The sequence below is a fragment of the Oncorhynchus mykiss genome, chromosome 2 (genome assembly GCF_057628025.1).
Source record: "Oncorhynchus mykiss isolate SJ-2025 chromosome 2, ASM5762802v1, whole genome shotgun sequence".
NCBI classification, from domain to species: domain Eukaryota; kingdom Metazoa; phylum Chordata; class Actinopteri; order Salmoniformes; family Salmonidae; genus Oncorhynchus; species Oncorhynchus mykiss.
The window spans coordinates 50,548,963-50,693,141 of NC_143023.1; the positions used below are offsets into that span (position 1 = coordinate 50,548,963).

Consider the following 144,179-nt stretch of genomic DNA (forward strand, 5'->3'; position numbering starts at 1 on the left):
CATTATTAGGCACAAACATCTGTCTAGAGATGATGTCATGTGATTTGTAAAGGCTGGGTCTCAAATGGCACCCTATTCCCTACATACCGCCCTAGTCAAACGTAGTGCACTGTAAAGGCAAAATAGGGACCGTTTTGGCACTTCAGTCACCATCTTTGGTTTTATATCACTTTTGAGATGTTAATGTACTGATTGAGTGAAACCTGCTGAGCTGTTCTTAGATAATGTTAGGGCATGCTGTATCTTGCTGTATCTTGAATTAGTTCATGTGTACATGATGCGGTTGTTGTATTGCATGTAATGCATTGATTCTGGTTGTGCTGAACAGGGGCGATGTTTGTGCCTTTTGCGGCTTTCTGGGGGTCCAATCTTCTGCTCATGCTGGTTGATTACACTGGAATGCCCAACTTCATCACCCGTTACAGAATACAGGTGGACAAGAACAACCCGGTACAGTCAGTCTAATCCTGTTTTACACACCTGTATCTCATCATGACCTCCATTTATTACAGTAAACAGGAAGGGCTCTAATCAGGATCATCTTTATGAAAGCCTCACATTTCACTCTAGTGAAAGGAGTTGTGTGTGTGTGTGTGTGCTCTCACGTGCGCGAGTGTTTGTACTAGCATGTGTGTTGTGAAATTCAGTGTCATCATAAACAGGGCCAGGAGGTTCTCTCCTGTTCATGTTCAGGTCCCGTGGTCAGGAAAAACTCAGGTCTCTATGAATGGCATGTCCATCAGTCGATCGGACCAATGTCCTCTTACTGAGTTTGATGAACAGATGTTGTTTTACAGGACACTAGCGAGAGAACGACTGCCATTACTGAGGACCGCTGGTTACTTAGTGTTTACCCTGCCATCTCCTGCAATCTGTGGAAGATTAGATACTTAAGTGACATTGTGTTACTCAAAGTGCTTATCAGTCATAAACATTACCTGTTTATAATATATGCCAAATGCAGCTAGATATACTCACCAAATAATGTAGCCAGATATTGAAGAATTGCCCTGTGAGTTTCAAAGGTCAGTGATGATTTTTGAATGTGAGGGTGCAAAGCTCAGAAAACACGAGACCGGATTGAGGATAACTATACTTTGCCAACTGCACATAACCTCTTTATCTGATTATAAAGCAGAGATCTGTTTACGTCGGCTCTACAGTGATGTATGTAGCGAGTGTTTGATTTGTACATTTGTGGATTTGTCATGGATACCATTCAAATTCTTTCAGACCGATGGACACAAATGACTATTGTCATGTGCTACATTGTGGTTTCCTAAGAAAGATTGATGGTGCCGGCTAGAGTAATTATATTCTAGGTACACAACGAACGAGGTCAAATTAGACCCCCTTACTTACATCTTAAAAACTAGCAGACATTGAAAAACGTTGAAGTAAACAAAACAAGTTCAACTAAGTGAACAATAAACAAGAAGACTAATGATTGCAGAAATGGGTGATGATAATTGATTACTTGAAGGAAACGGAGACCTGACATTTGCCACTAAAACTGTCCCCATCCCCTAGGTTGACCCAGTGAAGCTGCGCCACGCGGTGAAGACGGTGGTCTTCAACCAGCTCTTCATCTCTGCTCCCATGGTGGTGGTGTGCTGGGCGGTTATGTTTTCTAGTGGGAATCCCTGCGGCCCAGAGCTGCCCACCTTCCACCGAGGCCTGTTGGAGATGGCCTTCTGCGCTGTGCTGGAGGAGCTTCTGTTCTACTACTCGCACAGGTAAGGACTGGGGGCAGCATGGTTTCTCATATACAATACAGTGCCTTGTCAGGAATAATTGATTTGTGTGGAAAATGCTGTACCCAAAGATAAGCGAACGATTACGACAAACAATAGACGGACATATGCATATGGGGAAACAGACACGCTCCTCTGAGAGGTTCCAAAGACAAGATACTCATGACAGTGCCTTCAGAGTGTATCCTTTGCCTTATTCCACATTGTGTTGTTGCTGCCTGAATTCAAAATGGAGGAAATGGCTGTTTTTTTCTCACCCATCTACACACATTACCCCTTCTTTTTTCTTTTTTTACATTTTAGAAGATTTATTGAAAATGAAATACAGAATTATCTAATTTACTAAGTATTCACACCCCTGAGTCAATACTTTGTAGAATCCCATTTGGCAGTGATTACAGCTGTGAGTCTTTCTGGGTAAGTCTCTAAGAGCGATTACAGCTGTGAGTCTTTCTGGGTAAGTCTCTAAGAGCTTTCATTTGCGGTCATTTGCCCATTTTAATCTTTTCAAAATTCTTCAAGCTTTGTCAAATTGGTTGCTGATCATTGCTGGACAACCATTTAAGTCTTGCCATTGATTTTTAAGTAGATCTTGAAGTCAACTGTAACTCAGCCACTCAGGAACATTCAGTGTCTTCTTGGTAAGCAAACTCCAGTGTATATTTGGCCTTGTGTTTTAAGTTATTGTCCTACTGAAAGGTGAATTCAAAGCAGACTGAACTAGGGTTTCCTCTAGGATTTTGCCTGTGCTAAGCTCCATTCATTTTTTCTTTTTTAAATCCTGAAACTCCCCAGTCCTTAATGATTACAAGCATACCCATAACATTATGCAGCCACCACTATGCTTGAAAATATGAAGAGTGGAACACAGGAATGTGTTGTACTGGATTTGCCTCAAAAATAACACTTTGTATTCAGGCCAAAAAGTGAATTGCTTCTCCACATTTTTTGCAGGATTACTTTACTGCCTTGTTGCAAACAGGATGCATGTTTTTGAATATATATATATTATTATTATTTTATTTCATTTCTGTTAATTAGGTTAGAGTTGTGGAGTAACTACAATGTTGTTGATCCGTCCTCAGTTTTCTCCTATCACAGCCATTACACTGTTTTAACATCTCTGAGCGGTTTCTTTCCTCTTTGGCAACTGAGTTAGGAAGGACACCTATATCCTTGTAGTGACTGGGTGTAATTAATAACTTTACCATGCTCAAAGGGATATTCAGTGTCTGCTTTGTCTTGTTTTACCCATCTACCCTTCTTGGTGAGGCATTGGAAAACCTCCCTGGTCTTTGTGGTTGAATCTGTGTTTGAAATTCAGTGCTCGACTGAGGGACCTTACAGATAATTGTGTGTGTGGGGTACAGAGTTGAGGTAGTCATTCAAACATAATTTTAAACACTATTATTGCACACAGATGAGTCCATGCAACTTATGTGACTTGTTAAGCAAATGTTTACTGAACTTATTTTGGCTTGTCATAACAAAGGGGTCGAATACTTGGTGACTTAAGACATTTCAGCTTTTCAATAAAAAAAAAAAATTACATTGAAAAACATCCCACTTTCACATTACCAGGTATTGTGTGTAGGCCAGTGACCCCCAAAACGCTAACTTTAATACATTTTTAAATTCAAGCTGTAACACAACAAATGTGGGGAAAAGTCAAAGGGTGTGCATATTTTCTTTAGGTACCGTATATTCTCATCCTTATCTCTGTTCGCTCTCCAGCTGCCTCCAAGTGCCTGGGCCCTGGTCAAAACATAAGCCATCTTGCAAGGCCAGTGAACCAGGGATTAGACATCTCTATCACGTTAAAGTGCCGATAGCTGAATTTCAGCCTTTATCCCCAGAAATATCACTTAGGGTATTAAATGCTTTCTAAGTGCTGTTTTTTTGTGACCCCCATCACCAGAGAGGGGTCAACCTCTGGTTTAATAGGCAGCTGGAATTTATCAGCCTGTAGAAGGTACACTTACCATTTTTACATTTTAGTGCTTTGTTGGCTATGCACTAAGTAAAGGGACAACATGAACATGTTGCATTATCACATAACATATGGAACGACAAAAAGGATTATGTTTTGTGCTAGAATGTTACAAGCACATTCAATGCTGTGGCAAAGAATTTATACTGAACGCAACATGCAACAATTTCAACGATTTTACTGAGTTACAGTTCATGTAAGGAAATCTGTCAATTGAAATGAATTCATTAGGCCCTAATCTATAGATTTCACATCACTGGGCAAGGGCACAGCCATGGGTGGGCCTGGGAGGGCATAGGCCCACCCACTGGGGAGCCAGGCCCAGCCAATCAGAATGAGTTTTACAGACAGAAATACTCCTCAGCTTCTTCAGCTGTCCGGGTGGTTGGTCTCAGACGATCCTGCAGGTGAAGAAGCCAGATGTGGAGGTCCTGGGCTGGCGTGGTTACACATGGTCTGGGGTCGTGAGGCCAGTTGGACGTACTGACAAATTCTCTAAAATGACATTGCAGGCAGCTTATGGTAGAGATATGAACATTCAATTCTCTGGCAACAGCTCTCGTACATTCCTGCAGTCAGCATGCCAATTGCACGTTCCCTCAACTTGAGACATCTGTGGCATTGTGTTGTGTGACAAAACTGCACATTTTAGAGTGTATTTTGTCTCCAGCACAAGGTGCACCTGTGTAATGACCATGCTGTTTAATCAGCTTCCTGATATGCCAAACCTGTCAGGTGGATGGATTATCTTGGCAAAGTAGGGATGTAAACAAATTTGTGCACAAAATGTGAGAGAAATAATAATTTTTGTGCAAATGGAACATTTCCCAGATCTTTTATTTCAGCTCATGAAACATGGGACCAACATTTTACATGTTGCCTTTTATATTTTTGGTCAGAGAGCTGAGAGTGAAAATACAACTCACCCTGACAGTATCTTCGACCGTCTGACAACTCTCTGACATTTAACTTGTGATCCCTTCCCTGCCAGGCTGTTTCACCATCCTGCCCTCTACAAGCATTTCCACAAGCAGCACCATGAGTGGACGGCTCCCATCGGAGTGGTCTCTCTCTACGCCCATCCTCTGGAGCACGTGGTGAGCACTTTATGCCTACCACTCTTCTTTCTTTCTCTCTCTCAAAGTCAAACTAGGGGACCGTAGCTTGAAACACTGCATTGTGGATAATCTTGTAAGCAGATAATTTCTAACCATATTTCTAAACAATGTAAAACCATGTTGCTGATGGTCCTGCCCCACCCCCAGCTGTCCAACATGCTGCCTGCCCTGATCGGCCCTGTTATCCTGGGTTCCCACCTGGTCACAACCACCCTGTGGTACGCTCTGGCTCTGGTCAGCACCACCATCTCCCACTGTGGCTACCACCTCCCCTTCCTGCCCTCCCCCGAGTTCCACGACTACCACCACCTCAAGTGAGTCCTGTCTTATGCAAGATAGACTTGCGTCCCAAATGGCACCCTATTCCCTTTGTAACACACTACTTTTTAACAGAGCCCTATGGGACTTTGTTAAAAGTAGTGCACTATAAAGGGCATAGGGTGCCATTTGGGACATACCAGAATTACTTAATTTTCCCAGAGGGGACTTTGGTATGTTAACTGATATAGGGCACACTGTTCTTGGCATATGCATTTTATTACTGTGAATCCCTGTCCAGTTCTTTGTTTGTACTTTGGACTTGGTTGACTCTGCCGGCCAAGTATGGTAATAGCTCCTCCACATATCTCTTCTGAAGGCTAGGTGGAATTTTTCTGTAATATTGCTTATGCTTGTTAAATCTAATCCTTCCCGATCCGAAAAGGGGAGTTGATACGTGCAAAAGAGTGGGGGTTGGTTTGGGATTTGTCACATGGACAAGTTAGCCTGCCTGAAACACAGCGAGTCTGTGGCTTTAGCCAGGCAATGTACATGTCAAATTCAAAGGAGGAAACGTTAAGAACAGCACACTGTTTTATTTTGTAGTAATTATGTCCCCTACCCTCCATCTCTGCAGGTTCAACCAGAACTTTGGAGTCCTGGGGGTTCTGGACAGGCTACACGGGACCGACGCCAACTTCAGGAAGACCAAGGCTTACGAGCGTCACACCCTGCTGCTCAGCCTCACCCCTCTGACCGAGAGCATCCCAGACCCCCCCAAGAAGGTCCAGTGATTCTACCCCGTCACTTCTGACCTCCACCTACATCCCAATAATCTCTCCTTACTCCTGTAGTGTGCACTCGTCCATACGGTTAAAATCATTGGATTGGTGTAAACATGAGCTAGAGGAATATCTATGATCAAGTGCACAGAGAAAGGAGAGATTATAGAGATGCAATCAGTATTCCCATCCTCAAGTCTGGCACTGGGCTTGCTCCTCTCCCACTGTTCCTTTCTAATCTTGGTAGTCGAGACAGTGGAGTTCTTATTAAAGGTAGAGTCAGCAAAATGACGTTGCACGAGCAGCAACGCAGATGTTGTGATGAGCAAGATGCAAGACTTTGCTCTCACAGTCACACACGCTATCTGCGCATGTGCACAGGCTTGCTTCACGCTCTTACAACGTGGTAGCCGCGGGACAAAAAAACGGGAGAAGTTTAGCCTCGTGCTCCAACGCTCTTAGTTGTTGCGGAAGTTGACCCAATATGCTGTTTACTTTTGTGCATCTACATCCTATCCCTGACTCTAGCACCTCATTACACTGAAAACACATGGTGGTAATTTACTTATTTTTACCTACATGATCAGAAGACTTTTGTTTCATCTTGTTATAACGTTCCTAGCAGTAGCACTTTCTACCTTTTCAGTCTAACCTTGTTCTCCGCTGTTAAGTATAAACTTTGCAGCTTGGAGATAAGGACGGGACATACCGCTTTTTAATTATAAATACTACATTTTATAATCTGATTGTTGGACGGCACTTTATTACTGTAATTGGCACACATATTAAAGATGCAGTTCTTTGAGTGATTCCTGTGTAACTGGAGAAAAACGTACTAATATAAGGTGATTACAGTATGCTTATTGTTAGTAAGTTTGTGGATTTTGGTCTATGGAAAACCATACAATCAACTTTGTCACCATTTGTATGATCTGTATTGATTGAATGATAAATTGGTCCTTAAAGGGTTGTGCTCTGTAGAGTCTGACTCCTGGGTTGAGATTTGGGAGTCAGTATAGATTTTTACATGACCCGTAATTCATAAACTGTGCCATTGTTGCAGAATAAAACCTTAACAAAAAACAAACATCTCATTTGTTTCAAAGCTTTGACACAATCAGCATTCATCGTCACACCTGTAAATTCTCTTTTTTACACCAATTCTCTCATAATCCGTAGTCTGCTACAGTATTCATCCATCCATCATCCATCAGTGATGTGACTGATCCAGAAAGCAGAATTACATTTTAAGTCATTTAACAGAAGCTCTTATCCAGAGCGATTCGAGTTAAGTGCCTTGGTCAAGGGCACAACAGATTTTTTGACCTAGTCAGCTCAGAGATTCGAACCAGTAACCTTTCAGTTACTCGCCCAATGCTCTTAACCGCTAGGCTTCCTGCCACCCCCATGGATCAATGGTTTATCCAGTTAACTGTCCCCCCAAAAATATGTATTACTTAATCTCTTCAAGATAGTCAAAAGATTGGAAACACCTACTCAAGGATTTTTCTGAATGTTTGACTATTTTCTACATTAAAGAATAGTAGTGAAAACAACTAGGAAATAACACAGAATCATGTAGTAACCAAAAAAGTGTTAAATCAAAATGTATTTTATAGTCAAGATCTTTCAAAGTCGCCACCCTTTGCCTTGATGACAGCTTTGCACACTTGGCCTTCTTTCAACCAGCTTCAAGAGGTAGTCACCTGGAAAGCATTTCAATTAACAGGTGTGCCTTGTTAAAAGTTAATTAGTGGAATTTCTTTCCTTCTTAATGCGTTTGAGCCAATCAGTTGTGTTGTGACAAGGTAGGGGTGGTATACAGAAGATAGCCCTATTTGGTAAAAGACCAAGTCCATATTATGGCAAGAACAGCTCAAATAAGCAAAGATAAATGACAGTCCATCATTACTTTAAGACATGAAGGTCAGTCAACACGGAACATTTCAAGAACTTTGAAAGTTTAGTCGCAAAACCAATCAAGGGCTGGCTCTCATGAGGACCACCACAGAAAAGGAAGACAGAGTTTCCTCTAATGCAAAGGATAAGTTCATCAGATTTACCAGCCTCAGATTGCAGCCGAAATAAATGCTTCACAGAGTTCAAGTAACAGACATCTCAAAATCAACTGTTCAGAGGAGACTGTGTGAATCAGGTCTTCATGGTTGAATTGCTGCAAAGAAACCACTACTAAAGGACACCAATAAAGAGAAGAGACTTGCTTGGACTAAGAAACACAGGAAATGGACATTAGACTTGTGTAAATCTGTCCTTTGGTCTCGGAGTCCAAATGTGAGATTATTTTTCCAACCGCTGTATCTTTGTGAGACGCAAAATAGGTGAACGAAGGATCTCCGCATGTGTGGTTCCCAACGTGAAGCATGGAGGAGGTTGGTGTGGGGGTGCTTTGCTGGTGACACTGTCAGTGATTTATTTAGAATTCCTGGCACAGTTAACCAGCATGGCTACCAAAGTATTCTGAAGCCATACGCCATCCCATCTGGTTTGCACACATTTGTTTTTCAACTCAATGACCCAAAACACACCTCCAGGCTGTTTGACCTAGAATGAGAGTGATGGAGGGCTGCATCAGTTGACCTGGCCTCCACAATCATCCAACCTCAACCCAATTGAGATGGTTTGGGATGAGTTGGACTGCAGAATGAAGGAAAAGCAGCCAACAAGTGCTCAGCATTTGTGGGAACTACTTCAAGAGTGTTAGAAAATCATTCCTCATGAAGCAGGTTGAGAGAATGCCAAGAGTGTGCAAAGCTGTCATCAAGGCAAAGGGTGGCTACTTTGAAGAATCTCAAATGTATTTTGATTTAACACTTTCTTGGTACTACATGATTCCATGTGTTATTTCATAGTTTTGATGTCTTCACTATTATTCTACAATGTAGAAAATAGTCAAAATAAAGAAAAAACGTTGAGTGAGTAGGTGTCCAAACTTCTGTCCAGTACTGTATATGGTCTTGAAATTGGATTGGCATGGTATAATTGGGCGCGTTCGAGCGGATAACATTTTACTAAGTTGCCTTTCAAAATATGTATACAGGGATAAAAAAATTGTCCAACTTGTTCACTGCATGAACTTTACAAAAACCATGTGACCAAAGGACATGCAGTCGCCAGTTGCTTCTCACCAGCTGCATCATGCAGCCAGCGCCTGGCTAGTGGGGGGCACTATTTTTCAACCAATCAGTGTTTTTGTTTGACCCAGGTGAACGGGACCAAAGACTTGACTGAAATAGGAACCAACAGTAGCTAGGTTACCATCCAATTGGCAACAGATTTTCATGCGAATATTCTAGTATTATTTTCCTACTAGTGATGTTTCCATCAAATTGACTTGTTGCGGACAAATGTCTGTGCTTGATGACGTAGTGCACATAAAAATGTATTTTGCGGTTAAATTCCCATGTTCCTGAATAAAAAATAATAATAAACTGCATTCTTTCCCGATGAGTCACAGTGGGAGGACCACACGTCATCGTACGACTCCAAGTTGACTTCAGTCTGCACCAGTCTGCTTGGCACAGGCACTGTTTTACTCCCATGGGCGAAGTGAAAGCTGGTCCCTCTGCAGAGCAGGGGAGGCAGCAGTCCCTGTGCACCTAGCTCGATGACAGGAGAGATGGCACGGTCCCCTCCCCAGATGTTCACTGTGACAACAGTACTCCCAAATAGCATGGCCAAAACACTGGAAGCCGAAGCCCTCGAGCCCAGAGTGGACTGGGCTTCAGGCAAACGTTGGCACTTAGACACATTGTTTAAACTTGGGGTAGCCAAGTTCCAAGGTTGTTCAGAGTGCTGAAAAAACAAGAGAGGCATGGAAAAATAAACAAATTGCCACAGTCCACAAGGAGCCATTACACAACTTTACATAGCGCATTACGGGAGACTCTCTGTCGTCCTGGATTATGCGAACGTTGACCTTGGGGTACAGGCTACAATTCGTTGTGCATCCCTCACATTTTTACAGCATCATTACATTGGTTCTTCCTGAGGCATCAGCACCCCGTTGTGAGGGGGGAGATTTCTTCCCTTCTTAAGAAGCAGGCAATCCAAGTGGCTCCTATGTCAGAGGCCCAGGACGGCTGATTCGCAAAAGGGGTGAGACATTGCGTCCCATTTTAATCCTGCGTGCCCTAAACAAGCACCCCAGGCCAAATTTAGGCTGTGTCACATTTTTTGGCCAATGCCCGCGCTTATTGGGGATGATGACTTCTATGATCGCCATGGTTCCCCTCGGGCTGTTGCGACCTTTGGCGGTTGATAGACACTCGCTTGGACGCATTGCGGCACCTAAACCGGTCCTGTCATGCCTACGGGCTCTGGCTCGGTGGAGGGACCAGCAGCATGTGTCAAGTTATATCCTGCAAGTTGATCACGACAGATCACGATCCCCCCGAGGGTAGTGTATGCATTGTGAGGGCAGCTCAATTTGGGGGTTGGGTACATAGCACTCATGCATTTACTCCCGTTGTCAGGCCAGCGTGTGGTGGTGAGGACCGACAACTGGACAGTGGCGGCATACAGACAGAGAGGGCTGCAATCTCGCCCCCTTTTATCCATAGCTCGCTCCCTACTGCTGTAGAGCAGTGTGCACACTACCCGGGAGCCATGTTGGAGATCTCCACGCGTTATCCGTTCACCCCTCTTGTAGGAAGTTACCCGTGGCGACTCTAAGGCGACGTTGTGTCCTAACGCAGACTAAGTCATGACTATGTCCTACAGGTCTCTAGCTCTACCCTTTTCGCCTCCTCAGTTTGCTTCTGAGGAACAGCGGAGGTTACATGCCTTGTGTCTGGTATGAGTGTTATGCATGTACATTGAATGGACCAGGGGTTGCGCAATACCCAAATACCACAGGTTGGCTTGGAACTCTGGGTGGTCTGCCGTGGGCCATTTCATTTGATGTTGGCTTGGGGCTATCCCCATAGCTGTGTTGCACAAAGTTGACAAAGGGAACGTACAGTTATAACTATAACTACTATTCCCTGAAGAAGGGAAATAAGGTACACCTTTTCGGCCACGTGCTGCCCAGTTCTGGGCTTGGTGAAGAGCGGTACTGAATTGAAAGAATGAATCCGTGCCTCTGGTTTATTGCCTGTGGACGGTGGGGCTTACAGTTAGGCACGGGTTTCATTGGCCTTGTCAGGCGTGATTCTAATGTTCTTCAGTAGAGGGCGCTAGCTCGCAAGCTCCCCGTAGCTGTATTGTACCTAGTTTCCCTCCTTCAGGGAACAGTAGTTATAGTCATAACTGTACGTTTGTAAATGTGTGGTATGGAGGTTGGAGCCTTGCTATAGGTAAACCACAACAGTGTCCAACTTTCAGCTGTTGCAGATGCACCTCCCCCGAAATCACCCGTAGACTTTCTTCTGCAGTCGGCTGTTAGCATTACTGCTCAAACATAGCCAGTGAGTTGACAACAACCAGCAATATACAAATGTAGCTTTAAAAAAAAAAAAAAAAAAAGACAGAAAAACAGTGTCAGTTGATCAAAATTAGCTTGTTAACTCAATGAAACTGCTTTCTGGAATACCCTACAGGGAACAGACAAGTAAATAACAGGACGATGACAGAGTTGGTGTTGAAGTTTTTTTTGTCCATTTAATGTTTTTTTTTGGTTGTTTGTTTTTTAGATATAAGGAACAGCACAATTACTACAAATAACACCAATAGCAAATCACAGCCTACAAAGCAGATATTATGGATATTAAATGCTATAATACAAGATCTCATTCAAGTATTTTACATTTGTTTTTATTATTTTAGTCCCCCTCATGACAAGCCTAGGATATTGTAATGGTAATGAACTATTAAAAAAATCTATGGTTCATATACAGCTATCTTCATTTATTTGGCTTTATGGAATTTTGTCCTTTTTTTTCAGTCCCCAGACATCATAGCCATTCATAACCTCTGAATATTGACAAACCCAAAGTGGGTTACATCCTCCCTTCCCCTCTTTCTCGCCAGTCCACCTGACACTAGGGGGCGCCATGCCTGGTGTCCTGCTGAGTTCATTGGAGCACCAACAGTTCCAACCACAGGGTCTGATGCACTGTGCTAACGATTAGACTGGACCCCAAAGGACAGGTCTTACCTGTCCCCTCTATCCTGGTCTAGGAGGAGTGAGAGGGGACATTCACTGGGGGTGCATTCGGAAAGTCATGTCTTTATTCCTCGAGTAAACAATTTCTTGAGTGATTCAATCAATCATACAAGCACACTCAATTGACTCACAGTTCCCTTGAGTTAAACCCACAAGACAGGGGGGGAAAAAGTTAAAAAGAAAGTTAATTCTCGTAAAAACTCAACTTTTTCAACAATGACAGTTAATAAAAATATAATGGCCAATGTCTTCATGTTTGTTTTAAATTTTGACACAGCGGAACCACCTGTGAATATGAATCCCTTCTCAACCTCCAGCAGAAGGAACAGTTCTGTTATTTATGCCAATTGATATTGAACTAAAGAGGACCATATACCCATAGCATAGCTAGAAACACAGCAAATAAAAAAAGGCCTCATTTCAGACCATTTAAAAAAAGAAAAAGTAGTATGTACACATGCAAGTCGAATATATAAACTGTTCTATAAACAATAAAACAAGTCGCCTGGAGGTGAAAGTTATCTTCTGTCCAATTCACATTGGTGAAGAAAAAATGAATCACTCATCTATTTGATATCATCAGTCCTCTGTCGGATGAAGATGATGTTATCCACACCAGATTATTATAGTTTATCTGACTGTATGTAGTCAGATGTTCATGGGAATAGAACAGGTGGGTTGAGTTCAGGGGTCAGAAGGGAGACCGTCTGTCCATTGGTTGTACTCCTCCAGATGAACAGAGTAGAGCCTCTGGAAAAAAACATACGAGGGGTGTGTGTGTGGAAGCACTGGTGGGATGCAATGTTATAGGCCATGCTAAGCTGCAAACTGAAACCCTGCCTTGTTTAGCCCTGGGAAGCAGAACATAACCCGCCGCACATCTCCCCAAAGCAACCATCGCAGAACACCAGATCTACTGATAAACCTTTGTTTTTTTATTTTTTTCCCCAAGTAATCCGGATTGGTGATTCCAGTCCTGTAGCCTCAATGGTGATTGATGGATGGATAGATTTGGGGGGGATGTCAGGAGCGGCTGCCCCCCCAGCAAAGCGTTTCAGCACAAAGAACCACAACTTGCAAACACACTGAGGGGTGGGCTTTATGACACTTGGAAGACAGTTCATTCAGCAGGTTGCATTCAGAACTGTTTGGCAGGCAGGGAGTCACTGAGTGGCCACTACTGTAGGTGCTGACCAATGTTGCATATTTGCAATTGTCAATGCTGTACAATCGACATTACGGTGCCGGGCACAAGTAAAGCAGGAAAAACATAAAAATAAGGCAACTTTCAATGATCTTGTTCATACTGAGGGACTGGTACAAGTCATTTTTTTTCATCATTTGGTTTGGTTTTGACATCAATTTTTTTCTCCCTCTATTTCTCTCTCGCGCAAAACAAGTTAAATATGTATTTTTCAACGCATACATTTCTAATCCACCAACTAGATGGTGTCAAGTGGAAAGAGGGTCCATCAACAGAAAGGAATCACAAGGTTCGCAGTTGCCATCAAACGTCCTCAGAAACCATGTCAATTCCCCACATTGTAACCACGCGAGAAAATATACTTCATCCACTCCTTCAATAGTCATTCAGTTTCGTCTCTAATAAGTCAAAACGCTGGGTGTTTCAAAACTAAATAAATCAAAATGGAAGAGCCTTGATTTATTCAAATCACAAGCTGTTCGTCAGAAAGTCATTCTCTCATTCTTGCGGCGCAGAAAATATTCAATGACGTTGAGTTGATCCAAGTGGCTGAGGGTTGTCTGGGGTTACTTTGGTGGCAGCGCCCCGTCTGGGCTGCGGGGCGCTGGCTCTGGCTGCTGATTTTGGCATCCTCCCTGGTGGGGCCCTGGGCGAACGGGGCCGAAGCCAGTTTGGCTGTGGGGGCGGCTGGAGCCCTGGGAGGGGTGGCGGCGGCGACAGTCTCCGCTGGATGAGTGTCTCTTGCGACCTCCCTCCTCCATCGGGGGCTGTAAATGAAGGACAATGGTGGGATTGACTGGGGCTCTACGGACATTCTAAAAAGGGCAATTCCACGTTGTCAGATTTTCAAACTTTCAAATCTATGCTAAACAAAAACCTTTGATTTCAAAGTTTAACAAAGCAATGAACTATGCACAATTGAACAATTTACCCAGAACATTTCACAGAAACACATTTACTGGATGAACTGTGCAGATGCAGTGTGGCAACAGAATTACGGTAAAATCAGCTATGACATACAAATCAAAATGTATTTGTCACATGCTTCGTAAACAACAGACTATCAGTGAAATAATTACTTACCAACAACGGAGAGAAAAATAATAATACCATGGCTATACACGGGGTACCAGTTCCGACTATGTGCAAGTGTACGAGGTAATTGACGTAGATACAGCGCATTCGGAAAGTATTCAGACCCTTTTGTTACATTGCAGCATTATTCTAAAATGGATTAAATAAAAATCCTCAATCGACACACAGTACCCCATAATAACAAAGAAAACATGTTTTATTCCAAGTAAAAAAGCGTTGAGCTCAGGTGAATCCCTGTTTCCATTCACAATCCGTGAGATGGTTCTACAACTTGATTGGAGGCCACCTGTGGTAAATTCAAATCGATTGGACATGATTTGGAAAGGCTGTCTATATGAGGTCCCACAGTTGCCACAGCAAAATGAGGATGACGTGCGGAGCGTTTATATCCGTGGCAAATCATTTTAAAGATGCCCATCTCCTCCTACTAACTTTGCAGCATCGTTGAGTTATGTATTTGTTTAATTTAACATGTCCCTTTTATGATGATGATTGGGACCTGTTAGTGGTAGTTGTAATAACTGCACTGTGATTTTAGTTGTCAACAAAAAAGTCTAAATGTTAAAGGTCCCAATTTTGTTGAACACCCCTACTCTAAACATCTCTATGCAACAGGGATTATTTTAATGTTAACAAACCCACTTGCTCAGTACTTCGACCCTAGAAAAACTTGAGGAAGCATGATAGCACTCACGTAGCCAGCAGTGAAAAAGTTGTAGTAAAGGTCTCTAAACGTGTACTTTGACAGGTTTCCCTAGTAGTAAAGAGTAAAAGACAAAATGTAACTGACAGGTTTCTCTAGTAGTAAAGAGTAGAAGACAAAATGTAACTGACAGGTTTCACTAGTAGTAAAGAGTAGAAGACAAAATGTAACTGACAGGTTTCTCTAGTAGTAAAGAGTAGAAGACAAAATGTAACTGACAGGTTTCTCTAGTAGTAAAGAGTAGAAGACAAAATGTAACTGACAGGTTTCACTAGTAGTAAAGAGTAGAAGACAAAATGTAACTGACAGGTTTCACTAGTAGTAAAAAGTAGAAGACAAAATGTAACTGACAGGTTTCACTAGTAGTAAAAAGTAGAAGACAAAATGTAACTGACAGGTTTCACTAGTAGTAAAAAGTAGAAGACAAAATGTAACTGACAGGTTTCACTAGTAGTAAAAAGTAGAAGACAAAATGTAACTGACAGGTTTCACTAGTAGTAAAGAGTAGAAGACAAAATGTAACTGACAGGTTTCACTAGTAGTAAAAAGTAGAAGACAAAATGTAACTGACAGGTTTCACTAGTAGTAAAAAGTAGAAGACAAAATGTAACTGACAGGTTTCACTAGTAGTAAAAAGTAGAAGACAAAATGTAACTGACAGGTTTCACTAGTAGTAAAAAGTAGAAGACAAAATGTAACTGACAGGTTTCACTAGTAGTAAAGAGTAGAAGACAAAATGTAACTGACAGGTTTCCCTAGTAGTAAAAAGTAGAAAACTAAATGTAACTGACAGGTTTTACTAGTAGTAAAAAGTAGAAGAGAACATTTAACCTTCTTTAACAGGTTTCACTAGTAGCAAAAAGTAGTAGACAAAATGTAACTGACAGGTTTCTCTAGTAGTAAAGAGTAGAAGACAAAATGTAACTGACAGGTTTCCCTAGTAGTAAAAAGTAGAAGACAAAATGTAACCGTCTGACAGGTTTCCCTAGTAGTAAAACGTAGAAAACAAAATGTAACTGACAGGTTTCTCTAGTAGTAAAATGTAGAAAACAAAATGTAACTGACAGGTTTCTCTAGTAGTAAAAAGTAGAAAACAAAATGTAACTGACAGGTTTCACTAGTAGTAAAAAGTAGAAGACAAAATGTAACTGACAGGTTTCACTAGTAATAAAGAGTAAAAGACAAAATGTAACTGACAGGTTTCACTAGTAATAAAGAGTAGAAGACAAAATGTAACTGACAGGTTTCCCTAGTAGTAAAATGTAGAAAACAAAATGTAACTGACAGGTTTCACTAGTAGTAAAAAGTAGAAAACAAAATGTAACTGACAGGTTTCACTAGTAATAAAGAGTAAAAGACAAAATGTAACTGACAGGTTTCACTAGTAGTAAAACGTAGAAGACAAAAGGTAGCTGACAGGTTTCTCTAGTAGTAAAAAGTAGAAAACAAAATGTAACTGACAGGTTTCCCTAGTAGTAAAGAGTAAAAGACAAAATGTAACTGACAGGTTTCACTAGTAATAAAGAGTAAAAGACAAAATGTAACTGACAGGTTTCACTAGTAGTAAAAAGTAGAAGACAAAATGTAACTGACAGGTTTCACTAGTAGTAAAAAGTAGAAGACAAAATGTAACTGACAGGTTTCTCTAGTAGTAAAAAGTAGAAGAGAACATTTAACCTTCTTTAACAGGTTTCACTAGTAGCAAAAAGTAGTAGACAAAATGTAACTGACAGGTTTCTCTAGTAGTAAAGAGTAGAAGACAAAATGTAACTGACAGGTTTCCCTAGTAGTAAAACGTAGAAAACAAAATGTAACTGACAGGTTTCCCTAGTAGTAAAAAGTAGAAAACAAAATGTAACTGACAGGTTTCCCTAGTAGTAAAATGTAGAAAACAAAATGTAACTGACAGGTTTCCCTAGTAGTAAAATGTAGAAGCCAAAATGTAACTGTCAGACAGGTTTCCCTAGTAGTAAAACGTAGAAAACAAAATGTAACTGTCAGACAGGTTTCACTAGTAGTAAAAAGTAGAAAACAAAATGTAACTGACAGGTTTCACTAGTAGTAAAGAGTAGAAGACAAAATGTAACTGACAGGTTTCACTAGTAGTAAAAAGTAGAAAACAAAATGTAACTGACAGGTTTCACTAGTAGTAAAAAGTAGAAAACAAAATGTAACTGACAGGTTTCACTAGTAGTAAAGAGTAGAAGACAAAATGTAACTGACAGGTTTCCCTAGTAATAAAGAGTAGAAGACAAAATGTAACTGACAGGTTTCCCTAGTAGTAAAACGTAGAAAACAAAATGTAACTGACAGGTTTCACTAGTAGTAAAATGTAGAAAACAAAATGTAACTGACAGGTTTCCCTAGTAGTAAAATGTAGAAAACAAAATGTAACTGACAGGTTTCACTAGTAGTAAAATGTAGAAGCCAAAATGTAACTGTCAGACAGGTTTCACTAGTAGTAAAACGTAGAAAACAAAATGTAACTGTCAGACAGGTTTCACTAGTAGTAAAAAGTAGAAAACAAAATGTAACTGACAGGTTTCACTAGTAATAAAGAGTAGAAGACAAAATGTAACTGACAGGTTTCCCTAGTAGTAAAACGTAGAAAACAAAATGTAACTGACAGGTTTCCCTAGTAGTAAAATGTAGAAAACAAAATGTAACTGACAGGTTTCACTAGTAATAAAAAGTAGAAGAGAAAATGTAACTGACAGGTTTCACTAGTAGTAAAATGTAGAAAACAAAATGTAACTGACAGGTTTCACTAGTAATAAAGAGTAGAAGACAAAATGTAACTGACAGGTTTCTCTAGTAGTAAAACGTAGAAGACAAAAGGTAGCTGACAGGTTTCTCTAGTAGTAAAAAGTAGAAAACAAAATGTAACTGACAGGTTTCCCTAGTAGTAAAGAGTAAAAGACAAAATGTAACTGACAGGTTTCACTAGTAATAAAGAGTAAAAGACAAAATGTAACTGACAGGTTTCACTAGTAGTAAAAAGTAGAAGACAAAATGTAACTGACAGGTTTCACTAGTAGTAAAAAGTAGAAGACAAAATGTAACTGACAGGTTTCTCTAGTAGTAAAAAGTAGAAGAGAACATTTAACCTTCTTTAACAGGTTTCACTAGTAGCAAAAAGTAGTAGACAAAATGTAACTGACAGGTTTCTCTAGTAGTAAAGAGTAGAAGACAAAATGTAACTGACAGGTTTCCCTAGTAGTAAAACGTAGAAAACAAAATGTAACTGACAGGTTTCCCTAGTAGTAAAAAGTAGAAAACAAAATGTAACTGACAGGTTTCCCTAGTAGTAAAATGTAGAAAACAAAATGTAACTGACAGGTTTCCCTAGTAGTAAAATGTAGAAGCCAAAATGTAACTGTCAGACAGGTTTCCCTAGTAGTAAAACGTAGAAAACAAAATGTAACTGTCAGACAGGTTTCACTAGTAGTAAAAAGTAGAAAACAAAATGTAACTGACAGGTTTCACTAGTAGTAAAGAGTAGAAGACAAAATGTAACTGACAGGTTTCACTAGTAGTAAAAAGTAGAAAACAAAATGTAACTGACAGGTTTCACTAGTAGTAAAAAGTAGAAAACAAAATGTAACTGACAGGTTTCACTAGTAGTAAAGAGTAGAAGACAAAATGTAACTGACAGGTTTCCCTAGTAATAAAGAGTAGAAGACAAAATGTAACTGACAGGTTTCCCTAGTAGTAAAACGTAGAAAACAAAATGTAACTGACAGGTTTCACTAGTAGTAAAATGTAGAAAACAAAATGTAACTGACAGGTTTCCCTAGTAGTAAAATGTAGAAAACAAAATGTAACTGACAGGTTTCACTAGTAGTAAAATGTAGAAGCCAAAATGTAACTGTCAGACAGGTTTCACTAGTAGTAAAACGTAGAAAACAAAATGTAACTGTCAGACAGGTTTCACTAGTAGTAAAAAGTAGAAAACAAAATGTAACTGACAGGTTTCACTAGTAATAAAGAGTAAAAGACAAAATGTAACTGACAGGTTTCCCTAGTAGTAAAACGTAGAAAACAAAATGTAACTGACAGGTTTCCCTAGTAGTAAAATGTAGAAAACAAAATGTAACTGACAGGTTTCACTAGTAATAAAAAGTAGAAGAGAAAATGTAACTGACAGGTTTCACTAGTAGTAAAAAGTAGAAAACAAAATGTAACTGACAGGTTTCACTAGTAATAAAGAGTAAAAGACAAAATGTAACTGACAGGTTTCACTAGTAATAAAGAGTAGAAGACAAAATGTAACTGACAGGTTTCACTAGTAGTAAAATGTAGAAAACAAAATGTAACTGACAGGTTTCACTAGTAATAAAGAGTAGAAGACAAAATGTAACTGACAGGTTTCTCTAGTAGTAAAATGTAGAAAACAAAATGTAACTGACAGGTTTCACTAGTAATAAAAAGTAGAAGAGAAAATGTAACTGACAGGTTTCACTAGTAGTAAAAAGTAGAAAACAAAATGTAACTGACAGGTTTCACTAGTAATAAAGAGTAAAAGACAAAATGTAACTGACAGGTTTCACTAGTAATAAAGAGTAGAAGACAAAATGTAACTGACAGGTTTCCCTAGTAGTAAAAAGTAGAAGACAAAATGTAACTGACAGGTTTCACTAGTAGTAAAAAGTAGAAGACAAAATGTAACTGACAGGTTTCACTAGTAGTAAAAAGTAGAAGACAAAATGTAACTGACAGGTTTCCCTAGTAGTAAAATGTAGAAGCCAAAATGTAACTGTCAGACAGGTTTCCCTAGTAGTAAAACGTAGAAAACAAAATGTAACTGTCAGACAGGTTTCACTAGTAATAAAAAGTAGTAGACAAAATGTAACTGACAGGTTTCTCTAGTAGTAAAAAGTAGAAAACAAAATGTAACTGACAGGTTTCACTAGTAGTAAAGAGTAGAAGACAAAATGTAACTGACAGGTTTCCCTAGTAGTAAAACGTAGAAAACAAAATGTAACTGACAGGTTTCCCTAGTAGTAAAATGTAGAAAACAAAATGTAACTGACAGGTTTCCCTAGTAGTAAAACGTAGAAAACAAAATGTAACTGACAGGTTTCACTAGTAGTAAAACGTAGAAAACAAAATGTAACTGTCAGACAGGTTTCACTAGTAGTAAAAAGTAGAAAACAAAATGTAACTGACAGGTTTCACTAGTAGTAAAACGTAGAAAACAAAATGTAACTGTCAGACAGGTTTCACTAGTAGTAAAAAGTAGAAAACAAAATGTAACTGACAGGTTTCACTAGTAATAAAGAGTAGAAGACAAAATGTAACTGACAGGTTTCACTAGTAATAAAGAGTAGAAGACAAAATGTAACTGACAGGTTTCACTAGTAGTAAAATGTAGAAAACAAAATGTAACTGACAGGTTTCACTAGTAATAAAGAGTAGAAGACAAAATGTAACTGACAGGTTTCTCTAGTAGTAAAATGTAGAAAACAAAATGTAACTGACAGGTTTCACTAGTAATAAAAAGTAGAAGAGAAAATGTAACTGACAGGTTTCACTAGTAGTAAAAAGTAGAAAACAAAATGTAACTGACAGGTTTCACTAGTAATAAAGAGTAAAAGACAAAATGTATCTGACAGGTTTCACTAGTAGTAAAAAGTAGAAGACAAAATGTAACTGACAGGTTTCTCTAGTAGTAAAAAGTAGAAGACAAAATGTAACTGACAGGTTTCACTAGTAATAAAGAGTAGAAGACAAAATGTAACTGACAGGTTTCACTAGTAGTAAAAAGTAGAAGACAAAATGTAACTGACAGGTTTCCCTAGTAGTAAAACGTAGAAAACTAAATGTAACTGACAGGTTTCACTAGTAATAAAGAGTAGAAGACAAAATGTAACTGACAGGTTTCACTAGTAGTAAAAAGTAGAAAACAAAATGTAACTGACAGGTTTCACTAGTAGTAAAAAGTAGAAGACAAAATGTAACTGACAGGTTTCACTAGTAGTAAAAAGTAGAAGACAAAATGTAACTGACAGGTTTCTCTAGTAGTAAAAAGTAGAAGACAAAATGTAACTGACAGGTTTCACTAGTAATAAAGAGTAGAAGACAAAATGTAACTGACAGGTTTCACTAGTAGTAAAAAGTAGAAGACAAAATGTAACTGACAGGTTTCACTAGTAGTAAAAAGTAGAAGACAAAATGTAACTGACAGGTTTCACTAGTAGTAAAAAGTAGAAGACAAAATGTAACTGACAGGTTTCTCTAGTAGTAAAAAGTAGAAGACAAAATGTAACTGACAGGTTTCACTAGTAATAAAGAGTAGAAGACAAAATGTAACTGACAGGTTTCACTAGTAGTAAAAAGTAGAAGACAAAATGTAACTGACAGGTTTCCCTAGTAGTAAAACGTAGAAAACTAAATGTAACTGACAGGTTTCACTAGTAATAAAGAGTAGAAGACAAAATGTAACTGACAGGTTTCACTAGTAATAAAGAGTAGAAGACAAAATGTAACTGACAGGTTTCACTAGTAATAAAGAGTAGAAGACAAAATGTAACTGACAGGTTTCACTAGTAATAAAGAGTAGAAGACAAAATGTAACTGACAGGTTTCACTAGTAGTAAAAAGTAGAAGACAAAATGTAACTGACAGGTTTCTCTAGTAGTAAAAAGTAGAAGACAAAATGTAACTGACAGGTTTCACTAGTAGTAAAAAGTAGAAGACAAAATGTAACTGACAGGTTTCTCTAGTAGTAAAAAGTAGAAGACAAAATGTAACTGACAGGTTTCTCTAGTAGTAAAAAGTAGAAAACAAAATGTAACTGACAGGTTTCACTAGTAGTAAAACGTAGAAAACTAAATGTAACTGACAGGTTTCACTAGTAATAAAGAGTAAAAGACAAAATGTAACTGACAGGTTTCACTAGTAATAAAGAGTAGAAGACAAAATGTAACTGACAGGTTTCACTAGTAGTAAAAAGTAGAAGACAAAATGTAACTGACAGGTTTCTCTAGTAGTAAAAAGTAGAAGACAAAATGTAACTGACAGGTTTCTCTAGTAGTAAAAAGTAGAAAACAAAATGTAACTGACAGGTTTCACTAGTAGTAAAAAGTAGAAGACAAAATGTAACTGACAGGTTTCACTAGTAGTAAAAAGTAGAAGACAAAATGTAACTGACAGGTTTCTCTAGTAGTAAAAAGTAGAAGACAAAATGTAACTGACAGGTTTCTCTAGTAGTAAAAAGTAGAAGACAAAATGTAACTGACAGGTTTCCCTAGTAGTAAAAAGTAGAAGAGTACATTTAACCTTCTTTGACAGGTGTCCCTAGTAGTAAAAAGTAGAAGAGAACATTTCACTTTCTTTGACAGGTTTCCCTACTTACATCGATTCTGAAATCCTCGAGACGCTTAAACTTGCTCAAGCACTCCTGCAACTTGGGGTCGATCCCCATGTTCTTGTTTTTGGAGTATTTAAGAAATGCCCAAAACTTCTCAAGTCCATACAGCTGGCCTGTGGGAGATGGGGACACAGATAAAGGCAGGTGTTAGGGAGAAGTCTAAGTCAAGGTCCCAAATGGCACCCTATTCCCTATATAAGGCTCTGGTCAAAAGTAGTGCACTATATGGGGAATATGGTTCCATCTGGTACACAGAATGTAGTCATTGTGGAGGAACAGTAGTAACCAAATTGAGAGTTATTACGCTGTGTGAATGTGTTGAGGTTCCCTAGGTGATGCATCTCACCAGCTTCGTAATCTTTCATGGTCTCCTCCTGGAAGTCCTTGAAAATGTTTGGCCTGAATTTCCTTTCCAGTCCGTAGCTGTAGTACCTGAACAGGCACTCCAAACCGTACCTGAAATACAGACAACAGGTATTAATCAGCTGTGTGTGGTGATCGACTAAACAAACACCAATTTACTAACACTAGTAGTGGTACTGGAATTTTCTATTCACCCACCCTGTCTAGCTTTTATTTGGGTGATTGTTAGTTCTTAAAGATGATAAACTATGCAAATCAAGAAACATCAATTTTCAGGACCCTGTCTTTCAAAGACATTTTGTAAAAATCCAAATAACTTCACAGATCTTCATTGTAAAGGGTTTGAATGCCGTTTCCCATGGTTGTTCAATGAACCATAAACAATTAATGAATATGCACCTGTGGAACGGTTGTTAAGACACTAACAGCTTACAGACGGTAGGCAATTAAGGTCACAGTTATGAAAACATAGGACACTAAAGAGGCCATTCTACTGACTGAGAAACACCAAAAGAAAGATGCCCAGAGTCCCGGCTCATCTGCGTGAACGTGCCTTAGGCATGCTGCAAGGAGGCATGAGGACTGCAGATGTGGCCAGGTCAATAAATTGCAATGTCCGTACTGTGAGACGCCTAAGACAGCACTACAGGGAGAGAGGACGGACAGCTGATTGTCTTCGCAGTGGTATACCACGTGAAACAACACCTGCACAGGATCGGTACATCCAAACATCACACCTGTGGGACAGGTACAGGATGGCAACAACTGCCCGAGTTTCACCAGGAACACACAATCCCCCCATCAGTGCTCAGACTGTCCGCAATAGGCTGAGAGAGGCTGGACTGAGGGCTTGTAAGCCTGTTTTAAGGCAGGTCCTCACCAGACATCACCGGCAACAATGTTGCCTATGGGCACAAACCCACAGTCGCTGGACCAGACAGGACTGGAAAAAAGTGCTCTTCACTGATTAGTCACAGTTTTGTCTCACCGGAGGTGATGGTCGGAATCGCATTTATCGTCAAAGGAGGACTGTACTCTGGAGCGGGATCGATTTGGAGGGTGAGGGTCCGTCATGGTCTGGTGCGTTATGACACAGCATCATCGGACTGAGTTTGTTGTCATTGCAGGCAATCTCAACGCTCTGGGATCTGTTTATTTCAGCTCATGAAACATGGGACCAACGCTTTACATGTTGCCTTCATATTGTAGTTCAGTAGGTCCATTATCTTTTCTACATACTTTATATCTTTATATACTTTTTTTCTTTCTGAAAAATAATTGTGTACACTGTTAAGACTTAGACGGCCCCAAAAAAACGCTTAGGCGGACCACCCAAGGATATAATTGGCAGAAAATGCCCTGTGCTTGATTGAGTCAGGTGTGTTAGAGCAGGGCTTGAACAAGTGTCTGCCCCTGTTGCCTCCCCTTCCCAAACACAATTTTAGGCCCAAATAATTTTATGGGTCAAGAGCCTTCACACATTGCGCTCTCCTTGCCCAACATGCAATTTTAGGCTCTTTACAATCAAAGTTCTGTGTATAATTGGTAGATTGGTAAGTATTAAGCAAAGAATGAAATGAAGCATTACCTGTATCCCTCCTTGCCGTCCTCCACCACCAGCTGTCTGAACTCCTCATACATCTTCCTGTTGAAGTGATCCCTCAGGAAAAACGACCAGAAACGGAACAGCGTGTTCATCTCCTGGGATTGGCCGATGCCCAACCGCTTGCGTTCTGTGATTAGTGGGGTGGAGGGGTGAAAGATCAGTCAGACACTGGAGCTGTGTCCCAAATGCCACCCTATTCCCTATAATTTCAAAAGTAGTGCACTATGTAGGCCATTTGACCATTTGGGATGCAACCTGTGTGACAAAGCAAGCAACAGCTATTGTTTCTATGCGCAGTGTCCCTAGCTATTTACACACAAGTATAATGTGTCGTTACTTTCTAGTCTCCGAATGAGTGATCGTGCCTGCGTGTGAATGGGTGATCGTGCCTGCGTGTGAATGGGTGATCGTGCCTGCGTGTGAATGGGTGATCGTGCCTGCGTGTGAATGGGTGATCGTGTCTGCGTGTGAATGGGTGATCGTGTCTGCGTGTGATCTTTGTTTGGGGAAAGAATATGGGTAGCTATGGGTACCGTTTAGGCAGCGTCGACGGTACTTGTGATAAACGTGTTGTGTGAAGCCGTTCTCCTTGAGCAGCTCGTGGGAGGGGTGCTGGAAATTGGGGAGCGACTGGGGAGTGCAGCCAATTCCCCCCAATGCAGGTGTACCCTCTGAGGGGCTGGCGTTGGAGCTGGAGAGAGAGGGAAGAGGAGTGATTAAAAGTACATACAAACACCACCGACAAATTAAACCTGTATGAAATGAGTATCAGTAAACAATTCCAAACTCTGTCTTAGGGACCCCAAGGTGTGCACATTTTGTTTTTTGCCCCAGCAGATTCAAATAACCAACTCATCATTGGGATCTGATTGTTTGAGTCAGCTGTGTAGTGCTGGGGGGGGGCGGGGGCAAGAAGAAAACATGCACCCCTTGGGGTCTCCAGGACCGAGTTTGGGAAACGCTGGTATAAGTACACGTACCAATGTGTAAATGATAAACAATTCTGTACGACCTCAACCATTCTTATAGCATTGAAATGTTCTAAAGAAGACCTAACAAAAATACTTCTGTAGTAATATGAACAAGTGCAAACGTTAGCAACAGGAGATGAGGGGACTTGACTCACCTGACGGAGGCGGTGCGAGATCGGTGCTCCCGCGAGTCCATCACCCAGCCAACGTGGCACTCCATGGGGGGGTTGGAGCTGTGCCTGGTCTTCCTTTTCCTGGGGGTCTAAAGACAGGGGGGGGTTTAGAGAGAGGACAGTTAACCAAACAGTACCCACAGCAGTCAAGATGCCCAGACCCAAATCCACCCCTAGTCGGAGGTTTCAGATGTAAATGAAAGACACTTCACAAATGAAATGTATAAATAGAGGAGCAGTGTGCCGCCTCACAGATGTCAGAATCAATAACCAATAGACAACTGAACCCTGGTAGATCTACGGGATGTGGGTAAGACTAAGCAAAATGTCAGACACAAAATTGTTACCTTGGCGTCGACGGGCCGGCTCTCCTTCACAACAGGGTAGAAACGGGGCGTCATGGCGAGGTCCTTCCGGTGCGGGGTGCGAGGCGTGCGGGGTGTCCGGGCACTGCGGTAGTTGGGCGAGTCAGGTACAGTAGTCGGGAGGGAGCGTGCTATCGTGGAAGGCTCAGGGGCACCGAACAGTTTGTTCGCCAAGGCGTCTACGGGAACTGAGAGATGAGTCACGTGTTCATATGGGTCATTTCTGTATCACAGCTTCCATTTCAATATGCACATGAATAAGACTTACGTGGTGGTATTCCTATAGCTTGTCGGTGTTGTAAAGCCATAGAAACATTCCCACTGTATTATTCTGCTCTCTATATCTGGTGTTATTTCCCAACGTTGGTTCAGTAGAGTGGTTGTGTTCGGCATGTGATTAAGCCATAGCTGTGTGACCCCCCGTCTTAGTAAGAGGTCTGCGTCTCATCCGTTCATGTGTCTGTGGTACTCACTCTGCTGGGGCTTTGGGGGTCCAGGGGGCACCTCCTGGTTGGGGTCGACGGGGGGTTCTGGGGTCAGGCAGTCAAACTCCTCTCGGCTGATCAGGTGAACCTTTTTGAAGTTCTCCACCTCTTGCTGCAGAGACATGACAGGGAGGCTCAGTGAAACAGCGGTGGTGAACTCAATGGGTCGTTTCAGGGAGGCAGATCTAGTCCTAGAATAAAAAGCATGTACAATGGAGATTTTCCATTGAAAGTGCTTCTTTGTAAAAAGGTCTTCACGGGTCCTGGTTGACCCGATATACCCGAGACCCAACCGAAATTCTAACTTGTCCCTCAAGACCGGGTCCTGTTTGATTGTCACTACAGCTGATAGACCTGAGTGGACCCGACCACAACCGAAATTCTAACTCCATTTAGACCCAGAGAAATCTACTTAATCCAGGACTAGCCTTTATTTGTGTCCGATAAATCGTCCCAATATCAAATCAGACCAGGTGATGAACATTCAAAAGCAAAACATTTAATCATGTGATCATTTTCACCACCTCATTGCATGTCCAAAAACAGTTTTTTTCTTCTTCAAGAGTCAAACAAAAGATGGGGGGGATTAGGAAATAAGCTGTAATCAACAATGATCTGTGGAGCATAATGTACCTTCTTCAAAGTTTGGCAACGGTCAGACACGCACCAACATGGCATGGTGACCAAGAATACTACTAGGCTATGGTATAAAAATAGCAACAAAATTATAGGAACTAAACTAGAACTTGACTTCTACACACACTGAGCTTTTGTCGCAAATGGCACCCTATTGCCTATATAGTGTATTACTTTTGAACAGGGCCCATACATTTCCGGTAGTGAGGTAAATAGGATGCCATTTTGGATGCAACCTAGGAAACAAGACGTACTTTTCAAGCGCCAGCCATCTCTGACCAAGTTACCTGTGAAGACATCTGAAGAGCCATTTGTCCCCGAAACCCACTCCACAGAGCCCTTAGCCAGGCAAAGGCAGCCCAGGTAGGGTTTATTTATTAACACACCACTGGATGGGGGGGGGCACGTGAATGGCACAAAGTGCCCTGCCACAATGAGAGCAGGGACAAAAACAGCCCACTTAAGTTATATCAGTGATATGTGGTTGTTCATAACCGATTGGTTTATTATTGTTGTCTATTTGGTTTTTTTTTATCTCCGAATGGTGACTGTCACAACAAGAGTGTATTTTGTTTAAATGGTTTCCGGTCCTGGTGGAAACTAGGCACATGCCTCATTTAACTAGAGAATCTGGAATTACTTAGGCTGTCCCCAAATAGTTAGTTACTACCTATTGAAAATTCTGATATCCATCCTCACAGTCCTCAAATGAATGCACCTATTCTAGATAAGAGTGCTTGCTACCTGACTACAGAGTTAAAGTGAAAGGGACTGACCTTGATGGTGGCGTACTCGGGTTCGTAGTTGTCATCCCACAGATCTGCTTCATAGTAGTACAGGCCGTCGTTGATCACCTTCACCAGCTCATTGGTCAGCTTGGAGCGCGACGTGTGGTGGCCCGTGCGGTCACCCCCTGGGTGCTTGCGCAGGTAGGGCGGCGTCTGTGTCACAATGAGGATCTTGTTGACGTCATTGTCGGCGATCTCGCAGTCCGAGTCCTCATCGGACCAGTCAGTAAATGTGTTCCTGCGGCCATCCATCTGCTCCATCTCCTCGTCAAACATGAAGTCCAGCTCCTCGGGCTCATCCTTGGCTGAGGTGGTGGAGGGGACAAGGCTGAGGCCTGCCTTGGGCACCGGGGAGAGAGCGTCTTCCTTCTGCTGCAACGAAGGGGTCTACCATCAGTCAACGTCCATGGGAGGAGGCGTGGATGGATGGATGGGTGCCAAGGTGGAGAGGGAGACAAGGAAGTAGAGAAAGGGCAATGTAGAGGTATGGAGCAGGCAGACAGTCATACTGTATACAGGCAGGGACACCATGAAGAGGGTGCTGGTGAACAGATGAATAGATAACACCACAGGCAGGAGGAATGGACTGGTGATGAACAGTAACATATTGAACATAACCCAAATGGCAACCTATTCCCTATGTAGTGCACTACTTTGAACAAGCGCTTTGGTCTATGCCTACTACCTGGCAGAATTAGATCATGATTACTTGCATCAATCAAGTGGCGATTTGTTTAGCAAACGCTGCAATCGCATGTGAACTACAAAAACACCCTAATCAAACAAATCCCTGGCTGGTGAGCACTTGAATAATGGGTATCTACACCAAAAAATAAACATTTCTTAGATTTTTCCCAGACCTCAAAAGCGGTCACCTGAAGTGGTGTAAGCATTGCTGTGGACTTAAAGCTGCACTATTCAGAAATTGCTCTGCCATTTTCTGGTCGCAAAAATTATGATAGCCAAATTTCAGACTACAATTTTTATATTGTAGAGGCTCATAGTACCATCTAAACTACTGTGAAAGATATTTTCCATAACCAAAAATATTGTATTTTCAGCTTTTTGAAGCTGGTGTACAAACCGAAAGAAAAAGACAAAAACAAAACTTAAGAACGGGAAGCATAGAAATAGCGCACATAAAACTGCTTCATAGACTCGTTTTCAATGAGAATGACAGATCTATAACACACCTTTCCATGTGAATTTGATAACGTCATCAAAAAACGTACATATTACAGTTAAAACATTACATTTAGTTGTTTTGGTTAAACTATCCCCGATTCAATGGAATGTACAACTGATTCTCAAGATCTTGCACACTATTGAGATGCTACTGAGCTGACACTACTACACTGCCTGAACCAAGGACTACACGCTTTCTGGTAAGTTTTGACTACAATACTGGGTGGGGTGAATATATTTTATATGACAATTTTTTGTTAACTAGTAAATAGTAGCCTACAGCAAAGTGTGTATAAATCATTTCTAACTTGTTAACAATTTCTGCGAGTTAGTTTCTGCTACCATGTGGGTTTTAGCTTGCTTGAGCCTGCTAACTGAGGAGTGTTAATTCACCTGTTCCAATACGTTTAATTTTAAAACAGTTATCTTACAAAGGAGTTGTTTAATCTAGCTGCTTATCTATTTATCTGTACATGGAATTGTATTTGTTTTTTTACTCACTTTTTAAAATAATCTTTACAGGAAAATGCCACAGGCACCATCTGATGTGTGGAGACATTTCACTGCAGCTAATGTAGAAGGAAAAGCTGTGTACATTTGCAAATACTGTGCCAAATCATATGTGAGGAATGCAATAAAGATGCAGAATCATCTGGCCAGGTGCATAAAGTTCCCTCAGCGCTCACAACAACCCCTGACAAGTCCCTCTACTTCTATTCGAGGTGTAAATGATGAATCAGACACCTTGTCGATAGCAACAGCTCAAGGTCCTCCTGGAATCAGAAGTTTTTTAGACTCAATGGAGGAACGTAGTCCGAGAAATGCTGATGAATGTCTTCCTCGAGCTGTGTATGCAACTGGTTCACCTCTGATGCTCACAGGCAATGTGTATTGGAAGAGATTTCGGAATGTTCTTCGCCCAGCGTACACCCCTCCAACCAGACATGCTTTATCTACTCATTTGCTGGATGCAGAGTTCAACAGAGTTGAAGTGAAGGTCAAGCAAATCATAGAGAAAGCAGACTGTATTGCAATCATCTCTGATGGGTGGTTGAATGTTCGTGGGCAAGGAATAATTAACTACATCTCCACCCCTCAACCAGTATTCTACAAGAGCACAGACACAAGGGACAACAGACACACCGGTCTCTACATTGCAGATGAGCTGAAGGCAGTCATCAATGACCTTGGACCCCAGAAGGTATTTGCACAGGTGACAGACAGCGAACATGAAGGCTGCTTGGTCTAAAGTGGAGTCCTACCCTCACATCACACCCATTGGCTGTGCTGCTCATGCATTGAATCTGCTCCTCAAGGACATCATGGCACTGAAAACAATGGATACACTCTACAAGAGAGCCAAGGAAATGGTTATGTATGTGAAGGGTCATCAAGTTATATCAGCAAAGTGAGAAGAATAAGAGCACCACATTGAAGCTGCCCAGCAACACCCGTTGGGGTGGTGTTGTCATCATGTTTGACAGTCACCTGGAGGGGAAGGACTCTCTCCAAGAAATGGCCATATCACAGTCTGCCGATATGGACAGCCCCATCAAGAGGATCCTCCAGGATTATGTATTTTGGGAGAGAGTGGTAAGCAGCCTGAAACCTCCGAAACCTATAGCAGTAGCCATTCCACGGATTGAGGGAGACAATGCCATCCTGTCTGATGTTCAGACTCTGCTTGCAGATGTAAGAGAAGAAATCCGTACTGCCCTGCCCACTTCACTGTTGCTCCAAGCAGAGAAACTGCAGTTCTGAAATAGGTCAAAAAGCATGAATACTCCTGCCTGAAGCCCATACACGCCGCAGCGTACACGTTGGACCCAAAGTATGCTGGCAAGAGCATCCTGTCTGGTGCAGAGCTCAACAAGGCCTATGATGTCATCACAAACCGTGTCTCACCCCCTTGGCCTGGATGAGGGCAAGGTTCTTGGCAGTGTGGCGAAGTACACTACCAAGCAAAGGCTTTGGGAGGGAGATGCAATATGGCAGTCGTGCCAACATATCTCATCAGCCACCTGGTGGAAGGGACTTTGTGGATCTGAGGCTCTTTCTCCTGTTGCCTCCAACATCCTTAAAATCCCACCAATATCAGCCACCTCAACTGGTCCTTGTTTGGGAACACACACCAAAGCACGCAACAGGCTGACCAATACAAGGGTTGAAAAATTGGTGGCCATACAGGCAAATTTGAGGCTTTTTGAGCCTGACAACAAGCCATCCTCAAGGTTGGAAAGTGACAGTGAAGATGAGGCCTCAGAGTCTGATGTTCAAGAGGTGGATATTGAGGAGGTCCAGGGAGAAGACATGGAAGCCTGAGAGGAAGACAACCAAAGCTTTAATTTCTTGATGTATGTTGAAAAAGTTTTTGGGAGATACGATGGATCATTGGGGATTTTTTAATATTCCCTTTCGTTGTTCAGCAAAATCATCCCATGTGAAGAGTCAACTCATTTAATTAAACTTCAATTTGTAACTAAATTGAATTATTTCGATTGGAAGGATTAAAATGTTTGTTTCCATATGATAAATATATCCAATGCAAAAAACAACTATATTTAAAATGATATTAATATTAATTCCCATATATTCCCGTTAATTCCAACAGAAAAATACATACAAATAGAACCGACAATGATCTTTGTTATAGAGATTTGTTTTTACAGATGTAGGATAATGGTCTTTCATTGCCAGACCACTCAACTGGACATAGAGTGGCTGGATCCAACTCCACTCACCTTGGTTCTGGCCGGGGAGGGCTTGGGTCTCTTCTTCACCTCGATCCAGGACTCAGAGTCCAGGTCGGGCAGGCTGGCCGACAGTCCCTTGGGCATGCTCTTCAGGTTGGACACGTCCTGCTCCATCTTGGGCTGCATGGAGGCCCTGGTCATGCCCCTGGTGGGCGTGGAAGACCGGGGAGACCCTGGAGCAGACTCTGTCGATTAGATTGACTCTATAGGTGAGCACAAGACTAGACAAGCCTACAGAGTGGCCTAGTGAGGGTAAGCCCACTCTATATCAGCTATCTTTCAATAGTTGTGTCTCACCCTATTCTGTTTATAGTGTGTGCTTGGGATGCAGTCATAGCTACCACTCATACCCCTTGAACTACCTACCAGTCCTACCTGATTAAATAAGCGTTTTCTAATCATTGTCTATTAAACACAAAGCAGGAAAGCACTTGACTGAATCAGTGTACTCACAGAGAAGCAGTAAGAAATAAGCCCTTTTATCCAATGGTTTTACACCTCACAGTATTACACTATATACCTCGGTCCTTAGGGAACAAGTGTCTGGGTTCTGCTCCAACTGAGCCAATGTACAGAAGCATTTAGTCTTCACCTGAGCGTTGTGATGTAAGTGGATAGCAAGAAACAAGCGCGTAGATAGTGATTGTGGCTGGCTAGGTGGTAGAGCTACTTTATATGGCTAAGTATCACTGTGTTTTGATAGTGAATGTAATGATAATGATATAATGTAAAGATATATACACACACGTCTGTTCGATAGTCTCTTTATTAGACCAGTCTCTTAAAGTGGGTGCGGCTGACTAGGTTTTTGATTTTCTCTATTTTTGCATATTGTGGACACTGAATGTTAGATCTTCAACCAAAACCCAATATTAGATAAAAGGAACCTGAGTGAACAAATAACACATGTTGATAGCAGTGGAGGCTGGTGGGAGGAGCTATAGAAGGATGGACTAATTTTAAAGGGATGGAATTTAACCAATGGAACAGCATCAAACACACTGTTTAAATGCGTTTGGTACCATTCCATAGATTTCATTCCAGCCATTACAATGAGCCTGTCCTGATATAGCCCCTCCCACTAGCCTATTCTGATTGAGAATGCTTTCATTTATTTAATAAACAAAGTTAAGCAACACCCAATGCCTACAGTCGGAAAAAAAGAATTCCCCCCTTAACACTCAAATTGTTGTGCCACCACCAACTACAAATGACTGCAACCTAACCAGGGATTTTTCTGCAATTGAAAGCAACACTTGAGTATAGAAATTCACTGAATAACAGTAACGAGTAAAAACAACATATACAGTAACGAGGCGATGTGCAGGGGTACGAGGTAGTCGAGGTAGCTACAGTGCATTCGGAAAGTATTCAGACCTTCACTTTTTTGCTACGTTACAGCATTATTCTAAAATGGATTAAATAGTTTTTTCCCCCCTCTTCAATCCAAAAGTTTTCAGAATGGCACAAATATTAATTTTCAAAGTCTGCTGCCTCAGTTTGTATGATGGCAATTTGCATATACTCCAGAATGTTATTTTATTTTTTTATCCGTTATTTTACCAGGTAAGTTGACTGAGAACACGTTCTCATTTGCAGCAACGACCTGGGGAATAGTTACAGGGGAGAGGAGGGGGATGAATGAGCCAATTGTAAACTGGGGATTATTAGGTGACGGCGATGGTTCGAGGGCCAGATTGGGATTTTAGCCAGGACACCGGGGTTAACACCCATACTATTACGATAAGTGCCATGGGATCTGTAATGACCTCAGAGAGTCAGGACACCCGATTAACGTCCCGTCCGAAAGACGGCACCCTACACAATCACTGCCCTGGGGTATTGGGATATTTATTTTTTTAGACCAGAGGAAAGAGTGCCTCCTACTGGCCCTCCAATACCACTTCCAGCAGCATCTGGTCTCCCATCCAGGTACTGACCAGGACCAACCCTGCTTAGCTTCAGAAGCAAACCAGCAGTGGTATGCAGGGTGGTATGCTGCTTGCATATGAAGAGTGATTAATTGCAAAGTCCCTCTTTGCCATGCAAATGAACTGAATCCCCAAAGAACATTTTCACTGCATTTCAGCCCTGCCACAAAAGGACCAGCTGACATCATGTCAGTGATTCTCTTGTTAACACAGGTGTGAGTGTTGATGAGGACAAGGCTGGAGATGACTCTGTCATGCTGATTGAGTTCGAATAACAGACTGGAAGCTTCAAAAGGAGGCTGGTGCTTGGAATCAATGTTCTTCCTCTGTCAACCATGGTTACTTTCAAGGAAACACGTGCCGTCATCATTGCTTTGCACAAAAGGGCTTCACAGGCAAGGATATTGCTGCCAGTAAGATTGCACCTAAAATCAACCATTTATTGGATCATCAAGAACTTCAAGGAAAGCGTTTCAATTGTTGTGAAGAAGGCTTCAGGGCGCCCAAGAAAGTCCAGCAAGTGCCAGGACTGTCTCCAAAATTTGATTCAGCTGCGGGATTGGAGCACCACCAGTACAGAGCTTGCTCAGGAATGGCAGCAGGCAGGTGTGAGTGCATCTGCACGCACAGTGAGGCAAAGACTTTTGGAGGATGGCCTGGTGTCAAGAAGGGCAGCAAAGAAGCCACTTATCTCCAGGAAAAACATCAGGGACAGACTGATATTCTGCAAAATATACTGAGGACTGGGGTAAAGTCATTTTCTCTGATGAATCCCCTTTCCTATTATTTGGGGCATCTGGAAAAAAGCTTGTCCGGAGAAGACAAGGTGAGCGTTACCATCAGTCCTGTCATGCCAACAGTAAAGCATCCTGAGACCATTCATGTGTGGGGCTGCTTCTCAGCCAAGGCAGTGGTCTCACTCGCAATTTTGCCTAAGAACACAGCCATGAATAAAGAATGGTCCCAACACATCCCCGAGAGCAACTTCTCCCAACCATCCAGGAACAGTTTGTGGACAAACAATGCCTTTTCCAGCATGATGGAGCACCTTGCCATAAGGCAAAAGTGATAACTAAGTGGCTCGGGGAGCAAAACATCAATATTTTAGGTCCATGGCCAGGAAACTCCCCAGACCTTAATCTCATTGAGAACTTGTGGTCAATCCTCAATAGGCGGGTGGACAAACAAAAACCCACAAATTGACAAACTCCAAGCATATATTATGCAAGAATGGGCTGACATCAGTCAGGATGTGGCCCAGAAGTTAATTGACAGTATGCCAGGGCGGATTGCAGAGGCCTTGAAAAAAGAAGTGTCAACACTGCAAATATGGACTCGTTGCATCAACTTCATGTAATTGTCAATAAAAGTCGTTGACACTTATGAAATGCTTGTAATTATACTTCAGTAGTCCATAGTAACATCTGACAAAAACATTAAAGACACTGAAGCAGCAAACTTTGTGGAAATTAGTATTTGTGTCATTCTCAAACTTTTGGCCACGACTGTACACACAATACCCCATAATGACAAAGCAAAACAGGTTTAGATTTTACAAATGTATATATAAATAAAAAAAATGAAATATCACATTTACATTAGTATTCAAACCCTTTACTCAGCACTTTGTTGAAGCATCTTTGGCAGTGATTACAACCTCGAGTCTTCTTGGGTATGACGCTACAAGCTTGGCACACCTGTATTTGGGGAGTTTCTCCCATTCTACTCTGCAGATCCTCTCAAGCTCTGCCAGGTTGGATGGGGAGAGTTGCTGCACAGCTATGTTCAGGTCTATCCAGAGATGTTCAATCGGGTTCAAGTCCGGGCTCTGGCTGGTCCACTCAAGGACATTCAGAGACTTGTCACAAAGTCCCTCCTGCGTTGTCTTAAAGTGTGCTTTGGGTCATTGTCCTGTTGGAAGGTGAACTGTCGCCCCAATCTGAGATCAGGAGCGCTCTGGAGCAGGTTTTCATCAAGGATCTCTCTGTACTTTGCTCTGTTCATCTTTCCCTCAATGTCGCCTAGTCTCTCAGTCCCTGCCATTGAAAAACATCCCCATAACATGATGTTGCCACCACCATGCTTCACCGTAGGCATGGTGATGAGCGGTGCCAGTTTTCCACCAGACGTGGTACTTGGCATTCAGGCAAAAGAGTTCAATCTTGGTTTCATCAGAACAGAGAATCTTGTTAGGTGCCTTTTGGCAAACTCCGAGCGGGCTGTCATGTGCCTTGTACTGAGGAGAGGCTTCCGTCTGGCCACTCCACCATAAAGGCCCAATTGGTGGAGTGCTGCAGAGATGGTTGTCCTTCTGGAAGCTTCTCCCATCTCCAAAGAGGAACTCTGGAGCTCTGTCACAAGTAACCATCATGTTCATGATTTGTTTAACACTTTTATTTTTTACTACATGATTCCATATGTGCAAGTTATAGTTTGTCTTCACTATTATTCTACAATGTAGAAAATACAAAAAAAAAAAAAAAGAATAATCCTTGAATGAGTAGCGGTTCTAAAACTTTGACCGGTAGTGTAGACAGGTGTGTGCCTTTCCAAATCATGTCCAAATCAATTGAATTTACCATAGGTGGACTCCAATCAAGTTGTAGAAACATCAAGGATGATCAATGGAAACAGCACCTGAGCTCAATTGTGAGTCTCATAGCAAAGGGTCTGAATACTTACGTAAATAAGGTACCCGCTTTTTAGGTTTAATACATTTGCACAAAAGATAGTGTTTTTTGCTTTGTCATTATGGGGTACTGTGTGTATATTGATGAGAAAAAGATAACATTTTAGAATAAGGCTGTAATGTAACAAGTCAAGGGGTCAGAATACTTTCCAAAGATTTCCCTTTATTGTAATTATGGGGCCTAGACCGAACCATGAAACATCCCCAGACCATTCTTTCTCCTCCACCAAACTTTACAGTTGGCACTATGCATTCAGGCAGGTAGCATTCTCCTGGCATCCGCAAAACCCAGATATGTTTGTCGGACTGCCAGATGAAGTGTGATTCATCACTCCAGAGAACGCATTTCCACTGCTCCAGAGTCCAATGGCGGCAAGCTTTATGCCACTCCAGCCGACACTTGGCATTGCACATGGTGATCTTAGGCTTGTGTGCGGCTGCTCGGCCATGGAAACCCATTTCATGAAGCTTCTGACGAACAGTTATTGTGCTGACGTTGCTTCCAGAGGCAGTTTGAAACTCGGTAGTGAGTGTTGCAACAGAGGACAGACATATTTACGCGCTACAGAACTCAACGGTCCCGTTCTGTGAGCTTGTGTGGCCTACCACTTCGCGGCTGAGCCGTTGTTGCTCCTAGACTTTTCCACTTCACAATAACAGCACTTACAGTTGACCAGGGCAGCTCTAGCAGGGCAGACATTTTACGAACTGACTTGATGGAACGGTGGCATCCTATGATGGTGCCACATTGAAAGTCAGGGAGCTCTTCAGTGAGGCCATTCTACCGCCAGCATTTGTCTATGGAGATTGCATGGCTGTGTACTCGATTTTGTACACCTGTCAGCAATGGGTGTGCCTGAAATGATGAATCCACTAATTTGAAGGGGTGTCCACATATATACAAATGTATGTGTGTGTGTGTTGGGGTGTCAGTGTAAGTATACAGTAGGGCAAAAAAGTATTTAGTCAGCCACCAATTGTGCAAGTTCTCCCACTTAAAAAGATGAGAGGCCTGTAATTTGCATCATAGGTACACCAACTATGACAGACAAAATTAGTTCCCCCCCCCCCCCCCCCCCCCCCCCCCCAGAAAAATCACATTGTAGGATTTTTTATGAATTTATTTGCAAATGATGGTGGAAAATAAGTATTTGGTCAAAAACAAAAGTTTCTCAATACTTTGTTATATACCCTTTGTTGGCAATGACAGAGGTCAAACGTTTTCTGTAAGTCTTCACAAGGTTTTCACACACTGTTGCTGGTATTTTGGCCCATTCCTCCATGCAGATCTCCTCTAGAGCAGTGATGTTTTGGGGCTGTTGCTGGGCAACACGGACTTTCAACTCCCTCCAAAAATGTTCTATGGGGTTGAGATTTGGAGACTGGCTAGGCCACTCCAGGACCTTGAAATGCTTCTTACGAAGCCACTCCTTCGTTGCCCGGATGGTGTGTTTGGGATCATTGTCATGCTGAAAGACCCAGCCACGTTTCATATTCAATCCCCTTGCTGATGGAAGGAGGTTTTCACTCAAAATCTCACGATACATGGCCCCATTCATTCTTTCCTTTACACGGATCAGTCGTCCTGGTCCCTTTGCAGAAAAACAGCCCCAAAGCATGATGTTTCCACCCCCATGCTTCACAGTAGGTATGGTGTTATTTGGATGCAACTCAGCATTCTTTGTCCTCAAAACACGACGAGTTGAGTTTTTACCAAAAAGCTATATTTTGGTTTCATCTGACCATGTGACATTCTCCCAATCTTCTTCTGGATCATCCAAAATGCTCTCTAGCAAACTTCAGACGGGCCTGGACATGTACTGGCTTAAGCAGGGGGACACGTCTGGCACTGCAGGATTTCAGTCCCTGGCGGCATGGTGTGTTACTGATGGTAGGCTTTGTTACTTTGGTCCCAGCTCTCTGCAGGTCATTCACTAGGTCCCCCCGCGTGGTTCTGGGATTTTTGCTCACCGTTCTTGTGATCATTTTGACCCCACGGGGTCAGATCTTTCGTGGAGCCCCGGATCGAGGGAGATTATCAGTGGTCTTGTATGTCTTCCATTTCCTAATAATTGCTCCCACAGTTGATTTCTTCAAACCAAGCTGCTTACCTGTTGCAGATTCAGTCTTCCAGGCCTGGTGCTGGTCTACAATTTTGTTTCTGGTGTCCTTTGACAGCTCTTTGGTATTGACCATAGTGGAGTTTGGAGTGTGACTGTTTGAGGTTGTGGACAGGTGTATTTTATACTGATAACAAGTTCAAACAGGTGCCATTAATAAGGTAACGACTGGAGGACAGAGGAGGCTCTTAAATAATAAGTTACAGGTCTGTGAGAGCCAGAAATCTTGCTTGTTTGTAGGTGACCAAATACTTATTTTCCACCATAACTTGCAAATAAATTCATTAAAAATCATTTTAATCATCTTTTAATAATCTTTTTAAGTGGGAGAACTTGCACAATTGGTGGCTGACTAAGTACTTTTTTGCCCCACTGTATGTGTGCGGGTAGTCTAGAGCACATATGTCAGAGTCAAGGCCCGCGGGCCACATCCGGCCCGCAAGAAGGTTTTTTACGGCCCCTGGGATGATCTTGATTTATTATTAGAACCGGCCCGCAGCAAGCCGGCAGCCCGCAGATCTTTTACACGCACCAATACTACATTTCCCACAATGCAAAGGTGACGCACCGAGCAGTAGGCTGCTTCATTTCAATATTTATTGGCACAGCAGTCGTCAGCATCACAGTAAAATTAACTTTCAGATACCCATCAAAAATGGCAAAACGGAAGGTGGATACTGAGAACCGGGGGTTTCAAACAAGGTGGGAGTCGGAGTATATGTTCACGAAGGTAGCTGGAAAACCTGTGTGTCTTCTGTGTGGAGAAAGTGTGGCGGTACTGAAAGAGTATAATCTGAGACGACATTATGAAACGAAACACGCGGACAAAAACAAGAATATGGACATGGAACAAAGGCTACAAAAGGCAGAGGAATTAAAACGAGGCCTCAAATCTCGACAGGCTCTGTTCAAAAAAGCCAAATCACAAGGCCAGGCTGCTGTCAAGGCCAGTTTTATTTTGGCAGAAGAGATCGCTAAATCAGCCCGGCCATTTACGGAGGGGGATTTCATCAAAAACTGCATGATTAAAGTTTGTGACGAAGTTTGCCCAGAAAAAAGGCAACTCTTTTTAAATGTGAGTCTGAGCAGAAACACCATTGCCGAGAGAGTAGACCAGTTGTCCATCAATCTAAAAGAGCAGCTTGTGAAAAAGGGAAAAGATTTTATTGCATATTCCTTGGCTGTGGATGAGAGCACCGACATTTCTGACATTGCCCAGTTGTCAATTTTCATCCGCGGAGTGGACTCCAACCTAAGCGTGACAGAGGAGTTTTTGGCTTTACGTCCTATGCATGGCACAACTACGGGGCATGATTTGTATGAAGAGGTGTCAAGATGTGTAAATGAGATGGAGCTGCCTTGGGAAAAACTCGTGGGTTTGACAACCGACGGAGCACCTGCGATGTGTGGACACAGGAGCGGACTGGTGGCGAAGATACGGGAAAAGATGCAAGAGGAAAACGCGACAGGTGAGCTGACAGCTTATCATTGTATCATACACCAGGAAGCGTTGTGCGGTAAAGCCTTGAAAATGGAGCATGTAATGAGCATCATCACGCGCACAGTTAACTTTATCAGAGCCAAAGGTTTGAATCACCGCCAGTTCAAGGCATTTCTGACGGAGTTAGAAACGGAGCATGGTGATTTGCCTTATCACACAGAGGTGCGATGGCTAAGCCAGGGAAAGGTGCTTCAAAGATGTTTCGAGCTTCGTGAGGAGATTTGTCTGTTCTTGGACAGCAAAGGGAAAGACACAACACAACTCCGAGACGAAATGTTTCTGTGTGAAATGGCTTTTCTGTGTGACATTACGAGTCATCTGAATGCAATAAACTTGCAGCTGCAGGGTCGGGATCGTGTCATCTCTGATATGTACAGTACAGTGAAGGCATTTAAAACCAAACTGACTCTGTGGGAGACGCAGATGCGGAAAGAAAATTTGAGCCACTTTCCCAGCTGCCAGACCATGAAAGAGAAGCTCTCTACCAGTGCGTTCCCGAGCACACAGTTGGCTGATAAAATAGGTATGCTTGCCGCTGACTTTCGACGCCGATTTGCTGACTTTGAAGCACAAAAAAGCAGGTTGGAACTGCTCGGTAACCCATTTGCTGTTGACGTGGAAAGCTCACCACCAAACCTCCAAATGGAGTTGATTGACCTCCAATGCAATGATGCACTGAGGGCAAAATATGCGGCAGTGGGTGCTGCGGAGTTCGCCCGTTTCCTCCCCGGCACAATGCCCCAGCTGCGCATCCAGGCTGCTCAAACGTTGTCTATGTTTGGCAGCACATACCTGTGTGAACAACTGTTTTCTTTGATGAACCTGAACAAAACATCACACAGAAGTCGACTTACTGCTGAACACCTCCACTCAATTCTGAGGATTTCTTCAGCTCAGAGCCTTACCCCGAACATTGATGAACTTGTGGAAAAGATGGGACACCACCAAGTATCACCCTCAACCTCAAACAAGTGAACATTACTGTGCAATCACATATTTAGAGTTTTTACTCAGTTCAAGTTTAAAAGTTAAAATTTAATATTTGTTTTCACTGCATGTTACTTCTCCTTAAACAAAGTGTTGTTTTTGATTAATAGATTTTTGCACTTTATTTTTTTGTATTTCAATCCAATTATATTTTAAAAATATTTCAGTTGAGTGGATGATAGAAAATTGCTATTATTGTTTTTTCTTTGAAGTAAATTTAGCCCACTTTTGCTAAAATAGAAAATATAGTCTACTGATGGTGCCTTGAATACCGGTTTCTTTCATTTAATGTTCATGTTATGGGGATATTTATATAAAGGAAATTTGTCTTTTGTGTCTGTTGAAAATTAAAGATTACTGACAGAGCCATAAGAAAATATTGCTTTATTTATCTGATCATATTGTAATATATTTGTTAGGTTTTCAGTAGGTTCAATTAGGTTCACTAGACTATATGCGTCATTTAAAAATTTTTCAATGAACATTCGAACAGTCCGGCCCTCGTCTTGTAGCTGATTTTTTTATTTGGCCCTCCGTCCATTTGACTTTGACACCCCTGGTCTAGAGGGTGTGGATAGAGTCAGCGCAAGACAGTTTTAAAAAAAAGGGTAAATGCAGGTATTCCAGGTAGCAATTTGATTAGCTATTTAGCAGCCTTGTTTAGCAGTCTAATGGCTTGGGGGTAGAAGCTGTTTCAGGCTCCTGTTGGTTCCAGACTGGTACTGCTTACCGTGCGGTAGCATTGAGAACAGTCCATGGCTTGGGTGGCTGGAATCTGACAATATTTTGGGCCTTCCTCAGACACCCCCTGGTATAGATGTCCTGGATGGCAGGGTGCTCGGCCCCAGTGATGTACTGGGCCATACTCACCACCCTCTGTAGCGCCTTGGGACGGGTGCCTTGCAGTTGCCGTAATAGGTAGAGATGCAGCCAGTCAAGACACTATCAATGGTGTAGTTGAAGGACTTTGAGGATCTGAGAGAGCCCATGCCTAATCTTTCCAGCCTCCTGATTGTCCGAAAGGTCACATTTTGACAAATTCTTCCAGGAGTCTTGATGATCATCCAGGTGCTTTTTGGCTAAATTTAAGTCAACTTTTTGGACGACATGGGTCCCATTATGTCTGGTGAAATCCAAATACTGCATCCCACAATAAGAACATCATAACAACGGTCAAGCATGTTGGTGGTAGTAATGTGATGGATTGGGGATGCTTTGCTGCCTCAGGACCTGGATGACTTGCCGTCATTGAAGGAACCATGAATTCTGTTCTGTAATAGATAATTTTAATGGAGAATGTCAGGCAATTCGTACGTGAGCTGAAGCACAGCTGGGTCATGCAGCAAGACCCAGCAAAAGATCCAGAACACACAAACAAGTCTACATGAGAATGGCTGAAAACAAACAAATGTAAAGTTCTGGAATGGCTTAGTCAAAGTCTGGACCCGATTGAGATGTGGCAGGATCTGAATCGAGCAGTTCATGCTCGAAAACCCACAAATGTTGCTGAGTTAAAGCAGTTCTGCATGGAAGAGTGGGATGTTAAGAGACTGATCATCAGTTACAGGAAGCATTTTGGTTGCAGTCATTACAGCTAAGGGGGGCATTGGGTGTTGCATAAGTTTGTTAATTACAGAGCCTTCAGAAAGTATTCACTTTCTTTTCCCCCACATTTTGCTGTGTTCCAGCCTGAATTTAAGCTCTATCAAATTAATATTTTGTGTCCCTGGACTACACACAATACCCCATAATGTCAGTGGAATTGTGCTTTTTGAGATTTTTACTGATGAATTAAAAAAGAGAAACTGGAATTTCTTAAACGGGTTGAATACTTGACAAGGCCAGCCTGAAGAAGTTCAGGAGTAAAAATGTGCTTAACAGGTTACACGGACTCTGTGAGCAACATGATTTTTGAATAACTACCTAATCTCTGTACACCACACATACAGATAATTGTACGGTCCCCTCAGTCGGAGCAGTGAATTTCAAAACACAGATTCAACCACAAAGACCAGGGATGTTTTCAAACGCCTCGCAAATAAGTGCACCTATTTGGTAGATGGGTACAAAAAAACAGACATTGAATATCCCTTTGAGCAAGGTGAAGCTATTAATTACACTTTGATGATGTACCCAGTCACTACAAAGTTACAGGCGTCCTTCCTAACTCAGTTGCCGGAAAGGAAGGAAAGCGTCTCAGGGATTTCACCCTGAGGTCAAAAAACAGAGTTTAATGGCTGTGATAGGAGAAAACTAAGGACATTGTAGTTACTCCACAACACCAACCTAAATGACAGAGTGAAAAGAAGGACGCCTGTACATCATTTTATTTCTTACAAAACATGCTTGTTTTGTAAAAAAAACAAAACAAATTGCAATAAGGAAGGTAAACTGCAAAAAAAGTGGGAAAGAAATGTACTTTATGCCCTGAACACCCCTTAGTGTTATGTTTGGGGCAAATCCAACACATCACTGAGTACCACTTCATATTTCCAAGCATGGTTGCAGCTGCATCATGTTGGGGGTATGCTTGTCATCGGCAAGGACTAGGGAGTGTTTTGGGGAAAAAAAGAAAAGCAATAAAGCGAAGCACAGGCAAAATCCTAGAGGAAACCCTGGTTCAGCCTGCTTTCCAACAGACACAGAGAAACAAATTTCACCTTTCAGCAGGAAAATAACCTAAAACAATAAATATACATTGAAGTTGCTAATCGAGTTACAGTTTTGACTTAAATCAACTACCAACGATCAACTTGACAGAGCTGGAAGATTAATAAAAATGTGCAAATATTGTATCAATCCAGGTTTGCAAAGCTCTTAGGGAGACTTACCCAGAAAGACTCACAGCTGTAAATCGCTACCAAAGGTGAGTCTAACATGTATTGACTCAGGGGTGTGAATGAGACATATCTGTATATAATTTTCAATAAAACTTGTAAAAATGTCTAAAAACATGTTCACTTTGTCATTATGGTGTATTGTGTGTAGATGGGTGAAAAAGAAAATGTATTTAATCCTTTTAGAATTCAGGCTGTAACAAGAAGAATGTGGAATAAGTCAAGGGGTATGAATACTTTCTGAAGGCGCTGTAAATAAATGATATAAGTATCAACATTGAGTTATTTGCTCATTCGGTTATACTTTATTACATTTTAGGTTTTGGTTGAAGATCTGAGTACATTCAGTCTCTATCAGTTGTATAGTGTGTGGCTGGCTAGGGGGTATAGCTACTATACCTGTCTGCTTAGTGGGCATCTGCCGGGGCACGAACTCGGGGCAGTGGATGAGCTGGGTCAGGTCCACCTGGTTGTGGTCCGGTCCCATGGACTGGCCAGGAAGTGGCCACTTCTCCGGCTCCACCTTCCGACGGATCTTCATGTCAATGATTTCCACCTCTTTGCTGTCCTTCAAAGACTACGGGTAGATTTTTAAAAAGTGTTGAGGGTATTAAACACAATGATATAGTATGCATCTACATGCAACTGTCAAAATAAAGAAAACACTTGAGTAAATGAGGTATATAACGTATATTGAAAGCAGGTGGTTCCACACAGGTGTTGTTCCAGAGTTCATTAAGCAATTAAAATCTCATCATCAAATCAAGTGCCTTTGGAAAACAAAATGTGGAAAAAGTCAAGGGGTTAGAATACTTTCCAAAGGCACTATATACAGCACATTTCAGACATGGATGCAACAGAATATGCTTCACAGAAAAAAAAGTAAACTGAAATATTTTCTACAGAGGGTATATATTGTTTTAAGAATCACAATAAAATCAGACTAAAAAGCACCCTAAGGAAAAGCAGTGCTAAAAAGGTGTGTTTTAAGATCTCTTAATTATGTTCACTGTTTCGGCCCCCCTCAGGTTCGCTGGCAGGCTACTCCAGAGGCTGGGGGCATAATAACTAAAGGCTGTCTCTCCATGTCTCAAGGTCCCCCTCAGGTTCTCTGGCAGGCTATTCCAGAGGCTGGGGGCATAATAACTAAAGGCTGCCTCTCCATGCCTCTTGGTCCTAGGCTTCGGGATAGTTAAAAGGCCAGTGCCAGAGGACCTGAGGGAACTACTGGTTACATAACTTAAAACCATGTCTAAAATGTATTGGGGTGCACAATCGTGGATTGATTTAAAAACCAATAGAATAATATTTAAATGAATTCTAAAACTCACAGGCAGCCAGCGCAGACAGACTTTAAAACTGGTGTAATGTGTGCTCTGTCTAAAAAATATAAATCCATATGCCTTTCCATTGTAGGCTAGGGCACAACATTCTCATCAGGTTTTGCTTGACTGATAACCAGCCTAATGATTGTGATCTACCACAAAGACATCACATTTAGATAAAGCAACATCAACAAGGGGATGTCAATAGAAAGCTCCTTTGGTAATAACCAGGTCCAGAGTATGGCTGTGGTTAAGGGTGGGCCCAGTAGAAAGCCCCTTGGTAATAACCAGGTCCAGAGTATGGCTGTGGTTATGGGTGGGCCCAGTAGAAAGCCCCTTGGTAATAACCAGGTCCAGAGTATGGCTGTGGTTATGGGTGGGCCCAGTAGAAAGCCCCTTGGTAATAACCAGGTCCAGAGTATGGCCGTGGTTATTGGTGGGCCCAGTAGAAAGCCCCGTGGTAATAACCAGGTCCAGAGTATGGCTGTGGTTATGGGTGGGACCAGTAGAAAGCCCCTTGGTAATAACCAGGTCCAGAGTATGGCCGAGGTTATGGGTGGGCCCAGTAGAAAGCCCCTTGGTAATAACCAGGTCCAGAGTATGGCCGAGGTTATGGGTGGGCCCAGTAGAAAGCCCCTTGGTAATAACCAGGTCCAGAGTATGGCTGTGGTTATGGGTGGGCCCAGTAGAAAGCCCCTTGGTAATTACCAGGTCCAGAGTATGGCTGTGGTTATGGGTGGGCCCAGTAGAAAGCTCCTTGGTAATAACCAGGTCCAGAGTATGGCTGAGGTTATGGGTGGGCCCAGTAACATGTTGGATAAAGTCCATAGTCCACTCTGCCCCTGGGGCGTCGGCGTTGAGGTAACGAAAGGAATAACCAAACTATTAACGTTGAAAATCAGGTTTTCTGACAGACTCCAATCTATCAGAATGGTAGAAGACATTTTGTATAAACTCACTAGAAGACACAGTTAGCGGAAGGAACATCAATTCAGTTACTCACAAGTCCTGTGTTGCTTATAGTGAGGACTGGAGAACTACCAGACCCTGTCCATCAGTCTCTAAAACAGTTCATAAATGTTTCTGGAAATAATTCTGGAACCCCTGTGGTTAGGGTGAATCCCGTCTCTTAAAAAGTGCTCGTTGTACCCACAGCAAATTCAAATTATCACAGAAGGAGACATTCCTGTCGCTGCAAAGTTTCATCAGATTCTTGTTTAGGGCAACGAGTCGGCTGAAAACTTTCCAAACCCCTTCGATAGCACGGGAGGGGGACAGATAATTATTCACCTCCCTGTGCTCGCGAGGGTGTTACATTTTTCTTTGTAGTCCTCCCTAAGTTCCTCAGATCGCCTAAAGCGGAGGTCATTAAAACATATTTGAGTGACGATGGTGTCAATATTGGAGTAGTTGTCCAGAACCATGGGCAGGAGGGAGTTGATATCATGATACGGGCTCCTGGGTGACAGTGGACCTTTGGTCGTTTCGAGCTGCCCACAGTGATGGTGCCCGTGATGGAACCCGATGGGAAAGGAAGAGGGGGATGGGACTGCCCCAGGCAGGGCAGATGGAGGCTTCAAATCAGGCTAACTTGACTCTTCGCACCAGCAGATGGCATCGGAAACCCCAGAAAGGTGGAGGATGGCACGAGACCGTTCTGTCTTGAGTCAGCGACCTGCTGAACTGTATGGGGTGGCCGTGGGTGTGGGTGACACTAGGCGCGGGTTTCTGGTATATTCCCAGGATCCGTGCTGACCCCCGGGGCTGTTAGGTCGGTCTCAAGTGGAGCGAAGCTGTTTGATAGCTGGATCAGATCTTCTCGGATAGATGAAGGGCCTTGCGAGTGTCCAGTCTCCCATGGAGTTGAGCTTAGCATCTGTTCATTGAATTGGGACAAATAAACGTCGCCCGACTAATCAACAGCTTTTCTTTGGGAGGCATTTAAAATTGAGATTGGGTTTGCTTGGGTTACAGCACGGTCGGTGTACTTAGAAAGGTTATCCTTTTCTCACAGCCGGAGGATCTCTTCTCTAAGCTGCTTGATGGTGATGCATTAAGGGCAGAAGAATCCCTCTCCATTTCTCAGTTTATGGTCATGTATAAAAATGCCCAGTTGCCCATTATTTTGGCTACCATGGCTAAAAAAGAAATCTCAGTGACTTTCAAAAAGGGGTGTCAAAGGAGCATATGGGGTTTAAAGTGTGTGGCAGGTAGCCTTGCGGTTAAGAGCATTGCCATTCGACACAATGACTAAGCGAAAACAGGTTTCAGTAATTTTTCAAATCTCAAAAAAATAAAAATGTATCTTATTTACATAAGTATTCAGAGAAATTGAGCTCAGGTGCATCCGGTTTTCATTGATCATCATTGAAATGTTTCTATAAATTGATTAGAGTCAGCCTGTGGTACATTCCATGGATTACACATGATTTGGATAAGCACACACCTGTCTAAATAAGGTCCCACAGTTGACAGTGCACCCAAGAGCAAAAACCAAGCCATGAGGTTGAAGGAATTGTTTGTAGAGCTCTGAGACAGGATATTGTCGAGGCACAGATCTGGGAAGGGCACCAAAAAATGTATGCAGTATTGAAGGTCCAACAACACAGTGGTCTCCATCATTCTTAAATGGAGGAAGTTTGGAACCAACAAGACTCTTCCTAGAGCTCTGGCTGCCCGGCCAAACTGAGCAATCAGGGGAGAAGGGTCTTGGTCTGGGAGGTGACCAAGAACCCAATGGTCACTGACAGAGCTCCAGAGTTCCTCTGTGGAGATGGGAGAACCTTCCAGAAGGACAAGCATCTCTGCAGCACTCCACCAATCATGCCTTTCTGGGAGTGACCAGACAAAAGTCACTCCTCAGTAAAAGGCACATGACAGCCCGCTAAGAGTTGCCAAAAGGCATTCGCTGGTCTGATGAACACAAGATTGATCTCTTTGGCCTGAATGCCAAGTGTCACATCTGGAGGAAACCTGGCACCATCCCTACAGTGAAGCATAGTGGTGGCAGCATCATGCTGTGGGGATGTTTTTCAGCGGCAGGGACTGGACCCTGACTTGTCTCCAAGGGAAAGATGAACGGAGCAAAGTAGAGCGAGATCCTTGATGACCTGCTCCAGAGTGCGCAGGACCTCAGACTGGGGCAAAGGTTCACCTTCCAAAAGGACAACGATTCTAAGCACACATAAAGACAATGCAGGAGTGGCTTCGGGACAAGTCTCTTAATGTCCTTGAGTGGACCAGCCAGAGCCCGGACTTGAACCCAATCGAACATCTCTGGAGAGACCTGAAAATAGCTCGCCAAATACAGGTGTGCCAAGCTTGTAGCATCATACCCAAGAAGACTCAAGGCTGTAATTCCTACCAAAGGTGCTTCAACAAAGCACTGAGTAAAGGGTCTGATTACTTATGTAAATGTGATATTTTTTGCTTTGTTAATATAGGGTATTGTGTGTAGATTGATGAGGAAAAAATACAATTGAATCAATTTAAGAATACATAAAAATATGGAAAAAGTCTAGGGGTCTGAAAACTTTCCTAATGCACTATGCATACATACAGTACCAGTCAAAAGTTGACACCTACTCATTCAAGGGTTTTCATATTTTTCTTTTTACTATTTTCTACATCAAAACTACGAAATAATACATAGAATCATGTAGTTACCAAAAAAGTGTTAAATCAAAATGTATTTTATAGTCAAGATCTTTCAAAGTCGCCACCCTTTGCCTTGATGACAGCTTTGCACACTTGGCCTTCTTTCAACCAGCGTCATGAGGTAGTCACCTGGAATGCATTTAAATTAACAGGTGTGCCTTGTTAAAAGTTCATTTGTGGAATGTCTTTCCTTCGTAATGCGTTGGAGCCAATCAGTTGTGTTGTGACAAGGTAGGGGTGGTATACAGAAGATAGACCTATTTGGAAAAATACCAAGTCCATATTATGGTAAGAACAGCTCAAATAAGCAAAGAGAAACAACAGTCCATTATTACTTTAAGACATGAAGGTCAGTCAATCCGGAACATTTCAAAAACTTTGAAAGTTTCTTCCAAGTGCAGTCACAAAAACCATCAAGTGCTATGATGGAACTGGTTCTCACGAGGACCACAGGAAAGGAAGACCCAGAGTTACCTCTGCTGCGGAAGTTCATTAGAGTTACCAGCCTCAGAAATTGCAGCTGGTGACTATCGGTGATTTATTTACAATTCAAGGCACACTTAACCAGCATGGCTACCACAGCATTCTGCAGCGATACGCCATCCCATCTTGTTTGTGCTTATTTGGACTATCATTTGTTTTTCAACAGGACAATGACCCAACACACCTCCAGGCTGTGTAAGGGCTATTTGACCAAGAAGGAGAGTGATGGAGTGCTGCATCAGATGTTCTGGCCTCCACAATCACCCGACCTCAACCCAATTGAGATGGTTTGGGATGAGTTGGACCGCAGAGTGAAGGAAAAGCCTGGCTCGTAGTCTGCGTTCCAATTCATCCCAAAGGTGTTCGATAGGGTTGAGATCAGGGCTCTGTGCAGGCCAGTCAATTCTTCCACACCTATCTCGAAAAAACATTTCTGTATGGACCTCACTTTGCGTACGGGTGTAGTGTCATGCTGAAACTGGAAAGGACCTTCCCCAAGCTGTTGCCAGAAAGTTGGAGGCTCAGAATCGTCTAGAATGTAATTGTATGCTGTAGCATTAAGATCTCTTCACTAGAACTAAGGGGCCTAGCCCGAACCATGAAAAACAGCCCCAGACCATTAATCCTCCTCCACCAAACTGTACAGTTGTCACTATGCATTGGGGCAAGTGGTGTTCTCCTGGCATCCACCAAACCCAGATTAGTCCGTTGGACTGCCAGAAGGTGAAGTGTGATTCCCCACTCCAGAGAACAAATTTCCACTGCTCCGGAGTCCAATGGCAGCAAAATGTACACGACTCCAGCTGACACTTCGCATTGTGATCTTAGGCTTGTGGGCGGCTGCTTCAGTAAGGTCATTCTACTGCCAATGTTTGTCTGTCTATCAAGATTGCATGTCTGTGTGATCGATTGAATATAACTGTCAGCAACAGGTGTGGCTGATATAGCCAAATCACCACATTGTAAGGGGTGTCCACATACTTTTGTAGATTGATAGATATTAAACAACAACATTAAAAGAGAGATCAGTCCTATTTAATACGGTCTGCAGAAACTGTTTTTTACAAGTCAAAGCTCGATGAAAAGCCATGAAATACCTACAAATTATACAGCTGATGAGGCATAGAAACATATTTAGTTATGAGACTAAAGCCATCTGGCTAAACATGTAAATAAGGAACATAATGTACCTCTATGATGAGGCTGACATCAGTGGTGAGGGCCTGCACCCTGTGGAAGCTGGCAATCAGGCCAAGTGACAGGAAGCCCTCCTGGTCCATCTTCTTGCGCAGGAAGAAATCCCGCTCCAGGTTGCCAAGGCTGAAGTAGTACTCACTACGGAGAGACGCGGAAAGTTCAAAAACAAGGAGGATCAAGGTACTCTTCCTATAATTAAAATGCCTTTATTATGAAGGCATGTTCAATAGAAGAAACACTGTCAAGCCAAGCCCTTGTCAGGGAATACAATGACATAATGTGGGAAAAGTTGAGACTAAATATTTGCCTACGTTCTCAGCATTGTTTGAGTTGGAGATAAACGTAATTTCAATTGTCATCAGATGTTTAGGAGATGGAATTTGATTCAGATTCCATGTTATATTCTGGGGACACCCATATGAGAAAGTATGCATGCATGTTTAAGTCGGTTTGGATAAAAGTGTCTGCTAAATCGCATATATATTATATTACACTATTCCAAGGCTGAACAACAGTGACATCTGCTTCCTCTTGAAACATTGACCTATAAAGCGTAGTAACCAATGGCAGAACTTATGACGCATAGTTACCAATGGTAGTACATTTAAAGCAACGTAACCAACGGTAGGTAGGTAAGTACTCACATCTGCCTTTTGACATAGTCCTTGAGCAGGCCCTGGTCCACTGTGTACAGGTCACTGCTGCTCATGTTGTCGTAGTAATAGGTCACTGGAGCACCAAACTTCTGTCCGTAGGCACCGTCCTTCCCGTTGTAGGCCTTGTAGCCATAATGGTAGTCAGGGTGACCTGGTAGGAGACACGGCAGTAGTAAACCATTACAGGGCCACTGTCACAAGCCTACTACAAGTGAACAACAAGGCTGCAGAGCTACAAGAGTTCACCAACAGCAGGGAGACATTTGCAGCACAGCTGTTGAATCCCAGGAAGGCGCGCAATGATTTACTAAATAGGAACTAGCTAAGATTTAAAATGTGGTGTCCCCCGGGGGAAAATCCTTTGACTTCTGAAAGTAACACTGTGTTCCTGAGGAGAGGGAAGAGTCTGAAAACTCAAAACAGGTGGATCTCGGCCAAGTGAGAAGGAGAAGAACGGCAGGTTTCATCACAACAGGGGGTGGGTGGAGGGAGGGAGTGTCACCTTTACTCCTCTTCCCCTGTTCCACCCCCTTTCTCCTCAAATGAAAGGTGGCAGTGTTTTCCTGTCAGAGGCAGACTCCCATGGCCCAGTCAGAGGTGAGAGAGGAGCGGCTGGTTGCCAAAACCAACAGGCCCAGCCAGGCTAGGGATGTAGAATATTTGAATATCCAAACGGACGTTAGTATTCGAATACTTGTGTGAGTACTACTGCATCTCCCTCTCAATTAAATTCAAGGGGTTTTATTGGCATGGGAAACATATGTTAACATTGCCAAAGCAAGTGAGGTAGATAATACACAAAAGTTAAATTAACAATAAACAATGCACTCACATAAGTTCACCTCTCCCTCCGTCTGCTCCCTCCCATCTCACACCGGCCCCTCCACAGCTGCAGCAATAGAGCTCCACCCTCTCTCCCTCCCATCTCACACCAGCCCCTCCACAGCTGCAGCAATAGAGCTCCACCCTCTCTCCCTCCCATCTCACACCGGCCCCTCCACAGCTGCAGCAATAGAGCTCCACCCTCTCTCCCTCCCATCTCACACCGGCCCCTCCACAGCTGCAGCCATAGAGCTCCACCCTCTCTCCCTCCCATCTCACACCAGCCCCTCCACAGCTGCAGCAATAGAGCTCCACCTTCTCTCCCTCCCATCTCACACCGGCCCCTCCACAGCTGCAGCCATAGAGCTCCGCCCTCTCTCCCTCCCATCTCACACCGGCCCCTCCACAGCTGCAGCAATAGAGCTCCACCTTCTCTCCCTCCCATCTCACACCGGCCCCTCCACAGCTGCAGCAATAGAGTGCCTCCCTCGTGCAGCAGTGCTCGGGTCAAACACTTAAGCTAATTAACCCCACATGGATTTTGAATATGCAACACATTTATGATACTACTCCAATAGTGAAATTATTTTAAACTCTTAATCCCGAGCACCATGTCTAACCCCACTGCCCTGAGCTATCCCAGGTCTTGACACGTCCTAACACACTCTGGTAGTTATTAAATTGTTTTGCTCATACTGTTTCCTTAGTGAGGCTGGATCAGGGTCACACAAGACCAAGGCAAAGCCAGCAGACAGATCATTCCACCATTTCCACATAAGCACAACCACACATTGATCGGAACCAGCAATGGAGCGCAACCACACAAAGAGAGAGCTGGTAGAGTGGAGAGCTGGGCTTTATGACATGTGGCGAAGCTTCATTCAACAGTATTGTTCTACAGAGGATCGAATGCGCTCGAACCATCCAGCTGATAGCCCTCCATATAACAATTCATGATTTTCCACTAAGGGGATTTTGGAAATGTAACCAGTTTATTGACTGACAGCACGTTAACAAAAACTAAAGAATTCATAACAGATTTTTTTCTTGCACAATATAGGTTCAGCATACCCACTTAGATGCCTTTAAGAGTGACATTTAGAGGCCAATGAAATGTTTTATCCCAATAACAAAACGGTCAGAACAATTAACATTATAAAATCAATGGTGTCGAAAAGTGTGAAGGTGCAACACTGGCCTGGTGAGGAGGTAGGCTACAGTCCCCCCATCAGGGTGATAACTTGACTCTGAGACATGGCGAAGGTGTAGCCTCTCATGGAGGGTTGCCTGGATACTTGACTACCGATGCCGGTCTACTCTGCTTAGCAGCAGCAGAAGAAGCCTGATCCCTCATGACTGAGCTCACTCATCTTGTCCAGAAGGTCTACTACTTGTTCTTACGCTGGCTGCTCTAACTCATCGTTATCGTACTCCTCACTGAGCTCTTCCTCTAGCTCAACTGGGGGAATGAGGTGGACTGGAAAAACGGACTCAATTCGTACATTGGGGCCAGACTGTTGCTGAGTAGACTTTTTTTTTTGGGGGGGGGGGGGTATAGCTGGCTGCAGACCTTATCCACAAGCTTCCCCATTTCCTGTTTAACGCCATGAACCTCGAATTCTCGCTCTACGGCTAGATGAGATATCTGGTGTCCTGTGTGAATTTAAGTATGCTTTCTCTAATTCTCTCTCTGAGGACCTGAGCCCTAGGACCATGCCTCAGGACTACCTGGCCTGATGACTCCTTGCTGTCCCCAGTCCACCTGGCCATGCTGCTGTTCCAGTTTCAACTGTTCTGCCTGAGGCTATGGAACCCTGACCTGTTCACCGGATGTGCTACCTGTCTCAGACCTGCTGTTTTCAACTCTCTAGAGACAGCAGGAGCGGTAGATATACTCTGAATGATCGGCTGTGAAAAGCCAACTGACATTCACTCCTGAAGTGCTGACCTGTTGCACCCTCGACAACCACTGTGATTATTATTATTTGACCCTGCTGGTCATCTATGAACATTTGAACATCTTGGCCATGTTCTATTATAATCGTCACCCAGCACAGCCAGACTGGCCACTCCTCATAGCCTGGTTCCTCTCTAGGTTTCTTCCTAGGTTTTGGCCTTTCTAGGGAGTTTTTCCTAGCCACCATGCTTCTACACATGCATTGCTTGCTGTTTGGGGTTTTAGGCTGGGTTTCTGTACAGCACTTTGTGACATCAGCTGATGTAAGAAGGTCTTTATAAATACATTTGATTGATATACGCAGCTTCTCGTTCTCTTTCCGGATTTCCTCTAGCTCTGCTTGGAAAGCTGTTGGCAGCTTCCTGTGTTCCCGGTAAGGGTAGGGTGTGGGGGCTTCTCAGCTTACCTCCATGTGTTCTCTTTTTCTCTGCAGGCTGTGGGCTATCTAGGGTTCTAACCCATACCCTCTGGTGATGGCTCTGATCCCTCTCTGAGCCAGCATCCCATTGAACCTGGCGAGTGGATGAGGTTGCATGTGACAAGGTGAAGGGGGTCATCTTTGCCGCTCCTTCATGATGAAAATACCACTCCTCTTCTTGACCATTTACATCATTCGGTGCTGTGCTATGGTGGGGTGAAGTATGCCGTGTATGGCTCACATAGCCTACCTCGCAATCTTGTAGATGCTGTGGTGGCCGTTTCTGATGCGTCGAACGAACTGCTGGATGTGTGAAAGCCTCACTCACGTAGTAGTCTTGCACCTTGCACCGGGGAAAAGCACTTAAGATCCGTCTCGAATGGACCATAATGTAGTGGAGGAGGACCTGCTGGACTGTATATCTGGGCTCCCGAGTGGCGCAGCAGTCACTGCATCTCAGTGCTAGAGGCGTCACTACAGACCCTGGTTCAATTACAGGCTTTATCACAACAGGCCGTGATTGGGAGTCCCATAGGGCAGCGCACTATTGGCCCAGTGTCGTCCAGGTTAAGGTTTGGCAGGGGTAGGCTGTCATTGTAAATAAGAATTTGTTCTTAACTGACTTGCTTAGTTAAATAAAAGGATAAATGTTCTCTCCCAGGTGCTTGTAAGGGCACAGATGGCAGACCGGTAGGATTCCAGTTGAGGTAGTTTAATGAGGCTGATTCTCATAGAGCAGGAATGGCACAGCACACTGTATGGCTTGACAATTGTGTTAACCAAGAGTGTGTGATTTCTGAAGGAAAGTAGGTAAAAATACAAGAGAATGGAGACAGGTGAATTGCACTGAACAGTTCAGTAGATGTGAGTCGACTGTATCCAACTAAACTGAATACTAATAGAAACAACATGTAAAGTGTTGGTCACATGTTTCATGAGCTGAAATAAAAACACTCCAGAAATGTTCCATACACACAAAAAGCTCATCTCATTTTGTGCAAAAAAATGGTGAAGTCAAAGAAGCATAATTATTACACAGATGCACCTTGTGCTTGGGACAATAAAAGGCCACTTTAAAATGAGCAGTTTTGTCACACAGCACAATGCCACAGAGTGTGCGATTGGCATGCTGACTGCAGGAATGTCCACCAGAGCTGTTCCAGAGAATTGAATGTTAATTTTGCTCCCATAAACTGTCTCCAATGTCGTTTTAGAGATTTTGGCAGTACATCCAACCGGACTCCAAGGCCCACCCATGGCTGCACCCCTGCCCAGTCATGTGAAATTAGGGCCTCTATTTCTATTGACTAACTTCCTTAAATGAACTGCGACAATTGTTGCATGTTGCGTTTATAATTGTGTTCAGTATAGTTACAATATGATATGACTTTGACCATTTGCATGGTAATGCATTTTTGGGGGGAGATTATAATTTGTATTTTTGCTTACCTCTGGAGCCTCTGCCTCGTCCCCGGCCCCTGCCACGACCCCGGAACCCGGCACGGAAGGGAGCACCCTCGCTCCTCACGCTGGACACCTCATCATGGTCATCACTCCATTCACGCTCGGACTTCCCTCTGTACCCGTCTGAGAACATAAAATACACTATATATACAAAAATATATGTGATTTCGGCTATTTCAGGCACACATTGCTAAAAGGTGTTTAAAACAAAGCCATGCAATTGCCATAGACAAACATTGGCAGTAGAATGGCCTTTACTGAAAAGCTCAGTGCCTTTCATCATGGCACCGTCATAGGATGCCACCTTTCCAACAAGTCAGTTTGTCAAATGTCTGACCTGCTTGAACTGCCCTGGTCAACTGTAACTGCTGTTATTGTGAAGTGGAAACGTGTAGGGGCAACAACGGCTCAGCAGCAAAGTGGTAGGCCACAAAAGCTCACAGGATGGGACCACCGAGTGCTGAAGACCTATGGACACAGGTCAAAATCTTCTGTCCTCGGTTGCAACACTCACTACAGAGTTCCAAACTGCCTCTGGAAGCAACGTCAGCACAATAACTGTTCGTCAGAAGCTTCATGAAATGGGTTTCCATGGCTGAGGAGCCGCACACAAACCAAAGATCATCATGCGCAATGCCAAGTGTCGGCTGGAGTGTAAAGATCGCCACCATTGGACTCTGGATCAGTGGAAATTAGTTCTCTGGAGTGGTGAATCACACTTCACCATCTGGCAGTCTGACGGACGTATCTGGGAAAGCTACCTGCCCGAATGCATAGTGCCAACTGTAAAGTTTGGTAGAGAAGGAATAATGGTATGTGGCTGTTTTTCATGGTTCGGGCTAGGCCCCTTAAAAAAACACTATAGCATACAATTACATACTAGACAAATTCTGTGCTTTCAACTTTGTGGCAACAGTTTGAGGAAGGCCCTTTCCTGTTTCAGTATGACAATGTCCCCGTGCACAAAGGGAGAAATAACAGTTTACGGCGCGTATCAGGCCCGTATCACTAAGTGACCTGCCTAGCAGTCAAGATAAACAAAGCAAAAAAAGAAACGTTCGCTCACTGTCAACGTTTATTTTCAGAAAACGTAACATGTGTAAATATTTGTATGAACATAAGATTCAACAACAGACAGACTAAACAGGTTCCACAGACATGTGACTAACAGAAATGGAATAATGTGTCCCTGAACAAAGGGGGGAGTCAAAATCAAAAGTAACAGTCCGTATCTGGTGTGGCCACCAGCTGCATTAAGTACTGCAGTGCATCTCCTCATGGACAGGTGCATGTTCATTCATTGTTTATGGTTCATTGAACAAGCACCCATCCGTAGCACGCGCTCCAGCAGGTGTATCTCACTGATCATCCCTAAAGCCAACACCTCATTTGGCCTCCTTTCGTTCCAGTTCTCTGCTGCCTGTGACTGGAACGAATTGCAAAAATCGCTGAAGTTGGAGACTTTTATCTCCCTCACCAACTTCAAACATCTGCTATCTGAGCAGCTAACCGATCGCTGCAGCTGTACATAGTCTATTGGTAAATAGCCCACCCATATTCACCTACCTCATCCCCATACTGTTTTTATTTATTTATTTTTCTGCTCTTTTGCACACCAATATCTCTACCTGTACATAACCATCTGATCATTTATCACTCCAGTGTTAATCTGCATAATTGTAATTATTTGCCTACCTTCTCATGCCTTTTGCACACAATGTATATAGACTCCCCTTTTTTCTACTGTGTTATTGATTTGTTAATTGTTTACTCCATGTGTAACTCTGTGTTGTCTGTTCACACTGCTATGCCTTATCTTGGCCAGGTCGCAGTTGTAAATGAGAACTTGTTCTCAACTAGCCTACCTGGTTAAATAAAGGTGAAATAAAAAAAATAAAAAAATAAAAAAATAAATTTAAAAAAAAGCATGGGAAACAGTGTTTATAATGTAGATCTGTGAAGTTATTTGGAATATTAGGCAGGGTCCTGAAAGGGGACGTTTCTTTTTTTGCTGAGTTTATATCGGCTGTTCAGATGTGTAGGAGGAGACAGCCTAGGAGGAAGGGTTAAATATCACTGCTTGTGTGAAAAGGGTTTGTCTAATGCAGCTGTATTGATCCTCTGGGAAGAATAAACTTGGTCAAACTTTTCATTTTTTACAGTTTTTATGGTGGAATCCATAATGTGTTACGGGGAATTAAAATCTTTCTGGTGCAACATTTCTCTAACAGGAACCCTGGTGTGTGTGTGTCAGTCACCAGATCTCAGCCAAATTGAACACTTAAGGGAGATTCTGGAGTGGCGCCTGAGACCGCGGTTTCCACCACCATCAACAAAAACCCATTTATAGAATTCCTCATGGAAGAATGGCATCGCATCCCTCCAATATAGTTACAGAAGCTTGTAGAATCTATGCCAAGGCGCATTGAAGCTGTTCGGGCGGCTTGTGGTGGCCAACGCCCTAGTAAGACACTGTTGGTGTTTCCTTTATTTTGGCAGCTACTTGTAAATCCCCTATGGACACAGGTCAAATGTAGTGCACTACATAGGGCATAGGCTGCCATAAGAGGTCAGGTTGGCGATGGGAGATGACACTCACCTCGGAGGTCGTTCTTCCTGTTGGGGGGCATCCTGGGCACCTCGTTCTGACGGGAGTTATTCCTTGAGGCCGAGCGTTCTCTGGGCCCCTCAGACTTCACCTCCATCATCAGCGGCACCCACCTATGCTTGTTTCCTACAAAAAACACACAAAAACAATACCGTTAGGGAGTCGCCTGTCTGCCAAATTTCCACAATGTACCACAATGTAGTTATTTTGTTGTGGTGTTTTTTTGTTGTCCAAGACCAAGAGTCCCTTTCTGTAGTGAAATGCAGGCAGGCAGGCAGGGATAGTATGAAACTAGTTGATGTGTGTAAGGGGAATGGACAGAGCAGCACAGTAACTTATTGTGCTAGACCAATTCAAGTTTAAAAGGTTTCACGTCTGGGATTGTGAATGGGAATTCTAATCCTACTGAGAGGTGAGAAAAAACACCCCAAAATAAATACCTCACGTTTTACTTGGTTGATATATAACCCCCCCCCCAAAAAGCTATTCAGTCTAATATGTAGTTCCCCATGCTGGCCAGCAGGCTGTGTCAGTGGTCTGTTAGTGGAGTATGTGCATAGGTTTAAAGTACTTAAGTAGTATTTAAGTATTTTTACTAAAGTGTTTTTTTGGGGGGGTATCTGCATGTTACTATATTTCTGACTACTTTTACTTCACTACATTCCTAAAAACAATGTACTTTTTACTCAACACCCAAAAGTACATTTTGAATGCTTAGCAGAGAGAGTGAGACAAAGAAAGAGAGCAAGACAGCAAGAGAGAAAGAGCAAGACAGTGAAACAGAGCCAGACAGCGAGAGAGAAAGAGAGCAAGAGAGCGAGACTGAAAGAGAGCGAGACAGCAAGAGAGCGAGACAGCAAGAGAGCAAGAGAGCAAGAGAGCAAGAGAGCAAGAGAGCAAGAGAGCAAGAGAGCAAGAGAGAAAGAGAGAAAGAGAATGAGACAGCAAGAGAGCGAAAGAGAGCAAGAGAGCGAGACAGAAAGAGAGCGAGACAGAAAGAGAGAAAGAGAGCGAGACAGCAAGACAGCAAGAGAGCGAGACAGAGAAAGAGAGAAAGAGAGCGAGACAACAAGACAGCAAGAGAGCGAGACAGCGAAAGAGAGCAAGAGAGCGAGACAGCGAAAGAGAGCAAGAGAGCGAGACAGCGAAAGAGAGCAAGAGAGCGAGACAGCGAAAGAGAGCAAGAGAGCGAGACAGCGAAAGAGAGCAAGAGAGCGAGACAGCGAAAGAGAGCAAGAGAGCGAGACAGCGAAAGAGAGCGAGACAGCGAAAGAGAGCGAGAGAGCGAGACAGCGAAAGAGAGCGAGACAGCGAAAGAGAGCGAGACAGCGAGACAGCGAAAGAGAGCGCGAGACAGCGAAAGAGAGCGCGAGACAGCGAAAGAGAGCGCGAGACAGCGAAAGAGAGCGAGACAGCGAAAGAGAGCGAGACAGCGAGAGAGAAAGAGAGCGAGACAGCGAGAGAGAAAGAGAGCGAGACAGCGAGAGAGAAAGAGAGCGAGACAGCGAGAGAGAAAGAGAGCGAGACAGCGAGAGAGAAAGAGAGCGAGACAGCGAGAGAGAAAGAGAGCGAGACAGCGAGAGAGAAAGAGAGCGAGACAGCGAGAGAGAAAGAGAGCGAGACAGCGAGAGAGAAAGAGAGCGAGACAGCGAGAGAGAAAGAGAGCGAGACAGCGAAAGAGAGCGAGAGAGAAAGAGAGCGAGAGAGAAAGAGAGCGAGACAGCGAGAGAGAAAGAGAGCGAGACAGCAAGAGCGAAAGAGCGAGACAGCAAGAGCGAAAGAGCGAGACAGCAAGAGCGAAAGAGAGCAAGACAGCAAGAGCGAGAGAGAAATAGAGCGAGACAGCGAGAGAGAAAGCGAGCGAGAGAGAAAGAGAGCGAGAGAGAAAGAGAGCGAGACAGCAAGAGAGAAAGAGAGCGAGACAGCAAGAGAGAAAGAGAGCGAGACAGAGAGAAAGAGAGCGAGACAGCAAGAGAGAAATAGCGAGACAGCAAGAGAGAAATAGCGAGACAGCAAGAGAGAAATAGCGAAAGAGAGTGGAAGCCAGAGCCAGCAAGTTAAAGTGATCGAGAATGCGAGATAGCAAGCGAGAGCGAAACAGAGAGCGAGCAAGAAAGTGAGATAGCTGGCACAAAAGAGAGCGAAACAGAAAGATTGTGAGAGCGAAAGAGTGCGAAAGAAAGAAAGAGCGAGAAAGAAAGCTTGAGAAAAAAGAGCGAGAGAAAAAAGAGAGCGAGAGAAGAGGGCAAGAGAAAGAAAAAGAGTGAGAAAGCGAGAGAAAAGAGCGAGGGAAAAAGAGCAAAAGAGCCAGAAAGAAAGAGTGATAGAAAGGGAGCGAAAGAGAGATTGAGAGCGAAACAGAGAGAAAAGGGAGAAAGAAAGTGCGAGAGAAAAAAAGGGGGCGAGAGAGCAAGAGAAGGAGAGAGAGAAAGAGCGAGTGAGCTGAAAAAAGGCATGGGACGTCTCATTCTGAAGGTCAAAAACCACTTGCTGGCAGGCTGGTGGAATTTCAACCCTTTATTTCTGCCAACACATCTCCCTGTCTGCATGGCCTCCTACTCATTCCCTCGCCGTGCATTCAAAGGAGTGTGGGAAAGGCTCAGTGTAGTAGTCACTACTAGGGCTGTGGCGGTCACAAAAGTGTGTCAGCCGGTGATTGTCAAGCAAATAACTGTCGGTCTCACGGTAATTGACCGTTATTTAATAAACACATTTAGCCTCTCCTGGCTCCCACACATAGCCTATAAGCCACTGATGTAGACCTTTGGAATATCTACATTTTAAAAAGTCTAATAAATCCATGTAATATAGCCTACACCTTCACAATAAAAATCTATTATTAATTTTTAGACAGGACTAAAGAAACATGATATGGAGGAAATGTGGTCTATTTCAGCAGAATAGCATACTCTGTTGTCCTTATGTTAGGTCCTGATATGGCTATGTCATATGACTGTGGGCTACACTAGTTAATTTAGCAGATAAGATTTGCTTAGAATTCTGTGGCATTATTTTACAGTATGAAGAATATGATTGAACAAAGCTGAATTAAATAGATTTTATCCAAATTATTTGATTGAGTGCACACAAGGTTATTCTGTGTTGAGTGGTTAAAGAAAAAGGTACTCCTATATGCTTAAATTTAGAGTTAATGTAACTTTAGTTGATCTACAAACGTTGGGCTATATGTTTTGATTTTTAATACATTGTAATGCTGCATAATGCGATGATGATTTTTAAAAAGTTGCTTGAAAAGCATGACTTCTGATTTGTTTTTTTTTGTGCAGGCTGTACACACTTCATCAGTCTCTCATTCACAATTGAACAAGTACTTGATAATGCCTAGAATTTCCCGGTGGCATCCCCTTTGTGTTGCCGTAAGGCACCCTAAAAAAATCCATGACTTTTGCGGCCAGTGGCAGTTGTTCCCTTCACCCCGAGTGCTCCGACTGGGGTGCAATCCTCAGATAATAGCGTTGTTTGCTTTCGCCGAAAAGCCTTTTTGAAATCTGACACGTTGGCTGGATTCACAACAAGTGTAGCTTTAATTTGGTATCTTGCACATGTGATTTCATTTAAAATTGCATAGTAATTTATTTGAATTTGGCGCTTTGCATTTTCACTGGATGTTGGCTAGTTGGGACGCTACCGTCCAGCATATCCCAGAGAGGTTAATTAACGGGAAGACACCATTATCAAAAGCGAACACAAATGCATGCAGTGTGTGTGTGTTTTTGTAGGTCGAGGTGAAGTCTGAGGGGTCTAGAGAACCGCTCCCACACACACACCAGGGTTCCTGTTAGAGAAATGTTGCACCAGAAAGATTTTAATTCCCCGTAACACATTATGGATTCCACCACAGGTGCTCAGAATCACATTAAATTATTTGAATTAATCTTAACAGAAAAGTAATAAAGTTGTAATAAAATAAAGAACATTTCTTATACCAACAGAACAGGTTTTATTGAAAAGCAAAACATTGCCTGTGGTCTTCATCCCTGGTATAAATCATGAATTAATATAATTGAAATGTAAAAACCTTTGTCCAAGAAGAACAAATTGCCTCCGCAGTGTTAGGTTCTAATAGTAAGAGTAAAAACTCGACGGACACTTGCACTCACTGTATATAGACTTTCTTTTTTTTCCTATTGTGTTATTGACTGTACTGTTGTTTATTCCATGTGTAACTCTGTTGTTTCTGTAGCACTGCTTTGCTGTGGAACGGTTGTTAAGACACTAACACCTTACAGACGGTAGGCAATTAAGGTCACAGTTATGAAAACATAGGACACTAAAAGAGGTCTTTCTACTGATTGAGAAACACCAAAAGAAAGATGCCCAGGGTCCTTGCTCATCTGCGTGAACATGCCTTAGGCATGCTGCGAGGAGGCATGAGGACTGCAGATGTGGCCAGGACTATAAATTGCAATGTCCGTAATGTGAGACGCCTAAGACAGCACTACAGGGAGAGAGGACGGACGTGTAACAACACCTGCACAGGATCGGTACATCCGAACATCACATCTGCGGGACAGGTACAGGATGGCAACAACAGCCCGAGTTACACCAGGAATGCACAATCCCTCAATCAGTGGTGTCACTGTCCGGCCCTGTTGTAAGGCAGGACCTCACCAGACATCACCGGCAACATTGTCGCCTAAGGGCACAAACCCACCGTTGCTGGACCTGACAGGACTGGCAAAAAGTGATCTTCACTGACGAGTCGCTGTTTTACCTCACCAGGGGTGATGGTCAGATTCGAGATTAACGTCGAAGGCTTGAGTGTTACACTGAGGCCTGTATTCTGGAGCGGGATCGATTTGGAGGTGGAGGGTTCGTCATGGTGTGTCACAGCATCATCGGACTGAGCTTGTGCGATACAGGGAAGACATCCTCCTCCCTCATGTGGTACCCTTCCTGCAGGCTCATCCTGACCCTCCAGCATGACAATGCCACCAGCCATACTGCTCATTCTGTGTGTGATTTCCTGCAAGACAGGAATGTCAGTGTTCTGCCATGGCCAGCGAAGAGCCCAGAACTCAGTCCAATTGAGCACGTCTGGGACTTGTTGGATCGGAGGGTGAGGGCTTGGGCCATTCCCCCCAGAAATATCTGGGAATTTGCAGGTGCCTTGGTGGAAGAGTGGGGTAACATCTCACAGCAAGAACTGGAAAATCTGGTGCAGTCCATGAGGAGGAGATGCACTGCGGGACTGAATGCAGCTGGTGGCCACACCAGATACTGACTGTTACTTTTGTTTTTGACCCCCCCTCTTTGTTCAGGGACACATTATTCCATTTCTGTTAGTCACATGTCTGTGGAACTTGTTCAGTTTGTCTCAGTTGTTGAATCTTATGTTCATACAAATACTTACACATGTTAAGTTTGCTGAAAATAAACGCAGTTGACAGTGAGAGGACGTTTCTTTTTTTGCTGAGTTTAATTGTGATACAAACCTTATTAAAACATATAGGCTAGGCTACATGCAGTGTGTGACTGTTCTTTACCTTATGCTGGGCATCATTCACAAGTGATGATATATAATTCACAAGTGATAGGCTAATATTGTCAAATCAGACTGTTCTTGATTTAATCTCGTCTTCACATACACTAAATAATGTGTGAAATTATCATGCACTGGTCTCGATACAGGGGCAAAAATACATAATCTATGCACTTAAATAACAAATGGAGGACACTTTTCCCGTGGTCCTTTTCATGCCAGCCAGGTAGACTATATTCCTGTTGTAAAAATAAGCAATATGCTTAATATCAGGAAAGTTAAGCATTAAATATAGTAGACCTAGCCTATAGAAAGCTTATGGGATCATACTATTTTTTAATAGAGGCCATCCCTCAGTTTTGTTATGCAATTGCAGAAAAATGCAACATTAGCTGATGGGCTCTCATGAAGTGTTTGATTAGATTATCGATCACATTTGCATTGATGTCAGAGTGATTAGAGGGACAATAGAGTGCTGAGTACCAGGCAGTTAACAAGTTTGGTCGGCTACTAATGACCATCAGCAGCATCAGAGCTTAGAGAATCCTAATTACCATGACTAAATGGTCACGTGGAATTTGACTACCTTCATGACTTGTGACCCCCGGTGTGGCGGTAATACGGTCACCGAAACAGGCCTAGTCACTACAAAGCTAGACTGGGTCCTGCCCTACACAAAAAAATAGGAGGATAAATTATTAATTTTCCTCAAGTGAGAAAGTATCTTCCCACATTGTTAAGGCCTATAGCATGTGTCCACTAGGGTAAAATTAAACATGGACAGTTCAACTGTTAATATAATGAGTGTAAAAAGTAGGCTATAGATACTTGTGTTTCCACACAAACAAACATACGGCAGCAGATCCACAAGGTATGTCATGAGAGGTGACTGTATAGTTCCCTGAAGGAAAAGCACCTTTAGTAAATCTGCTTTCTCTGTGAGAGCTTCCAATGTCTGGAATACACTGCCATCAGACACACATAACTGCACCACATATCACACTTTCACAAATGTATGAATACATGGCTAAAGGTCATTCAGATTTGTGAACATAATCCCTAGCTGTGTATTGCCGCTTTCCATGTTGCCCTGCTGCTTTTTGTTCTGTTGCTCTGTCCGTATGCTACACCTTGCGTGTCCTATGTTGCTCTGTCTGTATGCTACGTCTTGCTTGTCCTATGTTGCTCTGTCTGTATGCTACGTCTTGCTTGTCTTGCCTTGCTTGTCCTGTCTTGCTCTGTCTGTATGCTACGTCTTGCTTGTCCTGTCTTGTCTTGCTTGTCCTATGTTGCTCTGTCCGTATGCTACACCTTGCTTGTCCTATGTTGCTCTGTCTGTATGCTACGTCTTGCTTGTCTTGTCTTGCTTGTCCTGTCTTGCTTGTCCTATGTTGCTCTGTCTGTATGCTACGTCTTGCTTGTCCTATGTTGCTCTGTCTGTATGCTACGTCTTGCTTGTCTTGCCTTGCTTGTCCTGTCTTGCTCTGTCTGTATGCTACGTCTTGCTTGTCCTGTCTTGCTTGTCCTATGTTGCTCTGTCTGTATGCTATGTCTTGCTTGTCCTGTCTTGTCTTGCTTGTACAATGTTGCTCTGTCTGTATGCTAGTCTCGCTAGTCCTATGTTGCTCTGTCTGTATGCTACGTCTCGCTAGTCCTATGTTGCTCTGTCTGTGTGCTACGTCTCGCTTGTCCTATGTTGCTCTCTCTGTGTGCTACGTCTCGCTTGTCCTATGTTGCTCTCTCTGTGTGCTACGTCTCGCTTGTCCTATGTTGCTCTGTCTGTATGCTACGTCTCGCTTGTCCTATGTTGCTCTGTCTGTATGCTACGTCTCGCTTGTCCTATGTTGCTCTGTCTGTATGCTACGTCTCGCTTGTCCTATGTTGCTCTGTCTGTATGCTACGTCTCGCTTGTCCTGTCTCGCGTGTCCTGTCTCGCGTGTCCTGTCTCGCTTGTCCTGTCTCGCTTGTCCTGTCTCGCTTGTCCTGTCTCGCTTGTCCTGTCTCGCTTGTCCTGTCTCGCTTGTCCTGTCTCGCTTGTCCTGTCTCGCTTGTCCTGTGTTGCTCTGTCTGTATGCTATGTCTTGCTTGTCCTATGTTGCTCTGCGTGTGCGCACTGCTCAATGATTGTCTATATTGTAAATGTTTTTCATAACCTGCCCAGGGACTGCGGTTGAATATTAGCCGGCTGGCTAAAACCGGCACTTTTACTGAAACGTTGCTTAATGTGCACTGTCCCTGTAAAGATAAACTCAAACCTCCAGCACCGTCCTGGTCCCTTCACATTATTGTCTCTGGTAAACACACTATATCAAATAAAATCAACTTTTATTGGTCACATGCACAGGATACAGAAGGTGTAAACGGTACAGTGAAATGGTTACTTGCATAATGGAGTCTTTTGTATAGACATGTAGCTAGCTAGCTAAACAATGAACCATAATCCAAACTCATAACATTACTACCCTGCATGAATCTACAGGTAGCTGAATGCTAACCAACTAAGTTCAATGTTAGTTAGCTAACATTAGGCTATAACTAGCAATGCAAATGTTTCTGAGATACAAATCATATTACTACACAGACCATACACGTGAGGTTAGCTAGCAAGGCAGCCAATATTACCGAGCTAGCTAACAGTACGCTTTAAATTGCAATGAAAACAACTTCCTGATGAAATTAGATAGGTATAATATCTGAAAATTTAGCTCGCTAGACACTCTTAACCGTATACATGGATGAACGCTTCTCCCTCTCTTTCAGATACCATGGTTGCCCTTAGTTTGAAGATGCAATCCAGGGAAAGGTGTTTTACAATAGCCTTCTGTGATCATTTTGACTCCCTCAGCATTCACAATCAAATGCCTGAATTTTCTCCATCTCCTTAGCCATCATACTCTGCTTCCACTGGGCACTCCAATGATTTCAATACTCTGTCCTCCAGAAATTGGAGAGCCATCTTCCAAAAAAATCTGCATTAGAAAGGATTACCTACACACACACACAAAGCAGCTCATTATAGACAGGAGCGTACTACATGGCAGACCAATCGAAAATCTTCTCTCTGCATTTCCAGCCCATCCATTATCTCAGCCAATCATGGCTAGCGGGAAGGTTCCTGTCTTTTTCCGTGGCTAAACCAACTACGCTCATAATTTAACCATTTTACTCATATTTACAGATGGCATACAAGTTTGTTATTAAGGCACATGAAAAGTCACATGTTCCAGAAGGCCTCTGGCAAAGTAGTGACATGGGACATAGTTTCCTGAAACGAGTCACTTGTACAAAAGTGCCGTTTTTTCACACGTTCTGTCGTTAAAAAGAAAAGGTCAATCCAAGTAAAGGAACGCACCTTTCTTCTTCTGTCCGTTCTTCTGAGAGTCCTCGTCGCTGTTCTTCTGAGAGTCCTCGTCGCCGTTCTTCTCCTCTCCAGAGTCGTCCGACTTCGCATTCTGGTTCTCCTTGCCCTCCTCGTTGGTGTCACGCTTCTCCTTCACCTCTTTCTTCAGCACAGGCTTCTTGGGGGCCTGGGGGGGGGGGGGGGATAGGTTAGTTAACACAGGGTACAATATCACAGCAGTTTTACCACCCAGGTTTAAGAGCATCAGTTAGGCTGCGTCCCAAATGGCACCATATTCTTTATATGGGCACTGGTCAAAAGTAATGTGCTAAATAGGGAATATAGTACAAACACTAAGGTCACTACTGGTCACTGGTCACACTCACCCACAGTACACTCAGGTGAGACTGACCTGGCTACTGGAGTTGCACATAAGCCATCATCATTTGGGGCAAATCCTAACTTCCATTTAAGTCAAATGTTCACTTTGTCATGCTTTGATGTCAAAGGGTGAAAAGTGAAAATCTGACTGAGGTGGAAGTTAGGATTCCCACTGTAGTGCTCTTAATGTGCAACTCAATTGTGCATGGGAAAGGAAACCAACTAAGCACAGAAATCCCATTCTATTCATTATTGCTGTCACTCATGGACACAGCCAGTCCTGGGGTTAAGACTAGTGACTGGTGAGTGACATGGGCCATATAGATGGCCAGACTATTTCATTAAAGGTTGTGCTCCAAATAGCACCATATCCCCTATATAATGCACTCATTTTGACCAGGGCCCATAGGGTTCATCACTGAAGTCATTGGTGGTATGAAGTGGATAAGATCCAGGCAAGATGCACACACAGAGAGCTGCCTACAGACAGTTGCAGATCCTGTGTGTACAATCATTTTTGCTCGTCATGAAGTGTGTGACATGGTCAAATCAAATGCAAGTTTAGTTCACTTGATGTTTGAGCTCACTCCCTCAGCTAACACTTCCACTCATCTAAATAACTCCTCTTCTGGGGCACTTTTGCAAAGCATTCAGTTGAAGGGTTAGTTTTGCAAGAACAGGTTAGTTGTTTTCTAGCTTCACACACTTTTACCACACTCACTTAAATATGCGGTGGGATGTTGTTTTTTTACTTGTCACAAATGAAGTAATCCATAAAAAAAAAACCTGTCACCTATTTAGCAAGGACAGCCCTAATGACGCACTGCACTAGGGCCTTACATGGACATCCATTCTAATTTGATGGAAAACTAAATCACTATACAAACCCATACAATCCCACTCAAATAGAAGATGAACTGTACACTTCCTGCATTTTAACTGGATCCAGAATCGCTGTCCACATTAAGCATAAATGAGTAACTACCGGAAAACCAAGAGCCTAAATAGGAAGTTAACGGCCATTGAGGAGTGAATACCTAATATAAAGCCAATTTCACCCCAGCAGCAGGCCAGTCCACCATTATACTCCTTCTGGACATCCAAAGACAGATGGTTACACAGACCCACATTCCGACAACTACTTGACTAAACCATGTTCATGGTGAGTCACCATTGATTGGTAGTTCAATCCAGGAGTAGGCTTAGTCAGAGTCTGTGCAACAGTCTCCCCATATTATCATTCATTCCCCAGCAAGCTTTAGATTGGTTAACATCACTCCAGGTAACAGGCCATACCACTAAACTCCTGCTGAGTAAGTATCCTGTGTTTTCATTCAGGTTATATGGAGCCAGGAGGCCGGAAACTCCAAGTCCAGGCTGCTACAGGTCCCTGTGGAGGGTGAACTTACTGGGGATCTCCGTGTGGAGCCCACTTCTCTGACCTGCCTGACGGGCATGGGGCATGACACAGTCTGATTCACAACCTCAATCTGAGCAGATGGGACAGAAGGGAAGCTTTTTAGGACAAAAGGGCGCAATCACAATCACAGGATTGCGTCATGAAGGAAAATGTTTGCCATTTCAACAATGGCACACACACGACAATGACAGATGATGATGATGATGATGTGTGTGTTCAATGCCTTGTAATGGGAGTGTGTATTTAAAATGGTATGGAATCAGTCATTGTTATGAGATTGTGTTGGTTGCAAAAAGTGCTTATGACATGTGCTCTGAATCATTCTTCAGAATTTGCTGTCATTCATTGGGCAGAACTCTATACATTGTGCCATCATTCTACAGAATTTGCTGCCAGAACTTTATACAATGTGCTATCATTCTACAGGCAGGACTTTAAACACTATTCTCATTCTGTGGACAGAAAGGATACTCAGAAGATCGGTGTCTGGGACCTAAACTAACACCCTGTGTGCACCCTAAAGTAGATATACCGTGTGCTAACTAAGGCTAAGCAGAAAGACCTCAGAGACAAAGAGCAAGTTGAGTCTCATCTGAGCACACTACAATTACACCACACCACAGAACACCCAGATCAGTGTCATAAACAGAGGGAAAAGAGCGCCAACTTTATTTACATCTCATCATGACTCCACTCTGTGTTGTTCTTCAAACAACCCCCGCCTGGCCTGCACACCCTGTTGTTTTCCTACCAATGAGACGCTAGAAAAAGTCTCCTGTTTCGAAGAGGTATTATTAATTGATACGTGAGGGTGACTTGTTAAGCCTGCGGAAGTCCTGAAGGGACTACTGAATAAACAAGAGCCGTGTGTTCACTACCACTGCAAACGCACTGTGCCCTACTCAACTGGCCACTGGGGGGGTGGTGTGTGCGTCAGTAGTATTACCTCCGGGCACTGACTTACCTGCGTTTCTTTAGTTGCAATCTCCCCAGGGGTTGGCCACTTCATAGCATCACCAAAATCTCCAACCTAAAAAGAATATCAAGGGATTTTAACACTCTTCAGCACTTCTGTCACAAATGGCACCCTATTCCATACACAGTGCACTACTTTTAACTAGGGCCCATAGGGTGCCGTATATAGGAAATAGGGTGCCATTTGGAATGCAAACATGTCTTTATGCTCATCACATTAAAGATTCACCATATCAACAAAGGTGTGGCCCAATAGAAACAATCCTCATTTACAACATAAAAATCTAAAACAAATTACAGCTCGGGAAGTATTCAGAACCCTTGACCTTTTCCACACTTTGTGATGTAGATTGAGGATTTTTATTAATTAATTTATTTTTACACACAATGCCCATAATGACAGAGTAATAACTGGTTTTTAGAAATAAAAAATTGAAATATTCAGACCTTTTACTCAGTACTTTGTTGAAGCACCTATGGCGGCAATTACAGCCTTGAGTCTTCTTGGGTATGACCCTACAAGCTTGGCACAGCTGTATTTGGGGAGTTCCTCCCATTCTACCTTGCAGATTCTCTCAGGCTCTGTCAGGTTGGATGGGGAGCGTTGCTGCACAGCTATTTTCAGGTCTATCCAGAGATGTTCGATTGGGTTCAAGTCCGGGCTCTGGCTGGGCGACTCAAGGACATTAAGAGACTTGTCCTGAAGCCACTCCTGCGTTGTCTTGGCTGTGTGCTCAGGGTCGTTGTCCTGTTGGAAGGTGAACCTTTGCCCCAGTCTGAGGTCCTGAGCGCTCTGGAGCAGGTTTTTATCAAGGATCTCTCTGCACTTTACTCCGTTCATCTTTACTCCGATCCTGACTAGTCTCCCAGTCCCTGCCGCTGAAAAACATCCCCACGCTTCACTGTAGGGATGGTGCCTGGTTTCCTCCAGACGTGACACTTGGCATTCAGGTGACACTTGGCATATTGGTTTCATCAGACCAGAGAATCTTGTTTCTCATGGTCTCAGGGTCATTTAGGTGCATTTTGGCAAACTCAAAGCAGCTCAGTTTGGCTGGGGGGCCAGCTCTAGGAAGAGTCTTGGTGGTGCCAAACTTCTTCCATTTAAGAATGGAGGCCACGTTGTTCTTGGGGACAATGCTGCAACAAAAAAAATGTGGTACCCTTCCCCAGATCCGTGCTTTAACACAATCCTGTCTCGGAGCTCTATGGATAATTCCTTCGACCTCATGGCTTGGATTTTGCTCTGACATGCACTGTCAACTGTGGGACCTTATATAGACAGGTGTGTGCCTTCCAAAATCATGTCCAATCAATTTATCACAGGTGGACTCCAATCAAGTTGTAAAAACATTAAAGGATGATCAATGGAATCAGGATGCACCTGAGCTCAATTTCGAGTCTCATAGCAAAGGTTCTGAGTACTTATGTAAATAGGGTGTTTTTTATTTTTAATACATTTGCAAAAATGTATAAACCTGTTTTTGCTTTGTCATTGTATGGTATTGTGTGTAGATTGATGAGTATTTTTGCTGTAAAAAGTAAAGGGGTCTGAATACTTTTAGAATGCACTGTATAATGGCGAAAATGTGTTTTCCAGCCCTCACAAAAGAGGTGTTTAACCTCAATGGGTCTTACCTGGTTAAAGGTTAAATAAAATAGGCTGTCAAGAGTTCACATATTCACTTGATGATAAGAAAAGACAAGTGACCATTTTGTTTTGCTAATGTATGATAGGGGTCCCTTGGTCGCCGGTTTGCCTGAGAGGTGGTCTTTGGGGAAGAAAAGGTTGAAGACAGGGGTTCTCATGTCACTCGGGGGGCCCTCCTTCCAGCATTGGGGAACATCCCGTACCATATCTATTTCCATTGGCACAAGCACTGTTCATGACACAAACTGTTCACACCCCTCTTGTTGGTGGAGAAAATAGAACTTGGTTCTATTTTAGATGGGAGAAGCAAGTCCCACCTCTCCCATCTCCTCATTTGTTTTTAGGAGCATATACCCACGTGGGTGATTGAAAGATGAACTGAAGTCCACACTCCAGTCCAGTTGGTGGTGGTAATGCACCTTAAAGTTGGTTGTCAACCGCCACATAAAGTCCAAAGAAGAAGCCTGAAGGAGGAGAGATTACTAGAAACAAACTCGGTTGACCCTTTTATCTGTGGATTAACTGTCGGAGTAGAGGACCTTGTGCATTTCAGGTAAAATAACAACCCAATGTTTATAACCCAGGACAAATTAATTAGCAACAGCAAGCTAGCTAGCTAAATTGTCAAAATGTTTCATGCTTTTTGACCTGTCCCCAATTGAATGTAGTTGGTTCAGAGTTCCTTTTGATATTTCAAGCTGCGTGTCCTGATGGCGTCTGGTGTGGGTGGACAAAATCCAACATGAGTGTGGGCGGTCTGGTCAGCATACAATGACTAACATGACAAGAGGAAATTTCCAACATGCACCTTGTGCATTGTATTACAAGTTCCTTTAAAAAACCCACCTCATAGTTTGGGAACCACTGCTTTAGAGTGTTTATACACCTTACCTGACAGACTCCCCAAGTACTACCACGTGCATACCAGGAAGCATGGACTGTTTCTAAGCATAGCCGCAGATGTCCACACAGGCACACACACACACACACACAATTTTGGCCAACAGGAGGAGGACGTTACCCTTTCTCCTCTCCGAGGCCGGGGGTTTGGGGCCTTCACCACCTTGGCTGGGCCTGTTGTGATTGGCGGCTCTGTGGAAACAAGAAATACGGTGGACATCAACAGTCTACTACAGCCATCAACAAAAACTACATGTGAGAGATCGCTGCACCAGTACATAGCCAATCTGTAAATAGCCCACCCAACTACCTCATCACCATATTGTTATTTATTTTGCTCCTTTGCACCCCAGTCCCGCTACTTGCACACTCATCTTCTGCACATCTATCACCCCAGTGTTTAATTTGCCATACTGTAATAATTTCGCCACTATGGCCTATTTATTGCCTCACCCCACCCCTTATCCTACCTCATTTGCACACAATGTATATAGACTTTCTCTTTTGTGTAATTGACTGTACGTTTATTTAATGTGTAACTGTGTTGTTGTTTGTGTCACACTGCTTTGCTTTATCTTGGCCAGATGGCAGTTGTAAATGACTACCTCAATTGGGCCGACCAACCAGTGCTCCCGCATTTGGCTAACCGGGCTATCTGCATTGTGTCCCGCCACCCACCACCCAAAATATCAAAACAAACTCTGAACCAATGACATTAATTTGGGGACAAGTCAAAAAGCATTAAACATTTATGGTAATTTAGCTAGTTAGCTTACACTTGCTAGCTAATTTGTCCTATTTAGCTAGCTTGCTGTTGCTAGCTATTTTGTCCTGGGGTATAAACGTTGAGTTGTTATTTTACCTGAAATGCACAAGGTCCTCTACTCCAACAACTAATCCACACAAAACGGTCAACCGAATCGTTTCTAGTCATCTCTCCTCCTTCCAGGCTTTTTCATCTTTGAACTGATATGGCGATTGGCATCTAAACTTTCATAGTATTACTACACCAACCAGCAACACAGTTCGTCATTCAATCACCCACGTGGGTATAACCAATGAGGAGATGGCATGTGGGTACCTGCTTCTATAAACCAATCAGGAGATGGCAGAGGCAGGACTTGCAGCACGATCTGCGTCAGAAATAGAAAGCAGTTCTATTTTAGCCCTTGGCAACGCAGACGCTCGTTGACGCATGCGAGCAGTGTGGGTGCAATAATTGAAAAACATAGATTCCTACATTTATTTTTGCAAGCTCGCGCACACTATGCGTGCGGTGTGGTCAGCCTGTTAGGGACCGAAAGACACAATCATCTACATCAGAATGGTTTAATCAAATTTCCTCATAAACACCACAAAAGTCACTAACATAACTACAGCTATTAATGCTCCCAATGCTTAAGTAGGCCTACTCCCTCTTACCAAACATTTTTGAAGTTTAACACTTGCGCACAGCTCGCGCACACTCAGTCTCTCTCTCTCTCACTCACACACACACACACCTTTAAGTACTGTTAAAGCTTCAGGCATTCTAAATGAGTGTGACTATATGAAAAAATAACTGTTTATATGGACAAAGAACAAGAGTTTTAAAACTTGTCCAAACGTATGAATACACTAAACATTTGGTTCTGTTCAGATAACTTCACACACATATAGGTCTATACACTCTCCCTCACACTATTGACTATGATATTGATTACTCCATTGAGAAAAGTTCTTACTCTAACGCACATCCTCTCTCACACACAAGTATACACACCCCACTCTTTCATACGCAGTGTACCTTTGAAGCATCTTTTTGCTGAGCGCATTTTCAGTTTTTCCTGAGCAATCGAAATTTGAGCATAGCCCATTCAGTGGTCAAGTTCGGGTTGCTAGCTAGTAATGTTGTTTGTTATCAAAACAAAAAAATAGTGGCTTGTGAGTAGTTTAGAAATGGCCCGCGACATGGCAACCAACCCACTGCGAAAAGAAAGAAAAAAAACATAGCTCCAGTAATATTGGAAACAACTTCCACATGATTTTGGTGAGAAATACCCCAGGTGTTCTACAGTCAAAGCTATTGGCTGTCAAAGCAATGGTCCACTGCCGTTGTCCATCAGAATACATATTTTTCAACACTGATTGACAATTTTCACATGCGGTTGTGCAAATGGATAGACAACAGGTGGCAATTATAGGCAATTAGCAAGACACCCCCAATAAAGGAGTGGTTCTGCAGGTGGTGACCAGACCACTTCTCAGTTCCTATGCTTCCTGGCTGATGTTTTGGTCACTTTGAATGGTGGCGGTGCTTTCACTCTAGTGGTAGCATGAGACGGAGTCTACAACCCACACAAGTGGCTCAGGTAGTGCAGCTCATCCAGGATGGCACATCAATGCGAGCTGTGGCAAGAAGGTTTGCTGTGTCTGTCAGCGTAGTGTCCAGAGCATGGAAGCGCTACCAGGAGACAGGCCAGTACATCAGGAGACGTGGAGGAGGAGGTCGTAGGCGGGCAACAACCCAGCAGCAGGACCGCTACCTCCGCCTTTGTGCAAGGAGCAGGAGGAGCACTGCCAGAGCCCTGCAAAATGACCTCCAGCAGGCCACAAATGTGCATGTGTCTGCTCAAACGGTCAGAAACAGACTCCATGAGGGTGGTATGAGGGCCCGACGTCCACAGGTGGGGGTTGTGCTTACAGCCCAACACCGTGCAGGACGTTTGGCATTTGCCAGAGAACACCAAGATTGGCAAATTCGCCACTGGCGCCCTGTGCTCTTCACAGATGAAAGCAGGTTCACACTGAGCACATGTGACAGACGTGACAGAGTCTGGAGACGCCGTGGAGAACGTTCTGCTGCCTGCAACATCCTCCAGCATGACCGTTTTGGCGGTGGGTCAGTCATGGTGTGGGGTGGCATTTCTTTGGGGGGCCGCACAGCCCTCCATGTGCTCACCAGAGGTAGCCTGACTGCCATTAGGTGCCGAGATGAGATCCTCAGACCCCTTGTGAGACCATATGCTGGTGCGGTTGGCCCTGGGTTCCTCCTAATGCAAGACAATGCTAGAGTGTGTCAGCAGTCCCTGCAAGAGGAAGGCATTGATGCTATGGACTGGCCCGCCCGTTCCCCAGACCTGAATCCAATTGAGCACATCTGGGACATCATGTCTTTCAAATGACAGCTGCCCGCCAAAACCGGTCTGCGTGGTATGTCAGATTTGCCTCGGCAATGATGCTATGAAGCCATCAAAAATGCTAAACTACACTTTTTTCTAGAAAAAAAAGAGAACCAATCAAACATAAATGCTTTACTCTCCAAGTGCAAGGCTTCTTTCACTATAGCTGATAAACTGGTCATAGCCAAGAGGTTTTAGGCCTATCTGCTGCTACAAAAATCTGCATAATCCAACTTTACAATGATACCGTCACGTATAGAAACAAGGATATAGCCGATGATATTGAATCACAGGTTTTAGACAGAGCCTTCGCATCAAATTGGTTTACAATCCAATTAGATGAGACAACTGACATGCCCACGTTTTGTATATATTCTCTTCATATGAATAATTTATTTGGTGCAGAGATTTGCCTCAGAATACAACTGCAAGGGAAATGTTCTGTGTTCTGAACGAGTACATAACAAGACATGGATTAGGATGGGACCGTTGTTTCTGGGTCTGTAACGACGAGACTGCTGCTCAACCTATCCATGCAGGGCTGAGCAAGTGACATTTTCCAAGCAAACGGTAAAATTGCCGCTTTCAAGAAAAAGCCGGGTGTCTGGAGAGACCGAGTGGATAGAGGCATTTTCAATATGTTCCCCATATTCTCAACACGGGTCGACACGGGTGATGTAGACATGGATCACGTATTTCTATTGTTTTGGTCATTTACAGACAGCCCAGAGAGACAGACACTGCCCATGAAGACAGCACAGACAAACCATGAAACCACAATGAAGTAGCCAAGTAAATACATCGTTCATTATTTTTAGAGTAAAGTCAAAATCAATGAAGAGTTTCTTGTTTTATAAAGAAAAAAAGCGATTGTCTATTTGTTTTACCAACGTGGTCCCGAGAACAAGGCGGCCATGCCTTGCTGGTCCCTGGCACAAAAAAAGATTGAGAATGGCTGAACTAGGCTACAGATTTCAGGCAAGAGACTCCTTGCCGCAACAAGGCAGTCTATGTGTATGTACTCAGGTCTATAAACAGATTATACATTAACTTTCCAAGATAAAAATAGGTTAAGGAGTGGGGGAATTTTATCAGCAATGCTGATTGTGAACTCAAGGTGTTTTCCAGTATGACCTTCAGAAAGATAATGCTAAAACCACAAAATAAAAATGGAAACAGCCAGGGCATGAGCAATGACACAGCCTGAGGTTGTGGGAAGGACAGTAAAAATGATCCTGCTGTAATGCAGTTACCCATACTGTCAGAGGGATTGAAAAGCTTGAACTTGTACAAGCCCCCTCAACTAACTATTTTCTTCTAAACATGGACCAAACTCTGGAATTGTGTTTCGTGGTAAACTACGTATGCACATGGGCACATCCCCACAGCATGATGCTGCCACCACCATGCTTCACCGTAAGGATGGTGCCTGGTTTCCTCCAGATCTTAGCATTCAGACCTTGCAGTTCAATCTTGGCTTCATCAGACCAGAGAATCTTGTTTCTCATGGTCTGAGAGTCGTTTAGGTGCCTTTTGGCAAACTCCAAGCGGGCTGTCGTGTGCCTTGTTCTGAGGAGTGGCTTTTGTCTGGCCACTCCACCGTAAAGGCCTGATTGATGGAGTTCAGCAGAGATGGTTGTCCTTCTGGAAGGTTCCCCCACCTCCACAGAAGAACTCGGGAGATCCGTCAGTGACCACTGGGTTCCTGGTCACCTCCCTGACCAAGGCCCTTCTCCCCCGATTGCTCAGTTTGGCTGGGAGTCCAGGTTTAGAAAGAGTATTGGTGGTTCCAAACTTCATCCATTTAAGAATGGAGGACACTGAGTTCTTGGGAACCTTCAATGCTGCAGAGTTTTTTTGGTTCCCTTCCCTACATCTGTCTCGGAGCTCTACGGACAATTCCCTCGACCTCATGGCTTAGTTGTAATCATGTCCAGTCAAGTTGTAGAAACATTTCAAAGGTAATCAATGGAAACAGGATACACCCGAGCTCAATTTCGAGTCTCATAAACAAGGGTCTGAATACTTATGTAAATAAGGTACTTGTTGCAAAAATGTGTAAAAAGCCATTTTCGCTATGTCATTATGGGGTATTGTGCTTAGATTTATGGAGGAATATTTATTTTATTTTATCTATTTTAGATTAAGGCTGTAAAGTATCAAAAAGTGCAAAAAGGGAAGGGGTCTGTATACTTTCCGAAAGCACTGTATACGTTAGAGAAGCTTCCATTGAAGAACATTGGGTTTTATTGGATAAATAACTCCAACCATGTGATGGCAGGTCATGTAAAGATACAGCAAGTGAGTTTATTCAATAACAATTTACAATCAAGAACATCAAAGGCTGGGGCCTCCCGAGTGGCCAGCGGTCTAAGGCATTGCATCGCAGTGCTTGAGGCGTCACTATAGATCCGGGTTCAATCCCAGGCTGTCACAACTGACCGTGACTCCCATAGGATGATTGGAGATGTTTAATGCGAGTCTGGAAGGAGAGTTTACAGTCTAACCAGACACCTAGGTATTTGTAGTTGTCCAAGTATTGTAAGTTAGAGCCGTCCAGAGTAGTGATGCTGGACGGGCGAGCAGGTGCAGGCAGCGATCGGTTGAATAGCATGCATTTAGTTTTCCATGCGTTTAAGAGCCGTTGGAGGCCACGGAAGGAGAGTTGTATGGCATTGAAGCTCATCTGGAGGTTAGTTAACACAGTGTCCAAAAAGGGGCCAGAAGTATACAGAATGATGTTATCTGAATAGAGGTGTACCAGAGAATCACCAGCAGCAAGAGCAACATCATTGATGTATACAATGACCGGTGTTTCCTCCAACACATTGGTGCGGCTGGCTTCTGGGTTAAGCGGGCGGATGTTAAGGAGCGCTATATGGCGGATGTTTCGGAGGATGCATGACTCAACCGTCACCTCTCCCAAGCCCATTGTGGAGTTACAGCACTGAGACAAGAGCGTAATTGGAAACCACAAAATTGGGGAGAAAAGGGGGGTAAAATACACAGAAAATAGCTCCAACTAAGATATTTACTTTATGTCCTGAATGCAAATCCAACACAACACTTCACTGAGTACCACTTCATATTTTAAAGTATGGTGGTGGCAGCATCATGTTATGGGTATGCTTTTTTAGAATAAAGAGAAACGGAATAGAGCTAAGAACAGGAAAAATCCTAGAGGAAGACCTGGTTGTCTGCTTTCCAACAGACACTGGTTGATGAATCCACCTTTCATCAGGACAATAACCTAAAACACACAGCCAAATATACACGAGTTGCTTACCAAGACGACATTGAATGTTCCCGGGTGGCATAGTTATAGTTTGAATTATCGGCTTGAAAATCTAAAAATTGCAAGAAAATGGTTTAAAATGGTCTAGCAATGATCAACCACCAACTTGCCAGAGCTTGAAGAAGTTTAAAGAATAATGTGCTAATATATTAGACATAATATGGAGACTAGGGATGCACGATATAGTCAGTGAACATATCGGATGTCTAGTTTGTCTAGTTTAACGCCCAATGTCGCCCAATGCAAAACCGATGTCAAAGCTGACGCGCATACCTATATAAACGAAGTTACATGACATAATGACGGCGCATAAAATTTTGCGCTGAACATGCAACACAGCATTCCTAACCTAGCCCTCAATGTCTGCTGTGTGGATCGAGCAGTCAACAAGTAGAGCAGTCATTTGAAAGAGTAAGACAATTTCAGCGAGACAACTCAAAGGCGAAATCCATTAAACGCCAAGATAATGGAATTCATTGCCCTTGACAATCAACCGTTCTCTGTCGTGGGTGATGTTGGCTTTCGCCGACCGGTCGAGCACCGTAACACACTACCAAGTGTGCTATTTTTCAGATGTTGCCCTACCGGAGTTACACAGTAATAGCGTCACTGCTATTAGCTTCACGGCATATTATGGAACGCTGTTTGGGTCTTTGCGTGTCAAAAAAGATACAGTAGCACTGTCAAAGCTGTACAAAAAAAGTCTGCAGAAAAAGGCCACAAATGATGTGTTCACAATACTGTGTTGGTAATAAAGCATGATTTGTTCAACCGCAAATTCTGGGGTAGTTAGCTTTAGCTTGGTACCTAGCTAGCGCCGATACAAGGAGGAAAACAATGACCATTTAAAACTGCAGTCATTTTAATTATTTTTAGCAATGATTTAGGAATCCGTGTAAGTTTAAGCTAGGTTTCCACTTGTTGTTCACCTTTTGAAATTGAACTTCAGTTTATGAAAATAAATGCTAGCCAGCTTCTGTTGCCCAAAGCTAACGGTATAAGCAGCCAGCTAGCTTCATTTGGCTAGCCACAATAAGGACATTGGGTTCAATAGTGGACTTTGCAGTTAGCCTTCAAAACAAAAGTGTAATTTACAATGATGCAAATGAATACAAATAGTAGAATTATGCCATACTTTTATTTTGAAGGCAAAGTCCACTATTGTGGCTAATCCTTATTGTGGCTAGCTTCACATAGATGGGTCCGACAATTAATCAAATAAGAAAGGTCTTATAAATGAGGGTTATTTTAGATGACACCTAGCTATATAGTTAGCTAGCTAACTATAGCCACTGAAACAGATTGTCGTTTTCCTGTGTTTTGGGGGAAGAACATTGTTTGCATCCATGAGTTAGCTAGCTTTTTTTATGACCAGCACTGTAGGAGTGCGAGACAACTTTACCAGAATCATAGCATAGGTATCGCTTAATCGTTGTGACATGAAATACGAGTGAGTGTAAACACGTAAAAAAACTTTAAATGTATGAACGCATTAAAATATTGTGACGTGCAGTCATATTCAGGCCCTGATTGGTCATCAAGCTTATTTGACACGTTAAATAGTGTTAAATTGTATATTTTTTGATACGCAAAGACTCAAACAGCGTTCCATATAAATCCTGGTTGAGAATGAAACAACTGAACAACGAAACAGCACAGCAAGTAAGTGAAAGAAATAGGTTTTGATTATGTTTTACTGGTAATGGGGACATACGTAAATGCCAACAAAATAACTTTTTGATCAGTGTGGTGTGTAACCTTTATTTAACTTGGCAACTCAGTTAAGAACAAATTCTTAGTTACAATGGCAGCCTACCCCAGCCAAACCCGGATGACGCTGGGCCAATTGCGCACCACCCTATGGTACCCCCAATCACAGCCGGATGCGATAAAGACTGGATTCGAACCAGGGACTGTGGTGACACCTCTTGCACTGAGTTGCAGTGCCTTAAACCGCTGCGCCACTCGTGTGTCGGCCAGTGACAAAAAAATCTCAGTTTATAAATGCAGGCTGTAACAACAGAATGTGGAAAAAGTTAAGGGGTGTGAATACTTTCTGAAGGCACTGTATGTACTGAATTTCAGGGGACTAGGTCACAGTTTGCTTTCTCAGTTGCTTGTTTTAGCACCACCATGTGGCAAATTGGCATGAGATCGCACGAGAGGGTGTGGCCCATGGCCTTTTCCCATCTTGCAAAGTTGCACCCTCCTGTGCCTTACCATCTCCTGAAAATGTGAATTTTTAAACAAAATTGACAGAGGAACTCAATAATAGCCAACAAATACAATAGGGTTTCACCCATTTTTTCTGTCTAGAACCCCTAAACAAAATCTGACTGTGTGGTTATGGCTTCAAGGGAAGTAGAGGAACATGCTCAAACGTATGATAGCAAGAAGTGTTCTGTGCCACCACTCCAGCTTGTGTTCAGCCCAGAAGCAACCTGCTATGGCCCAGCCTCCACCTATGAGGAATCGTCAACAGGGTCTTTTCTGCATAGAAAACTATACTAAGTCCAAACAACCCAAAAATTAACCAAAATATTTGTAATGGTAAAACGTTTGTGTAAACTAAGGCTAAAACCAGATAAACAAGATAATGGCGATAAATGGACCTATATACACTAAGTGGCTAGTTTTTTTAGGTACATTTTACATTAGCATTTGAGTGAATTTGCAGACGCCCTCATCCAGAGAGATTTACAGTGGTGAGTATATACATACATACATTTTCGTACAATACCCGATCGGACCCACCTTTGCCTTAAGAACGGCCTGAATTCTCTGGGGGCGTGAATTCTACAAGGTGGTGTTCAAACATTTCTCAATTGGTATCAAGGGACCTAATGTGTGCCAGGAAAACATTCCCTACATCACCAGCCTGTACCGTTGACACCAGGCAGGATGGGGCCATGGACTCATGCTGCTTATGCCAAATCCTGACTCTGCCATCAGCATGACGCAATAGGAACCGAGATGCATCGGTCCAGGCAATGTTTTTCCACTCTTCAATTGTCCAGTGTTGGTGATCACGTGCCCACTGGAGTCACTTTCTCATTTTTAGCTGATAGGAGTGGAAACCAATGTGGTCGTCTGCTGCAATAATCTGTGACAAGGACCGAGAAGTTGTACATTCCAAGATGCCGTTCTGCACCGTTATTTGACCGTTTGTGAACCACCAGTTAGCTTGCACAATTCTTGCCATTCTACTTTAAAACTCTCTCATCGAGCCGTTTTCACCCACTAGACTGCCAGACTGTATGTTTTGTTTGTCACACTATTCTCAGTTAACCCAAAAGACACTGTCGTGTGTGAAAAGCCTAGGAGGCTGGCCGTTTGAGAGGTTAGAACAAAGTCACTTAGGTCACTCGTTTTGCCCATTCTCATGTTCAAATGAACACTAACTGAATGCCTCAATGCCTGTCTGCCTGCCTGCTTTATAGAGCAAGCCACAGCCACGTGACTCACTGTCTGTAGGAGCGAACCCATTTTCATGAACTGGCCCAATAAACTGGCCACGGAGTGTATTCTTAAATAAGATCATCTTTGAGAACTAACAATCACCTAAATAAAGGCTGACATTCAAAATATTATAGATTGAGGTATTTTTTCATTGCACCGATTGCTATGTTTGAGTCACTCATAGCATAAGAACACAGCATAAACCATGGCAAAATGTGTAGAATTTCAGGGAATTAGCTTAAACTGCCACACCAACCATCAGACATGAAAGACGCCAAAGAAATGTTTAGTCTATCAGCACTTATTCTGACAGAAGCTGCACAAGAACTGGGCTCAGGGGAAGATAATGAATCAACTGAAATAGAAAGCAGTCTGTAGCGGTCTGCATCTAAGGCACTTCAACACACAGTAGTGTCCTAGATTAGATCTAAGGAGAAGAGCTGCTGCAACACCATGACGACGGAGGTCAGTGAGAACCAAACATGGAGGAAAAGACACCCGCAGCCATACACACTCCCTCCCTCTTGCGCACACATCTCGAAGACACTCACTAGCGTCACATGATCAGTAGGGTGACATCACCACCAGCTGAGTAACAGGCTCAAACACTGGAGTGCTGGCTGAGCAGGAAAAAGGCCACTGTGCCTCTGCCTGAGGCGACAGCAACACACACCCTAGGCATAGGCCAGCACTCCCATCTGAAGCACAGTGTGCTTTCACTGGGATGTGTCCATGTCGATGAGCCAAAAACAGATGCAACTCTTTAAAGGGATATTGCAAGATTCTGGAACTCGTGGATACCATGTTTATATCTCTGCGTGCAGTATGAAGGAAGTTAGGTAGTTTCACGAGCCAATGCTAACTAGCATTAGCGCAATGGCTGGAAGTCTACAGGTACACTAGTGCAGGGTTCTCCCAAAATAATGTAATAGAGGCACTGCGTGACCATGTGGACTGGCTGCAACTCTATGGAAAAGCATCCCTTTAAAGATCAAAAGTCTAGAGCTGAGAGACCTGGGTAGACGGGCTGACATAAACAGCTGAGAGAGAGGAAGGGAGGACTTCACTACCCAGAGTTTCGCTTTTTGCTATAGTAAGCAAGTACCTCAGTGAACCAAAAAGTCGCTTTTTAAACTAATGATTAGAGCTGCATAGTGCACACCACCGTCTGGTCAAGCAGACCAGACCATTATGCTTTGGGAGAAACATTTAAGTTGAAGTGAAAGAATAGCCTATTCCACCACAAACCTAGACCCAGCTAATTTCTTCCCCATCATTGAGAAGAACCCCTTCAAAGCTGTGCTGCTGGTTTTAAAACCAACAGCTGTTACAGCATTAGGCAAACACTTCATGGCAAAAATAAAAGGCCAAAAGAAGAGGATCACAGTTGTAACTTTATTGCAGCCTACAGAGATGGGCATGACATTCTGTCATTGTTCGAGGCCTCGTCTGATTGTTTTTCAGTACTTTAATAAAAACAGGCACACACTGGAAAAATAAGTGCACGTTTATCTATATGCCAACAGTGCACAACAATGCCTAATTTATCATAACTATTACAGATAACAAATCCTAATTGCCTCATATACACTATATACAAAAGTGGACACCCCTTCAAATTTTGTGGATTGATTGTCAAGGGCAATTAGTGAATCGAGCACACCGCCATGCAATCTCCATAGACAAACATTGGCAGTAGACTGACCTTACTGAAGAGCTCAGTGACTTTCAACATGCCACCGTCATAGGATGCTACCTCTCCAAGAAGTCAGTTGGTAAAATGTCTGCCCTGCTAGAGGTTCCCCGGTCAACTGTAAGCCCTGTTATTGTGAAGTGGAAATGTCTAGGAGCAACAACAGCTCAGCAGTGAAGTGGTAGGCCACAAAAGCTCACAGAACAGGACTGCCAAGTGCTGAAGTGCTAATGTTGCTACAGTTACAAACTGCCTCTGCAAGCAATGTCCGCAAAAGAACTGTTCATCAGGAGCTTCATTAAATCGGTTTCCATGGTCGAGCAGCCGCACACAAGCCTAAGATCACCATGAGCAATGCCAAGCGTCGGCTGGAGTGGTGTAAAGCTTGCCTCCATTGGACTCTGGAGCAGTGGAAATTCGTTCTCTGGAGTGATGAATCACCCTTCACCACGTGACAATCCGACGGACGAATCTGGGTTTGGCGGATGTCAGTCGAATGTTTCCCGTCCAAATGCATAGTGCCAACTGTAACATTTGGTGGAGGAAAAAGAATGGTCTGGGGCTGTTTTTCATGGTTCGGGCTAGGCCCCTTAGTTCCAGTGAAGGGAAATCTTAATGCTACAGCATACAATGACATCCGAGACGATTCTGTGCTTGCAACTTAGTGACAACAGTTTGAGGAAGGCCCTTTCCTGTTTCAGTATGACAACACCACTGAGTGAGGCCCCTACAGAAATGGTTTGTCAAGATCGGTGTGGAAGAACTTGACTGGCCTGCACAGAGCCCTGACCTCAACCCCATTAAACACCTTTAGGATGAATTCCAACACCGACTGCAAGCCGGGTCTAATCGTCCAACATCAGTGCCCGACCTCAATAATGTTCATGGCTGAATGGAAGCAAGTCCCATCAGCAATGTTCCAACATCTAGTGGAAAGCCTTCACAGAAGAGTGGAGGCTGTTATAGGAGCAAAGGGGGGGACCAACTCCATATTAAGGCCCATGATCTTGGAATGCAATGTTCGACGAGCAGGCGTCCACATACTTTTGGCCAGGTATACATTTAGTTCATAAAAAAAATCAAGCGCCATTTAAGATGAATGTATTGAAATCGTAATATTAACTGGTTATATAGTGGAACACAATATTCAAAAAGGTAGTGAGATCAGCAGTGGCGCTTGCTTGTAGAAGCCTGTGCAACAGCATAGCCTTGTTTTGTTCATTCTTAAAAGTCTAAGCTGACATTGGGAATTGTTTTAAGATGGTCTACTATGGTTCATTTTCAATTGTAGGTATCAAAAAATAATTTGCATTTTACTACTATAGCCCAGACAAGCACATTGAATAACACATTAATAAGAGGCAAAAAAAAAAATTGTCCAAAAAATTGTCAAAAAATGTATCATGAGAAACAAGGTTTTGAAGTGTTTGTCCTATATCTAGGAGATATGACAAAGCTCAGGAAATATATAATTTTTACACACATTTAACCGCTTTTTTGGGTTGGCACAAAACTACCTTCATACTGCCCTTCATTTTTTAAAACCGGTACCGATTACCTTCAGGAGTCCCCTGACACGTGTTGGGGTCGTAGAGCAAAACGGAACCCGTCAATGTTTAGGGGGGTTATAGCCTAGGCCAGGCATACCCCTGCCGTCGGGGGTACGCCAAATGTGATTTACATGTTTATTTTTAAAGAAAAATTAAAAACAGTACATTTATATTTTCCAACGAGGCTATACATTTGGGTAAGGTTTGTTTTCCTCGCCTGAGTAGCCTTGTTTCACTGCCCAAAATAAAATTAAACCATCCACAGGTAGCCTAGTCAAATAATTAACATCCAATCACAGTAACCGTTACTATCTTGTGGGAAATCTTCACTCTTGTGCAGACATTTAGAAACATGACAATGTGAAAAATAAGCCACTCAACTTTCAAGTAGCGAGACATGTATAAACGCAACAGATACCATTAATAAGGAGAGGCTAGAAGCGTCTGGTGAGCTACCGAGTGGCTAGGACAGGCAAGCCCCATACTATTGTCAAAGACTTAATTGTTCCTGCTGACGCAGATATGGCTGGGACAACGCTGTGGGAAAAGGCCAAAAAGGCTACACAGAATGTCTTCATCAAACAACACTGTTTCACGACGCATCAGTGACACGGCAGGAGATGTTTTGAAACAATTACTGCTTGGCATACAAGCCAGTGAATTCTGTGTGTTACAGCTGGATGGGTCAACAGATGTGGCGGGCATGGCACAGTTCCTGGTATATGTCTGTTATATTTATGGGGGGGTCAATTAAGGAAAACATCCTCTTCCGCAAACCAGGACAACTTGAGATGATATTTTTTAAGTACTGGACAGCTTTGTGACATCAAATGGACTTTGGTGGTCAAGATGTGTTGGTATCTGTTCTGATGGCGCAAAAGCCATGACTGGGAGACATAGTGGAGTGGTAACGCGCGTGCAAGCTGTTGCTCCCGACGCCACTTGGGTACACTGCAGTCTCCACCAAGAGAATGCCTGACAGCTTGAAAGATGTTTTGTGTAAGAGGGGCCTTGCTTTATGTTAAAGCAAGGCCCCTGAACTCTTGTTTATTTTCTGCACTATGCAATGATTTGGGCAACGACCATGAAACGCTTTTACAACATACAGAAGTGTGCTGGTTATCAAGGGGCAAAGTATTGAAATGTTGTTTTTTTTAATTGAGAAACAAGCTTCTCACACGACTGGCCTATCTGGGTGATGTTTTTTCTTGCCTGAATGATCTGAATCCACAACTATATTCAATGCTGTACAACAGTGAGGCTGTGATTAAGAAGTTGGAGCTCTTTTCTGTCTGCATTAACAAGGACAACACACAGGTCTTTCCATATTGTATGATTTTTTTGTGTGCAAATTAACTCAAGCTTACGGACAATGTCAAATGTGATATAGCGAAGCACGTGAGCGAGCTAGGTGCGCAATTATGCAGGTATTTTCCCGAAACTGACAAACAACTGGATTCGTTATCCCTTCATACCCTGCCTCCTGTCCACTTACCGATAACTGAACATGACAGAAATTGCAACAAGCGGTTCTGTGAAAATGTTATTTAATCAGAAGCCACTGCCAGATTTCTGGATTGGGCAGCCCTTAGTTTCTTGCCCTGGCAAATCACGCTGTTAAGACACTGATGCCCTTTGCAACCACATACCTATGTGAGAGTTGATTCTTGGTCCTCACTAGCATGAAAATTAAATACAGGCACAGACTGTGTGTGGAAAATGATTTAAGACAGGCTCTCTCCAATACAACCCAACATTGCAGAGTTATGTGCATCCTTTCAAGCACACCATTCTCATTAACCTGTGGTGAGTTATTCACAATTTTTGATGAACAAATAAGGTTTTATATGTAAGATTGCTAAATAAAGGGCAAAATTATTTTGTATTATTTATGCTCTGGTCCTATAAGAGCTCTTTGTCACTTCCCACAAAGTGATGGCAAAAAACAACATTTGAGAGTGCGCTGACCCTGGTACGCAGCTGGAGGTTGAATGTTTGAAGGAGTACGGACTATAAAAAGTTTGGAAACCACTGGCCTAGGCTAGGCTAACCAATTCAAAATGGCACTAGCAGTTCGTAAAGTAGGGGTCTTCACTAGTTACCACAGACACAAAGTTATAAACCCTTCTTATTACTAACATGTATCTTGTTCAAATCAGATTTTAAACCTAACCGTTACCCCTAACCATACTGCTAACCTTATGTCTAATCCTAAATTAACCCAAAAGCACATTTGTTGTTTTCATCATTTTGATATTGTGGCTGTAGTAACTAGTGACACCAGCAAAGTAGCCTAAACTGAAAATAGACGCAATTATTCCAAATCAGGTCGTGGTAACACATATTTCCCTACTTCAGTCTATTTTGAATTTGTAATAAAACTTGAGCGCTCGTCCCAACATTAGCACGAATTGCATCAACAAGGGGTACAACATTACAAATATTTTCTGGGATAACGAATTTGCTATCTAGTGTCATATAGCTTTGGAATCGTGACATTACGTACCTGAGGAAAATAGGCACGTTTTTCGACATATACATTGACTTTAAGAAGGGATTGCAAAACGATTAGTTTATCAACCGCGTGACGCGACATGACAACCTGTACATGTTTGGTCGACAGTTTGTTGGGTGGGGCGTTATAGGTTCCTTCATTCATTGGATTCCTTTTTATAACATCTCTGGCAATGGCACCATGCAATGCACCCTGGATTATAGACAAATTACATATTTCTCAAGGTAGGAATATCGCAAAAATATGATCAATGGCTCATTCAAGAGAAGACATCCTCCCGCGTTATGACAATGGCCAGTATAGGGCTGGGCGATATGTCCAAAATAATATATCAAGGTATTTGAAAAATTGAACAGTATAAAACAATCAGAATGGAGAAAGACCCATTGAATTCACTTAGAATGTATGTGTTGCCACCCTAGGGTCACACACTACTCCTAAAGCAAATTTAGAACTTTTGTTATTAAAAAACATAAAATACTATCACGTTTTTTTTAAACCAAAAAAAGTATATAAAAAAAAATGTCTGCATATGAGATCATTTCTACACTGCTACACGATATTGGCAAGCAATCTGGGCCTTATTTTTAACCAAATGTTGCAATTTGACTTGCAATTTAGAGCAACACACTTGGTTTAACTGTTGGAATCATGGAAATATGTCTATTCTAATTCTATAGTTAGAATATAATAGTGGGCACTTTAAATACAGTGTTGTTTGTACCAAAAAAACAGTACACCGCTCAGCCCTAGTCAGTATTGAAATCTGACATGCATGATAGACATTTTTGCGATTTAAAAATAATCTTCCTATTAACTTCCAGTGTAGTGAGAGCGACTATCGCAGTGCTACATCATACTGGTCTGAGCTGTCATATGTGACAGACTTGTAAAAGGGTGCTTCAAACAATGGACATTTGTTGTTTGCACGGCATACAAATCAGATAATTTCTTGATACATTTGAGACAAGGTCTAGTTATGGCCACAACCAGACTAGATTGTAAACAACTCCTGGCGGAAGGCCTTGTTTGACTGCTGTGAGGGTGATAAGTACAATGTTGTGCACCATGCTATCAATTATCAGTTCTAAAACAGGTATTTGTTCTCTTCTTCTTTTCATGATGTTCCTGCGTGGATACAGAAAGTTGGTCAGAGGACGTTTCTGGAGCAGCTGAGTGTGAGGAGCATGTATTAATCCTACTGTAGGACTCATTTGAGGTCAGCATTAGCAGATCAAATGACCGGCTTAAATGAACAAGTCACTTAGAAAAACTGACTGGAGTCCGTACAAAAAAATAAAAAGAATTAAAAGACTTGTTCAAAAAGAATGAATAGTTTGCGAACTGCAGATTCAGATTTTACACTGGTCTCCTCACAATCTGTGTCAAACACATAGTGACACAGATAACACTAAACTTGCTAGCAAGGTAACCAACTACACTGAACAAAAATATAAACACAACATGCAACAATTTCAAAGATTTTCCTGTGTTACAGTTCATATAAAAAAAATTGTCCAAGACTCCAGTCACCCCAGTCATAGACTGTTCTCTGCTACCGCACGGCAAGCGGTACCGGAAAGCCAAGTCTAGAACCAAAGGGATCCTTAACAGCTTCTACCCCTAAGCCAGAAGACTGCTGAACAATTAATCAAATGGCCAACAGACTATTTACATTGACCCCCCCCCATTTGTTTTTACACTGCTGCTACTCGCTGTTTTTTATCGATGCAGTCACTTTAGCCCTACCTACAGTTGAAGTCGGAAGTTTACATACACCTTAGCCAAATACATTTAAACTCAGTTTCACAATTCCTGACATTCAATACTAGTAAAAATTCCATTTTAGGTCAGTTAGGATCACCACTTTATTTTAAGAATGTAAAATGTCAGAATTTTACATTCTAATAATAGGGAATGTAGAGTAGAGAGAATTATTTATTTCAGCTTTCATTTTTTCATCACATTCCCAGTGGGTCAGAAGTTTACATACCAAATACTAATTGAGTGTAGCATTGCCTTTACATTTTTTAACTTGGGTCAAACATTTTGGGTAGCCTTCCACAAGCTTCCCACAATAAGTTTGGTGAATTTCGGCCCATTCCTCCTGACAGAGCTGTTGTAACAGTCTGGTTTGTAGGCCTCCTTGCTCGGACAGGCATTTTGAGTTCTGCCCACAAATTTTTTATAGGATTGAGGTCAGGGCTTTGTGATGGCCACTCCATTACCTTGACTTTGTTGTCCTTAATCCATGTTGACACAACATTGGAAGTATGCTTGGGGTCATTGTCCATTTGGAAGACGCATTTGCGACCAAGCTTTAAATTCCTGACTGATGTCTTGAGATGTTCCAATATATCCACGTAATTTTTTTCCCTCCCCATGATGGCATTATTTTGTGAAGTGCACCAGTCCCTCCTGCAGAAAAGCAACCCCACAACATGATGCTGCCACCCCAGTGCTTGACAGTTGGGATGGTGTTCTTTGGCTTGCAAGCCTCCCCCTTTTCCTCCCAACATAACAATGGTCATTATGGCCAAACAGTTCTATTTTTGTTTCATCAGACCAGAAGACTTTTCTCCAAAAAGTATGATCTTTGTCTTTTGATTTCCCCATGATGTCAAGCAAAGAGGCACTGAGTTTGAAGGTAGGCCTTAAAATACATCCACAGGTACACCTCCAATTGACTCAAATGACATCAATTAGCCTATCATTTTCTGGAATTTTCCAAACTTTTTAAGGGCACAGTCGACTTAGTGTATGTAAACTTCTGACCCACTGGAATTGAGATACAGTGAATTATAAGTGAAATAATCTGTCTGTAAACAATTGTTGGAAAAATTACTTGTGTCATGCACAAAGTAGATATCCTAACCGACTTGCCAAAACTATAATTTATTAACAAGAAATGTGTGGAGTGGTTGAAAAATGAGCTTTAATGACTCCAATATAAGTGTATGTAAACTTCCAATTTAAACTGTACATGTACAAAATAACTTGACTAACCTGTACCCCAGCACATTGACTTGGTACCCCATGTATATAGCCTCGTCATTTTTATTGTGTTACTTTTTATTTTACTATTAATACTTTAGCTTATTTAGTTAATATTCTCTTAACTCTTTCTTGAACTGCATTGTTTTTTAAGAGCTTGCCAGTAAGCATTTCACCTGTTGCATTTGATGCATGTAAAATCAAATTTGATATATACGGAAATCAGTCAATTTAAATTAATTAATTAGGCCCTAATCTATGGATTTCACATGAATGGGAACACATATGCATCTGTTGGTCACATCTTTTTTTTATTTTTTATAATTAAAATGTAAAAGGCGTGGATCTGGCATGACCACCATTTGTGCAGAAATTCTTTGGTGGTGCAAACCCAGTTTCATCAGCTGTCCGGGTGACTGGTATCAGAAGATTCCGCAGGTGAAAAATCTGGATTTGGAAGTCCTGGGCTGGCGTGGTTATACGTGGTCTGCTGTTGTGAGGCCAGTTGGACGTACTGCGAAATTCCGTAAAATGACGTTGGAGGCGGCTTATGGAAGAGAAATTAACATTAAATTCTCCGTCAACAGCTCTGGTGGATAATCCTGCAGTCAGCATGCCAATTGCACGCTCCCTGAAATCTCAAGACATCTGTGGCATTGTGTTGTGTGACAGAACGGCACATTTTAGAGTGGCCTTTTAATGTCCCCAGCACAAAGTGCACCTGTGTAATGATCATGATGTTTACATTCTGTTAGTGAGTATTCCTCCTTTAAAGATAATCCACCCACCTGACTTGTGGCATATCAAGAAGCTGATTACATTTGTGCACAACATTTGAGAGAAATAATATTTGTGTGTATGGAACATTTCTGGGATATTTTAATTCTGCTTATTAAACATGGGATCAACGCTTTACTTGTTACGTTTATATTTTCGGTCAGTGTAATAAACTAGGGTCTCATTTATTCTATATCAGAAGGATATGATAGTTTGTTGTGTACCTGGCGCCTAATACGTTCTAATTGGGTTGTCTATATCCAAGCTGATAGGTAGCTAGCATAGCAAATGAGCTAACTTACTGGCTAACATCAAGCTAGCTTTTGATCATGTGGCGGCTGTATGATGAATCAATACTCCAGGTCGACCGATTAATCGGAATGGCCGATTAATTAGGGTCGATATCAAGTTTTCATAACAATCGGAAATCGGTATTTTTGGGGGCCGATTTCCGATTATTATTATTTTTTCTACCTTTTATTTAACTAGGCAAGTCAGTTAAGAACACATTCTTATTTTCAATGACTGCCTAGGAACTGTGGGTTAACTGCCTTGTTCAGGGGCAGAACGACAGATTTTCACCTTGTCAGATCAGGGGTTCCAATCTTGCAACCGCACAGTTAACTGGTCCAACGCTCTAACCATTGCACTCCACGAGTAGCCTGCCTGTTATGCAAATGCAGTAGAAGCCAAGGTAAATTGCTAGCTAGCATTAAATGTATCTTATAAAAAACAATCACTAATCACTAGGTATAACTACTAATCCAGTTTAGCAGGCAATATTAACCAGGTGAAATTGTGTCATTTCTCTTGCGTTCATTGCACGCAGAGTCAGGGTATATGCAACAGTTTGGGCTGCCTGGCTCGTTGCGAACTAATTTGCCAGAATTTTACATAATTATGACATACATTTAAGGTTGTGCAATGTAACAAGACTATTTAGACTTAGGGATGCCACCCGTTAGATAAAATACCGAACGGTTCCATATTTCACTGAAATAGACGTTTTGTTTTCGAAATGGTAGTTTCCGGATTCGATTATATTAATGACCAAAGGCTCGTATTTCTGTGTGTTATTATGTTATAATTCAGTCTGATTTGATAGAGCAGTCTGACTGAGCAGCAGCAGGCCCGTAATCATTCATTCAAACAGCACTTTTGTGCGTTTTGCCAGCAGCTCTTCGCAAGCACAACGCTGTTTATGACTTCAAGCCTATCAGCCTAATGGCTGGTGTAACCAATGTGAAATGGCTAGCTAGTTAGCTGGGTGTGCGCTAATACTGTTTCAAACATCACTCGCTTTTAGATTTGGAGTAGTTATTCCCCTTGCGCTGCAAGGGCCGCGGCTTTTGTAGAGCGATGGGTAACGATGGTTCGAGGTTAGTTTTATTTTATTTCACCTTTATTTAACCAGTTAGGCTAGTTGAGAACAAGTTCTCATTTGCAACTGCAACCTGGCCAAGATAAAGCATAGCAGTGTGAACAGACAACAAGAGTTACACATGGAGTAAACAAGTCAATGACACAGTAGAAAAAAAATAATCTATATACATTGGGTGCAAAAGGCATGAGGTAGGCAATAAATGGGCCATAGGAGTGAATCATTACAATTTAGCAGATTAACACTGGAGTGATAAATGATCAGATGAACATGTGCAGGTAGAGATACTGGTGTGCAAAATAGCAGAAAAGTAAATAAATAAAAACAGTATGGGGATGAGGTAGGTAAATTGGGTGGGCTATATACCGATGGACTATGTACAGCTGCAGCGATCGGTTAGCTGCTCAGATAGCAGATGTTTAAAGTTGGTGAGGGAGATAAAAGTCTCCAACTTCAGAGATTTTTGCAATTCGTTCCAGTTGCAGGCAGCAGAGAACTGGAAGGAAAGGCGGCCAAATGAGGTTTTGGCTTTAGGGATGATCAGTGAGATACACCTGCTGGAGCGCGTGTTACGGGTGGGTGTTGCCATCGTGACCAGTGAGCTGAGATAAGGCGGAGCTTTACCTAGCATAGACTTGTAGAAGTCGAGGATCGGTAGGATAGTCAGTTTTACTAGGGTAAGTTTGGCGACGTGAGTGAAGGAGGCTTTGTTGCGAAATAGAAAGTCGACTCTAGATTTGATTTTGGATTGGAGATGTTTGATATGAGTCTGGAAGGAGAGTTTGCAGTCTAGCCAGACACCTAGGTACTTATAGATGTCCACATATTCTAGGTCGGAACCATCCAGGGTGGTGATGCTAGTCGGGCGTGCAAACGGTTGAAAAGCATGCATTTGGTTTTACTAGCGTTTAAGAGCAGTTGGAGGCCACGGAAGGAGTGTGGTATGGCATTGAAGCTCGAGTGTGGCTGTTGTCGATGTGTTCCTGATTCGAGTCCAGGTAGGGGCGAGGAGGGGGACGGAAGCTATACTGTTACACTGGCAATACTATAGTGCCTATAAGAACATCCAATAGTCAAAGGTATATGAAATACAAATGGTAGAGAGAGAAATAGTCCTATAAATACTACAACCTAAAACCTCTTACCTTGGAATATTGAAGTCTCATGTTAAAAGGAACCACCAACTTTCATATGTTCTCATGTTCTGAGCAAGGAACTTAAACGTTAGCTTTTTTTACATGGCACACATTTTACATGGTACATATTACTTTCTTCTCCAACACTTTGTTTTTGCATTATTTAAACCAAATTGAACATGTTTCATTATTTATTTGAGGCTAAATTGATTTTGATGTTTTATATTAAGTTAAAATAAGTGTTAATTTAGTATTGTTGTAATTGTCATTATTACAACAACAACAAAAATCTGCCGATTAAATCGGTATCTTTTTGGTCCTCCAATAATCGGTATCGGCGTTGAAAAATCATAATCTCAACCTCTAATCAATACAATTCAAGAGCCAGCTATCTGCCCCCGATAGCTGAATCATAAACAATTATCGATGAAATTGTTAGAAATGCGCCCTAAACATACATTTTAAATAAAAGTATTGTTCCTGGCCATTTGGTGGATGAACACGTTTTCATCCCGTTAGATAAACCTGCGCAAGTATTGTCCAACACTGCATAACTGTCAAACTATCCGACATAAGTGTAGCATTAAATAACATGAGTTGGTTCCGTCAGCTGCCCGAAGATCAGCCAACTAGCGTTAGCTAGAGCCTGAAGATCAGCCAACTAGCGTTAGCTAGAGCCTGAAGATCAGCCAACTAGCGTTAGCTAGAGCCTGAAGATCAGCCAACTAGCGTTAGCTAGAGCCTGAAGATCAGCCAACTAGCGTTAGCTAGAGCCTGAAGATCAGCCAACTAGCGTTAGCTAGAGCCTGAAGATCAGCCAACTAGCGTTAGCTAGAGCCTGAAGATCAGCCAACTAGCGTTAGCTAGAGCCTGAAGATCAGCCAACTAGCGTTAGCTAGAGCCTGAAGATCAGCCAACTAGCGTTAGCTAGAGCCTGAAGATCAGCCAACTAGCGTTAGCTAGAGCCTGAAGATCAGCCAACAAGCGTTAGCTAGGCCCAGTTGCCAGCGTTGTTATTAGTTATCAGCACTCACTTCCAGCGTGGTAGGCTAATCTTTCTCAAATTAAAACAGGAGCTTCAGACGTCCACTGGCAGCATGTCACTGCAAACAGCGCTTCACAATTATCGGCCAACAAAAAAATAGTAGCTACCGTAAGTTACATAGCGTTGAATCGTGAAAGTTAAAGCGCAGTGCCACCTATGACAATGCTACGGTATTAATGTGCCTTGCCGATTCTGTTCAGACATCGTGTTGTTGCTAACATTGTCTACACAGCCATGATAGCCAGCCACGCAACTGTAATGGGAAAGCAACGGTCAACCCAAATCACTCCATCCGCAGCTGGCACAAAAATAAAGACATGGGAAATGATCATTTGCACAGGCGATGTCAGTAGTGTAATGATAACGTTATGGTTTTTAAATATCATAACGTGAAACCTCGCTGGGCTCAGCCTGTAAAGTACCCTAGTGAGGCCTGACACTGTCAAACTATTCTAGCCATCTGCTTAATTTATCTGATTGCATTTGTATTACAGGTGTCCTCAGTCAGAGACGACAGAGTACGATGTTTTGAACGTGAACTCAAATGATATCGTGGAAGAAGCTTACAATCCACTCTATTACAGAACTAGTTTGAGGCCTTACTCTATATATAGTTAACTATCTAGAGGTACACTAGATGGGAGATTGCAATGCAGCATTATCCTGTGAGGAACTCCCTACTATCATAGATCTGACAGCAACAGATCATGCTTGGCCTTCAAGTGGTTCAGGTGAATGCACCCTAAACCCAGGCAGTAGTTTTGGAAGAATACAAACCATGATGTGATTGTCCATTCTGGCTGACCACGGTCACCGCATTCTTTTTCTTGGTCCATGGGTTCACCTTGGGCGGGGGTGCTTCAGCAAACTCATTTTTACTGCATTTCACACAGTCTTCCGTTTGATCAGTCGTGTGCATCTCTTGATCCAGGGTGTCTTTCTCTTGATTGTTACTCTCTTCTTTTGCTTGTTTAGAGCGTAGCTCCCTCGTTGCAATCCAACACTGTTCTGAGTTGTTTGTTTTCATATTGCTACCCTCGTCGGCAACACATGTCTGCTTCACCCCCTTTTCAGGACAGTCCTCTCCATGCTGTATCATCTTGCTCGTATGCCCATTCTCCTCTGGTTTAATACGAGGATTGTTGGGTAGGAGAGCCTCTACCTGAGTAGCCATTTCTCCTTTTCCTCACGATACCAACAAATTCGCCTACTACTCAACAAAGAAAATGTGAAGTATTCCTCGAATGAACTCGTTTCTCCACTCCACCCCTAGACTAAATAGCATTCAGTCTAAGACGCAGAGTGGTTTGTGTTGAATTAAAACATTTAAAAAGCGCCCGGGAGCCTCTTTTAAATTGCAAGCCAAACTTCACCACTAACAGCAATATGGATGATCAGCACCACGCGATAGAAGGGTGCGCGCACATACGCTCGGGGGGCGTGACCACGCAAAGACGTGCGCGCAACAGGGTTCTTCTTCTTCTTTGGTATAATGGCGTTCGCAACAATATGTACATTCCGCAACCCACTGTACAGGTGGATAATTAGGACCCAAAAGTGAAAAAAAGCATCGTTTACCTATCACTCCACAAAATCCGACTTGATTGAAGTACAACATTTACAACTGGTTGTGGTGCATCCACCCCCATATCTTCTTCAGAACTGTGGCCTCTTGCCCCTTCTACGCTCTTCACCGCCTCCACATACTGTAGGAGATTTGCTGTACAGCCCTGATCCTTGACACCTCAACCTCTTTCATCCTAACAGGGCACTTAGGGAATTCACAAATATGATCCCCACCACAGTTGCAACATTTTACATTCACAGACTCTTCAATATTATATTCCTTCTGTCTGCAAACACTTCACACATGGCCAAACTTTTTAAACTTCATGCATTGCATCAGATTTTACACAAATGCTCTTACGGCATATTTTCTATACAATGCCTTTGGAAAGTATTCAGACCCCTTGACTTTTTCCACATTTTGTTAGGTTATAGCCTTAATCTGAAAATGTCCCTCATCAATCAACACACCATACTCCATAATGGCAAAGCAAAAACAGGTTTTTAGAATTTTTGCTAATCTGTTAAAAATAAAAACAGAAATATTACATTTACTTAAGCATTCAGATCCTTTTCTCAGTACTTTGTTGAAGCTGTTGATTGATTACAGCCTTCTTGGGTATGACGCTACAAGCTTGGCACACCTGTACTTAGGGAGTTTCTCCCTCTCATGCTATGTCAGGTTGGATGAGGAGCGTTGCTGCACAGCTATTTTCAAGTCACTCCAGAGATGTTTGATCAAGTTTAAGTCTGGGCTCTGGCTGGGACATTCAGAGACTTGTCCCAAAGCCACTCCTGCATTGTCTTGGCTGTGTGCTTAGGTTCGTTGTCCTGTTGGAAGGTGAACCTTCGCACCAGTCTGAGATCCTGAGAGCTCTGGAGCAGGTCATCAAGGATCTCTCTGTACTTTGCTCTGTTCAGCTTTTCCTCGATCCTGACTAGTCTACGAGTCCCTGCACGCTGAAAAACATCTCACAGCATGATTCTGCCACCACCATACTTCACCATAGGGATGGTGCCAGGTTTCCAATGACGCTTGGCATTCAGGCCAAAGAGTTCAAACTTCCGTCTGGCCACTCTACCATAAAGGCCTGATTAGTAGAGTGCTGCAGAGATGGTTGTCCTTCTGGAAAGTTCTCCCATCTCCACAGAGGAACTCTAGAGCTCTCAGAGTGACCATCAGCTTCTTGGTCACCAAGGCCCTTCTCCCCCGATTGCTCAGGTTGGCTGGGCGGCCAGCTCTAGGAAGAGCCTTGGTGGTTCCAAACTTCACACATTTAAGAATGATTGAGGCCATTGTGATCTTGGAGACCTTCAATGCTGCAAAAATGTTTTGGTACCCTTCCCCAGATCTGTGCCTAGACACAATCCTGTCTCGGCACTCTACAGACAATTCCTTTGACCTCATGGCTTGGTTTTGCTCTGACATGCACTGTCAACTGTGGGACCTTAGATAGACAGGTGGACTCCAATCAAGGAGAAACATATCAAGGATGATCAATGGAAACAGGATGCACCTGAGCTCAATTTCGAGTCTCATAGCAAAGGGTCTGAATACTTATGTAAGTAAGTTATTTTTATTTGTAATTAATTCTCAAAATTTTCAAAAAAACTGTTTTTGTTTTGTCATTACAGGGTATTGTGTGTAGACTGCTGAGGAAATGTGTTTATTTAATCAATTTCAGAATAAGGCGTAATTGGACGTAACAAAATTTGGAAAAAGTCAAGGGGTTTGAATACTTTCCGAAGGCACTGTATCCCAACTTTACAAGTTGCAAATACTTATCTAACATCAATAGTACAGATCAACTTTGCTCCTTTTTCCAATTCTCCATATGGGTCACTACTCCTGGATTTTTTTCCCTAAAATATAGATTATTTTTGGGGCGTCAGACTCCTGCTCTAATGCCGATTAAATTATGATGATATGTTTTGTTTGCCATGCTAGTCATGGAAGTACCAACTTGCTCGTGAAGCATCTCAAGTTGAAGCATGGAATGTGCCCTGGTAGAACTCAGACTAAAATGTGGTCAAGCAGATTTGTGTATTTGGTACATTTTCAGGCTTTAGTAAGCATTTAAACTGGGCACATTCCGGAGACTGTCAAATTTTGTTAAACGCTAACTTGGATGCTAATACAGCCGTTGATATCAGCCAAGTAATGCTGATTATCCTTCAAATTCTAGTTGCAACCAATGTTGTACCAATTTCTAACAAGAACACACTTGATATGTGTGAGTCTGATATTGCACAACTGCAGGTTGCAGGTGTAGGTCAGACGACTGTAAATAGTTTAGTATATTCCATGGAAGAAGCAGTTCAAGAGATACAGGGTCAAGCTAAAACAACCACTCTTGCATCTTCAAAAGACACAAACTATCAGAAAAGTTCAACATTCTTTTCAGAATATTGAAAATCCTTTCACATTGTTGAATTCGGTATCATAACAAAGTGCTTATATCATACAAAAATTAGGAACAGTTCAACCAGTTGAGAAAGTCATTGGTGTTAGATATAACAATAGAATAAACAAAACGACTGGAACTTATGATCAAATAGTCAGAACTGATACATTTTCTTACGTTCCAATTATTGAGACATTGCAGTCAATTTTGAAGAACCCAAACACAAGTGACATGTTTAACTCAGGGCACAATTTTTAAGATGGGAGTTTACTTTGATTTGTAAGATGGACTATATATGAAGAGACATATTCTCTTTTCTAAATGCATAGCAAATTCAACTCTTTTGTGACGGGGTGTCAGGTAGCCAAGTGGTTAGAGCGTTGGGCCAGTAACCAAAAGGTTGCTAGATCAAATCCTCGAGCTGATGAGGTAAAAAATCTGTCGTTCTGCCCCTGAACAAGGAACCCACTGTTCCTAGGCTGTCATTGTAAATAATAATTTGTTTTTAACTGACTTGCCTAGTTAAATAAAGGTTCAATATAAAATCAATGTCTAGCGGGACGCCAGAAATCACACTTTTTACCGGTGCCATGCTCCAAAAATCAAAGATGCTCACTTCATGCGCCACAATCCATGCTCCTTTTGCTCTTTAGATACACACTATATAAACACCATACCGCTCCTGGTTACTTTGACTGCATCCACTTTTCCCAACGCCTTCTTCACCCTCCTCGTCACGTCAAACGGGTTTACCAAATAAACATCTTTATCCAAATAAACATCTTTATCCAAAAAATGTACTCCAACAAGGAACGATTCATCAGACTCATTTTAGCCCTTTTTGTTCCATTCTTGGACTTTACTGTTGTCCACTCATTTTTCTCTTTTGGGCTCCCGAGTGGCGCAGCGGTCTAAGGCACTGCATCTCAGTGCTAGAGGTGTCACTAGCAGTATCACTACTGGCTGTGATTGGGAGTCACATAGAGCGGCGGACAATTGGCCCAGCATTGTTAGGGTTTGGCTGGGGTAGGCCGTCATTGTAAATAATAATTTGTTCTTGGCTTCCCTAGTTATTAAATTAAACATATTTAAAATTTCTCGATAACTGTGCTCGATGCACTTTTAACTTCAAACCCCACTTCTGCTTTCGACATCTCACAGCTTCTTCTTCTATGATATACAGTGCCTTGCGAAAGTATTCGGCCCCTTTGAACTTTGCGACCTTTTGCCACATTTCAGGCTTCAAACATAAAGATATAAAACTGTATTTTTTTGTGAAGAATCAACAACAAGTGGGGCACAATCATGAAGTGGAACGACATTTATTGGATATTTCAAACTTTTTTAACAAATCAAAAACTGAAAAATTGGGCGTGCAAAATTATTCAGCCCCTTTACTTTCAGTGCAGCAAACGCTCTCCAGAAGTTCAGTGAGGATCTCTGAATGATCCAATGTTGACCTAAATGACTAATGATGATAAATACAATCCACCTGTGTGTAATCAAGTCTCCGTATAAATGCACCTGCACTGTGATAGTCTCAGAGGTCCGTTAAAAGCGCAGAGAGCATCATGAAGAACAAGGAACACACCAGGCAGGTCCGAGATACTGTTGTGAAGAAGTTTAAAGCCGGATTTGGATACAAAAAGATTTCCAAGCTTTAAACATCCCAAGGAGCACTGTGCAAGCGATAATATTGAAATGGAAGGAGTATCAGACCACTGCAAATCTACCAAGACCTGGCCGTCCCTCTAAACTTTCAGCTTATACAAGGAGAAGACTGATCAGAGATGCAGCCAAGAGGCCCATGATCACTCTGGATGAACTGCAGAGATCTACAGCTGAGGTGGGAGACTCTGTCCATAGGACAACAATCAGTCGTATATTGCACAAATCTGGCCTTTATGGAAGTGGCAAGAAGAAAGCCATTTCTTAAAGATATCCATAAAAAGTGTTGTTTAAAGTTTGCCACAAGCCACCTGGGAGACACACCAAACATGTGGAAGAAGGTGCTCTGGTCAGATGAAACCAAAATTGAACTTTTTGGCAACAATGCAAAACGTTATGTTTGGCGTAAAAGCAACACAGCTGAACACACCATGCCCACTGTCAAACATGGTGGTGGCAGCATCATGGTTTGGGCCTGCTTTTCTTCAGCAGGGACAGGGAAGATGGTTAAAATTGATGGGAATATGGATGGAGCCAAATACAGGACCATTCTGGAAGAAAACCTGATGGAGTCTGCAAAAGACCTGAGACTGGGACGGAGATTTGTCTTCCAACAAGACAATGATCCAAAACATAAAGCAAAATCTACAATGGAATGGTTCAAAAATAAACATATCCAGCTGTTAGAATGGCCAAGTCAAAGTCCAGACCTGAATCCAATCGAGAATCTGTGGAAAGAACTGAAAACTGCTGTTCACAAATGCTCTCCATCTAACCTCACTGAGCTCGAGCTGTTTTGCAAGGAGGAATGGGAAAAAATGTCAGTCTCTCGATGTGCAAAACTGATAGAGACATACCCCAAGCGACTTACAGCTGTAATCGCAGCAAAAGGTGGTGCTACAAAGTATTAACTTAAGGGGGCTGAATAATTTTGCACGCCCAATTTTTCAGTTTTTGATTTGTTAAAAAAGTTTGAAATATCCAATAAATGTCGTTCCACTTCATGATTGTGTCCCACTTGTTGTTGATTCTTCACAAAAAAAATACAGTTTTATATCTTTATGTTTGAAGCCTGAAATGTGGCAAAAGGTCGCAAAGTTCAAGGGGGCCGAATACTTTCGCAAGACACTGTAAATGCAACATGTAAAGTGAGCTGAAATAAAACATCCCAGAAATTGGTCATCAGAGCTGTCATCAAGGCGAAGGGTGGCTATTTGAAGAATCTCAAATATAAAATATATTTAGATTTGTTTAACACTTTTTTGGTTACTACATGACTCCATATGTGTTATTTCATAGTTTTGATATCTTCACTATTATTCAACAATGTAGAAAATAGTAAAACAATTCAGAAAAACCCTTGATTAAGTAGGTGATCTAAAACGTTTGACCGGTAGTGTATACATGAACTATGGAAACTCAGTATTTTGATGCTAGAACAGGGTGAGATAAATATGATGAGATCAAATTCAATAAATATCATATTGTTTGGCACATTATCTACGATATTCAATACCAACTTTATTTACACCTTTAATTTCAGAGAATAAAACCCATTCTCCTTGGATCTCCAAAACATGTTTGTAGGAAAAAAGCATATCAACACAATCTCTTTTTGCCTGCCTACAACCCACCACCACACACAGACTCACAAATGCTCGACCATAGCACCAAGCTAAACCAACACACTATGAACATACACCTTCTAACCACAAACACACACACACACACACACACACTCTCTCTCTCTCTCTCCACCCTGTGGTGGCTTCTTGTTGTAAACACAGTGACATTCTGACCAACTGCAGAATCCTATTCTTTACATCCGATGACATCAGTGACATGTAAAGCTCTCTGGCATTGTCCAGTCTATTGGAGCTCTTTAGTAATTTAAATCGCCAGTTAAATGGCCATGGGCTACAGGGATGAAAACTAAACTGGTCAGCAACTGGTCAGCAAATCACAATTGAAAGCTTTAAATGGTGGAATTGCTCCGTAAGCAATGCATGCTGGGGGCATTGTGGAGCTGCTGCTCAGGCAGAGGGGAGGCAACTCGGAGAGATGTAGTGGTTTGAATATATTTAATACAGTCCCATTATGGGATCTGTAAATATTACATGTGTTCTAAACTAGACAGAGAGAGAGAGAAAAAAATACTCTAGAATTACACAAATAAAATACCTTATAACGTAATCCATTTGTAAACAACTTTTAGGCTGGGTCTCTGTACAGCACTTTGTGATATCAACTGATGTAAGAAGGGCTTTCTAAATACATTTGATTGATTGATTGATCGAACTGGGGAATATCAGTGGATTTAATTTAGAGTCACCTGAATGATCTTAGTGGACCAAGCTCCAAGCTAATGCAAACAGAGTGTAGGCTGTGTAATCAAATGCCACAGTGTGAAAAATCTGAAATGTGATTGCCTGGAGATATACTAGTAAACCCCTGAATGTGATTCATATCTAGATGTAAGCTCAGCTTGATCTTTTCAACTAGGCTTTCAGTATGGAGCACTACTACCATATTAAACTTTTGTGATATGGCCCAGAGTTTGTCCTGACCACGTTACCCGACCAGGGAAAAGTTTGGGTCCTATAGTTATAAGCTATAAATAAGTAGGCCCTGGAGTTTGTCCTGGTCAGATCAGGTGGTCAGGGAAAAATTCAGGGCCCTACTTTTTTTTAGGATCCCTAGGTTGCAGCCCAGCGAAAGGGGTCAGGAGCAGGCCAGAGAGAATAGACAGAGAGAGACAGTGATACTGTCACCCAGTGTGCCCATGCTGTCTGAATGAGAAGCATCTGAAACAATTACAATGGGTGTCTGAAAGTGCTACTTGCTGGGCAGGTGGAGTGGACGGATTCAGTGTACTCAGCAAAACTGATGCTTGTTATTGATACTCATACATACAGTTTGTGTAATAGTTAATGATAATAATACTTCTGCATAAAGTTATGATATTTGAAGAAGAACACATGAGTATTTTTTAATTGGTTATGTGAGAAAGTTTCCTTTTATACAAAAAGCTCTGGAATTGATGATATTTTGAAGGAAATTAGATGTTAAATAAATAATAAAAACCCAGGTGATATTTAAGACCAGAGTATTTCATGAATAGTAATTGTGTGGATATATTGAACAATATCAGCTGAACTATCACTGACTAAGTTTACATGCGCACAGTATCCCGCTTAAGGTCTTATTTTGGCTAAGCTGTTTACATGCATCTTTGATATCCCGTCATGAGTATCCCTGTAACCATGAATAAACAGAATATGCCTAATTTAAGTTCATATGGGTTAAATGGAATATTAACTGAAATATGGACACTTACTGTAGGCCTATAACCTATAATATTAACTCCTGCAGAATTATGCATTTCTTGCAGTAAAGTTATACAACAAATGTCAATTTTGTCTCGGGAACAGGTGTGGAGAAATATGATCTCTTTCAGCATCTTTAGAAAATGTGAATGTGTGTGTAATGTGTTATCTTTGACACTGTTATGCAAGCAGACCGTATTTCAACCACATCAAACATGCACCCAAGATGAACTGAAGTCTTATCAAAAACGAGTTATCGATTTCTCAGTTTTTCATTTTCTTAAAAATGGTCAAACTGATGACATTTGGACATTTTGCACAGGACCAGTCTTTCCACTGTTTTGGAGTTAGTGTTTTCTCCCTGATCCCTAAACTAAAGAGACAACTTTACCAGTGTTAACTAGATGACTAGCGCATTCATTCTATCGATGCAAGACATTATTCTGGTCAGCACTACGTTATTTAGTCTTCTGGGGCAACAAGTTGTGACAGAAGAGAAGCTGCATGTATTTAATTATAGTTGACAAATTAGGGGTGAAATATAGCCAGTGGTCAATTATAATAAATCAATTATAGGTTATTATTCTGGAAATATTATGGTGGATGGAACTGCGCAGGTAGCCTATGTTTTGAAGGGATTTGTTTGACAATCAGATGAAAGCGCAGTCACACAACACCCATGATATGTGAAACGGAGGCCTGTGCAGAACACAAAAACAACAGTAAACAGGGGAAGATCTTTACATGACACTGTTTCCCGTCTTAGATAAGCATATGCCAGGCATCTTATCCAGGTTTCTCATACAAGCATTTTCAGTTTATTGTAAACGGGATACAACGTTTGTATGCGTTTCTATAACTCAAAAATATAATACTTATTGTAAACGGGATACGACGTTTGTATGCATTTGTATAACTCAAAAATATATATATAATACTTGTGTCCCAAATAATAATAGGATATTGGTGCGCATGTAAATGTGGTCAATGTGAAAACATTTGAAAAGACAACTCTCATGGATAAATCAGTCAAAGCCCCACCTAGTGGTAGTAGTCACCGATTTCAATTATTGGGTTTTTTATAGTCAAGTACAAACATGTGGTTAACACAATTTTCTGTAGAGAAAGCCTTGCTGTTTTCTTGAACTCCATATAAACCATATGAAGCACAACATTATAGTCAAAAATAGTCAAAAAGAAAAATAATTGTGTAAGTAACACAAAACCTAATGTTGTGTGTGTCAAAGAGCCAGTGTTTCTGTCTGGCATTGCCCTCAGGCAGATTAGATGGGCACATCAGGCCCTGACCCCATCCTAAAACTGGTGATTCACCACAGTGGGGTTGTTTGCTAAGCCAGCTGGTGCTATCTCAGTCTCCCAGGAAGGCAATGGGCCGTTTCACTACAAATGTAGGATCTTCATTTGATCACTCTTTTGTTGCTGAGAATTGTCCTGTCTTTTAAAAAGGCTTCTAATGTGTATAATTTCCACTTAGAAAATTCAGACTTGACTTGCCCTAAAGAAAATGTATCAACCCCTACAAAAATTTCCATTCATAATATTCCACATAATGATTCACATTTTTAATTTTCCTGCAGTAGCAAACTGGCTCAAATTAAGATCGTACGTATGTATTACCACCACTTCCACTCAGTCCCTCAAGCTGCATTGTGTTTGTGGAAATCATGTTTAATTAAACCCATCATAAAATTATTCACAATAATGTAACTGGCAAATTGTCCATCCTTTTACATTTGCATAACATAACTGTTTGAAAAAGCATGAATGGATTTTACTTAGCTGACATGTTATCATAAGTAGGCCAACGATGGAGTGTTATGTAAAAAATATTTGAAGGCATGCACAGTCTTGTCAAGTATGCTTACTAAAACCCTTCTGGCAACAGTCCTATTGAATCCCCTTGGGTAGAGAGGGAACCTAATATTCAGGTTTCTCCTATTTGGAAATAGGAGAAGGGTGCACACACACACACAAGTTACTCTTGTGGGGAGGTCGGGTTATGAACAGTAAACTCACAGTGTGCTGTGGGATGCTCCTGTAATCAGGTACCCTGCTGAGTGAGGGAGTATAGGCCTACATTTACTGTGGCGTTGATGTGTTTTGGTGTTGAATATAACTAGTTATTCTGATGGGAAGTTTATGAATAGGGAACTCCCAGTGAGCTGTCTGTCTGTGGGATGTTCCTGTAATCAACCCCTCCCAGTGAGTAGAGGAACAGCTATCAGGGTAGGGTGTGCCATATGTGACAGAAACTGATAGTTCTGCTACCCCCCTCCCTCCTATCGTCCCTCACAGAAAGATGACCAAGAGAACACACACAGATAGTGAATATAGTAGACAGACAACTAGTTCTCACAGTCTCACGTCAGAATTAGACGTTCATCCATGTTTCTCAAACTTCACATTTCAGAGTTGTTCCAAATGTAACAGTTTGAAGTGTTTAAGGTTAAGTTTAGGCATTAACTTCAAATTTTTTAAGGTTAGGGTTAAAGTTAGGAATTAACTCTGAGTGGTTAAGGTTAAAGGTTGGGATAGGCTTAAAACAAGAATAACTTTCTATTGCTGTGGCCAGTTTCCACATCATCTCCTGACGTCCTCAGAATTGTATTTTTTTATTTTTTATTTAACCTTTATTTAACTAGGCAGAAATGGATGGATGTTGAATACTGACTTGTATCATGAGTGACCTGGCTGAGACTCTATTAATCATGCATTGAGCTTTTGACATATGCTTATATTGTTTTATGCATTTCTTTCTGTTTTTGATGCTTTTTTATTTTAAATTGTGGTATTTAACTATGGAAGAAGTAATATTTCATTTTAAAATAATTGTTATAGTGTGCTGAGAACATTTGATTGATTTGATTGATTCAATTGTAATTATTGTCCTTATTTTTCACAATAGTTTCTGTTGGCAACATAACAACAATGTTTATTAAATCTTGTAACCCTTTCATGATGTTCATGTCTAAAGGCTGAGCTTGCTTGTTGAGACACAACCAAGATGCAAAATGGACAGTTCCAATACAGAATGACAGTGGACTGCAGATGTATTTACATAGTTCACTTGGCTTCCGTTTTATATAACCTATCCTACATCAATACTGATGTCAAAAGTCTTGATGGGTGAGAGCTCCTAGCAGAGCTCTTTAAGGAAAAGGGAGGAAGTTAAAGAAGCATTGACAGACTTATGACATGATTATTTACTCCCATCTAGTGGTCAAATATGCAACTACAGTATTATGTTTCTGTAAGGGTCGGTACTGTAAAGGGAGGAATGTATTGCTGTAGGTTGGACTTGAGAGAAATAAGATCAAGATTTGTGAATTTCAAAATAATATATAGAAATATTCATACCTAGGATCTCAAAACAAAAATAAGGTATGACTCCCGTATACAGTATTTTCTTCATTCCATAATGATTCAACAGCTACTTTCAGTCTGCATAAAATACATAATACAGCCTATTATGCTAATATTATTAGCTATAGGTTATTAGTAAGCCATAACTAAGGGTCCAAGGACACCGCCCCCAAAAATTGTAGCCTGAAAGCACAGAGTTTCTAAACTCAGAGGCGCAACACCGCGAAACTTCCGGGAACGCTTGCGAAACAGACCAAACATTCCAGGCCGGAGTCTGGGGTAAGAGAAATGCAATTGTTTTATTTAGTCATTCATTTTCTCGAAATCTAAAGGCACAACCTAGATTCGAGCCAATGTCTTAAGTAGTTGACCATATTATTACTCCAACCTCGTGAAAGTGACAAACTGACACGTTTTTATTTTTGTCAAAAAACAACTTTATGTCGGAGTGCTTTTGATTTGACGGCTCACACATGCGCAGTTCGGCACGAGACGGCCGTTAGACCCAATGAAGTGTTCCTACGCATGGCCTTTGCTAGCCAACTTCGCCGTGGCATCGCCTACGTGATCGGGGATTTCTATTGCAGAAGCAGTGTTCGCCTCTCTTCCTAGTGTACCGTCTTTGCTGAAGGTGTCCCACCGTTCTACAATGCGCGTGCGCAATTCTTACAACCAACGATCCGACGTCATTGAATGATGTTGATCGTCAAATCAGTTCTGACATGGACTCAGCGCTGACTTTAGAACGTTTCTCCGCGACGTCAAAAGTCTTGTTCTTGTGTGAGTTTGAAGAAGTTTGCTACCGCGTCTTCTCTGCTTATCAGGCTACCTTGTTTCAGTGATGGCGTTACATGGCAAAGTGGCTTTAGTGACTGGTGCGGTGCAAGGTTTGGGTAAAGGTTTCTCAGAAATTCTTTTGCAAAAAGGAGCAAAGGTAAGAGTCCGCGTCAGTGTTGTCAATGAAACTGTTGTTTTGTTTTTCACTGTCAGAATACATGCTACAATATGCGTTACGTCTTGTAAATGACTTCTAATATTAAAATAAATAAACGTAATCAAAATAGATTTATTCGATGTTCCATGATTTTCTTTATTAAAAGTAATATTTTGGTTGTTCTGTATGTTTAGGTAGCCCTGTTGGATATAAATGAGTCAGGGGGGAAGGATTTGAAGGCTGCCTTTGATAAAGAATATGGACCAGACAGAACACTGTTTCTTACCTGCACCGTTGAATCTGAGGAACAACTAAAAGGTAAATCATGACTGCTTTATCATTTAGTAACATATTGAGATACTTGTAAACGCTTTAAGGAAAGAACCACAACTGTCCATATCCATTCTGTTCATCATTACCTCAACACTGGTAGTGATTTCAGATAATGTTGATTAACAAAGATAAATATTAGGCTACAATTATCAACTTGCCACAACTGAAGTTTCCTCTGGGGAAAATACAATTATTCCAATCTATAAATCTTGTTGCATATATACTTGAGGAACTTTGAGCAGCAATTGGGTTTTACTTTACACACACACTCCAGTCATATAGACTACAGTAAAGCCTACAGCCAGGCTGAACGTGTGGATTGCCTTCTATGCTGCATTCTTTTGTGCTTTTTTTAAGGCACACTAATTCCTCAAGGAGCAGAACAGTTTATGTAATGTATGGACTGTTTACCCTCAAAATCAACAGAGTGTTTCCAATGTATTACTACGTAGATTCAAAATGAAGCTGATATACAGTATCTTTGTCAACACAAAGTTCTGACACAGTAATACCGGGAAGGACTTCCCTTCACTAAATGGTGCGCTTGTAAATTCGCTCTGGCTATCTACTCCGATTTCAAAGCACTCGTCGAACATCTGATGAATTTACAAACGCTCAAAACCCGTTGAATATGTCCGGTGTCAGTACACGTCTGGGAAAAAAAGCGTAATGAAATTGTTTTCAGCAGCACAGTTACAGTCACAAACGCTTGGAATTTCCGGACAATCTAACAACGCTCTGAATTTAAGAACGCCCTGAGCGCACTCTGGCACTCCAGATTGAATTTACTAACACACCCAAAATAACAAGTGAGAAGTAACTCCCTCGCACCTTTTTCTTCACTTTGCAACTCATGGTGACATTTCTATTCTGTTGACAGATGCCTTTCAGAAAACGGTAGAGGCGTTTGGGGGCTTAGACATCGTCTGCAACAACGCTGGTATCATCGATGAGACGAACTGGGAGAAATGTGTGTCTATAAACCTCGTAAGATGAAGTATTTTTTTTCTGTTGTTTTAGTACAGAGTTTACTCTTGAGTTTTTAGGGAAGCTGTTTGCGAAAAACAATGTTGGTTGTTAGCTGAGCAGTCAGAAAAAGTGTCATATTTTGGCTATGACGTGCTCGTATATAAGATTACACATGACAGAACTTGTCTTCTCTGTGTAAGATACACACCATACATATAGAAAACACATTTATGAAAAGTATGTTAAGTGGTTGGTGTGAATATGTATTGTCATTGCTCTTCTGTTTTATAGGACTATGATTGTTTTATGGCAGTTCTTTTCTTATTTTTAATGTTATGACTTTTACATTTTTATATCTTGTTTTTATTTTGGGAATACTCTCTTAAAATGTTCTGATTATTTCCATTCCATAATGTTAAGCACATTTGGCTGCTGTACTGTTCTGATCATCCTGTGCTGCCCTACAGAATGGAGTGGTGAGAGGCACATATCTGGCTCTCCAGTACATGAAAAAGCAGAACAGAGGGCAGGGAGGCGTCATCATCAACATAGCGTCTATGGCAGGTGCAGTGTCCATTTGATTTACTTCCACGTCAGTTACTTTTCACTTCAGTTATTATAATGACAATTCTAGAGTTCCTTGGCTGACTCCCAATACACAAATGGCACTCTATTTACTATAATTTTGGAACATTAAGTGCACAACTTTTGACTAGAGTCCTATGGGCCCTGGTCAAAAGTAGTGCACTAAATATGGAATAGTGTGCCATTTGGGATGCAGGCCTTGTGTCTTCTGTTCTGACATCTGACTGAAATGTTCCTTTGCCTTTCCATAGGTCTGGGTCCTCTGCTGACTGCTCCCATCTACACAGCCACCAAACACGGGGTGGTGGGGTTCAGTCGGGCTATGGCGGTATGTCCCTCTTAGAATCAGGAATTGGTGTGCTCCACTCAGTTTGACCTCTGCAGCTGCTAAAGACCAACGGATGTTTCGACAACAGCCTTCATCAGCATTTCTCTCCTTCCGGGGGTTAGACACTGCTCATAGGTTTCTAAAGGCAGGAGGATTGGGAAAAGCATATGACCAGGAGTTTCTACAGTAATAGGTTCTAACAACGGCCACATGGTCAGGAAAAACTCAGGGTTCTAGGCATGGGGGCATAGACAATTGCTCAGTGTGACTTCATACTTATTTTGATCATGCACTGTGTGAAGTCAATTGATTCCAAAGAGCCAGAGTATGTAGATTATTAGAATAACGCGCACAATTATGAGTTGTCCCAAATGTGGCGTCCCTATGGGCCCTGGTCAAAAGTAGTGCACAATAGGGTGCCATTTGGGATCCAACACAGGTTTGATTTAGATCCTTCAGAGCACTTAAGTGTCTGAGTAAAAGCAGACATCAGATCAGAAAGAGGATTGCTTATATCTCTGCAGCACAGACAACCAGGGTGACAAAAATGCCATCTCCTTTTTTTGCTATCTGTTGCATTTGCATTGTAACTGTGAGAGAACGTGGTAGCAGGGTATTTGGTAATTTGTACAGGAAAACCACAACAAAAATAATAGCTGAACGTTAGTTCCTCATGCTCAATTTAGGTTCCCTGTGTCAGTGGACAGTAAACATGATGCTTGTGTGTGTGTTTTCTGACAGGATGTCTCCCGTTTGTGTGACTACGGGGTGCGAATTAATGTCCTCTGCCCTGCTTTCGTCCAAACCGCCATCCTCTCCTCCATGAGTTCAGAGGAGACTGCGGGACAGTTCGCAGGTCTGAGGGGAGTGGCAGAGAAACTACTGGAACAGTTTGGTGTGCTTGAGTGAGTCTGTCCTCCCCAGCCCCTTTCATTAGATGGGCAGTGTTCGATTCGTTACCCCCACCCCATGTAGCCTACTATAGCACAGAAGCACACACACTTACGATGAACACTACACATTTAGAGCAGTTAACTCACTACCTACTAAACTACAGTGTTGTGGTGATTTACCCAATGACAGTATGCTACAAAATCGCATCCCACAAACAAATAGACGATAATACCTTGCATGGTGTATAAGACAGTCAACTTATAACAACCCAGAATATTACGCCATTACCCATACACTCCAGAGAATTCACTAGTAACAACAGGGGCTTGTCAGTGCTGCAACCTGTAGGCAGGTATGTGTGCTCCGTGCTCACTGCTAGGTAGGGAAGAGCGGAGTGGGTTGATCTGTTTTACAGTATGCTAAGGACGTGTTGTCACATGTTTCATTTCAGAGTCTCTGAGGTAGCCAAGAACTTCTTGAAGCTGGTGACGGATGAGAGTCGAAACGGAGAGGCCCTTTTGGTACGGAAGGAGGGAGCTTCATACGTAACGTTTCGCCAAGAGGCTTCCCAGCTGCCCAGTATCCTTGCCCCCTCTCTGTAGCAGAATCCCTCCCCCAGCAAGCTGGTATGTCTGCACACTAACAGAAGGCCTGGACCTGTGTGTTCTGGTCCTGTTGCTTGTATAAAATAACTTGTGTAAACAACATGATTGTATTGTATCACCTCCCACATTATAAGGGACATGTAACCATTTACTCTTCGACTTCTTACCTGTGAAATCAGAGATCTCATTCTCGCAGCTGCATGATTAAAGATTTTTCTATTATACAATTAAATAGTCTCTGCCTTAATCTTTCGATTGAGTTTTCCATAACCTTTGGTGCCGTGACCCAGATGAGTGACTTGACTTTTTCCATCTGTTACGCTCATTTGTTCCCAGACATCCCTCTGACCACAAAAGCCCCAAGCATCCCGGAGTCGCCTCCTCACTGTTGACGTTAAGACTGGTGTTTTGCAGGGACTATTTAATGATGCTGCCAGTTGAGGACTTGTGATGCATCTGTTTCTCAAACTAGACACTAATGTTCTTGTCCTCTTGCTCAGTTGTGCACTGGGGCCTCCCACTTTCTATTCTGGTAAGAGCCCATTTGCGCTGTTCTGTGAAGGGAGTAGTACACAGCGTTGTACCAGATCTTCAGTTTCTTGGCAATTTCTCACATGGAATAACCTTCATTTCTCAGAACAAGAATAGGCTGGTGAGTTTCAGAAGAAAGGCCTTTGTTTCTGGCCATTTTGAGCCTGTAAATGAACCCACAAATGCTGATGCTCCAGATACTCAACTAGTCTAAAGATGGCCAGTTTTATTGCATCTTTGATCAGAACAACAGTTTTCAGCTGTGCTAACAATTCTAAAAGGGTTTTCTAATGATCAATTAGCCTTTTAAAATGATAAACTTGGATGAGCTAACACAACATGCCATTGGAACACAGGAGTGATGGTTGCTGATAATGGGCCTCTGTATGCCTATGTAGATATTCCATAAAAATCTGTTATTTTCAGCTACAATTGTTCATGTTGCAAATGACTGTCTACACTGTATTTATGATTAATTTGATGTTAATGGACAAGATATGTGCTTTTCTTTCAAAAACAAGGACATTTCTAAGTGACCCCAAACTTTTGAAAGGTAGTGTAAGTATTCAGACCCTTTGCTATCAGACTCGAAATTGGGCTCCGGTGCATCCTGTTTCCATTGCTCGTCCTTGATATTTCTACAACTTGGAGTCCACCTTTGCTAAATTAAATTGATTGGACACACACCTGTCTATATAAGGTTGCACCTTTGACAGTGCATGTCAGAGCAAAAACCAAGCCATGAGGTCAAAGGAATTGTCCGTAGAGTTCCGAGACAGGATTGTGTTGAGGCACAGATCTGGGGAAGGGTACCAAAATATTTCTGCAGCATTGAAGGTCCCCAAGAACACAGTGGCCTCCATCATTCTTAAATGGAGGAAGTTTGGAACCACCAAGACTCTTCCTAGAGCTGGCCTGGCCAATCGGGAGAGAAGGGCCTTGGTCAGGGAGGTGACCAAAAACCCGATGGTCACTGACAGCGCTCCAGAGTTCCTCTCTGGAGATGGCAGAACCTTCCAGAAGGACAACCATCTCTGCATCTCCACCAATTGGGCCTTTATGGTGGAGTGGACAGACGGAAGCCACTGCTCAGTAAAAGGCAATTGACAGCCTGCTTGGAGTTTGGCAAAGGGAACCTAAAGACTCTAACCATGAGAAACAAGATTCTCTGGTCTGATGAAACCAAGATTGAACTCTTATAGGCATGAATGCCAGGTGTCACGTCTGGGGAAACCTGGCATCTCTACGGTGAAGCATAGTGGTGGCAGCATCATGCTGTGGGGATGTTTTTCAGCGCCGGGGACTGGGAGACTGGTCAGGATCGAGGGAAAGATGAACGGAGCAAAGTACAGAGAGATCCTTGACGAAAACATCCCGGTGAACAAAATTTATCATGTTTGTTTTTAAACCTTACAATGGGGGTAAAAGCAAAACACTGTTTGTGAGTGATCCATGTGTGTTAGCAGTAGAGATTGAGAGGGTTTTCCTATTGGAAAGAATCGGGGGCAAGACTTTTGTTTTAGAAGTGGGGGGGACAACCTCGCGGGGAGTCTGATGGTCCTCCCCCATAATTTGTTGGGTCATCTAAAGCCAATTTCCTGCATTTTTACACAATCCTGTATTAATTATGGATCCCCATTAGCTGCTGCCAAAACAGTAGCTACTCTTCCTGGGGTCGTGCAAAATTAAGGCAGTTTATACAATTTTAAAACATTACAATTCACTGATTTCACAACACACTGTGTGCCCTCAGGACCCTACTCCACCACTACCACATATCTACAGTACTAAATCCATGTGTATGTATAGTGCGTATGTTATTGTGTGTGCGTATGCATGTGTCTGCCAATGTTTCTTGCTTTCCTGCTGTTCCATATGCTGTTTTTTAAATCTAATTTTACTGCTTGTCAGTTACTTGATGTGGAATAGAGTTCCATGTAGTCATGGCTCTATGTAGTACTGTGTGCCTCCCGTAGTCTGTTCTGTAATTTCGGACTGTGAAAAGACGTCTTGTGGGGTATGCATGGGTGTCCGAGCTGTGTGCCAGTAGTTTTAGACAAACAGCTCGGTCCATTCAACATGTCAATACCTCTCATAAAAGTAGTGATAAAGTCCATTTCTCCTCCACTGTCAGCCAGGAGAGATTGACATGCATAGTATTAATATTAGCTCTCTGTGTACATCCAAGGGCCAGCAGAGCTGCCTTGTTCTGAGCCAATTGCAGTTTTCCCAAGACCTTTTTTGTGCCACCTGACCACACAACTGAACAGTAGTCAAGGTGCGACAAAACTAGGGCCTGTAGGACCTGCCTTGTTGATAGAAAACTCTTTATCCACATTATAGCAGGGTGTGTCAGCCAATCATTAATTTGTCTAAGTGCTGTGCCTGTTGAGTGTCCTTCCCTAAAAGCATTCTGAAATTCTGTTGTTAATTTGTTTACTGTAAAATAGCATTCTGCGTATCAAACTGTTTTTTTTCCAGAAGTTTACTTAGGGTTGGTAACAGGCTGATTGGTTGACTATTTGAGCCATTAAAGGAGGCTTTACTGTTCTTGGATAGCAGAATGACTTTAGCTTCCCTCCAGGCCTGAGGGCACACACTCTAGTAGACTTAAATTGAAGATGTGGCCATATCGTCTGCTATTATCCTCAGTAATTTTCCATCTAGATTGTCAGACCCTGGTGGCTTGTCATTGTTGATAGACAGCAATACTTTTTTCACCTCTTCCACACTGACTTTACAGAATTCAAAAGTACAATTCTTGTCTTTCATAACTTGGTCCAATATACTTGGATGTGTAGTGTCAGTGTTTGTTGCTGGCATGTCATCCCTAAGTTTGCTTATCTTTCCAATGAAAACGTCATTAAAGTAGTTTGCAATATCAGTGGGCTTTGTGATGAATGAGCCATCTGATTCAATAAATGAAGGAGCCGAGTTGACTTTTTTCCCCAGAATTCCATTTAAGGTTCCCCAAAGCATTACTATCATTCTTTATATAATTTCTTTGTTTCATAGTGTAGTTTTTTTATTTAGCATATTGGCTGATATAGCCCAGTAATATAATATAAGGGCCATGTGAGAATCTCTGGTAATTAAACATAAGAAAAAAGTTATTTTTGCGCATTTGATATTGCCTATTGTTGGGAACATGGCTGGTAAGTGAGCTGCGCCTAAAATAACTTTGCAACACTGCTGTTGGGTTTGGGACCAATTCTTGTGGGAAGAGGGTGGGATTAGGACAGAACCAGCGGGTGCAGGCGGGAGTGGGATGAAGAAATCGGTCACAGGCAGACTTCTACACTGCACCATGACAGTGAAGCCTGTAACATTAGAGCTGTGTATTACTGTCAGTGTGAAAAGTAGAGAATTAGCTAGGGATACTGACAGATCAATAAAAAACATCAGAATAGCAATCTTCAAACATTGGCCAATGGTTTCATCATTTGATTCAGAAAATAACTAATGTTAGCCAACTTTTGGCCAGCTCTCTCTAACGGTACATCAACTGGCGAAATCTAGCCAAGTTCATTTACTTCAGAAACGGGACAACAAAGGCTACAAAACCTTTCCACACAAACAGCTGTTAGATAGTAATAAAGCCACCTCATATCGCTATCTGACGGATAACAAGAGGCTAGAGCTGACCTGGCTGTGGCAGGTACTAGCTAGCGTAGCTTATTCATTCCCCTCACTCGAGAGGGAATGAAACATTAGCGAATGTTACATATCAGTTACAATACTAGCTCAACACTGCAAATAAACACATACAGTGCCTTGCGAAAGTATTCGGCCCCCTTGAACTTTGCGACCTTTTGCCACATTTCAGGCTTCAAACATAAAGATATAAAACTGTATTTTTTTTGTGAAGAATCAACAACAAGTGGGACACAATCATGAAGTGGAACGACATTTATTGGATATTTCTTACTACTTATTACTTATTACTTTTTTAACAAATCAAAAACTGAAAAATTGGGCGTGCAAAATTATTCAGCCCCTTTACTTTCAGTGCAGCAAACTCTCTCCAGAAGTTCAGTGAGGATCTCTGAATGATCCAATGTTGACCTAAATGACTAATGATGATAAATACAATCCACATTTGTGTAATCAAGTCTCCGTATAAATGCACCTGCACTGTGATAGTCTCAGAGGTCCGTTAAAAGCGCAGAGAGCATCATGAAGAACAAGGAACACACCAGGCAGGTCCGAGATACTGTTGTGAAGAAGTTTAAAACCGGATTTGGATACAAAAATATTTCCAAGCTTTAAACATCCCAAGGAGCACTGTGCAAGCGATAATATTGAAATGGAAGGAGTATCAGACCACTGCAAATCTACCAAGACCTGGCCGTCCCTCTAAACTTTCAGCTCATACAAGGAGAAGACTGATCAGAGATGCAGCCAAGAGGCCCATGATCACTCTGGATGAACTGCAGAGATCTACAGCTGAGGTGGGAGACTCTGTCCATAGGACAACAATCAGTCGTATATTGCACAAATCTGGCCTTTATGGAAGAGTGGCAAGAAGAAAGCCATTTCTTAAAGATATCCATAAAATGTGTCGTTTAAAGTTTGCCACAAGCCACCTGGGAGATACACCAAACATGTGGAAGAAGGTGCTCTGGTCAGATGAAACCAAAATGGAACTTTTTGGCAACAATGCAAAACGTTATGTTTGGCGTAAAAGCAACACCCTGAACACACCATCCCCACTGTCAAACATGGTGGTGGCAGCATCATGGTTTGGGCCTGCTTTTCTTCAGCAGGGACAGGGAAGATGGTTAAAATTGATGGGAAGATGGATGGAGCCGAATACAGGACCATTCTGGAAGAAAACCTGATGGAGTCTGCAAAAGACCTGAGACTGGGACGGAGATCTGTCTTCCAACAAGACAATGATCCAAAACATGAAGCAAAATCTACAATGGAATGGTTCAAAAATAAACATATCCAGCTGTTAGAATGGCCAAGTCAAAGTCCAGACCTGAATCCAATCGAGAATCTGTGGAAAGAACTGAAAACTGCTGTTCACAAATGCTCTCCATCCAACCTCACTGAGCTCGAGCTGTTTTGCAAGGAGGAATGGGAAATAAATTCAGTCTCTCGATGTGCAAAACTGATAGAGACATACCCCAAGCGACTTACAGCTGTAATCGCAGCAAAAGGTGGCGCTACAAAGTATTAACTTAAGGGGGCTGAATAATTTTGCACGCCCAATTTTTCAGTTTTTGATGTTCGCAAGGCACTGTACGTTTTTGTTAAGGTGAACAGCAGTTACCTTGCAAGCTACATCAGTCAACTAAAGAGTAGCCAGTCTATGTTCTGCTTGCTTTTACAACTCAATGAAAGAGCACAACACATACACACTGAACTAAGCTCAACTTTCCTAAAGCACCCTGTGATGCTTTTTGTATCACATTGTAATGATAAAACTGGGGGGACAAAAATGTTATTTCAGAATGTTGCGCCCCTGGGAAGAATAGAAGGGGGGTCCAAGTTGAAGGAAACTGACATGGAGACTAGTGAAATTAACCAAGACATTGATAAAGAAAGTAAAATGGAAAGATTCATGGTAATATGTTAATAGCATCCAGATAGCACTCTATTAATGAAATATTTTAGTAATTTGAAAAAGCTAAGGTTTCAATACAAAGTCACATGACGAATACAAGTGTGAAAAGCATTTGGTTGCTATTGTTTGGTTTTATTATGTGCCTAAGTGAACAGAGTGATTGAGCCTTGGGACTGATATTAAATTAAAGGCTGGTGTTTGTGTTAATAAAATCTTCCTGTGGACCCATAGATAAGCCGCCAGTGAAAGTGAGTGGTACTCCCCTAACTCAAACAGGCTGTAAGGGACACAGTGGGGAAACTTTGGAACAGAGGTATGAATAATTGAATAAGATACATTTTGATTATTACTTCTCAATTCGATAGAAGTTGAGTAAGACCAGTGATTTAAGTAAGAAGGTAATGTCATCTGAAACAATCATCTGTTTCCTTTACGTGGAACACTGTCCACAATTGAAGTGAGTAGATCCAAATGTTTTTAGTACAAGGGCTGTGGAGAAACGAGCTGATAAGCCAGCACCAACTTTTTGAAGGCCCTAGCAGATTTGTTATACAACAGGTTTCATAGTTTGACTAGTTGATGACCCAGGGATAGAAGGTACAGAACACAAGCCATACGTCAAGGCAACAGGTCTAGACAATAAGATTACAAGAAAAGGGCTCTGGGATTGTTTACTTTAGAAGGTACCTATTTTGCTTAACACAACACTGTATTTTTATATGTAACCTTTATTTAACTAGGCAAGTTAAGAACAAATTCTTATTGACAGTGACGGCCTACTGGGGAACAGTGGGTTAACGACCTTGTTCAGAGGCAGAATGACAGATTTTTACCTTGTCAGCTCGGGGATTCAATCCAGAAACCTATCGGTGACTGACCCAACGCTCTAACCACTAGGCTACCTGCCTCTAACCACTAGGCTACCTGCCTCTAACCACTAGGCTACCTGCCTCTAACCACTAGGCAACCTGCCTCTAACCACTAGGCTACCTGCTGCCCCCATCTGATGTGTCTCCAGTATGATTATGTATATGCATGGTTTCATCAAGGCTTCCTGCCCAAAATGCAGCAACTCAATTGAAAAAGAGAGGGACGTACATAGGCATAGTAGTATAGAATATTGCATTTTTAGGACAAATTAAGATTAGTTTTCACTATGCTACAGTACATGTTTATTTTCTCTTTCAGGACTGATGGAATGTCCACTACTAAGTTTTCTGAATAGCTCAAACAATGATTCTGTATCTCTCCCTTTTGAAAGGCTTCCTGAGGTAGGTGCCTTGGGTGAGCAGTTAGTGAAATTCTGCAGTACTGTAATGTTTAAAGGTACCCGGATCCAGCGGTTAAGGAACATCCCTAATGAATTACTCTGGTCTTCAAGCTCTGTTAGGGAACGATGAACCTCTGAAGGCTTGCATAAAGTGGCATGATGACCTTGATAAAAATGGGGAAAGCTCTTTTAAGATGCTCAGCATCTGTCATTTAACACGAGGAACAAGTTGATGCAATTCAATACTGTACATAGGGTCTACTTTACACCAGAGAGTCTGTATAAGATCAATTCTAAATATTCAACATTTTGCCCAAGGTGTAAAACGGGAGTGGGCACACGTATGCATATGTTTTTGTCCTGCCCTGAACTAAGCAATTATTGGTAAGACATTATTCAGATCTTATCACAGGTCACTAATATGACGGTACCACTATATCCTTCCCTTATTCTTCATGGAGATGACTGTTCTACCAGTTAATATTGGTAGCAAAACCAGATTAATTAAATTGGCAGTTATTGCAGCCAATAAATGCACAGCTATTATATGGAAGAGTGACATTCCGCCAAGCAAGTAGATGTGGCTAAAATAACTATCTTCCTATATTCCATCTGAAAAAAATAACATACAATTTATGTAATAAACCCTTTGAATTTACTGATGTCTGGGGGGCCTTTCAGTAGTTTCTAGAGACGTCACCGTAGCTGCCTCGTTACTACTGTCTTCATTAATGTATTATTATTCTTTGTTTTTGTGTTTTAATCATTTATTTTCTAGCATGGAATGTGAAGGTCATTCTGTTTCTTTTTTTGTTGTCAATCAGTGAAGCTAAGGGAGGGGGGTGTTCATGTGTTGGGGTGGGAAGGTGCCCCCATGTAACTTGATGTTTTGGTTAGGTGGATGGAATAACAGTGACATGTGTCATGTTTTGCAGATTGTTAAATAGTTTTTTTTTAAATGCCCAAAAATATATTGTAATTTAATTTTTTACATTTTAATTTAAAATAAAAAAATATTTGTTCACAGTGGGGATTTTGAAGGAGGGGGATTAGAACCCCAAAGTAATAGTGAAAGAAAGATCATAAAGGTACGAAGGTATTAAAAACAGGTAAAGATCAAAAGGTATTTCATATTCCTGTTTAGGGGGTAATAACTATATGGAAACCACTATTCACATTGTGGATTATAAACATGTATAGACATAGAGAACCATCACATCATGGTGTAACAGGGATGAATGGGTATTCAATGTACAACAGTAGTCTTCTGTAACAAGCAATACGTGTTAAATATGTTTACATCCAGGACTGAATGGTTTCAAAAACTATTTTAAAGGTTTTGAAAGCAAGTTGTAACAGACCTGATTCAGCAGCCTGAATGATCCTAGTGACACCAAAACATCAATGTTTAGAGAAGCTTGGAGATGATTACACAAGGGGCAAAGAGCTTATTTACCTAACTCGGTATCTCTGTACAAACCAAAATCATTTCCAGAGCTAGCAATCCCTGAGACTGTGTATGATAACTCCGACTCGAACATCTAATGGTTATTGTAGATGACAAATAAACTTTGATTTGATTTGACATGTGCGCTGAATACAACAGGTATAGTAGACCTTACAGTGAAATGCTTACTTACAGGCTCTAACCAACAGTGCAAAAAAAAGGTATTGGGTGAACAATAGGTAGGTAAAGAAATAAAAACAGTAAAAAAGACAGTGAAAAATAACAGTAGTGAGTCTATATACAGTAGCGAGGCTACATACAGACACCGGTTAGTCAGGCTGATTGAGGTAGTATGTACATGTAGATATGGTCAAAGTGATATATGAACAGAGAGTAGCAGTAGCGTAAAAGAGGGGGTGGCGGGACACAATGCAGATAGCCCAGTTAGCCAATGTGCAGGGGCACTGGTTGGTCGGGCCAATTGAGGTAGTATGTACATGAATGTATAGTTAAAGTGACTATGCATATATGATAAACAGAGTAGCAGCAGCGTAAAAGAAGCAGAGCAACTGCCGTACCAGGCAGTGATGCAACCAGTCAGAATGCTCTCGATGTTGCAGCTGTAGAACCCTTTGAGGATCTGAGGACCCTTGCCAAATCTTTTGAATTTCCTGAGGGGGAATGGGCTTTGTCATGCCCTCTTCACGACTGTCTTGGTGTGTTTGGACCATTCTAGTTTGTTGGTGATGTGGAGACCAAGGAACTTGAAGCTCTCAACCTGCTCCACTACAGCCCCGTTGATGAGAATGGGGATGTGCTCGGTCCTCCTTTTCCTGTAGTCCACAATCACTTCGAAGGACATGTGTTCCCACCCCTCCCATGTGTTCCCAGGTGCATATTTTATAGCACATATACATCCAGGATGTAAGGCTTACTAGTTATGGCAAATGTTGCGAAGACCTGATTGTTTTAACACAACAAAAATGTAAACATTTTAATAAACCAGCAAAGTTTGATACTTTGACCACATCTTCTCACATGCATTTTATTTGGGTCTTTTTCATTTACCCTGTGTAACGGTCGTCCTCCTCTTCATCTGAAGAGGAGAGGCGAGATGGATCGGAAGACCAAAATGCGGTGTGGTAAGTGTCCATGGTAAATCTTTAATAAAGAAAATACTGACACTGCATACAAAACAATAAACATATGACGACCATGAAGCTACAAACTAGACCTGTGCTGACACAAGCCACTGACATAGACAATCACCCACAAACAAACAGTGCAACCCAGGCTACCTAAGTATGATTCTCAATCAGAGACAACTAATGACACCTGCCTCTGATTGAGAACCATACTAGGCCGAAAACATAGAAATGCCCCAAAACATAGAAAAACAAACATAGACTGCCCACCCAACTCACGCCCTGACCATACTAAATAAATACAAAACAACGGAAATAAAGGTCAGAACGTGACACCCTGTTGCTTGGCTCCAGCCATTGGAAGCTCGGGGGCATGTACAAAGAAAAAGAAAGCGAATCAACCATTGATGGATGGTGACAAAAATAATGACATTGACAGTAGTCATGTTAAGGTTTTCATTGTTTTATTGCTGTGCTTATTGCTGTGCATTATATGATGCCTGAATAGGAAAGAGGATCTGATCATGTCTATTAATACTCTGGATGAAGGATTAATTCCACATCTGTTTACATTGCTCGGTAGTGGATTATATAAATATATAAATAATTATATTATATAAATAATACCATTTAAGTAAAGTATAAAATATACAGCATTATCCTAAATTGAGAGCTGAATAAAAACATGTGTTATCACTTCAACATCATAATCTTTCAGAATGTACCTGTTTTCAGTATAGAATGACATGTATACAGATTATATTACAACTCTTTATGTTGTCTTAATGACTATTCTTTAGTAAATAGGAAACTCAACAGTGTGTTGGTCCAAGAAACATTAATTAGATAGTTGTTTTATGTTTGTGAAACTTTGAAATGTAAACAATGAGAAGTGATTTTGTAACAGTTTTGAATGGGTAATTGTATCAAATATATATATCATTGTATGTTTGAATTAGCGCTCATATAAAACTGTTTTCATCACTGTCTTGTAAACACAATCTTGTAAGTTGGAGCTACTGCCTCTTGTCAAGTGCTCAAATTTGAGCACTTGACAAGACGTTGACATTTCTGGGTATGTCTCACCTGTAACAAAATAATAATTATAATAATAATAATAATAATAATAATAATTATTATTATTATTATTATTATTTCGGTAACTTTCTATCTGAGTATAACTGAACACCATGCGCCCCACACACACACACACACACACACACACTTTTCTTTTAAAATCTTCAGTACAGAAATGCGGTTCCACATTATTATTGAACAATACTCCATAACACGTTTATATTTTTGAATTCCTTTCTTAGAGAAAAAGGCCTTGAGAAGGGTCTATTGTAAACCAACACCCCCACCAGTCACTAAATCTCCGTCCTCAAGCTGTGAGCACGTCAGACAATGTCTCTTTCATGACAGATCTCCAGGGCCTTCCAGGTTTCGTATGTTTTCTTTTCCATGATAGATCAACCTTCTTGCCTTTAAGCCCAAGTTATGTCTTGAGGACAGAAGGGCCCATCATCAAATGTTCACGAAAAACCACTGTACTTGTTTCATCATATCAAGCACTTTAAAATAATCTCCCCACCTAAAGCTAAAGACAGGCACAAAATAGTTGACCACTGCATGCTTTTGAAAATACATACGAACTAACAGATTTGGTGGCATTTGAGCTATTGAATTCGGCACAATTGGTCTAGGAGCCATGCTTTATGTAGTTTCTCTCTCTTGAGGTTTCTTGCCACTCGTAGTGTTCACAGGTCTTAATTATACTCAGACAGACCTACCCCGGAAATTACTTTTTCATATACAAGGGGTCACAAGATACACAGCAGATCCATAAGTTCACTACAACATTTCCCAACTGTTTCACATTTTCTCAATCACCAGGACATTTTTCTTGCAAACATTTTCTCTATCCAAAACAGCTCCACTATCATGTTACATAAGCACTTACTCAACAGCGTGAGAACATCCGGACAGGATGTCCATAAAAGGGCATTAACATGTGACACTAAAAATAGATCATCAATCACTTTTTGACACATGCCGTATACTGTATTCTCTCTCACGTGTAAGTTCTCCTGATGAGAAATATACTGAAAAAAACGATTTAAACCAGGTATAGAGAATCTTTTAAATGCTTTACAACAAGATCACAATGCAGGAAAGCAAGTACTGACCTCTTTGTCAAGCCTACCAGTCCCCTGGGGCCCTTTTTGTAGAAAGCAAATTGATTTTGTTTACATACTTGCCTGTAAAATAAAAACATATATTTTGGTTATGGTTGACAGCTACTCCAAATGGATCGAATCCTTTCCCACATCATATGAGGAAGCAAAGACTGTGGCTAAGTGCCTGTCATAAGACTTTGTTCCACGATTCGGTATACCACAATGTTTAGATAGCGATAGGGGAACACATTTCACCTCAAAGAGGAAGAAACTGTGTGACATGATGCAAGTTAAGAGGAATTTGCATGTGCCATTTCAACCTCAACATTTCTGGACTCGTAGAATGCTACAATGGTGTTCTGAAAAATACATTTGCAAAAATATGTTCAGGTAAAGTGCTTAGGGAAAGACACCTGGATCCACACCTCTCACTGTAACCAAGCAGCAAAGCCAGAAAAATATGTTACTCCCTACAACCCAGTAGGGGCACTCTGCTTACTCTTGGACAGACTATGTATAGGAGGACCATTGTAGCTGGCCCGGCAAAAGTTCTCTGCATTAATTCCCGTTTATGGCATGACAACATGCTTGATTCCATTCAAGAAATAATTGGTAATGCTCTTGCTACTGGAAGAATGAATTGCTTAACTTGTGGCTATGCTTACCATGGTCTTACAAAAATAGATTGGCTTTGGATATTCTCCTAGTGGCTAAGGCAGGGGTTTACTGAATACATTTCTTTAAAATGGACAGTTCTGTGTCAATTCAAACTGTCTTGTGCAAGTATTAAATTGACACAATACTGTTTTGCAAAGGTGTCAGCTGGAGATGACATGCAGGACTTGCAGGGATTTGTAGTTTTGCATGATTTCTACGTTGATGCTAAACTTGTGATTTGTTGGGAGAGTTGTCTGTCTGAAGGGACCCTCTCCCGGAATTTTTTCCCTCCCCTTTATGAAGTTACCAATAGAATGAGACTACCCGGATGGTGACTTGCACTCTACTCAATCAATACTTTAAATGGCTTTGAGTACAAAGCAATAAGTTACTTTACATCTCATAATCACAACAAATACCTTAGCGAAGCCACCATCACACCGAGCATGGGGGAACCCGTGGAGTGGCACTTGGGGAAAGATATACAAAAACACAGATAGCCGACAACCCTGAATACAGGGCATACTACACTGTGTACAAAACATCAACACCTGCTCTTTCCATGACAGGGGAATCCAGGTGAAAGCTATGGTCACTTATTGATGTCACTTGTTAAATCCACTTCAGTGTAGATGAAGGGGAGAAGACAGATTAAAGAAGGATTTTAAAGATGCACTATGAAGAAATTGCTCCGTCATTTCCTGGTTGCTAAATTCTAATAGTTTGCCTAATTTAAGTTAATGAGACAAAATAAGCAAGTATAGTGTAGAGAGCAGGGTTTCCCAAACTCGGTCCTGGGGTCGCCCATGGGTGCATGTTTTTGTTTATTCCCTAGCACTAGACAGCTGATTCAAATAACCAACTCATTATCAAGCATAGATTATTTGAATCAGCTGTGTAAAGCTGATTCAAACTCAGTGCCTCTTTGCTTGACATCATGGGAAAACCAAAAGAAATCAGCCAAGACCTCAGAGAAACAATTGTAGACCTCCACAAGTCTGGTTCATCCTTGGGAGCAATTTTGAAACGCCTGAAGGTACCACGTTCATCTGTACAAACAATAGTACGCAAGTATAAACATCATGGGACCCACGCAGCCATCATACCGCTCAGGAAGGAGACGCATTCTGTCTCCTAGAGATGAATGTACTTTGGTGCAAAAGGGGCAAATCAATCCCAGAACAACAGCAAAAGGACCTTGTGAAGATGCTGGAGGAAACAGGTACAAAAGTATCTATCTCCACAGTAAAACGAGTCCTATATTGACGTAACCTGAGAGGCCGCTCAGCAAGGAAGAAGCCACTGCTCCAAAATCGTCTTAAAAAAGCCAGACCATGGATGGCAACTGCACATGGGGACAAATATCATACTTTTTGGAGAAATGTCCTCTGGTCTGATGAAACAAAAATATAACTATTTTGCCATAATGACCATCATTACGTTGGGAGGAAAAAGGGGGAGGCTTGCAACCCGAAGAACACCATCCCAACCATGAAGCACGGGGGTGGCAGCATCATGTTGTGGGGGTGCTTTGCTGCAGGAGGGACTGGTGCACTTCACAAAATAGATGGCATCATGAGGAGGGAAAAAAATGTGGATATATTGAAGCAACATCAAGACATCAGTCAGGAAGTTAAAGCTTGGTCGCAAATGGGTCTTCCAAATGGACAATGACCCCAAGCATACTTCCAAAACTGTGGCAAAATGGCTTAAGAACAACAAAGTCAAGGTATTGGAGTTGCATACACAAAGCCCTGACTTCAATCCCATAGAAAATGTGTGGCCAGAACTGAAAAAGCATGAGGGAACAAGGAGGCCTACAAACCTGACTCAGTTTCACCAGCTTTGTCAGGAGGAATGGGCCAAAATTCACCCAACTTATTGTGGGAAGCTTGTGGAAGGCTACCCAAAACATTTTGCCCAAGTTAAACAATTTAAAGACAATGCCACCAAATACTAATTGAGTGTATGTAAACATCAGACCCACTGGGAATGTGATGAAAGAATTAAAGCTGAAATAAATCATTCTCTCTGCTATTATTCTGACATTTCACATTCTTAAAATAGAGTGGTGATCCTAACTGACCTAAGACAGGGAATTCTTACTAGGATTACATGTCAGGAGTTGTGAAAAACTGAGTTTGAATGTATTTGGCTAAGGTGTATGTAAACTTCAACTGTACCTAAGCTGTTTCTTTATGTCCTCTTGGTGAAGGTAAGGTTGCTAGCTAATCTCCTTCCCAGAGCTCTTTGCCCTTTTGGATGCATTTAAGATGCATTAGTTTGTGTCTTTGAAGTTTCTCATGTCTACCCAGTTAATCAAGAAGGAATAACGCTTTGTTAAGGAGGTCCAATAGTTTTTTTCTATCTGCTATAGAGCATAGTTTCTCTGCAATGTAGGTAAACTAAGGAAAACATAATCTATATATTGCTCAATGCCATTAATATTTCCCAATGCCTCAAACCGAAGAGAATAATTCAAGTTGATCAACTCAAGCAAACTGGCCGTAATGTCAAACTGTGCATGAGAGGAAGCCAAGCTTGCCATGTATCCTACCAAATATCACAATCCCAGCCACTACAGATAACTCACAAAACATTGTGAATGCTATCTGTGAAGCTGATGGGTTTGGGCCCCACATTGGATGTTTTGCACACATCCTGAACCTCGCAGGCAAGAGGGCTGTCTCTCTCAAGGCAGTGTACCACCTCCTGGGGAAGGTCAGAAAAGTGGTTACTTTTTTTCATCAAAAGCACCACCGCTCACCAAGTTTTGACAGTCAAGCAAGAGATGCTAGATACACCAAAACTACAAATGAATCCATGATGTCACAACCCGTTGGAATACCATACATGACATGCTGGAATGTTATGTGGAACAGCAACCGGCCAGCTACTCTGCTGTATTGGACAAGGCTGTGAAGAAGTCGGTCAAAGACACAGCCTTGCTGACTGACAGTGAACTAAAGCTGGCAGAAGAACTCATTCAATCAAATGTATTTATAAAGCCCTTCTCACATCAGCTGGATGTCACAAAGTGCTATACAGAAATCCAGCCTAAAACCCCAAACAGCAAGCAATGCAGGTGTAGAAGCACCTTCAGCTACTCAACCCCCTGAACACAATGACAACTCTCATGAGTCGTGAAAAAAGTCCCACCTCATCAAGGATTCTTCCTCTAAAGACAATGATTCTCAAATCCATGGCACCAGGCCCTGAGGACAGTGTAATCAGTGAGGCCCAGCAGCCATCACTCAGGACTTTGAGAGAAGATACACAAATCAAATGTATTTATATAGCCCTTCGTACATCAGCTGATATCTCAAAGTGCTGTACAGAAACCCAGCCTAAAACCCCAAACAGCAAGCAATGCAGGTGTAGAAGCACGGTGGCTAGGAAAAACTCCCTAGAAAGGCCAAAACCTAGGAAGAAACCTAGAGAGGAACCAGGCTATGTGGGGTGGCCAGTCCTCTTCTGGCTGTGCCGGGTGGAGATAACAGAACATGGCCAAGATGTTCAGATGTTCATAAATGACCAGCATGGTCGAATAATAATAAGGCAGAACAGTTGAAACTGGAGCAGCTGCACGGTCAGGTGGACTGGGGACAGCAAGGAGTCATCATGTCAGGTAGTCCTGGGGCATGGTCCTAGGGCTCAGGTCAGTTGAAACTGGAGCAGCAGCACGGCCAGGTGGACTGGGGACAGCAAGGAGTCATCATGTCAGGTAGTCCTGGGGCATGGTCCTAGGGCTCAGGTCAGTTGAAACTGGAGCAGCAGCACGGCCAGGTGGACTGGGGACAGCAAGGAGTCATCATGTCAGGTAGTCCTGGGGCATGGTCCTAGGGCTCAGGTCAGCCTACTGCGTCTACATGGATCTCAATCAAATTGTGGAGCATGAACATCAGGTATTTGATATATTTTTAAATGATTTTTCATGATATAGTTTATTGTTTTTATCATGTGCTTTAAAATGTGATGAGATGTGTCACTTACACTTATTATTATTATTATTATTATTATTATTATTATTATTATTATTAAGTTTGCCATTATTCTTGCAGTTTCAAGCAGTGCAAGCAGGGCCATCCACAGAGGAAGAAAATCCATCCTCGTTATCCTCAAAAGAAGATTGCCATGTCAGAGTTATTTGGGGAGCTTTTCAGAGGAGCAGACCAAGCCCTTTCTAAAGTTATTGAGTAGGAGGTCACCTCATACAAGGCAGCAGATTGCCTTCACGTGGATCCTTTTGTGTGGTGGAAAACAAACCAGTCAAAGTTCCACCATGTTGCAAAACTTGCACAACAGTGGCTCAGTGTCCCGAGAACCTCTGTTGCAATTGAGAGCGTTTTCTCCATCGCAGGGGACATTGTCAGTGCAAGCCGTTCTCGTCTTGCCTAAGAGAATGTTGACATGCTTATCTTTTTACAGAAGAACCTCGACATAAAGGAATAGATATAGGGTACCAACTTGATGGTGCACTTGATGTTATTTTTACATTTAATATTGCCTATACATGTCCCCTGTTTATTTAAAATAGAGAAGGCAAAGCACCTACAGGTTGTCAAAGCTAAGACAAAAGAACCTCCTGATAGGTACGACATGCCCATCCTCCCCCTGGAGCCACACTCCATAAACATCCAGGGCTGCCAAATGGCCAGTCCAAGGGTCCTTCTCTTACATAATGTTCCTCTTTTATAGGTGTATTTCCCTGTGGCTCTAGGGTGAACTTCCCCCTGGGTGAGTAATTAATAACCGTGTGTACAGCTTCACTGTGGTTTGTATGAGAAGAGATTTTAACCGTGGTAAGACACAACAATAAAAAAATGATTGATTTATTTCACCTTTATTTAACCAGGTAGGCAAGTTGAGAACAAGTTATCATTTACAATTGTGACCTGGCCAAGATAAAGCAAAGCAGTTTGACACGTACAACAACAGAGTTACACATGGAGCAAAACAAACAGAGTCAATAATACAGTAGAAAAATAAGTCTATATACAATGTGAGCAAATGAGGTGAGATAAGGGAGGTAAAGGCAAAAAAAAAAGGCCATGGTGGCAAAGTAAATACAATATAGCAAGTAAAACACTGGAATGGTAGATTTGCAGTGGAAGAATGTGCAAGGTAGAGATAGAAATAATGGGGTGCAAAGTAGCAAAATAAATAAATACAGTAGGGAAAGAGGTAGTTGTTTGTGCTAAATTATAGATGGGCTATGTACCGGTGCAGTAATCTGTGAGATGCTCTGACAGCTGGTGCTTAAAGCTAGTGAGGGAGATAAGTGTTTCCAGTTTCAGAGATTTTAGTAGTTCGTTCCAGTCATTGGCAGCAGAGAACTGGAAGGAGAGGCGACCAAAGAAATAATTGGTTTTGGGGGTGACCAGAGAGATATACCTGCTGGAGCGTGTGCTACAGGTGGGTGCTGCTATGGTGACCAGAGAGCTGAGATAAGGGGGGACTTTACCTAGCAGGGTCTTGTAGATGACCTGGAGCCAGTGGGTTTGGCGACTAGTATGAAGCGAGGGCCAGCCAACGAGAGCGTACAGGTCACAGTGGTGGGTAGTATATACAGGGCTTTGGTGACAAAACGGATGGCACTGTGATAGACTGCATCCAATTTATTGAGTAGGGTATTGGCAGCTATTTTGTAAATTACATCGCCGAAGTCGAGGATCGGCAGGATGGTCAGTTTTACAAGGGTATGTTTGGCAGCATGAGTGAAGGATGCTTTGTTGCGAAATAGGAAGCCAATTCTATATTTAACTTTGGATTGGCGATGTTTGATGTGAGTCTGCAAGGAGAGTTTACAGTCTAACCAGACACCTAGGTATTTGTAGTTGTCCACATATTCTAAGTCAGAACCGTCCAGAGTAGTGATGTTGGACAGGCGGACAGGTGCAGGCAGCGATCGGTTGAAGAGCATGAATTTAGTTTTACTTGTATTTAAGAGCAATTGGAGGCCACGGAAGGAGAGTTGTAGGGCAATGAAGCTCGTCTGGAGGTTAGTTAACACAGTGTCCAAAGAAGGGCCAGAAGTATACAGAATGGTGTCGTCTGCGTAGAGGTGGATCAGAGACTCACCAGCAGCAAGAGCGACATCATTGATGTCCAATAATTGAACCCTGTTGCACCCCCATAGAGACTGCCAGAGGCCCGGACAACAGGCCCTCCAATTTGACACACTGAACTCTATCAGAGAAGTAGTTTGTGAACCAGGCGAGGCAATCATTTGAGAAACCAAGGCCGTTGAGTCTGCCGATGAGGATGTGGTGATTGACAGAGTCGAAAGCCTTGGCCAGGTCAATGAATACGGCTGCACCATATTGTTTCTTATCAATGGCGTTTAAGATATAGTTTAGGAACTGAGCGTTGCTGAGGTGCATCCATGACCAGCTCTGAAACCAGATTGCATAGCGGAGAAGGTATGGTGGGATTCGAAATGGTCGGTAATCTGTTTGTTGACTTGGCTTTTGAAGACCTTAGAAAAGGCAGGGTAGGATAGATATAAGTCTGTAGCAGTTTGGGTCAAGAGTGTCCCCCCCTTTGAAGAGGGGGATGACCGCAGCTGCTTTCCAATCTTTGGGAATCTCAGGTGACACGAAAGAGAGGTTGAACAGGCTAGTAATAGGGGTGGCAACAATTTTGGCAGATCATTTTAGAAAGAAAGGGTCCAAATTGTCTAGACTGGCTGATTTGTAGGGGTCCAGATTTTGCAGCTCTTTCAGAACATCAGCTGACTGGATTTGGTAGAAGGAAAATGGGGAAGGCTTGGGCGAGTTGCTGTGGGGGGTGCAGTGCTGTTGACCGGGGTAGCAGTAGCCAGGTGGAAAGCATGGCCAGCTGTAGAAAAAGGCTTATTGAAATTCTCAATTTGTGTATTTATCGGTGGTGACAGTGTTTCCTATCTTCAGTACAGTGGGAAGCTGGGAGGAGGTGTTCTTATTCTCCATGGACTTTATAGTGTCCCAGAACGTTTTTGAGTGTGCGTTCCAGGAAGCAAATTTCTGCTTGAAAAAGCTAGCCTTGGCTTTTCTAACTGCATGTGTATATTGGTTTCTAGCTTCCCTGAAAAGGTTTCATATCACGGGGGCTGTTCAATGCTAATGCAGAACGCCATAGGATGTTTTTGTGTTGGTTAAGGGCAGTCAGGCCTGGAGATGATTCGCATGACCACCAGTACAACACCTATCATGATAGCAATATTTGGTCCCCATTTTACTAAAGTTAAGTCCAGCCAATCCCAAGCGTGTGTATCAAATCCAGCATTGTCCTTTACTTATTGCCGTAATTTTTTCAGTTTGGTCATAGATTCCATAAATGATCCATCTGGGGCCGTGTTGTTGGGAATGAAGGTGCAATATTCTTCTCCAAACATTATGCAAAATCCACCTTTCTCGGCTAAGAGCCAATTCAAAACCTGCCTGTTCTGCCATGTCATTTTGCTTGTGGCCTGTACGTGTTCTCCCAAAGCTGTCAATACAGAGTCAGTATAATTAATTAATCTTTGTTGGTTATAGTAAATGTAATTTATCCATTCTAGGTTTTTGTTGTGTGATATCCAAAGGAATATTGATTCAATTCCCAATTTAATCTCATCTCTTGCTTTGTATACATTAGGAACTCCTCTAGGCTGTCTTACTGTGTCTAAGTATACTTTTGGATCAGATTCATAGGCTCTTTTCACTCTGTTTTATAGTCTGCTCATTGTGACTTTATAATGGTCACCTGTTGTATTGCTCTAACTGAAGCACATAGTCCAGCCCACTTTGCTGGTAAAACATTTAGGAGTTTGTTCTTTCCGCACATCCAGAAACTGTCTGCTGTACCACTGTTTTAGTTTTCAACATTGATAGAGACGGTCCTATTTTAGTTATATTTCCGCATCGTTCACTCTTATACATAATCAGCCCCTTTTCAAATTTTCAAGCTCCTGCAGTTTCCAGTACCCACATTGTTTTGCATTCTACCATAGTGTTCCCTACATCTACTCCACTGTCTTCATGACTAAAGAAGCATTCACATTTTCCTTTTACCACAGTACAGTGGTTCCTCCTTTAAAAGTTGTCATACTGAGGCACACCTTGCAGTCTGCTGCCTGTTATCTATTTGTCAGCCATTTTTTTCTGTTAATGCAAGTTATTGCTAGTTTGACCACCAGAGGGCATCTTTGAGAAGAATTTGATTGTCTTCCATATTGGCATTACCAGAGAATTGAAAACATTTTTTGTAATAACTGATTGATTGATTAACTTCTTCGATATAGGGGGCGCTCTTTTAATTTTTGGATAAAAAAAAACGTTCCCGTTTTAAACAAGATATTTTGTCACGAAAAGATGCTCGACTATGCATATAATTGACAGCTTTGGAAAGAAAACACTGACGTTTCCAAAACTGCAAAGATATTGTCTGTGTGTACCACAGAGCTGATGCTACAGGCAGGAAATGCCCCAGATTTTGAAGGCGCTGTGTTCCAATGTCTCCTTATTTGGCTGTGAATGCGCCAGGAATGAGCTTACACTTTCTATCGTTTCCCCAAGGTATCTGCAGCATTGTGACGCATTTGTAGGCATATCATTGGAAGATTGACCATTTTACACTACATCTACCAGGTGCTCGCTTGGTGTCCTCCGTCGCAATTATTGCGTAATCTCCAGCTGCGTGTATTTTTCCATTTGCTTCCGAGAAGAAACCCAACTGCCACGAGTGATTTATCATCGAATAGATATGTGAAAAACACCTTGAGGATTGATTCTAAACAACGTTTGCCATGTTTGTCGATATTATGGAGTTAATTTGGAAAAAGGTTTGGCATTGTGTTGATGTTTACTTACGAGAGAAAGAGACCAAATCAAGACGCTGGACAGAGTGGAATCAAGTATAGCAAAAGGGCAGTTTATTAAGGTCAAAGATATCTTGTCCTAGCAGTTTAACGTGCACCGACCCTGTTCATTTGGCTCAGAAGGAGTCAGCTGAAAAAGGGTGCTTAAACAGAGTGTGCAGCGGATTTTGTACATAGAATGACGTAGGTTGATTCTTGTAGTTCTGTCTTCTGACTGGTCGGTGAAGGTTGGAGGCGGGCCTGCTCTAGCCAGAGCAGGAGCCCCATTGGTGCACAGCAGAGTCCTCTGCTCTTGGCACCCGACCAGTAGAGGGGGGAGTGAAGTGTGTGTGTTCGTGCGATGAAATGTTTGTGTGTCAAGGTAGAAGTGTGAGGTAGGGGGACTGGCAGTGTCTGCTTTAGGCTCAGGTGTTTCCTGTTTTTGCAGGAGTGCATGAAAGGATCAGTGTCAGTGAAATAGTTTGGCACTCTAAGCTCGTTAGTGTTGCAGGATGTTCTTTGTAGTTTACAGGGGAGTATATTTGAGTGATGGCAGCCATGTGTCCTTCGGATAATCATGTTATTGCATGTAGGCTCTAAACTTGACTGAGGATACTGGGCCCAGAGTTATCTGAGGACATCCGGTTTAACCAGAGCGTTGGCCTGCTAGTAATGCTTGATAATTGATTATTTATATAACAGTTTTAATGACTGAATTTTCTTTCTTTTTTCATAGCCAAACGTGATGAACAAAACGGAGCGATTTCTCCTACACAAATAATATTTTTGGAAAAACTGAACTTTTGCTATCTAACTGAGAGTCTCCTCATTGAAAACATCCGAAGTTCTTCAAAGGTAAATTATTTTATTTGAATGCTTTTCTTGTTTTTGTGAAAATGTTGCCTGCTGAATGCTAGGCTTAATGCTATGCTAGCTATCAATACTCTTACACAAATGCTTGTGTAGCTATGGTAATTAGCATAACGTAACGGACATAAATATTACTAGAAAATATTCCTATTCATGAAAATCACAAGTGAAATATATTGAAACACAGCTTAGCCTGTTGTTAAATCACCCTGTCATCTCAGATTTTCAAAATATGCTTTACAGCCAAAGCAAGACAAGCATTTGTGTAAGTTTATCGATAGCCTAGCATAGCACTATGTCCAGCTAGCAGCAGGTAACTTGGTCACGAAAATCAGAAAAGCAATCAAATTAAATCGTTTACCTTTGATGAGCTTCAGATGTTTTCACTCAAGAGACTCCCAGTTAGATAGCAAATGTTCCTTTTTTCCAAAAATATATTTTTTTTAGGCGAAATAGCTCCGTTTGTTCTTCACGTTTGGCTGAGAAATCGACCGGAAATTGCGGTCAGGACAATTGGTTTTTCAGTAGGAGCGAGAGGAGAAATGGCTACCTCTGTATTTTACACAATAATCACTCAGAGCCATCAGGTGACCACTTGCGCAATGTAGCCGCTTACGGGTATTCTTCAACATAAAGGCGTGAAACTACGTCACAATGCTGTAGACACCTTGGGGAATACGTAGAAAAAGGAATCTGGTTGATAGCCCATTCACTGCCCAATAGGGACGCATCGGAACGCAGAGCATTCAAAACACGAGTCACTTCCGGATTGGATTTCTCAGGCTTTCGCCTGCAATATCAGTTTTGTTATACACAGACAATATTTTTATAGTTTTGGAAACTTTAGAGTGTTTTCTACCCTAAGCTGTCAATTATATGCATAATCTAGCATCTTGTCCTGACAAAATATCCCGTTTACTTTGGGAACGTTATTTTTCCAAAAATGAAAATACTGCCCCCTAGTCACAACAGGTTAACAAAAGCATAAAGATGCTGATGAAGAAATACAGTACTGTAATATATGCTTTTTGTTATGGATAATAAAGCATTTAAAGCCTTTTGAAGATACAAGCCACCTGTATTTGTTTATTAGGCTACTGTGCAGTCTACAATACATACTTGTCTCGTCCTGACCATAGAGAGACCTTATTTTCTATGGTAGAGTAGGTCAGGGCATGACTGGGGGGTTTTCTAGTTATTATTTTCTATGTGGGGTTCTAGTTTAGTTTTTCTGTGTTGGTGTTTGGTAAGATTCCCAATTAGAGGCAGCTGGCTATCGTTGTCTCTAATTGGGGATCATATTTAAGTAGCATTTTTTCCACCTGTATTATATTGTTTTGAGTTAGTGCACCTAGCACCTCTGTAGTCACGGTTCGTTGTTTGTTTCGTTCTTTCTTTGTTGTTTTGTGCGTTTTCAAATAAATATTATGTGGAAACCATATCGCGCTACAGTTTGGTCCGATAATTATTCCAGCGAAAGTGACAATACTTTAGTAAACATGGGAAAGTTCCTAATTCCTTACATAAGGGAGAGCAGGCCATGTCTGTACTACAGAAGGCCGGGGTTCAAATCACTAACTGGGAGGAAGGACTAGGCTGTCCTTGTAAATCTGAATTTGTTCATAACTGATATCATATGTGTTCTTTCATAGTTGTGATGTCTTCACTATTATTATACAATGTAGAAAATTGTATAATCCTGGAATGAGTAGTGGGTCCAAACTTTTGACTGTTACTTGCTTAATTCATTTGATTAATATTGTGTTTTTTCTATTCCAAGAAAAACAAAAACATCCTCTGGGTTTCCATTAGTATGGAACGGAAAATATGGCGCTGTACAATGTGATGGTCAGCAGTACAGTAATGGGCTATTTAGCTAAAGAATCCCTGCAGGTCACGTGGGAGACCGGGTTCAATTTCCCTACAGGGAGTAAGGAATAGGCTGTCCTTGTAAATAAGAATTTGTTCTTAACTGAATTGCCTAGTTAAATAAAGGTTACACTAAGAGCATATCATTTCTGCACCCTAATTTTCTAATTCTTGTCTAACCAATACCCAAATGAAGATTAAGTGAAAATAATTCTCATTGATTTATCAAGGCCAGTCCCCATGCTTGTCTCAGAGCAGCGCGAAATGGTGCTAAAATAGTTGTAGGCTTTTGCTTCAAATCCTATTACTTCTAACTTCAATATGCTCTTTAAATAAGACCTACACCATTTTTAACAGCACATTACTCAACACTAGTGAGACTCGTTTCGCCTATGGTAGGCCTACAGTATATCTAAAAATATGTTTTTCAATGACGTGACTCTCCACCAATAGAAAGGTGACTAGGGTAGGCCCATTTATAAAGCGTGTTTGATCCAGAAAAACCAGCTTACAAAAACACAATGTCACTACAAAATATTTCAAAAGTTGCCTATAAACTTTGCCAAATTACTTTTGTAATACAACGTTAGGTATTTTTAAACGTTAATAAATCGATCAAATTGTAGACGGGGTAATCTGTATTCAATACAGGAAAGATAACAAACCAGCGCTGCTTTTCACGTCTTGCGCAACTCACAAAAGTGTCCCCAGTTCAGAGTTGGCCTACTTCTTCATTGCAAAAAGGAATAACCTCAACCGAATTCCAAAGACTGGCGACATCCAGTGGAAGCGGTAGGAACTGAAAATAAGTTCCTATGAAATATCCCATGGCAATAGAGGTAACATTTAAGGGGGGGGGGGGAATTCTGAACAGTTAGTCCTCGGGGTTTTGCCTGCTACATAAGTTGTTATACACAGACATGATTCGAACAGTTTTAGAAACTTCAGTGTTTTCTATCCAAATCTATGTATAATATGCATATCTTATATTCTTGGCATGAGTAGCAGGAAGTTGAAATTGGGCACGCTATTTATCCAAAAGTGAAAATTCTGCCCCCTAGCTTTAAGAAGAAGAAGAATAGCATGGAATATTTGAACATTTTCGCTTCTCCATGCTTGTCTCAGAGCACCGCGAAACGGTGCTGAAATAGACGTCCACAGCGGGAGTGCTATGTATTCTGTGCCCACTCATGGTATCGCTCTTCGGTTACACATCCTTGGAATAGCAGAACAGCAGAACGGTCCGGGCGAGACATTCAATAACGTCATCTTCACAGACAAATCAACCGTAGTCCTTGAGCAATTTGCTCAAAATTGCTACAGAAAAAAAGGAGGAAGATCAAACAAGCAGAGTCCTGGGCATCTGCTCAAACTCCATGGGGGCAATTTCTCACCAGGGACCAGGCCCATATTTGATTTTTTAAAGTTAAGTTTGTGCTTTGTAAATAGCCAATGTACATCCAATATTGTAGCCTATACCTCAAAGACTGTTATGTGTTCCACAATAATGCACTCTTGCCTCTTTTTTCAGGTAAATTGACGATGCAACAAATACATTGATCATCTCAGCAAGGTTTTACCTGTGGTCGTGGAGCTGGGTGGAAGTAAAATATAGTTTATATAAACTACCGCATTTTAATGTAATTTTAATCTTTATTTTATTAACAAAAGCATTAAGATGTTGAAATACTGTACCGCTGTTTTGAGTTAGAAATGTAACACTTTAGAGTACTTAAGCATCGAATACATTGCAAGTTGAGGGATGTTCACAACAGTAGCCGGGTTATAAAATGTATATTGTCCTGCTAATAGGAAACATTTGCATGATGGGCTACACCTGCTACAGATTTTGTATCTTGTTTACATCTTGTTTACATTCTTTATTGTAACCACAATGTCACACATAATTTGTATGCACCTCCCAATTCTTTGGGGGGGAGGCACAAGGGTAGATTGGCGGAGTCAGGATGTAGACCTGAGCCAACTCCCTGTGCTTACCGTGGTCAGAGAATGACTGGTCAAGCACCGTATTTTCCGGATCTGCGCACCATGCCTTCGATGCGCAGCCACAGCCCGGTGCGTTCTGTGCAAGCTCCTCGCAGTGGCCGTGCTAGAGTGGGCATTCAGCCAGGACGGATTATGCCGGCTCAGCATTCCTGGCCTCCGGTGCATCTCTTCGGCCCAGGTTATCCTGCGCCAGCTCTACGCATGTTGTCCCCGGTTCGCCAGCAAAGCCCAGTGCGGCCTGTTCCAGATAAGGGGGATATCCAGCCAGGACGAGTTATGCCAGCTCTGCGCTCCAGACCTCTGGTGTGCCTCCACGGTCCAGTGTGTCCTGTGCTGGCTCTACGCACTATGCCTCCAGTGCGCCGTCATAGCCTAGTGCATCCTGTGCCAACTCTCCACACTCACCGAGCTAGAGTGGGTATCCAGTCAGGACGTGTTGTGGCAGCTCCACTCACTAGGCTGCCAGTACGTCTCCTCAGTCCGGTGAAACCTGTTCCGGCTCCACGTTCAAAGCCTCCAGTGAGGATCCATGGCCCGGAGCCTGTAGCGAGGATCCATGGCCCGGAGCCTGTAGCGAGGATCCATGGCCCGGAGCCTGTAGCGAGGATCCATTGCCCGGAGCCTGTAGCGATGATCCATGGCCCGGAGCCTGTAGCGAGGATCCATGGCCCGGAGCCTGTAGCGAGGATCCATGGCCTGGAGCCTGTAGCGAGGAGCCATGGCCCGGAGCCTCCGGCGACGGTCCTCGGCACGCGACGATCGGCGGTCCGGTTCCTCCGGCGCGACGATCGGCGGTCCGGTTCCTCCGGCGCGACGATCGGCAGTCCGGTTCCTCCGGCGCGACGATCGGCGGTCCGGTTCCTCCGGCGCGACGATCGGCGGTCCGGTTCCTCCGGCGCGACGATCGGCGGTCCGGTTCCTCCGGCGCGACGATCGGCGGTCCGGTTCCTTCAGTGAAGGTCTATGCACCACCGCCACCAAAGCGAAGGGATCTGCGGGAGGGGGGTTTACGTCCCGCACCGGAGCCGCCGCCGTGAAGCGTTGACCAACTGGACCCTCCCCTTTAGAGTCAGGTTTTGCGGCCGGAGACCGCACCTTTGGGGGGGGCGGGGCAATAGAAAGGCTTTTATTCTCTATTTTGGTTAGGCCATAGTGTGACTAGGGTGGGCATTCTAGTTTCTTTACAAAAATGTAGGATGCTACATTTTTGACCAGTTGCAACTTTAAGTAAGCCTATTAAAAAAAATCCTACTTCTGGTTGTTAAGCCTCAAAGCTTAACTCAGTCAGTTAAGTTATTTTATATAGGTCTAGGCTCCGAAGAAAGTCTCCAATTAAGCCCTCGTTGTTTGTTAACTCTTTCTCTCATTCTTATATATCTTCCTAATGGTAGGTTAAGCCCTGGATGGCTTGACCACACCCTATTCTCTCCTATTGATTTCCACGTTATATTTTTCCCTCTAATTATTGCACTTGGTTTATTTGCTATTACCCCTGTGTCTAGGTTTTAATAATTGTTCTCTCTTTCCCAGTATATTTCTTTTACTTCACACGTTGTTATTTCTATGTTTTTCTGTACTGTATGTTGTTTTTACCTTGCAGCTTAGTATTCGACTTTTAGCCGTACCGGGCAATCGCTGATATCATCTTGGCATTTATTACTATTTTATTTATTGTATAATATCCATGTATTTTTGTATTAATCCTGCCCGTTCAGACCTCTAGTATCATATTACTTTAATAGTCATTCATGCCCCATTCACACTCCCTCCTTTAGCGTGGGCTGGGCGCGTCCTCTATGCCAGGTCACACTTAAGTGATGTTCCAGGAGAGAAGCGCAACCTTTTCCCTACCAAGGACAGAATATTTCAAACTCAATTTCACACTCGTACGCTTTCCTAAGCAACCTGCAAATTCAGCCCTTCTCTGATACACTTCCTCATCACAGAAAATCGGTATTATACAGGGTTTTACCTATCTGAGCAGTCCCTTGCGGATTCACATCCTCAACACAACAAAGCGGTAACCACAGGATTTTTGCCTGCCTGTGCAGTCCTTTATTGATACACTTCCTCAACACAATAAAACAGTATCCGCAGGTCTTTTTTCCTATCCGTGCAGATCCCCAGTAATTCACTACCTCAACACACTAGAGAGGTATCCATAAGACCTTTGCCTAGCCGTGCAGACCCCCAGTAATTCACTTCCTCAACACACTAGAGGTATCCATAGGACTTTTTCCTATCCGTGAAGACCCCCAGTAATTCACTTCCTCAACACACTAGAGAGGTATCCATAGGACCTTTGCTTATTTTTATTTGACCATGCAGATGAACAGTTGCCACCCCACAATGGATTGAGCAGAACATTCACAGGGCAGACAGATGAATTGAATGAGATCGAACAAATGCCTCAGATGAGCGGCTGAGCGAGCCAGATTCATTGAATGACCCACCTGACTGGGACTGATTGAATAAGATGAATGAATTGCAACCTCAAACATGTTGAACAAACAAGTCAGGCGAAACTGAATCAGACAAAACAATCCAAACTCAAACAAACTGAACAAACTGGTCAGATGGACTCACCCGAATAAAACAGGTGAATAACCCCACTGTCACGCCCTGACCTTAGTTCCTTTATGTCTCTATTTTGGTTTGGTTGGGGCGTGAGTTGGGGTGGGCATTCTGTTGTTTTTCTATGTTTTCTTTTCTATGCGTTTGGCTTGGTATGGTTCCCAATCAGAGGCAGCTGTCTATCGTTGTCTCTGAGAACCATACTTAGGTAGCCTTTTCCCACCTGGTGTTGGTGGGTAGCTGTTTCCTGTTTTGTGTTGTGTCACCTTTCAGGACTGTTTAGATTTTCGTAGTTTCACTTTGTTATTTTGTATTTTGTATCCACAGCTGAGGCAGGCTCTCGGAGCGAACCACATAAACTCTATACTATAAGTAAGAACTTTGATCACCTCTTTTTAAGTGGCCACTTGTTTGTGCAGTTCATCCAAAAAGACCCGTTATTACAAAGTAACACAGCTGAGCTGGTCCATGGAGCAACCGTCTTCCCAGTCTCAGCACACTCCTTTATGTTAATAGCAACTATTTTTGGCTTCACGCCACTATGGCTTCCCACTCTAAATTCCTTCCCGAACTGGGCTTTCACTGCCCCTCCAAATCCTTTACCGATTATATTGGTGGCACAACTGAGAAAGTTTAGTAAAATAATAAATATCAGCCCCCACCAGGCTGTAGTCATAAGTACATTCATTATATTGATCATGACAATTCTTGTCCAAGCATGCATCTGGATTACAATGTGTGTCTATTTCTTTGGTATATTGACTTCTCATGCTATCATTATTTCACAATATGCTACTGGAAAAACACCCATAGTGGCTATAAAGTTCGTTGCATACATACACTACCATTCAGAAGTTTGGGGACACTTAGAAATGTTGTTGTTTTTGAAAGAAAAGCATTAAACAACATGAAATTGATCAGAAATACAGTGTAGAAATTGTTAATGTTGTAAATGACTATTGTAGCTAGAAACGGCAGATTTTTAATGGAATATCTACATCGGCGTACAGAGGCCCATTATCAGCAACCATCACTCCTGTTTTCCAATGGCACGTTGTGTTAGCTAATCAAAGTTTATCATTTTAAAGGCTAATTGTGTCACGATTGTCGTAAGGATGAGACCAAGGCGCAGCGTGAATAGAGTTCCACATATTTTTAATGAACTGAAACTCACCAAAACAAAACAACAAACAACCAAATGAAACGTGACCCTACTAGTGTGCACACAGGCACCTAACTGTAGACAAAATCCCACACCAGAAAGTGGGAAAAAGGGCTGCCTAAATATGATCCCCAATCAGAGACAAGAATAAACAGCTGTCTCTGATTGGGAACCATATCAGGCCAACATAAACATACAAAACCTAGAGTACCCACCCTAGTCCACACCCTGACCTAACCAAAATAAATAGAAAACAGATATCTAAAGGTCAGGGCGTGACAAATTCATCATTAGAAAACTCTTATGCAATTATGTTAGTACAGCTGAAAACTGTTGTTCTGCTTAAAGAAGCAATACAACTGGCCTCCTTTAAACTAGTTGAGTATCTGGAGCATCAGCATTTGTGTGTTCGATTGCAGGCTCAAAATGGCCAGAAACAAAGAACTTTCTTCTGAAATTCTTCAGTCTATTCTTGTTCAGAGAAATTAAGGTTATTTCATGTGAGAAATTTCTAAGAAACTGAAGATCTCATACAATGCAGTGTACGAATACACCATAGTGCCCTCTAAGCTCATCACTAAGCTAAGGACCCTGGCATCAAACATCTCCCTCTGCAACTGGATCCTGAACTTCCTGACGGGCCTCCCCCGGGTGGTAAGGGTAAATAACACATCCACCACGCTGATCCTCAACACGGGAGCCCCTCGGGGGTGCATGCTCAGTCGCCTCCTGTACTCCCTGTTCACTCATGACTGCATGGCCAGTCATGACTCCAACACCAACAGTGGTATGCCTTATCACCAACAACGATGAGACAGCCTATAGGGAAGAGGTAAGAGACCTGGCCGTGTGGTACCAGGACAACAACCTCTCCCTCAACGTGATCAAAACAAAGGAGGTGATTGTGGACTACAGGAAAGGGAGGACAGAGCACGCCCCCATTCTCATCGACAGGGCTGTAGAGGAGCAAGTTGAGAGCTTCAAGTTCCTTGGTGTCCACATCAACAACAAACTATCATGGTTCATACACACCAAGACAATCGTGAAAAGGGCAAGACAAAACCTATTCCCCCTCAGGAGACTGAAAATATTTGGCGTGGGTCCTCAGATCCTCAAAAAGTTCTACAGCTGCACCATCAAGAGCATCCTGGTTGCATCACTGCCTGGTATGGCAACTGCTCGGCCTCCGACCACAAGGCACTACAGAGGGTAGTGCGTACGGCCCAGTACATCACTGGGGACAAGCTTCCTGCCATTCAGGACCTCTATACCAGGTGGTGTCAACGGAAGGCCCTATAAATTGTCAAAGACTCCAGCCTAGTCATAGATTGTTCTCTCTGCTATAACATGGCAAGGGGTACCGGAGCGCCAAGACTCCTGAACAGCTAATCAAATGGCTACCCAGACTATTTTCATTGCCCCCTCTTTCACGCTGCTGCTATTCTCTGTTTATTATCTATGCATAATCACTTTAACTCTACCTACATGTACATATTACATGTACATACTAACCGGTGCCCCCGCACA

The 144,179-nt window shown here is 42.3% G+C and overlaps 3 protein-coding genes across 4 annotated transcripts in view; 2 read left to right on the forward strand and 1 right to left on the reverse strand.

Annotated features, from left to right (window-relative positions):
- Positions 1-6,989, forward strand: part of faxdc2 (fatty acid hydroxylase domain containing 2) — a 9,904-nt gene extending 2,915 nt beyond the window's left edge. Inside the window, exons 5-9 of the mRNA XM_090201564.1 lie at positions 329-450; positions 1,531-1,736; positions 4,736-4,841; positions 5,010-5,176; positions 5,758-6,989. Coding sequence (XP_090057690.1) covers positions 329-450; positions 1,531-1,736; positions 4,736-4,841; positions 5,010-5,176; positions 5,758-5,914 — 758 coding nt within the window. The 3' untranslated portion in view covers positions 5,915-6,989. The remainder of the gene's footprint in view (positions 1-328; positions 451-1,530; positions 1,737-4,735; positions 4,842-5,009; positions 5,177-5,757) is intronic.
- Positions 6,990-13,670: 6,681 nt separating this feature from the next.
- On the reverse strand, positions 13,671-97,022 carry LOC110491068 (La ribonucleoprotein 1, translational regulator). Its single transcript, XM_036950051.2, is given in 21 exon segments — positions 13,671-13,883; positions 13,885-13,997; positions 22,386-22,513; positions 22,747-22,856; positions 24,352-24,496; positions 24,903-25,060; positions 25,496-25,602; positions 25,861-26,066; positions 26,352-26,475; positions 27,776-28,174; positions 31,714-31,910; positions 44,190-44,367; positions 50,446-50,590; positions 51,097-51,259; positions 55,755-55,892; positions 58,369-58,503; positions 67,233-67,407; positions 69,011-69,091; positions 69,986-70,051; positions 72,669-72,739; positions 96,331-97,022. Coding segments are annotated over 21 exon segments (3,399 nt in total). The 5' UTR covers positions 96,728-97,022; the 3' UTR covers positions 13,671-13,720.
- An 11,071-nt stretch (positions 97,023-108,093) lies between these two features.
- On the forward strand, positions 108,094-115,965 carry zgc:56585 (SDR family oxidoreductase). Of its 2 annotated transcripts, XM_021564453.3 has the most exons (8): positions 108,094-108,836; positions 109,031-109,154; positions 110,050-110,156; positions 110,606-110,702; positions 110,975-111,051; positions 111,793-111,956; positions 112,397-112,571; positions 112,887-115,965. In XM_021564453.3, the coding sequence occupies exons 1-7, from the start codon at positions 108,744-108,746 to the stop codon at positions 112,545-112,547; spliced, it is 813 nt and encodes a 270-aa protein (XP_021420128.2). In that variant the 5' UTR covers positions 108,094-108,743; the 3' UTR covers positions 112,548-112,571; positions 112,887-115,965. The 2 variants fall into 2 exon arrangements, with proteins under 2 accessions (XP_021420128.2, XP_021420121.2); XM_021564446.3 differs by lacking the exon at positions 112,887-115,965 and having other exon boundaries at positions 112,397-112,782.
- Positions 115,966-144,179: the final 28,214 nt, after the last annotated feature.

Coding starts and splice junctions, on each gene's coding strand:
- zgc:56585 (XM_021564453.3), top strand. CDS start 108,744: ATGGCGTTACATGGCAAAGTGGCTTTAGTGACTGGTGCGGTGCAAGGT. Junction 109,155..110,049: donor ATCTGAGGAACAACTAAAAG/GTAAATCATGAC, acceptor TTCTGTTGACAG/ATGCCTTTCAGAAAACGGTA. Junction 110,157..110,605: donor AATGTGTGTCTATAAACCTC/GTAAGATGAAGT, acceptor GCTGCCCTACAG/AATGGAGTGGTGAGAGGCAC.